Source organism: Eucalyptus grandis, chromosome 7 (assembly GCF_016545825.1).
Source record: "Eucalyptus grandis isolate ANBG69807.140 chromosome 7, ASM1654582v1, whole genome shotgun sequence".
NCBI lineage: Eukaryota > Viridiplantae > Streptophyta > Magnoliopsida > Myrtales > Myrtaceae > Eucalyptus > Eucalyptus grandis.
Window position 1 is genome coordinate 21,433,380 of NC_052618.1, and position 144,179 is coordinate 21,577,558.

Consider the following 144,179-nt stretch of genomic DNA (forward strand, 5'->3'; position numbering starts at 1 on the left):
GATCATCACGTATCAAAACAATCAAAAGCAAGACATTTTTTTATGTTCACAAATGGTGACTAAAGTCACGAAATCCCTAAGTCAAGTTATATGCAGCATCCCAAAGGCACTTACATTATGCTGCATCGCACCTAAGTCATTTATCTAACAATCACATGCAAAGCATATTAATTGACATGCATTTAGGCCATACGATCTTGATTCTTAACCAATCCAAACTAATGAGTGAACCAACTAAGGATCACTTATTCAAACACATGCACCATTGAATTCGCTCAACACATGTATTCAAGGGGAATGAAGCAGTCAATATGTAACCCACATGATACCTAAAACCGTTTTATAGACAATTGACAAAGGACATCATTTTAAAAGATTTGATGAAAAGGGAGATATCAGTTCAATAAGTCATGGAATAAATCTAGTCATCAAGGCAAGCTTAGGTGCATCATGGGCACAACTGATCAAGCTTCAAAGACGTTCTAAACATGTTTCAAACCTCAGATAGCATTGATGTCAAGCCAAAAGCATGATTCAGAAACTTGGAAATACAACATGAAAACTTGGAAATTTTATGCATCGTGAATCAAATCATTTAGTAAGTGACACAATTGGGATGTAAGAACACAACATTTCATAGACACCGAAGCATAAGAGAACAGAAACTTTTGAAAGCAAAGGGAAAGAATACATGGTAGCAAAATCTTGCGAACAGATAAAATCCCACCCAGGTTATATGGTAGCAAAGGAAATTTGCTTCTTTGTACTGCAAAAAAGCTTTGCTAACTAACATGTTAACACAACAAATGCACACATGAACAGCAAACATCAAATGCACGATCGAACAATTCCACATACCAGAGCATATGAACAGCAAGCATGCATAGAATAGACATAATCTGTAACATAACACATTGGTACGAACACAACAATTTTCCAGAATTACTCCTAACTTTTAAAGAAGGTTTCATGTGGCTAATGATATCGGATCAGGGTGTGTTATAGCTTGTTGGAAAGCTAGTCGAACCATCTTCAACTCTCATGAAGGAATCAAACACAGAAAACCACAGCAACCAGCTAGTATCAGGTCATTTGTACAAAAGGTCATCCAAAACAGAGAACCAATCAGAACAACAAAATTTCAAACAAAGTCAGGGATATTCTAGACATATTCGACCTAGGTAAATGATCTTCAATTATCACCAAATTTTTATTTGATATAGATTGGAACCTAATGAACAACTTTCATTTAGGCATCAACTTTAGAATCTAATCACAAAAAAATCATGTGAAAATGGCAAACAACACAAGTCATTAAAGTAGAGTATGAAAACAGAACACTTAATCATTTACAAATTGTAGCTCCATTTGTAACAATTGTCGAATCTAGTAAATGATGACCAAATCCAAGAGCTCACAGCATCCATTACAAAATATCAAGAAAGAAGCAAGCCTCGAGCACAGTACAAAAGGATAGCAAGCCTCGAGCACAGTAAAGACTATGAACGTGCTTTAGCTTAGGCATTTCATCGAACGCTAAATAGGCGCAAGAAAAACAGGGAGCACCGAGACTAAGCTTGAGTAGGGATTCAAAAACAATAAACACCCAAGACCTCGCAATCGCAACATGCATATAGACAAGGCCAAAACTTGCATGAACTAGACCACATCATCAAGAAAACTCTCTTTTTCAATCACAAGGCTGCAGTACCTACCAGCAATGAAAGGGCTAAAGCTTACCTTGAATGAATAGGCGAAGGATCAGAAGCCGTCGATGTCACCGTTGCCGTTGATGACATTGTTTGAGCCCAAAACTTCAAGCTCCTCGACCGACCGTTCCAGCGGGTCAGATAGGGTGTGCGAGGGAGCAATCGAGAGGGAGAAAGTGTTCAAGTCAGAGGGAGTGAACAAGAGAGAAACCAGATGCCAAAAACTCAGCAGATCGAGAGAGAGAAAAAGAGCTCACCGTTGAGCAAATGATAGAGCCGAGAGAGAAACGGTTAAACGTCCTATCGTCACCGTTGTTGCCGTCACCACTGATGTCGTCGATCGGTCTTGGAGTTCAATCCTTGGAGCTGAACCGGAACCCCAGATCTAGAGAGAGAATGAACAATCGAGAGAGAGTCCGATCCGGCGAGCTCCCGCACCTCCGATCACGCCAATAAAGGAAAACCCTAAGTGATCGAGCTCCAACCAAGAGAAAGCATTGATCTCCGACCGCCGATGTCACCGCCTTCGGATCCCTACCCTCAGAACCGAACTGATATCTCCGACAACTTAGCGCGATTCCGAGTCTCGCACCACGAGCTCCTTGATCAACAATTGTTCCGTCTTCTAGAGTTGATCGGGAGAGAGAGAGTCTCTGATCGTGAGGATGCCAGATCCGGCGCGTTACTTCTCAAGAGGAGCACCGCGAGACTTGGAGGCAATCGTCGAGGGAGGGAGAGGAGCCATGGCTGGCGTCGGAGGGTTCTTCGTCGGCCTCCGAGATGGGAAAGAAATCAAGAGAGAGAGGAGGTTGTTATGGCGAAAGAGAGGGAGTTTGCGAGTCCGTTTGGTCGTTTAGCCGAGAGAGCGGGAACTAGGGAGAGAGAGAGCGTCTTGGAGAGCGGGAAAGAGAGAATCCATCCTCAAAATGGCCCCCCCTTTCCTTTGCTTCACGAGCGCCCCTTTTTCATTTTTTTTCAATTTTCCTTTTCCTTTTTTTTTTTTTTTACATTTTCATTCATTCGTTTTTTTTTTTTTTTTTTTTTTTGCTTTTTATTTCTTTTTTTTTCTTCTTTCTCTTTTTTTTTTATATGCAAACTAAATGAACGTTTAAAAATGTCGATAAAATTTTGGGTGTCAACAGCGGCCACCACACTCCGGCCTCTTGTTACTAGTCGCCGGTCGCGGATGCCAAATGCCCACAGATCGTTCACCACTCATCACCAATCATTGGATTCCGGAGGCTCACCACCAACCACCAGATGTCCGTCAGCAACCATCCACCGCTCCCCACCAGCCGCTCGATGTCGACCGCTAGCCACCTGCCGCTAGACTCCGGCCTTTGGCCACTCACCACCAGCCTCTTGTCGCCGAACTTCGAATGTCCGTTAGATGTCAAACTCCGGACATTACACGCTAGTTGCCGGTCGTCAGACTCCAGACTTTGGCCGCCCACCGCCAGTCACCGGACTTGGTGCTGGACACCGAACGCCGGTCGCCGAACGTTGGACTCCGGCCACCAAACGCTTGTCGTTGCCGCAAACGAATTTTTATTTCAAAAATAGAAATTTTGAATTGTTATCAAACGTATTTTTTTACTCAGAAATTCGTCCATGGAATAGAAATTGATTTCTGTTCTAAAAATTTTGTCATGCGTGCCCTTAATGTGCATCAACACCAAAGATGAGGGGAGTAAAATGAAAATTTCCCATATGTTTATCATTGTTCCCATATGACGTCAAACTTGTTAGACTTATGCAGTTGCATTGTCACACGTTTCAATAAAACATACGTATTTAGGCTTGATCCAGATGTTAAAGCCCCACAAGTTTTGACTTCTTCAAATACTAGGAGTTCACCAAAAATGACATGAAAAATATATTGAAACACTAGATTGATACGTCAAAGTCCATAAGCAAGTTGGCAATCTCTCTAGTTCGTGGTAGTTATGAAACAAGCTATTGGTTACCGCCCACAAAGACAGATCCGAAGCTTCACTTCATGAAAACATGCCATCTGTCGAAACAAGAACATCAGATTTGACCTTTTTGTTTTCCTTTTGCCGGTGGAAGATTGAGCTGAGGAGGTGAGCTAACAGAGAACCAGTGAAGACACGTTCTGTGTTTCTTTCCTAACCGTACCGAAAGGCCAGTCACCAACTTATCATCACAGCCCTGTATATGACCATCTCTTGTTATATAAACTCCCATATCCTTCCTCCATTTACTCGGACATAATCAGCAATCCATTCCTCTCCGCTCATTGATTTTGAGCCCTTGAGCCTATCACAGCACAATATCCTGACTCCATATACCAATATGGCTTCTTTCTTTAAGAGCTTGGTTCTCTTCATTACCCTAATTTTCTCAACCATCAACATGAGTTTCGGAGCTCGTCATTTGTTGCAAACAACTATGCCATCTATTCCGTCTCTTCCCATCATACCAACTTTACCAGCATCACTGCCTCCATTGCCAGCCATGCCGACATTACCAAAGGTCGCCTTGCCACCAATGCCTGCCATCCCAACTACTCTGCCTCAGCCCACGTTGCCAACGCTGCCCACCACACAACCAGCACTGCCCAAGACTACTTTGCCACCACTTCCGAGCTTGTCAACCATGCCTGCCACCTTGCCTCCGATGCCTAGCATCCCTACTTCTCTCCCTAAAATCCCTTCTATTCCTTTTCTTGCTCCTCCTCCGGCCACCAGCACCTGAAGATTTTAGTACTGTACGAGGTCACCTGAGAGTATTTACAATTTGTTGAAGTGCCTCCTTTTCTTTGTAGAATTGTTTGAATACAAAATCGTGTGTTACGTTGTCTTCAGGATTATGTGTATCATTCATGTTGCTTTTTATATATCATTCATATATATGTATTGACCGGTGACTTGGATCAGATTATTGTATTCTTTCCATCGCTTCCAACTCATTGTTTCGTGCAATACAATCAACTGGATTTATGATGAGAAAAAGATTCAAATAGAAAAGTAACTGAAATGAAAAGCGCTACAACTATATTGAATTGACACCTTACAGCGATCCGTATAATTTGCATTCCAATCAAATGGCGTATTACTCGTGCGTGTGCATGCCCAATCAAATAATTTATAATCATTGCTTTTAGCAACATAAGTAATTGGAGTTAATTTCTTCTACGTTGTGGAACTCCATTGCCCAATGAAAAATGCCGGGATTTATAGATGAATGAATTAGGGTATTAGTAAATCCGACATATCATCTAAATGTGAAAATTTGTCATCTAAAGGAAGAAATATGAAATGAATTGATAGTAAACCTATGAGATTTTGTTATTTCTTCCCTTTCTAATGAAGAAACTAATAGTAAATTTCCCCCTGTTAGCGCCAACTTTTACCAAATACCTATCGTTTTCATGGCGGCAATTAATTCTACGTGAAAGGGGAAGAGACAAAATCATGATCTGGGTTGTCCTGCATGACCTTTTACTCTTAAGTATGGTTATTAGTGCAGGCTGTTGCCAATGTATTTTTAGATATATGTTCACAGATTTGGAACACAATTTCATTTGAGCCCTCAGCTTTAGGGTTATTGAACGTTAAATTCCGAACTTTAAAAGGTTTCATTTTCTTTCACTTGTTAATGCCGTGAACTTCTTCCGCTATCATATGTTGTGCACATGCCTTTTGCGTGCAAAGTGTCATCTTTTCTTTAATTTTCCATCAAATGGTCCTTGTTGGTATCAATTACAACAAAAATTTTATATATATATATATATCCAATAACCCTGAACTTGCCACTTAAATATATTTGGTTATGAATAAACCAGATCTATTAGAACGGATACCACAAAAAGTAAATTGAAGACAAAAATATTAGCTATTGGATTAAGATGTCACCATATTTTTCAACCATTTAGGCTCTAATTTTTTTTTTTACGAAAATATATTATTTGAAAAATATTTTCTTAAAAATGATTGCTTATATCGTTTGAAATAATTAATCAATGAAATATATTTTTATTATCGACAATAATTTATGCCTAAGTATTTTCATGGACAATAAAAATAATTTCTATTTATTCCTTTTTGTAATTGTTATAAGTGATCATTTTTAAAATAAAAAAAAATGGTTTTCCAAACCATTCATTTTCTACGAAACAAAGGGTACCTTAATGTCAATGCATGATTTTACTTGTTATTACAACTAAACATATACTTTATTAATCTAATGTGCTTTAGAAAAACATTTTAAACTAGGAAATTTTTAGAAAAATGAAAAAATATGTGTGATAGGCACTTATGGACCTCCAAGTTTGAGAGAGAGACAGAGACGGAGACGGAGATAGAGATAGAGATGATTTCGCAATGCCATATGTTTCCATGATCATCAACTTTTCTTCGTAAAAAGGCTAGACTCGGAAGTAAATAAAGTCCCACAAGTTTTTACTTCTTCAAGTCCGAGGAGTAAACCAAAGATGATCACAGTTAAAAGCATTGACATGTCCAGAGCAATGAGGTATTTGTCAAGGCGACACATAGAAACCCTAGATTAGTACGTTAAAATCCTAAAACAAGTTATCGATAACCCTAGTTAGCTATAGCTATGGAACAAGTTATCTAGTTACCATCCACGAGGACACAGATCAGAAGCTTGACTTTCATGAGATGACGACCATTCGACCGAACGGAACAGAACACAAAGTTTGACCCCTGCTTTATTATTTATTCCTGTGGAAGATTGAGCTGAGAAGGTGAGCTAACAAAGAACCAATGAGGAATGTTCTGTTTATTCCTAACCATACCCACAGGCCAGTCACCAACTTATAATCACAACTCTAAATTTTTATATAACTATCTCTTGCTATATAAACTGCCATCTCCTCCCTCCATTTACTCCAACACAATCAGCAATCCATTCCTCTCAGCTTATTGGCTTCAATTCCTTGAGCCTATCACTGCATAATATCCTGACTCCATATACCAATATGGCTTCTTTCTCAAAAAGCTTTGTACTCTTCGTCGCTCTAATTTTCTCAATCATCGATATGAGCTTTCAAGCTCGTCATCTGCTGCAAACAACTATGCCATCCATACCGTCTCTTCCCACAATACCGACTCTACCAAACCCGACGTCGCTTCCGCCACTACCAGCCATGCCGACATTGCCTAAGGTCGCCGTGCCACCAATGCCTGCCATCCCTACGACCCTGCCTCAGCCCACACTGCCAACGCTGCCCACCACACAACCAGCCCTGCCCAAGACTACTCTGCCACCACTTCCAAGCTTGCCAACCATGCCGACCACCTTGCCGCCAATGCCGAGCATCCCTACTTCTCTCCCTAAAATCCCTTCTATTCCTTTCCTTACTCCTCCTCCAGCCACCAGCCCTTGAAGATTTTAGTACCATACGAGGTTACACGAGAGTACTTTTGATATGTTGGAGTACGTCGTGTATTGTGTTATGATGTTTTTTCCGATTCTATGGGTCATTTATATTGTTTTCTAGAGAGGTTTTTGGGTGTGAATTAAAAGTCTTTTCCATTGCCAGGTACCTTTGTATTTATGATATATAGGTATTGATCAGTGACTAGACTCTCATTTTATTATACTTTTTCCATCGCTTCCATGCTCATTGTTACGCTCAGTACAATCAATTGCATTTATGAGGAGGAAAAGATTCAAATAGAAAAGCAACTCAACCAAAAAGTGTTACATCTATACTAGATTGACATCGTTCCTCAACCTCTATGTTCCACATTCACATAAATTGGCGTATTACTCGCATTCGTTTGTGCCTATCAAACATTTTATGATAGTTGCTTTTAACTAGATAATTAAAATGAGTTAATTTCTTTTCTAATTGGAATTCCATTACCGTTAGCAGCACTTTTATGGAGTTAAAAGATGGATACGACTTGTTAGAATTTATTGAGAGCAGTATGCTTTCTCCCCGTTTGATTATTTTTAGTGGGTTGATTTGTTAAAGATCTCCAAAATGTCATTCCACATCATCTCGGACGAATTTGCAGTATACAAATTTCGGGCATGGATCCTCTATCCGGTATGGAATGGAGCCCTTTCTGTAATTTAACAAATTGTAAATTTATAAAATTGAGGTTTTGATCAACGGCAACTGAAATCTATCGAGACACAAGTATCATATGGATTAGGGGATCTTCCGCCCAGATTTTGATGGCAAGTCTAGTTGGGGTAGAGACATCATTTGTTCTTCGACTTTTTCTACTTGCTTAAGGAGAACACTAAGGATTTTTTTATGTGAAATTGAGTCCTCGCACAATTTATTTGGTTTACGGAGCTCATTCTACCAAATAAACTAAGGAAAATGTTCCGCATTGCTTGCATAAAATGCAGTAGTTATATACTCAAAATATTGAAAAAGTAGGGAAAAAAAAAACCTTTAATGAAATGTCACTGACATATGTAAAAGGAAAGGCTAAGCCACAACCCGGTCATTAGCTAAAATGGCCGAACCCTTGTTGGGGTAAGGCAATGATGCCGCCAACCCTAGTGCATCATCACACCTTCACTGGTCGCTGAGGGGCACACACTTTAGCTATGACATTCCAAATTTCTGATTCCATTTTCAATTAAATGAGACGGACTTTTCATCGACATGCTTATAGTTCAATTATTCGAGCTGATCACTCATGAAATAACTAGTCTTTCAAGTGAAGCCGTTAAGGAAATTAAATGCAATAGACTTGAAAATCTGACCATGAATCAACTACTCGACCGTATTAATCTGCAATGATCCTTACGACACTGTCAGAATCAAACAGAGATCATTAATAGGCCAATTCGACTGAGATAAGTGATTTGAGTGTGGGTGATTCCACCTGATCGCAATATCCTCGTCAATCAGCACTAGGCTGATTCTTCTGTCGTTTTTGGTACCCTGTGTTCGTAATCGAAACCTTGAGATTTCTACGACAACCGAGAGTCGCCAATGTGTCAAAGATTATGTCGTGGCTTGAAAATAATCAACCACGGGTCAATTGGACTGAAAATTCCTAAAAAGCTATCCGATAGATTAAGATGTGCTCAAATCGCGCCAAATTGAAATTAACCGTGATTTTATACCCGAATTCAAAAATTGAGGGTTTTGGCATGTCACTATTCATTTTAGAAATGTTGACTCATCTTTGGAAGATTTTTCATGCAATTAGAGCTTTTCATCAAATTAAGCAAAGAATGGCTAATTTGGTTTGGGAAATTAGTAGGCCGCCTTTGGTCGTGCTTTTGGAACTTAAGTTGGTTCTATGGACAAGTGAAGATGTGAATTGAAGTGTGGTGACATTGGATTAATCTTATGGACTTCAATTTGGTTCAATTACAAGAGAATTGAATGAAATTAATACAAGATTTCATGCCACGGTGGAAAAAGAAATTGCAACCATTGGAATAAGGTTGTGGGAGATGGGAGATAGTGGAGTGTAACATCATCAAGTGATGTCATGGTGGGGCTAGAGTGCATAGAATCTTGATAAGTGGAGGGTGAGGATTTGTTCTTCAAAAGGTGGGGTGTCACTTCACCAATCAACTCCATCTTCAACCTTGGGCTTCTTGGATTTCGAAATTGGAGAGAGAGGGAGAGAATCTGGCGGACCAGCCTACTCGACGCCGCCCCCTTTGCCCTTTCGATCGCCTACTCATCACCGTCGCCATCGCGGTTGTCGTCCGTTCGCATGCGAAGGCCCATGCGCGCCTTGTCGGCCAGCTTGCGAGCTGCTCCGCCTTCATCCCACATCCTTTGGCCGTCCACCTTGTCGTTCGATAGCCAGCACCACCTAGAAGCCGCCTAAAGCTTCCTCTTGCCCATCCGACTTCCCCGTCACCATTGTTCGCCCGTGGAAGCCAATCGAAGCTAGTTGCAGCCGTCACGCCCTCCAGTTCGTCCAGCAGCCACTCCACTTGTGTCTACTAGTCCAGGCCGTTGTTCAGCCACGCCTGGCCACCGCCGGAGCCAACAGGGTCACCGGAATCACCGCCAACACCGCCTAAAGCCGATGCTGTCCCTCTTCCGCCATTTCCAACAAGCCGAATCCACCGAGCAACCTTTTCGGTTCAAGGACAGAACCGAATCTAGCAAGGCCTTGGAGGCTTCGAGGCCCACTTTTGGTGTCTTCCCGGCCTCCGTTGGTGTCACCGCTTCAAGGTTTATTGACCGCCTTGGCGTCGTGGTCATCGTGAACTCACCGGCGCACAAAACCGATGAGTTTATCCTCTAAACCTCGCTTAGTAAGTTAATCATACTTAAGGAGTGTTTAAATTAGTCTAATTAGGTTTAAGTGGTTAGATTAGATTATTTTAATGTAAGTTAGATTAGTGGTATGATTGGTTTAATGGATGTTTGATTAGGGCTAATTGTGTGTTTAAATTAGAGTAATCTAGTTTAAGCCCTAATTATTTATTTTTAATTAATAAATTATTTCGAATTTTATAAATATTATTATATTATATTATATTATTATAATATAATATTTAATTATTTAATTTTCGGAATTAAATTTAATTATTTAATAATTTGTGAAAATTTTGCCGAGATTGCAAAGTTTCGGGAACATAAAATTAACAAAAGAGAAGGGGGGACAACATTAGCCAATTAAGGGGAAATTTCACACCGATCTCCGGGCTTGTGGGATTTGATATTGGGTGATCAAGAGGGATTTGTGTCAATTGTATGTTAAATTGAGAAATTGAGTGGAATGATGATTGTGGTTAATAGTTCCAAAAGTGTGGAATTGATTAAAATTGAAGAAGTTTTGGTATTTAACTTGAAAATACTTCGTGTCAGCCTTTGGCACCGTAATTGGCTTGTAAGACCAGTTTGAATCGATTGATTGATTGGTTTGAGGAATGAATTGGTTTATTATTGAATCATCAGCTTGTGTGAGCATTGGTATGTCAACTTGTGAGAGCCATTATTATTTATCAGCTTGTGTGAGCTACCATCTATATATATATATATATATATATATATATATATATATATATATATATATATATATATATATCAGCTTGTGCAAGCTACCTTCTATATCAACTTGTGAGAGCATTGCATCCATTTCAGCTTGTGTGAACCGTGATTTATTAATGGATTGATAGATGGTATGAATTGATCGACGTATGAATTGTACTGACGTGCGGGATTGGACTGAGGCGAGGTAAGTCCTCAATCCTCTTTGTGTGGCTAGAGCGCCCTGGGCCTTATTTTCTTCCTAATCAAGTTCTAAAGGGTAGGACTCGCTAAGACATTGTCTCACCCCATTGTGGGCTTAATATTTTCAGGTCCCTAGATGGTGGATCCTCCAGACCTTTTTGGTAGACCAGTGAGGGTCACTGAGAGAATTTTTTACTATGTCAATCCCGGAAGTTATTGGGTCTATGAGCTTGTGGTGACTACTGTCTGGGTCGATGAGAACCTTCCTGGTAGGGTCCCTCATCGATTTAGAGCGTAGTATCACTATAGGCCTGATGGATTCCTGGATGGTCCTCTCAGGTGTTTTGATATACCCCCTGGTATTATAGATGCCCTCTAGGTGAGAATGCTATTAAATCTTCAGATGGGTCGGTGGAGGACCCAACGCCCCCGGTGCCTGTGGAGACTGAAGAGCCGGTGAACGGATTTGATTAGCTGGTCTTAGGACAGCTTAGTTTTTGAGGACTGATCTTCTATAGATCTTCTGTTATTAGCCTAGTCTTGTAATCAAACTAGTTTGATGTGTTTAAAAGTATGTGGTTTGGTTTTGAAATGTGATCCTGCTTTTCTATCCTAACTGAGTTTTGTCTAGGGATTATTTATCCGCTTCCGCATGTGTAATTAATCAATTGGGTCGGCGATGAGACCTGGGAAGTTGCATCTCTATCGACCGTAGTGGGATGTGTGCGTGCTCAAGATTCGAGACATGACATCCCCGTTTAAGGTGTGACGGCCCGAGCGGCAGTGCATGGAGAGGAGGGATGGCGGTGCATCCGCGCCTCGGTCCCCAAACGTGTGCAAGGAAGGGGTCCCTATCCCACATTGCCTAGGAGGGAGTCATGAGCTAGTTTATAATGGCTTAGGCCCCTCTAACCTATGTGACGCATTTTAAAGCCGTAAGGACTTAGTGTCCAAAGCGGACAATATTATACATAGTGAGGCCCGGGTCGTTATATTAGCCACTCAGATGGCAAGGGTCGCCACCCTCACCATAGCTAATGTGGCAAAGTTTACAACGTCATTTGCACAGCAACAAGGTGCAACCCTCAAAAGCCGTCCCTCCTAATCGCACAAAAAGGAAATCCAAAGATGCCATCAAAAAACTGAAGGGGAAAAGAAAGTCAATGAACCTCCGATATCTTTATATAACTCATTAATTAAACACCGATTTAACTTTTATTTGTCTAGCAACTAAGTTAACAGAAATCACTACGAAAACATCAACATATATATATCACAGACTTGATTATACGAATTTTGCATGGACATTTAAAAAGAAGTTTCCCACTCTAGCGCCAAGTTTCCCAACATTCCCGTCATATCATGATGCAACCAATGCCACTTCAAAGGGGAAGTAGACAAAAACATAATTACCTTGTTCTGCGTGAGATTTTACCCCTTAGTATGGTTATTGGTACGGACAGCCACTCATCTATTTTTAGGTATATGTTCTTCTATTTGGAAAAATATTTCATTTTACCCCTCAACGTTAAGAATTAAGATTAGTGTGTAATACATTCCGAACTTTGAAAAGATACAGTTTATTCTCTGAGCATGCATTTTCTTACACTTGTTAAAGCTGTTGACCTTTTTCTGTTATCATGTGTTGTAGACAATGGGGGTGACTTATCAAATAGTCTTTTTTTATCTAAATTCCAATAAATAATGATAAAATATGAAAAGGGATAACTGACACCACTAACCCTTAAGACTACCAAATTCATATTTAAATTAGGAAATACCTATGAGATATTTAAAGCGGATAACATAAAATGTAAATAGATGAAAAAAATTAGTGACTATTCATTATAAGAAGCTGCAATATTTTTTCAACCATTTTATGTCTATTATCTGATTTACTTTAAAGACTTGGAAAGAGTCTTGCAAAAATGGAAATACGAGAGAGAGAGAGAGTTCCTCAACTTTTAATGTAATTATTATTTTTTCGGGATAAGAAAACTAGGAGTGCCAAAACTTTTTTTTTCTAACTTAAATGACACAAATTTGAAAAATCGATTACTTGAATGCCAATTTCGATTTGCCTTGTCGGAAAATCTGATGTAGACACTAGTTGTCCAACGTGACTTCACTGGCATGATGTGCACAATTTTTTTAATATTATTTTTAATATTTTATAATTATTATTTTGAATTTTTGAATTAATATTTTTTTCCTTTTTTTTTCTCTTTTTTAGGCTGGTGAGGGACACCAAGTTCAACAACCCTCACCGACCACGAAACCTTGCCCTCAGCTAGGCTGTAGGGCCCTCATTGGCCATTGGCGAGGCCGCAAAGGTCCTCGCCAGCTTTGGGTGTTGTAGGTGACGCAACCTCACCCTAGGCCGACAAGGTAGTGATGCCCTCGCCCATGGCCTTCATGGCTATATCTGAGCGAGGGCTGCTCGCCCTCACGTGAAAGCCCTAGGTGAGGGTGTCACGGCCTCCCTATTCACAAGCAATGTCGCCTAGAGCTGGCAAGGGCATCACAACCTCGACAATTGCGGGTGAGGTCGCGAGGACCTTTGCTCACTCTAGGCGGCATCAAGCTCTTGAGGTTCCTTGCAGCCTTGGCTAGGGCCCAAAGCAAGCCCTCGACTAGCCCTAAAAAAAAGCCAAAACCAAAAACAAAAAACAAAAAAATAAAAATAAAAACAAAAAAATTAACAAAAATTAAAAATTTCCATGTAGGATGATTTGTCGAAATTGGCACTCAAGTAATCGATTTTACTTCAATGTGGCACCTAAGTGAGTGAAAAAAAAAAAAATTAGCACTGAAATGAGCGCCATATAAAAGTTTTAGTACTCCTAGTGTTATTATCCCTATTTTTTCTTAATCTCGTATTCAATGTCTCTTTATCTTTTGTTTTCTTAGCTTTTCTTATATTTGTTAGTTTTTCAAGATAAAAAATTTGAAATTTATTTTTGTGGCTCAACATATTTCCAAATGTATTTTAGATATCGCTTATGTAAATTAGTGAAGAATTTTATACAAAGGTAATAAGAAAATTTGCACTTTACTTCTCGAAAGAAAGTGCAAGTTCAAAGGGGTAAAATGCAACTTTTTGAGGTTTAGGGTTTCAATGTGCATCAAAACTAAAGTTGAGGGGAGTAAAATGAAAATTTCCCATATATTTATCATCGTTCCCATATGACGAATGACGTCAAACTTGTTAGACTTATGCAGTTGCATTGTCACATGTTTCAATAAAATATACGTATTTAGGCTTGATGCGGATGTTAAAGCCCCACAAGTTTTGACTTCTTCAAGTACCTGGAGTTCACCAAAAATGACATGGAAATATATAAAAACCCTAAATTGATACGTCAAAGTCCAAAAGCAAGTTGGCAATCTCTCTAGTCCGTGGTGGTTATAAAACAAGCTATTGGTTACCGTCCACAAAGACAGATCCGAAGCTTCATTTCATGAAAGCACGCCATCTGTCAGGACAAGAACAGCAGAGTTGACCTTTTTGTTCCCTTTTTGCCGGTGGAAGATCGAGCTGCGGAGGTGAGCTAACAAAGAACCAATGAAGAGATGTTCTGTGTTTCTTTCCTAACCATACCCAAAGGCCAGTCACCAACTTATTATCACAGCCAAAGATTTTATATGACCATCTCTTGTTATATAAACTCCCATATCCTTCCTCCATTTACTCGGACATAATCAGCAATCCATTCCTCTCCGCTCAGCATTTCGAGTCCTTGAGCCTATCACAACACAATATCCTGACTCCATATACCAATATGGCATTTTCCTCTAAGAGCTTGATTCTGTTCATTGCCCTAATTTTCTCAACCATCAACATGAGTTTTGGAGCTCGTCATCTGTTGCAAACAACTATGCCATCTATTCCATCTCTTCCCACCATACCAAGTTTACCAACATCACTGCCTCCATTGCCGGCCATGCCAACATTGCCAAAGGTCGCCATGCCACCAATGCCTGCCATCCCAACGACTCTGCCTCAGCCCACATTGCCAACGCTGCCCACCACACAACCAGCACTGCCCAAGACTACTTTGCCACCACTTCCGAGCTTGCCAACCATGCCCGCCACCTTGCCTCCGATGCCTAGCATCCCTACTTCTCTCCCTAAAATCCCTTCTATTCCTTTTCTTGCTCCTCCTCCAGCCACCAGCACCTGAAGATTTTAGTGCCATACGAGGTCACCTGAGAGTATTTACGATTTGTTGGAGTGCCTCCTTTTCTTTGTAGAATTGTTCGAATACAAAGTCTTGTGTTACGATGTCTTCTGGGATTCAATGTATCATTCATGTTTCTTTTTATATATCATTCATATCTATGTATTGACCAGTGACTTGGCTCAAATTATTGTATTCTTTCCATCGCTTCCAACTCATTGTTTCGTAAAATACAATCAACTGAATTTATGATGAGAAAAAGATTCAGATAGAAAAGCAATTAAAATGAAAAGCACTACAATTATATTCAATTGACACTTACAGCAATCCATATATTTTACATTCCAACAAATGGCGTATTACTCATGCGTGTGCATGCCCAATCAAATAATTTATAATCATTGCTTTTAGCAACATAGGTAATTGGAGTTAATTTCTTCTACGTTGTGGAACTCCATTGCCGTTGAAAAATGCTGGGATTTCTAGATGAATGTATTAGGGTATCAGTACATCCAACAAATCATCTAAATGTGAAAATTTGTCATCTAAAGGAAGAAATATGAAATGAATTGATTGCAAACCAAGAGACTTATTTTTCTTTTTCTTTTTCTTTTTTTTTTTTTTTGGTGACCGAGGAACCGTTAGAGCCCCCTTTTGCTTACGCTAGTTGGATTCACATGACCCACCAGTGCCCGATGACACCAGCGAGTCTTGCCGCAAGCCGCTATTTAAACGTAAACCTCGGGGAGGCTAGCCTAGGACCTCAACACTAGAACCCCTCACTTAAGACACTTCAGCAACAAGAGAGTTCGAATTCTTGATCTCAGCGATGAGGGAGAGAACACATGCCAATTGCGCTACCCGTAGTTGGGTACGAGATTTTGTTATTTCTTCCCTTTTTAAGGAAGAAACTAAGAGAAAATCCACCCCCCCCGGTTAGTGCCAACTTTTACCAAATACCTATCGTTGTCATGGCAGCAATTAATTCTACGCGAAAGGGGAAGAAGACAAAATCGTGATCTGGGTTGTCCTGCTTGACCTTTTGCTCTTTTGTAATTTTGTTCTTTAATTTTGTATCGAATGGTCCTTGTTGGTATATATATATTCAACAACCCTGAACTTGCCATGTAAATATATTTGGTTATGAAAAAACCAGATATATTAGAACGGATGCCACAAAAAGTAAATTGAAGACAAAAATATTAGCTATTGGATTAAAATGTCACCTTTTCAACCATTTAGGCTCTATATATTTTTTTTTTACAGAAATAAATTATTTGAAAAATATTTTCTTAAAAATAATGGAAATATATTATTTGAAAAATACATTGATTGAAATAATTAATCGATGAAATATATTTTTATTATCAACAACAATTTATGACTAAGTATTTTCATGGATAATAAAAATAATTTCTATTTATTCATTTTCATAATTGTTATAAGTGATCATTTTTAAAATAAAAGAAAATAATTTTCTAAATCATTCATTTTCTGAGAAACAAAGGGTATCTTAATGTCAATGCATGATTTCACTTGTTATTATAACTAAACATATACTTTACTAATCTAATGTGCTTTAGAAAAACTTTATAAACTAGGAAATTTTTAGAAAATGAAAAAAATATTTGTGATAGGCACTTATAGACCTCCAAGTTTGAGAGAGAGAGAGAGAGACAGAGACAGAGATGACTTCGCAATGCCATATGTTTCCATGATCATAAACTTTTCTTCGTAAAAAGGCTAGACTCAGATGTAAATAAAGTCTCACATATTTTTACTTATGGTCCAAGGACTAAACCAAAGACGATCACAGTTAAAAGCATTGACATGTCCGGAGTAACGAGGTATTTCTCAAGGCGACACATAGAAACCCTATATTAGTACGTTAAAATCCTGAAGCAAGTTATTGATAACCCTAGTTAGCAATAGTTATGGAACAAGTTATCTAGGTACCATCCACAAGGACACAGATCAGAAGCTTGACTTTCATGAGATGATGACCATTCGACCGAACGGAACAGAAGACAAAGTTTGACCCCTTCTTTATTATTTATTCCTGGGAAGATTGAGCTGAGAAGGTGAGCTAACAAAGAACCAATGAGGAATGTTCTGTTTATTCCTAACCATACCCACAGGCCAGTCACCAACTTATTATCACAACCCTAAATTTTTATATAACTATCTCTTGCTATATAAACTGCCATTTCCTTCCTCCATTTACTCCAACACAATCAGCAATCCATTCCTCTCAGCTCATTGGCTTCAAGTCCTTGAGCCTATCACAGCACAATATCCTAACTCCATATACCAATATGGCATCTTCCTCTAAGAACTCGATTCTCTTCATCGCCATAATTTTCTCAACCATCAATATGAGTTTTGGAACTCGTCATCTATTGCAAACAACTATGCCATCTATTCCGTCTCTTCCCACCATACCAACTTTACCAACATCGCTGCCTCCATTGCCAGCCATGCCAACATTGCCGAAGGTCGCTGTGCCACCAATGCCTGCCATCCCCACGACTCTGCCTCAACCCACACTGCCAACGCTGCCCACAACACAACCAACATTGCCCAAGACTACTCTGCCGCCACTTCCAAGCTTGCCAACCATGCCGACCACCTTGCCGCCGATGCCAAGCATCCCTACTTCGCTTCCTAAGATTCCCTCTATTCCTTTCCTCACTCCACCTCCAGCCACCAGCCCTTGAAGTTATTAACATCATGTGAGGTCCTCTGAGAGTATTTTGAAATTGTTGGCGTTTCCCCTTTTGTTTGTAAGATTGGTTGCATATATATGTGTCGTCATGAGATGTCTTCTTTGGATTATATTCATCATTCACATTGTTTTCTAGTGAGCTCTATTAGTGCGAGTGATTGTTATCTAATATCTTGTATCTACCACTATGATATCTATTGATCAGTGACTTGGCTATTATTTTTGTTATGTCATTTCCACTGTTTCCAAGCTTGTTACTAATAATTACATGCCGTCAGTACAAAAAAGACTGTCTTCCGCGTACGACGTTATCTACCTTTTCCCCATTGTTGGCCACGAAAATAATCCACGTTAAAAGGCGTAAAATCGATGCTCAACGTAAAGGGGCAACATTTTGTGACGAAAATTCCGTGGGTTTTTGTAGCTTTGGCACCAGAAATTTCGTGGCTAAATGATATTAGGCAAGGAAAAATTCGTGACTGAAGCGTCAAATTTCGTAACAATTGAATTATATTTGCCCACAAAATATTTCTTGGCAACGACGTCCCAGGAAAAACTTGTACTTTTAATGATGAAATTTTCGTAGTTGAAATTTTGTGGCAACAATCTCATTTCCTTATTAAAAGTCCATATCCTTTTAGTCACAAGACAAATCGCCGCATCAGTCTGATAAACTTTCGTGGCCAAAAGTTCGTGTGAATTTACTTTGAATTTTCCAACATAAAAATTTCATCCCTAAATTCATTTGTACATCATTTTGTGCCTGATTAAAAAGGTGCAAATTTGCTCGTTGCTAAAAGTCCTTTGCAAATTTTGAGTTTATACTAGAGGTACCATTTGCAGATCTAGGTACTGTTAATTGTTATTTTTGCAGTTGTTTATGCATATCATGACCTAAACCCAATGTGCGGATATAGACTCATAATATAGCAATACACGATATGGTGGTCTAACCTCCTCAACGATATACAAATAAAAAAGAAAAAACCAACGTCATATCAATACCTAAAGGTGGACCAGCCTCCATGATGATCAACAACAACAAAAAAAAATCATTTCGCCACGTCAGATTTAGGATGACTCATTCAGAAAACGACGCATGTCAATATTGGGCCCACATATCAGAGATTTTGAAATTCTCTCTATTACTCTCTCGTTCTAACAAGCAGGCCCAATGTTGACTTGTGTCGCTTTTCGAATGATTTATCTTAAGTCCGTTGTACCTAATATTTTATCGCAGAGCCTCCCTCTCCAACAGATGGTCCACCGGGGATGTCTAGAGGGCGCAGATCGTGAATCATTCTGTACTCGTAACGATCTAGGCACCATAGAAGCAGGAGGCTAGTTTGTCCTTCACAATGTCAAGCAGCAAAGACATCTTAACCTTCATCTCCTCTACCGCCAAGAATGCGTCATTAAGGACGCGTTCGATAACGTTTCTATTATAAAAAATAATTTTTAAATAGAAATAAGTTTTTTTATTTCTATTTCAGGAGACAATTTTTGAGTATAAGAATACATTTGGTAACCGTAAAAATTTCTACTCCAGAAATAGAAACGCGTTTAGTTTATTTCTTTTAATTTTTTAATATTTTTTTTTTTATTCTTTTTCCTTTTTTCTTTTTCATTTTCTCTTTGGTCGGTCACCAACCACGATGGTAGCGGCGACCAACCGGGCGACGTCTAGCGAGCTCACCGAAGGTCAGGTTGGCCCCAGCAAGCCTCGCCAGGCCACCGACAAGGCTCGACCTCACCTAAGCGGCACGAGGTCGGCCTCGCCCTAGCCTAGCGAGGCTCGGCCTCGCGCCAACTGGGGAGGTTGAGCGTCGCTGTGGCTTAGACTCTCAGAGGGCCGGCGAGGTCGCCGACCCTCGTCCGGCCGATTCTCGATGCCGGCCATGGCCAAGGCTGGTGATTGGCAAAAGGAAAAAGAAGAAAAAGAAAAGAAAGAGAAAAAAGAAGAAGAAAAAAAAAAGTGTTTCTCGAAAGTGTTCCAGAACAATAAATAAATTTTTTCTATTTCTTGTTTCTGTTCCCGAGAATAAAAAAATTGTTCCCGAGAACAAAAGCGTAAACAAACACATTTCTGTTCTTTTTTTATTTCCCGGAACAAAAGAACAAAAATTGTGTTCCGGGAAACATAAACAAAAATTTGCCAAACAGGGCGTAAGCTACTCCTCTAACATCTTCTCTCTCAGGGTGAGGCCATGCTACCCGGAACATCCAGCCGAAAGGTCCGAACTGTAGACGTTTTTGGAAGCTCAACAGCGTACGCGGCCCCACGAGGATATCCAGACTCAGCCGGCACGGCCTCCATGATCTCTTCTTCTCGAAACCACCTCGCCTCCGGCCTCTAGAGTCAAAGGCGAAATAGTTTTTGTGTGTATTTCTAACATCTTCTCTTGGTCAAACGATCAAAGTTATGAGAAAGGAGAGCATCAAATACTGCATTAAGAGAATTGATCGAGGATATTACACTTCTTCGATTCTGTCTTGTTCGCTCATCAACCCACTCCCCATTACTTTCACCTAAATCTGGTTTCTTCAACTACTGTTTTTCCGATTGAATTTTTCATCATTTACTATTTTCTCAATACTATGCATAATTTCCCAATCATAAAAGCGCGAAAGAATAAAATATGCTCAAAATCATTATACAAGCTTTAGCAAATTAAGAGAAACGCCAAAATAATAGTGTAGACACATTTTAAGAGCTGTGCAGAAAAGAAAAAGGTTATTAACGTATGTGAAAGTACATCGAAGAAGGAGGAGATGATTAATCCTATTATTAGCTTAATTCAATTACATTAGTGAAGCTTAAATTCATAGTTTGACTATGCTTACTCTAGATTTTTTTAGCATTGCTTAAATATTGACTCTTTTTTATTAACATTTGAAAATAACATAAAGAAGGATAACATGTAAATAATTGATAAGGTTATTGGGTCACGTGCATGGCAAGCATGGAGCTACAGAGAAGTGCCACGCGACAATGAGCACAGGAGCAAACACTCTTTCAACTCCGATTTTAACTAGGTACAATAGGTACAACCTTACGAAGACTAACTTGTTTGGTAACAGTAAACGCCAATCTTAAAGGAGATAAGGCCGGAACTTTTTTTTTTTTTTTTTTTGTGGAATGCTTGTGTCCATTTTTTATCCTTTTTATAATTTGAGCCACTAAAAGAAAAAGGAAAAGAAAGCAGAGTACCTAAAGGCTAAAGCCCATCGTTCTAACAGTAGACCATCTAATAAATTGAGTCCGAAGTTTGGAGAGAAAAGTTCAAGGCAACACGAGGACACCTAGATTAATATGTTAACATCAAGAGGCAAGTTATACACTCAACCCTGATAATGGTATGTTATGAAGCAAGTTGTTTAGTTGCCTCTCCCAAAGACATGGATGCGAAGCTTGACGACATGAAAGCATGGCCATGTGGCAGAACAAGAACGACAGATTTGACCATTTCTTGCTTTTTTTCCGGGTGGAAGATTGAGCTGAGGAGGTGAGCTAACTAAGTGCCAATAAGATGACGTTCTGGTCTTTTCCTACCCATAACCAAAGGTCAGTCACCAACTTATTACACAACCCATAATTTTATCTAACTGCGTCTTGCTATATAAACTCCCATCCCCTTCCTCCATCATAGACACAATTAGCAATCCATTCCAGTCAGCTCCTTCATTTCAAGTCCTTTAACCTACCTCAACATAAAATCCACGTTGCATTTACTGGCATGGCTTCTTCCTCAAAGAGCTTTGTTCTCATCGTTGCCCTAATTTTCTCAATCATCAATATGAGCTTTGGAGCTCGTCATCTGCTTCAAACAACTATGCCATCGATACCGTCTCTTCCCACCATACCAACTTTACCGACGTCTTTGCCTCCACTGCCGGCCATGCCGACATTGCCAAAGGTTGCTGTGCCACCAATGCCTGCCATCCCAACAACCCTGCCTCAGCCCACACTGCCAACGCTGCCCACCACACAACCAACATTGCCCAAGACTACTCTGCCGCCGCTTCCAAGCTTGCCAACCATGCCGACCACCTTGCCACCGATGCCAAGCATCCCTACTTCGCTTCCTAAGATTCCCTCTATTCCTTTCCTGACCCCACCTCCAGCCACCAGCCCTTGAAGATTATAGCATGATGTCAGGTCACTTCAGAGTATTTTTCAATTGTTGGCGTCCCCGCTTATGTCTGTAAGATTGTTCGAGTATACGTGCGTGGTTTCATGAGATGTATTTTGGGATTCTATTTATCATTCACATTGTTTCCTAGTGAGTTCTTTTGCTCCGATTAAATGCTTTTCCAGTACGTTGTATCAACCTATTTATGATATGTATTGATCAGTGATTTTGGTTCCCATTCACTTTATGCCCTTTCCACCGCTTCCAAAGCTCGTCAGCAGTTATAATGTTCACCGTCAGTATAAAAAAGTGTATTCCACGTACAGCTTTAGCCACCTTCTTTCCACCTTACAAGTAAATTGACCTTTGGCCCCGACATAATCTCATGGCTAAAGTCTGGAATTTCGTGAAAGAAGTCGTGGCTAAATGCCTATGGCGGTGGACCTTGGAGACGAAATCGGATAATTTCATAGCCTTAAATATACTTTTCCTCACAACAATATTTCACGGCAAAGGCGCAAAAAGATCCTCGATAGGGACGACTTCTACCTGTGGCGAAAGGTCAACCTTTAGCGACGAAAATTTCATGGATTGTTGTAGCTTTGGTGGCACAAAATTTGTGGCTAATGACGTAAGCCTAGGAAAAAAAAAAAGTGTGACCGAAGCGTCAAATTTCGAAGCGGTTGAACCATCTTTGTCCGCAAAATATGCCATGGTAAAAATATTATGAGAAAAATCCATAATTTTAGCTAAGAAATTTTCATAGTTGACATCATAAGTTTTTCACTGCGAAACAAATCGCCACGGAGGCGGCACTTAAAATTCATGTCACCTCGCCTTCGGTCCCTCTTGTCAAACTCAAAATGGTCTTCGCGCGCATCTCTCATATCTTTTCCGGGTCATACAATTAAAGTTAGAAAAAAAAATTAGAACCATTAAATGCTGCATTAAGAGAATCAATCAAAGATATTACACTTACATAATTCTACCCTGTTCCCCCGGCTACTATTTTTCTAATTGAATTTTCATCATTTACTATTTTCTCCGTATGATTTCCAAAAATTTTTTTAAAAAAAAAAAGGCACGAAACAACAAAGTATGTTCAAATTTCATTACCGAAGCTAAGAGCAAATTAAAAAGAAATGCCAAAATAACATTGCAAGACATGTTAGAGCTATGAAACAAAGAAAAGGCTAAAAACCTATGTAAAAATGTATCAAAGGAGGAGTAGGAAGATGATTAATGCAATATGTACTATCCATTTATAACACATAAAACATAGGGGTGAGCAACTGGACCTATTCAATTCCAAAAGCAACCTATGCCAACCAGCTCGGTTGGTAATTCAAAAACTAAGAATCAATCTTGACCACTTCTATACCCTAAACTTGCCAATTTACTTGGAAACCCGAAACTAGAATTAAACCTTTAGGAATTAGTAAACCTATAACCCTAAATAAGTCTTTTAATCTTTTCTTTATAATAGAAAATATATGTTGAAGTTGAACATGTTTGATATATTATCCTGAACAGAAGAACTGTATTCATGTTTGACACATATATATTGCATATATTATAAAATGAACCTGGAAAAAAAAACGGTCAATTTTTGTGCTGACCTTGATTGAGTTCCAAGATCAACAAGTTCAGTTCCCTATTCCAAAAACATATAAGCATCCCTAATGCGTTCAAACCCGCCCTATAACCAATCACCCTTTAAAAACACACATCTCTATTACATCATTCATTTAATTCAATTATGTTGAATCAGTTTGAATTAATTATGTAAACTAAATTTACTCTAGATTTTTTTAGCATTTGAAGATATTTATATTAGGATTTGAGAATAACATATAAGAATGCAAGATTGTCAATAATCGGCAAGGTTAGTGGATTTCGTGGCAACACAATGCCAAGTGTCATGCCACGTTGCAAGGGTAAAGCAAAAGAGAAGTGCTTAGTTTTAGGTATGATCTTGGGAAGATAACTTGTTTGTTGACATTTTACAGCGATCTCAAAGGTGATAAGACCAGAACTATTTTTTGGTGGAATGTTGGTGTCTAGTTTTCATTCTTTTTAACGTTTGCGTAACAAAAAGTAAAAATAGTACCTGAAGGCTAAAGGCCATCCCTCGAACAGAAGACCATGTGATTGATGAAATCCAAAGTCAGGAGAGATCAGTCAAGCCGACACAAAGAAACCCAGATTGAAATGTTAAAATCAAGAAGCAAGTTAACAACCAACCTAGATAATGATATCTTACGAAGCAAATTGTTCAGTTACCTTCCCCAAAGACATAGATGTGACGCTTTGACTTCATGAAAGCATGGCCACTTGTCAGAAAAAGAACAGGGTTGCCGGTGGAAGATTGAGCTGAGAAAGTCAGCTACCAAAGAACCTGTAAAGAGATGTTCTGTTTTTCTTTTTCTTTTTTTCCTAACCATACCCGAAGGCCAGTCACCAACTTGTCATCAGAACCCAAAATTCTATACGACTGTCTCTTGCTATAAAACTCCCAATCACTTCCTCCATTTATCCAGACACAATTAGCAATCCATTCCTCTCAGCTCATTGATTTCAAGTCCTTGAGCCTATCACAACAAAAGATCTAGACTTCATTTACCGATATGGCTTCTGCCTCAAAGAGCTTTGTCCTCTTCATTGCCCTAATTTTCTCAATCATCAATATGAGTTTCGGAGCTCGTCATTTGCTGCAAACAACTATGCCATCTATACCGTCTTTTCCCACAATACCAACACTACCAATACCGACAATGCTGCCGCCATTGCCATCCATGCCCACATTGCCAAAGGTCGCGACGCCGCCTTTGCCTGCCATCCCAACGACCTTACCTCAGCCCACATTGCCGGCGCTGCCAACCACACAACCAACACTACCCACAACTACTCTGCCGCCACTTCCGAGTTTGCCAACCATGCCGACCACCTTGCCACCGATGCCAAGCATCCCTACTTCTCTCCCTAAGATTCCCTCTATTCCTTTTCTCACTCCACCTCCAGCCACCACCCCTTGAAAATTTTTAGCATCATGCGAGGTCACCTGAGAGTATTCTCAAATTGTTGGCGTCCCCCCTTATACTTGTAAGAATGTTCGTGTATACATGTGTTGTTTCAGAGATGTATTTTGGGATTCTGTTCATCATTCACATTGTTCCTAGTGAGCTCTTTTGCTGTGAATAAGTGTTTTGCCAGTATCTTGTATCTACCTACTATGATACGTATCGATCGATGACTCGGCTTCCATTCTTGTGTTATGTCCTTTCCCCTGCTTCCAAGCTTATTCGTAGTTATAACAAACACTGAAAAGTATTAAGAGTTCTCCACGTACGGCTTTATCCGCCTTTTTTCATTGCTAGCACGAGAGCAGACCCTATAAGAAAATCAACTTTTCGCTACAGTGGAATATCGTCGCTAGAAGCCTGGAATTTCGTGGCGGAGAAGTCGTGGCTAAAGGCCTTTGGCCGGTAGACCTTGGCGACGAAATCGAGTAATTTTCGTGGCCCAAAGTATATTTTTCACCCCACCCTGAAAAATATTTCATGGCAAAGGCGCAAAATAGACATTCAATAGAGACAGAAATTTCTTTTGTAGTTAAAGGGCTAGCCTTTGGGGACAAAAATTTCGTAAGGAATGATATGAGGCCAGGAAAAAATCATAACCGGCGTCGGATTTTGATCGAATCATCTTGGCTCACGAAATATTTCGTGGCGAAGACGTCATGGGAAAAATCCCCACTTTAAGCCACGAAATTTTCATTGTTGAAATTTCGGGGGGATAATATTTCTTGACTAAAAGTCAATGTGTTCTTCTACACATAACAAATCGTCGCATCTGACCAACGAAGCTTTCAAGGCTAAAAGTGCATGTGAATTTATTTGTAGGTTTCAACACAAAATTTCGTCCCTAATTGTATTTTTTTTTGTACATCATTTTTTTCGTGGCTAAAAGGGTGCAAATTTGATACCAAGTTCGTTGTTAAAAGTCCTTTGCGAATTTTGAATTTATATTTTAGATTTGCGAATCTTGGTATTTTTAATTCTGATTTCCAGCTACTGATACATTATAAATTAAGAAAATGAGCAAATTTCAAATTAGATTAATATCACAAAAGAACCCTAAATTATGCCCATCGTGATACAAGTACCTTGAACTATACATCAATTTTTACTTTTTTGTCATAAAAACCCCCTAAATTATACCAGTATAACAAATATATCCTACATGGAACTAAAATATAGGGTATATACGTTATATATGTGTAAGTTTGGATATTTTCCTAAGACAAAAAATGTTTGGAGAGATCAGTCAAGGCAACACAAAGAATTCTAGATTGACATGTTAAAATCGAGAAACAAGTTAACAACTATTCTAGATAATGGTCTGTTACGAAGCAAGTTGTTCAGTTACCTTCCACAAAGATTACGCTGAGGTGGTGAGCTAACAAGAAAACCTGTAAAGAGATGTTCTGTTTTTCTTCCTAGCCATACCCAAAGGCCAGTTACTAACTTATCATAACAACCCTAAATTCTATGTAACTATCTCTTACTATATAAATTCCCATCCCCTTCCTCCATTTCCTCGAACGCAATTAGCAACCCATTCCCCTCAGCTTATCGATTTCAAGCCCTTGAGCCTATCTCAACATAAAACCCATGCTCCATTTTGCGGATATGATTTCTTTGTCAAAGAGCTTTGTTCTCTTCATCGCCCTAATTTTTTCAACCATCAATATGAGTTCCGGGGCTCGTCATTTGCCGGAAACAACTATGGCAGCTATACTGTCTTTTCCCACAAAACCAACACCATCAATACCGATTACAATGCCGCCTTTCCCGTCCAAGCCCACATTGCCAAAGGTCACCGATCTGCTTATGGCTGCCATCGTAACGACCCTGGCTCAGCCCGGACTGCCGACGCTGCCCACCACACAACCAACACAAATACCAACGACGCTGCCGCCTTTGCCGTCCATGCCCAAATCGCCAAAGGTCACCAAGCTGCCTATGCCTTTCGTCCGAACGTTCCTGGCTCGGCCCAGACTGCCGATGCCGCCCACCACACAACCAGCGCTGCCTACGACTACGCCGCCACTTTCGAGCTTGCCAACCGTGCCGACCACCTTAGCGTGGATGCCAAGCATCCCTACTTCTCTCTCTAAGATTCTCTCTGCTCCTTTCATCACCACATCTCCAGCCACCAGACCTTGAAGATTTTAACATCACTTGAGGTCACTTCAGAGTATTTTTAAATTGCTGGCGTCCCCCCTTATGTCTGTAAGCTTCTTCGCATATATGTTTGTCGTATCATGAAATGCATTTTGGGATTCTTTTTATCATTCACGCTGTTTCCTAGGGAGCTCTTTTGCTGCGATTAAAGGGCTAACCTTTTGCGACGAAAATTTCATAGGGTTTTATTAGCTTTTACAGCACAAATTTTAGTGGCTAATGATATGAGGCCGGGTAAAATATTTGTAATCGAAGTGTCGAATTTCGTAGCGGTCAAATCATCTTGGCTCATAAAATATCTTGTGACGAAGACGTTGTGAGACAAACCCCTACTTTTAGCCACGCAAAAATTCGAGGCAACAAAACATTTCGTGACTAACAATCCATATGTTTTTCATCACATAACAAATTGTCGCATATGACCAACGAAGTTTTCATGACTAAAAGTGAATGAGAATCTATTTGTAGTTTTCAACCCAAAATTTGGTCGTTAATATTATTATTAAGTACATCATTTTTTTTTTTGGCTAAAAGGGTGCAAATTTGAGACGAAGTTTGTTGCTAAAATCCTTTGCAAATTTCGAATTTATATTTTAGATTGCTTTTGAAATTCTGGGTATTTTTATTTCTGTTTCTGCAGCTATTGACAAAATAAGCAAATGAGCAAATATAAAACTAAACAATTTATTCATAATCTAGCAATACAAGACATAGTAGTCCAGTCTCCTATATCATAAACCAAAAAAACCGAGATCGTATCATTACCTAAAGGTGGTCTAACATCCTTGATGATCAATCCAAAAGAAAAAAGAAATTCTAAATCAAATTGACATATAAATAGCTGTCCAGCCTCCTCGACAATCAACCAAAAAGTCAAAAGAGCATCAGCACCTGCAAAAAAAAAAAAAAAAAAAAATAGAATTGCTCGGTCAATAAAATTATAGGAAATTTCCCAACCAGTCCCAAATTTATTGTGCGAATATCAATTGAATTTAAAATGTTTGCACGAAATTTTATTTAATTATTAGAGTTAATTTTCAAGGAAAATTGCTAATGTGGCGTTCTCGTCATCGCTGATTATCCTACATGGCACATGGTCACGTAAATGATTTCCAACGAAAAATGACCAGGAGGACTATATTAGAATTTTACACAAAAATTAAAGACTCAATTGATTTCCATACAATATGTTTAGAATTGATTGCCCTTAGCTTTTGTAATACGAAGCACAGATGCATGGCCTCCATGCGCAACAGATGGTCCGATCGAATGCCGAAAGGGCGCAGATTTTCGCCGGAATGATTTGGGCTTCATAGATAACTCTGCCTGATTCGCTTGTCAACCCACTGCCCATTTCTTTTCTCCTAAATCTAGCTCCTTCAACTACTATTTTTCTAATTGAATTCTTATTATTTACTACCTTCTCTAAAGTGTGCATAATTTTCAAATAATAAAAATAAAACCAAAATAACAAAGTATGTTCAAAAATCAATACAAAAGCTAAGGGCAAATTAAAAAGAACAGCAAAAATAACACTATAAGCACATGTTAGAGCCATGCAAAAGAAATGTCTATAAACCTATGTGAAAATGTATCAAAGGAGGAGGAGGAGGAAGACTATTAATGCAGAACGTAATATCCATTTATAATATAAAAAACACACATCGCTATCCTTTTCTTAGTTTATTTCAATTATTTTGGCTAAGTTTAAATTATGTGTTTTGGCTAAATGTACTCTATATTTTTTTAACATCCAAAGATATTTAAATGCCGACTTTATCTACATTTTGAAAATAACATACAAGAGTGTGTAACGATATGTAAGGAATCGGTAAGATTATTGGGGCACGTGGCAATACAATGCCGAGTGTGATGCCATGTGGCAAGCATAAACCTAAAGAGAAGTGCCACTTGGCAAGTATAAGAGCAAATGCTCTCTCAACTCTACCTTTAATTATATATAATAGATATAATCATGTGAAGATAACTTATTTGCTAGCATCTAACAGTCAAAGGAGATAAGACTGGAACTATTTTTTCGTGCAAAGTCTGTGGCTAGTAAAGTAATCCTTCTTATCTTTTGTGCAATCAGAGAAAAAAATAGTACCTAAAGGCTAAATCCACCATCGCTCTAACGGTAGACCAACATGTAATGGAATTGTTGAAGTCCAAAGGTCGGAGAGATCAGTCAAGCCAACACAAAGAAACCTAGATTGACATGTTAAAATCCAGGAACAAGTTAACACCCAACCTAGATATTGGTACGTTATGAAGCAAGTTGTTCAGTTACCTTCCACAAAGACATCTGTGAAGCTTGACTTCATGACAGCATGGCCATCTCTCAGAACAAAAATAACAGATTTGACCTTTGTCTTTTCTTTTGGCAAGTGGAAGATTGAGCTGAGGTGGGGAGCTAACAAGGAAACTATAAAGAGATGTTCGGTTTTTCTTTTCCTAAGCATACCCAAAGGCCAGTCACCAACCTATTGTCACAATACTAAACTCCACACATCCATCTCTTGCGATATGAACTCCCATCCTCTTCCTCCATTGCCTACAATTAGCAATCCATCCCTCTTTGGTCATTGATTTCAAGTCCTTGAGCCTTTCACAACATAATATCCACACTGTAGTTACCAACATGGCTGCTTCCTCAAAGAGCTTCATTCTCTTCATCACCCTAGTTCTTCAACTGCCAATATGAGTTTCGGAACAAGCCATCTACTGCAAATAACCATGCCATCCATACCGTCGCTTCCCACAATACCAACACTACCGATACCAACAACTATACTGTCCCTTCCCACAATACCAACAACATCAATACCGACTTCGCTGCCACCATTGCTGTCCATTCCGGCGTTGCCCGCCTTCCCTGCGACCCTTCCTAAGCCCACATTGCCAACACTGCCCACCACCCAGCCAACATTGCCCACCACTGCTCTCCCGCCACTTCCAAGCGTGCCAACCATGCCAATTGCCTTGCCCCCGGTGTCGGGCATCCCTATGTCTCTCCCTAAGATTCCTTCCATTCCTTTCCTCACTCCTCCTCCAGCCACCAGCCCCTGAAGATTTTAGTACCATATAAGTTTATCTCAGTGTATCTTTAAGCTGTTGGGGTCCGCCCTTTCTTTGTAAAGATTGTTCGCATATATGTGTGGTGTGTCATTTGATGTCTTTTGGAATTATATTTTTAAATCACATTGTTTTGTAGTGATCTCTTTTGGTGCGAATAAATGTCTTTTCCAGTATCTTGTATGTACCGTCCATCATATGTATTGATCGGTGAGTTGGCTTCTATTCATCCATGTCTTTTCCGCCTCTTCCAAGCTTGTTAGTAACTATAACTCACACACACACAACCCATCAGGATAAAAATGTGTTCTTCCCACACGGCCTTATCCACCTTTTTTAATTGTTGTTAGTGAATCGGTGCTACAAGAAAATCGACCTTTCACTACGGCGGAATTCTTGGCTAAAAAGCCTGGAAATTCATGGCTAAGGCTTTTTTCCACGAAAATCTTGGTGGCCAAAATGTCATTGCTAAAGGCCCGTGGCAATAGACCTTGGAAATGAAATCGAGTAATTTTGTAGCAAAAAGTACATATTTCACCACGGGATATTTCATGACAAAATGCGTAGACGCTCAAAAGCAACAGATTTTATTTCGCGGCTAAAGGGCTAAACTTTGGCAACGAAAATTATGTGGGTTGTTGTCGCTTTGTCGACTTGGCGACTCAAAGTTCGGTGAGTAATGATATGGGGCAAAGAAAGATTTTCTGACCAAAGCGTCGAATTTCATAGCGCCTGAATCATCTTCGCCCAAAATTATTCGAGTCAAAAGTTTAACCTGAAAAATAAGATGAGACACAAAAGTGCGAAACTCATAAAGCATGAGAATTGAAGTATTCCCAACACCAGCGAACGGAGGAAGAAATGCAAAATGGGATGAACTATTTATAATGGAGAGTGAAGTATGTCCAACATCACATGTATATAAAAAGTATATAAGACCCATTGTCAAGTCACATTATATTTCAACAATCTAATTTAGATACCTTTTGTAATTTAAATCGTATTAGTAATACTATTTTCTTAGGCTTAAGTAATTTAAACTGATTAGGATGATTTTTCCACCATTAATATATTCAAGCTGACGTATATTTTTTAAATTGTATTTCAAGCTGTTTTCTAAATCTATTCATCTAAAATACAAGGAGAGAAAAAGGTAGATAATAAACAAGAAACAACAATACCAATACTATATTCACAAACCTTTCGTCGCGTCCTTCAGAATCATCCTCAATGTCAGCCCAAAAAATCTCAATTAACATCCTAATTTGGGGTAATTGTGCCACAATTACCCCAAATTTATTTTTCTATCACAAAAAATATCAATGTCAGCCTTCTTAACCCGTTTCTTGTCATTTCAACGTCCGTAAAAGTAATCTATTCAAAATTCTACCTTATCAACATGTGTTTAAGCCAATTACTCGGTTAGAAATGGAATTCATTGATTACTTTAATTTCAAAAAACTCTCCAATAGCTCATAAATGCCTCATTTCTTGCCTATCCGCTTCACTTCTTAATCTCAAGCTCAAATCATTAGCTTTTTTAACATAATTAAGAGTTTTTGTTCAGAATTTTTTGTAACAGAAAAAAGTTAAAGTAAATGCGGTGCAAATGTAATGGTCTAGAAATAACATAAAAATTAGCTTAGGATAAATGTGGCATGATTGTATTGTTCAAAGATTTTTTTTTATATAAAAATTAATTTGGAGTAAATATAATATGGGTATACCAATTTAGAATTTTTAGTGGTATTAACCCTTCTTTTTATCATTTGTGTAACCAAAAGAAAAAAAAAAAAACTAATGGCTAAAGCCCAAACAATTAACTAGATCATTGATGAAGCCCAAATTTCGGGGAGATCAGTCAATGCAGCACAAACCAACCTTAGAATTATATGTTAAAATCAAGAAGCAAATTGACAATCAACCTAAGAAAATAGCAAGTTATTCAGCTGCCTCCCACAAAGACAGATGCGAAGATTGACTTCAACGAAAGCATTGGTCATCTGGCAGGATATTTGAGCTGAGGAGGTGAGCCAACAAAGAACCAATAAAAGAGATGTTCTGTTTTTTATTCTTTTTCCCAACCATACCCAAAAGCCAGTCACCAACTTATTATCACAACCCAAATTTCTATTTGAACTACCTCTTGCTATATAACTCCCATCTCCTTCCTCCATTTACTCACACAAGTAGCAATCCATTCCTCTTAGCTCATTAATTTCAAGTCCTTGAGCCTTTCACAACATAAAATCCACACTCCAGTTGCTGACATGGCTACTTCCTCAAAGAACTTTGTTCTCTTCATCACCCTAGTTCTCTCAACCGTCAACATGAGTTTCGGAGCTCGTCATCTGCTACAAACAACTACGCCATCCATACCATCCCTTCCCATGATACCAACACTACCAATACCGACAACTATACCATCCATTCCGTCCCTTCCCACGATGCCAAAAATATCCATACCGACTTCACTGCCACCTTTACCGTCCATTCCCACATTACCTGCCATCCCTACGACCCTGCCTCAGCCCACATTGCCGACGCTGCCCACCACCCAGCCAACATTGCCCATTACTGCTCTGCCGCCACTTCCAAGCATGCCAACCGTGCCAACTGCCTTGCCCCCGGTGCCGGGCATCCCTACGTCTCTCCCCAAGATTCCTTCCATTCCTTTCCTCACTCCTCCTCCAGCCACCAGCCCCTGAAGATATTAGTACCATATGAGGTTATCTCAGTGTATCTTTAAGCTGTTGGGGTCCGCCCTTTCTTTGTAAAGATTGGTCGCATTTATGTGTGGTGTGTCATTTGATGTCTTTTGGAATTATATTTTTCAATCACATTGTTTTCTAGTGAGCTCTTTTGATGCGAATAAATGTTTTTCCAGCATCTTGTATGTACCTTCTATCATATGTATTGATCAGTGACTTGGCTTCCATTCTTCCATGTCCTTTCCACTGTTTCAAGCTTGTTAGTAACTATAACATACATTATCAGTACAAAAATGTGCTCTCTGTGTACGGCCTTATAGACCTTTTTTTCATTGTTAGTGGAGAATCAGCACTAAAAGAAAATCGACCTTTCGCCGCCGCGGAATTATTGGCCAAGAAGCCTGGAATTTCGTGGGTAAGGCTTATTGCCACGAAAATCTTGGTGGCGGAGATGTCATGGCTAAAGGCCTGTGGCAATAGACCTTGGAAACAAAATTGAATAATTTTATAGCAGAACAGTATACTTTACACCGCAAAATATTTCATGACAAAAAGCATAAATAGAGACTCAATAGAAACAAATTTTTATTTAGTGGCTTAAGGGCCAACCCTTTTGCAACAAAATTATGTGGGTCGTTGTAGCTTCGGCAGCACAAAATCCTGTGACTAATGATATGAAGCGAAGGACTTTCTGACTCAAGCGTCAAAATTCAAGCGCTTGAATCATCTTTGCCCACAATCATTCGAGTCAAAAGTTTAACCCGACAGGTAAGATGAGACACAAAAGTGCGAAACTCATTAAACACGTGAATTGAAGTATTTCCAAAACCAGCGAAGGAGGAAGAAATGCAAAATGGGATGAGCTATTTATAATGAAAGAGTGAAGTATGAGCTTTTCAGGGTTAATACCTTGAAAAATCTCATACTAGTACATATGTTGCAAAGTTACTTAAAACTAATATTATGATCACCAAAAACCCCAAACTGATACACTTGTAAAAAATTTATCCTATGTTAGATTCTGTTAAATTTCATTACCAACTTGCTAAGTTTTATGACATATGACAGTTGACTAGTATATCAGTTTGGAATTTTATTCTTCGTATATCACAGTCGTACAATTTTTGTGATTTTTTATGGCATCAATCTAATTTAACGAATAGTATATTTGTCACAAAAATACAATTTTGGGATTTTTTGTGGTCGAACAAATTAATTTCGGGTAACCCACCAGTGGGCAGCGCAATTAGTTGAGATCTCTCCTCCAACGAAGAAGGGCAGCACAATTAGTTGAAATCTCTCCTCCAATGAAGAAGGTCAAGGATTCGAAACCCTGCGTTATTAGCGATTAAAGTAAGGGGCCCCAACGGTGGGTTACTAGGCCAATTTCCCCCGAGGTATAGTCGTTGTTGGGCCTCCACTGCTAAGGCCCATGAGACCTCAAATCGGCGTAAGCTAACAAAAGCAGCTCAATGATTCTCGATCACAAAAATATATATATATATATATATATATATATTATTAATTTGGGTTAATTTGTCACAAGTATATCAATTTTAAGTTTTTTGTGATCATTTAGGTACATTTGTTACATGTGTACCGGTTTAGAATTTTTCATGATTAAAAAATTAGTTTGTGGTAAATTTGTCACAAGTGTACCAATTTGAGATTTTTCAGAATATTAACCCAAAAGTATATGAAATCCATTATTAAGTCACGTGATATTTCAATAATCTAACTTACATGCCTTTTGTAATTTAAATCGTATTAGTAATTCTATTTTCTTAGGCTTAAGTAATTTAAATTGATTAGGATGATTTTTCCACCATTACTATATTCAAGTTGACATATATTTTTTAAATTGTATTTCAAGCTGTTTTCTAAATCTATCAATCTAAAACACAAGGAGAGAAAAGGTAGATAATAAACAAGAAACAATGATACCAACACTATATTCACGAACCTTGTGTTGCGTCCTTCAGAGTCAACCCCACATTTTGGAGTTCTGAACATCTTTTGGCATCAATCGAAGGTTTTCTATGTGCTCTTACAATTTTAAGGCACAGAAAACACACGTCTATATCCTATTCTTATTTTAAACCAATCATTAAGTTAATTGTTTCAACTAAGTTTTGCTCTAGATTTTTTTAGCATTTGAAGATGTTTAAATATTGACTTTATCTATTATTAGCATTTGAAAATAACATATAATAGTGCACAATAACACATAAGTAATTTATAAGGAACACTGAGCCACAAGACGAATATAGAGTTAAAGAGAAGTGTCACATGACGAGCACTAGAATGAACACTCTCAACTGTGGCTTTATCTATATATGATAGGAACTATCCCATGAACATAATTTGTTTGTCAACACTAGACAGCAATCTCAAAGGAGATAAGACTTTAACTATTCTTAATGGAATGTTTGTATCCAGTTTTCACTCTTTCTAGGGTTAATAGCACCACCAAATTTAGCCTAAACTAATTTTTGTGCCACAAAAAATCCCAAACTATATTACTTGTACCCATTTGCCCCAAACTAATTTTTCATGTTGTGAAAAATCCCAAATTGGTACAATCATACAACAATTGCCCAAAACTTATTTTTGTATCACAAAAAAAAAAAACAAAACTCGAGATCAGCCTTCTTAACCTGTTTCTGTTCATTTCAATATCCGTAAAAGCAATCTATTCAAAAAATCAACATTATCAACATGTGTTTAAGCCAATTATTCTATTAGAAATGGAATTCATTTTTTATTTTTTTTGGTAAAGATTAGAAATGGAGTTCGTTGATTACTTCAATTTCAAAAAACTCTCAGATAGCTCGTAAATGCCTCATTTTCTTGACTATCCGCTTCACTTCTCGATCTCAAGTTCAAATCATTAGCTTTAAACATAGTTAAGAGTTTCTATTTGGAATCTTTTGTAACACAAAAAAGTTAGAATAAATGTGGTACAAATGTAATGATCTAGAATTTTTTATAATATAGAAAATTAATTTGGGATAAATATGGCATTGTTGTATCAATTTAGAATATATTTTTTACACAAAAACTAATTTGGAGTAAATGTAGTACGGGTATATCAATTTAGAATTTTTAGTGATGTTAATCCTTCTTTTCATCATTTGTGTAAAAAGAAAAAAAAAAACAAATAACTAATGGCTAAAGCCCAACCACTTAACAGTAGACCGGATCTTTGACGGAGTCGAAATTTCACGGAGATCGGTCAATGCAATACATACCAACCTTAGAATTATATGTTTAAAATCAAAAGCAAGTTAACAATCAACCTAAGAAAATAGCAAGTTATTCAGTTGCCTTCCACAAATATAGATGCGAAGCTTGACTTCAACGAAAGCATTGGCCATCTGTCAGGAGATTTGAGCCGAAGAGGTGAGCTAACAAAGAGCCAATAAAAGAGATGTTCTGTTTTTTATTCTTTTTCCTAACCATACCCAAAAGCCAGTCACCAACTTATTATCACAACCCAAATTTCTATTTGAACTACCTCTTGCTATATAAACTCCCATCTCCTTCCTCCATTTACTCACACAAGTAGCAATCCATTCCTCTTAGCTCATTAATTTCAAGTCCTTGAGCCTTTCACAACATAAAATCCACACTCCAGTTCCTGACATGGCTGCTTCCTCAAAGAGCTTTGTTCTCTTCATCGCCCTAGTTCTCTCAACTTCCAACATGAGCTTCGGAGCTCGTCATCTGCTGCAAACAACTATGCCATCCATACCGTCCCTTCCCACAATACCAACACTACCAATACCGACAACTATACCATCCATACCGTCCCTTCCCACGATGCCAAAAATACCGACTTCAATGCCACCATTGCCATCCATTCCCACATTGCCTACCATCCCTACGACTCTGCCTCAGCCCACATTGCCGACGCTGCCCACCACCCAGCCAACATTGCCCACCACTGCTCTGCCGCCACTTCCAAGCATGCCAACCGTGCCAACCGCCTTGCCCCCGGTGCCGGGCATCCCTACCTCTCTCCCTAAGATTCCTTCCATTCCTTTCCTTACTCCTCCTCCAGCCACCAGTCCCTGAAGATTTTAGTACCATGTCTAGTTATCTCAGTGTATCTTTAAGCTGTTGGGCTCCGCCCTTTGCTTGTAAAGATTGCTCGCATACATGTGTGTTGTCATTTGATATCTTTTGGAATTATATTCATCATTCGCGTTGTTTTCTAGTGAGCTCTTTTGGTGCGAATAAATGTTTTTCCAGTATCCTGTATGTTCCTTCTGTCATATATATTGATCAGTGACTTGGCGTCTTTCATCCATGTCTTTTTCCACCGGTTCCGATCATACGCCATCAGTATAAAATGTGTTCTCCACATACGGTCTTATCCACCTTTTTTTCATTGTTAGTAGAGAATCGGCACTCCAAGAAAATCGACCTTTCACCGCGGCAGAATTCTTGGCTAAGAAGCGTGGAATTTCAGGCTAAGGCTTCTTACCACGAAAATCTTCATGGCAGAGATGTCATGGCCAAAGGCCTGTGGCCATAGACTTTGGAAACGAAATCGAGTAACTTTGTAGTAGAAAGTATACTCTTCACCATGGGATATTTCATGGCAAAAGGCGTAAAATAGACAGGCAATCGCAACAAATTTCATTTCGTGGCTAAAGGGCCAACCTTCCAACCTTTTGCAACGAAATTTACGTGGGCTATTGTAGCTTTGGCTACACAAAATCTAATGACTAAGGATACGAGGACAAGAAAGATTTTCTAGACTAAAGCATTAAATTTCGTAAAGAAAGTACCTAAAGGCTAAATCTCATCACTCTAACAGTAGAACATCATGTAAGTGATCCAAAGTTAGGAGAGATCAGTGAAGGCAACACAAAGAATTCAGAGAAATTGTCCAAAAAGTCCTAAACTTATTGCACTTTTGTCAATTCAGTCCTAAATCTTTTAACTTTGCCAATTGAGTCATAAACCTTTTTACTTCTTGCCGATTCAGTCTATCTGTCCAATTTTAGCCTGAAAATGCTAACGTGGACACCGACGATGCCATGTAGGACTGCCGGTGCTGATGTGGACAATTTTTAATAATATTTTAATTTTTTTATAATATTTTTGAATTTTTATTATTTTATTATTTTTCTATTTTTCTTTTATTTTATTTTCTTTCTTCTTCTTCTTTTTTTTTTTTTTTGGCTTTGTTGGCCTTTTCCGGTGGCCGGCCACCGGCCACAGCCAGCCGGTTGGCCTCGCCCGCCACGGGCGAGGCCACGGCCAAGCGAGGGGAGCCCTCGCCCAGGGCAGGGCGGCCTCGCTGGGCGTCAGTCGGGCAACAGTGGCGACGCCGGGCGAGGCCGCCCTAGCCTGGGCAAGGGCCGGCCTCGCTAGATCTGGCAAGGGGAGCCCTCACTGGGCTTGCCCTCGCCTGTGCGAGCGTTGACCTCACCAGACCAGATCTGGCGAGGCTAGCCCTCGCCCCGGCCGGGCGACGGTGACGCAGGCAACAAGCAAGAGTGGGAATCGTCGACGAGCAACAGCGACGATTTTGCATTGAGCAGGCACATAGTCCAATCTCCTATATGATAAACCAAAAAAACCAAGATCATATCACTACCTAAAGGTGGTCTAACATCCTTGATGATCAATCCAAAAGAAAAAAAAATTAAAGTCTAATTATCATATAAATAGCTGTCCAGCCTCGTCGACAATCAACCAAAAAGTCAAAAGAGCATCAGCACCTGCAAAAAATAGAATTGCTTAGTCGATAAAATTATAGGAAAATTTCCCAACAAGCACCAAATTTATTTTGCAAATGCCAATTGAGTTCAAAATATTTGCACAAAATTTTAATTTAATTATCACAGTTAATTTTCGAGGAAAATTGCTAATGTGGCGTTCCCGTCGTCACCGGTTATTCTGCATGGCACATAGTCACGTCAATGATTTTCAACGAAAAATTACCAGGAGGACTATATTATAAGACTCAATTGATATCCATATAATATGTTTAGAACTGATTGAACAATTTTGCCATAAAAATTGTGTATTATGAAGCACAGATGCATAGCCTCCATCCGCAACAGATGGTCCGATCGAATGCCGAAAGGGCGCAGATTTTCGCCGGAATGATCTGGGCATCATAGACAACTCTGCCTGATTCGCTGGTCAGCCCACTACCCATTTCTTTTCTCCCAAATCTAGCTCCTTCAACTACTATTTTTCTAATTGAATTCTTATCATTTACTAATTTTTCTTAAGTGTGCATAATTTTCAAATAATAAAAATAAAACCAAAATAACAAAGTATGTTAAAAAATCAATACAAAAGCTAAAGGTAAATTAAAAAGAACAGCAAAAATAACACTATAAACACATGTTAGAGCCATGCAAAAGAAATGTCTATTCACCCATGTGAAAATGTATCAAAGGAGGAGGAGGAGGAGGAAGACTATTAATGCAGAACGTAATATCCATTTATAATATAAAAAACACACATCGCTATCCTTTTCTTAGTTTATTTCAATTATTTTGGCTAAGTTTAAATTATGTGTTTTGGCTAAATGTACTCTATATTTTTTTAACATCCAAAGATATTTAAACGCCGACTGTATCTACATTTTGAAAATAACATACAAAAGTGTGTAACGATATGTAAGTAATCGGTAAGATTATTGGGGCACATGGCAATACAATGCCGAGTGTGATGCCATGTGGCAAGCAAAAACCTAAAGAGAAGTGCCACTTGGCAAGTATAAGAGCAAATGCTCTCTCAACTCTACCTTTAATTATATATAATAGATATAATCATGTGAAGATAACTTATTTGCTAGCATCTAACAGTCAAAGGAGATAAGACTGGAACTATTTTTTCGTGCAAAGTCTGTGGCTAGTAAAGTAATCCTTCTTATCTGTTGTGCAATCAAGAGAAAAAAAAAATAGTACCTAAAGGCTAAATCCACCATCGCTCTAACGGTAGACCAACATGTAATGGAATTGTTGAAGTCCAAAGGTCGGAGAGATCAGTCAAGCCAACACAAAGAAACCTAGATTGACATGTTAAAATCCAGGAACAAGTTAACACCCAACCTAGATATTGGTACGTTATGAAGCAAGTTGTTCAGTTACCCTCCACAAAGACATTTGTGAAGCTTGTCTTCATGAAAGCATGGCCATCTCTCAGAACAAAAACAACAGATTTGACCTATGTTTTTTCTTTTGGCAAGTGGAAGATTGAGCTGAGGTGGGGAGCTAACAAGGAAACTATAAAGAGATGTTCGGTTTTTCTTTTCCTAAGCATACCCAAAGGCCAGTCACCAACCTATTGTCACAATACGAAACTCCACACATCCATCTCTTGTGATATGAACTCCCATCCTCTTCCTCCATTGCCTACAATTAGCAATCCATCCCTCTTTGGTCATTGATTTCAAGTCCTTGAGCCTTTCACAACATAATATCCACACTGTAGTTACCAATATGGCTGCTTCCTCAAAGAGCTTCATTCTCTTTGTCACCCTAGTTCTTTGAACCGCCAATATGAGCTTCGGAACTCGCCACCTACTGCAAACAACCATTCCATCCATACCATCGCTTCCCACAATACCAACACTACCGATACCGACAACTATACCATCCATATTGTCCATTCCCACAATACCAACAACATCAATACCGACTTCGCTGCCACCATTGCTGTCCATTCCCACGTTGCCCGCCTTCCCTGCGACCCTGCCTAAGCCCACATTGCCAACACTGCCCACCACCCAGCCAACATTGCCCACCACTGCTCTCCCGCCACTTCCAAGCGTGCCAACCGTGCCAACTGCCTTGCCCCCGGTGTCGGGCATCCCTACGTCTCTCCCTAAGATTCCTTCCATTCCTTTCCTCACTCCTCCTCCAGCCACCAGCCCCTGAAGATTTTAGTACCTTATAAGTTTATCTCAGTGTATCTTTAAGCTGTTGGGGTCCGCCCTTTCTTTGTAAAGATTTTTCGCAGATATGTGTGGTGTGTCATTTGATGTCTTTCGGAATTATATTTTTTCAATCACATTGTTTTGTAGTGAGCTCTTTCCGTGCGAATAAATGTTTTTCCAGTATCTTGTATGTACTGATCGGTGAGTTGGCTTCTATTCATCCATGTCTTTTCGACCTCTTCCAAGTTTGTTAGTAATTATAACACACACCATCAGTATAAAAATGAGTTCTTCTCATACGGCCTTATCCACCTTTTTCTAATTGTAGCTAGTGAATCGGTGGTGCTACAAGAAAATCGACCTTTCACTACAGCGGAATTCTTGGCTAAAAAGCCTGGAATTTTATGGCTAAGGCTTCTTGCCACGAAAATCTTAGTGGCCAATATGTCATTGCTAAAGGCCCGTGGCAATAGACCTTGGAAATGAAATCGAGTAATTTTGTAGCAAAAAGTATACATTTCACCACGGGATATTTCGTGACAAAATGCGTAGGCGCTCAAAAGCGACAGATTTTATTTCGTGGCTAAAGGGCTAAACTTTTGCAACGAAAATTATGTGGGTTGTTGTCGCTTTGTAGACTTGGCGACTCTGTTAAAGCTCAAAAAAACAACAATCAAAACAGAAAAATTTCTGTTGTTTGAGAGAGAGAAAAGATAAAAATAAATAAATAAATAAATAAATAAATAATAATAATAATAATAATAATAATAATAATAATAATAATAATAAAATAATAAATAATAAAAAAAAACAACAGAGCATAGCACTTCATACGTCTTGTGCTTAAAGAAAAAAACTGTCGAGTACAACCACTAAATACAAAGCAGAAACTGCTCATGTACGTGCGACAAATAACTACACACAAACGTGCTATTAACTTCCTAGAAAATAGCAAAAACACTAAATGCATAACTAAATGAACTTGGCTGTTTTTTTAATAAATAAAAAAACATAGTAAAATAGAGGAAAACATGACAGAAAACAGCAGCTGAACAATTCCAACAAACTCCTCCTTGGATCAGTTGCTGCTGCAGATTCCTATTTTCTCTTAACAGCTCAAATCTTCCAGCCTGAAGTGGTTTTGTGAACATATCTGCAAGCTGATCTTCAGATCTGCATTAGACCAACTTAACTTCGCCACTTTGTTGCACCTCACGCAGAAAGAAAAATTTGACTTTGAAATGCTTGGTTTTGCCATGGAAAACTGGATTCTGAGATATTGCTAAAGCAGTCTGATTATCCACATTAACTTCAATGCAATCACTAGCATTCAACCACAGATCCTTCATTATCTTTTTCAGCCACAAAGCTTGATTTGCAGCTGCAGTAGCTGCTATAAACTTAGCATTTGCTGTGGACTGAGCTACAATCTCTTGTTTTTTGGAACACCAGGAGAAACAAGCAGAACCAAAACTGAAACAATATCCACACGTACTTTTCATGTCATCTACTGAACCAGCCCAGTCACTATCAGAAAATCCTTGCAAATTAAACTTCTGACATTTCTTAAACTTCACACCAAAGAACAATGTTCATTTGAGATATCTCAATACCCTTTTTGCTGCAATCAAATGTAACTGACTAGGACTACTCATAAGCCCGGATAAAACACTCACAGCAAATAGAATATCTGGTCTGGTTCTTTGTAAGATACATGAGACACCCAATCGACTTCTATACATAGAAGCATCTACTGCATCTGTTCCATCATTCTTTTGCAGCTTCTCTTTAGCAACCATAGGAGTGCTTACACTTCGACAATTTTCTATCCGAAACTTCTTTAGATTTTCCTTCATGTATTTTTTATGACAGATGAAGATCTCATATGAAGCCCGTTTGACTTCCAGACCCAAAAAATAAGCCATCTTTCCCAAGTCTGACATCTCAAAAACTGCAAATAGATCTTGCTTCACCTTCTCTATCAATTCCATATCATTCCCCGTCACTAATAGATCATCTACATAAAGTGACAGAATTACAACACTGTGATTCACCTTCTTGACATAAAGAGTGAACTCACTTAAGTTTTTTATAAAGCCAAAATCCTGCAAATATCGATCTATCTTCCCATACCAAGCTCTTGGAGCATGCTTCAGTCCGTATAGAGCTTTCTTCAACCTGTATACAATCTCTTCTTGCCCTTTGATACTGAAGCCTTCAAGTTGTTTAGCAAAAATCTCCTCCTCAAGCTCTCCATTCAGAAATGCAGACTTAACATCTAACTGAAATATAGGCCACCCCTTCTCTGCTGCAATAGCTAACAATAACCTTATTGTATCAAGTCGTGCAATAGGAGCAAATGTTTCAGAATAGTCTACTCCCCATATTTGTGCATAGCCTTTCACCACCAGTCTAGCTTTGTGTTTATTGACAGAACCATCAGGATTAAGTTTTGTTCTAAACACCCACTTAACCCCAATCACATTCTTATCAGATGGTCTGTCAACAAGCTCCCATGTGTGGTTTTTCTGGATAATTGCAATCTCCTCCTGCATTGATGCAATCCACCTTTGATCCTCCTTAGCTTCCACAAAGTTAGATGGTTCAAGCATTGCCACATTGTTTTTTTCATAGATTTCAGCAAGTGACCTTGTGCCTCTCACTGGTAAATCATCCACACTGTCTTCCAATCCATCTATAACTTCATCAACCTCTACATCTGTTGCAGGTTCTTTTTCGAACTATTGCTGTTCTGCACTCTTTCCTTCCATCCAATTCCACTCATCTTCCTCTAGAAAAACAACATCTCTACTTATAGTTACCTTCCCTGTCATAGGGTGAAAAATTATGTAAGCTTTTGATTGGAGACTATACCCAATGAAGATTCCAAGCGCTGCTTTCTTATCCAGCTTGTCCCTCTTAACCTCAGGAACATGAGTGTAACACAAACACCCAAAAACCTTCAAATTTTTCACAAAAGGTTTAACACCATACCAGACTTCAAAAGGTGTTGACCTCTCTAAGGCCTTTGTGGGCAATCTATTCAACAGGAACACTGGAGTATTAGCTGCTTCAACCCAGAACTTCTTAGGTAACTTCTTCTCCTGCATCATACATCTAGCCATCTCCATAATGCTTCTGTTTTTCCTCTCACTGACCCCATTCTGTTGAGGTGAATAGGGAGCAGTGAACTGCTGCACAATTCCTGCTTGCTCACAATTCAACTTAAACTTGTGAGCAGTATACTCAGAACCATTATCAGACCTGAGCATTTTAATTTTCTTCCCACTCTGATTCTCAACTAAGGCTTTAAACTTCACAAACACATCAGCAACTTCAGACTTGGCTTGCAGAAAATAAATCCAACTCATTCTAGTCATATCATTAGTGAAGGTAATGAAATACCTACTACCATTGAGAGAAGACTCAGACATAGGTCCACATAGATCTATGTGGACTAATTGCAGCTTCTCACATGCTCTTCAACCTCCTCCTTTGAAAGGAAATCTGGCTTGCTTGCCAAGAAGACAAGTTCTGCACTGTGGAAATTCCTCCTCCAAACTTGGCAAGTCATCTGCCAAGCTATTTCTCTGCATAAACGACATGCTCTTCCTGTGAACATGCCCAAGTCTTTTATGCCATAGCTTTGCATTTTCTTCTTTGCACTTTAAAGCCATTTGTTGCATCTCTTGTGGCTTGAACATGAAACTCTTGTCCCTCATTGGGATTCTTAGCACTTCTTTGCTATCTGCATTATTAATAAGACATTCCTTCCCTTCGAACTTCACTTTATAGCCCTTCTCAACTAGTTGACCAACACTTAACAAATTCTGGTCAATGTTTGGCACAAAAAGAACATCACTCATCAGCTTCACCTCCTGATTTCCTTCAATAGCCACTGTACCCTTCCCTTGCACTTTGATATATTGTTTGTTGCCAATTCTGACTCTGGACCTAACTGACCTGTCTAGACTCCTAAACAGCTTCGAATTGCCAGTCATATAATTGGTACAGCCACTATCCACCAGACATGTAGCATTCCCAACAGAAGATTCAGAAAAAGAAGCTACAAATAAGTGCTCTTCCTCAGTTTCATTCAATGCTACCTGTGTTTTTCCTGCTTGCTGGTAATTTTTTTCTTTGCAGATGGCTTCCGTGTGACCCAACTTGTGACATCTTCTGCATCTAGCATCAGGCTTTCTCCAACATCTAAAAAACTAATGATTAGTTCCACCACAGTATTGACAAGGCTTTTTGTTCATCTTCCATTTGCTAGACCCACTAGAATTTCCTTCTTTTGCTACAAACTTGGAGTCACCAGCATTTTCTCTGGACTGAATCCATTTCTTCCCTTTGCCTCCATCATTTGACTTCACTTTAGCTTGCAGTGCACCCTCTACAAACTCTTCTCTTCTCATCAGTCTTCTGTGCTCCTGTGCCTACAGAGCATTTAACAATTCTGCAAGCTTTATATCAGCTAAGTCTCTTATATTTTCCAGAGAAGCTATGGTGGCTTCGAACTTCTCTGGAAGAGACACCAGGATCTTCTGAACAAGCCTTTCATCCTTCAAGTCAGTCCCTAAAACTCTGATTTTTTCAGCTATCCCAACCAGCCTATTAGAGTACTCCTTCACTGACTCCGAATCCTTCATCTGCTGTCTCTCAAACTCCCTCAAGAGATTCAGCACATTCATGCCTCTTATCTTCTCATCTCCCTCGTATTCATCCTTCAAGAAATCCCATATTGCCTTTGCAGAATCACATCTCATGATCCTTGTGAACATAGTAGGTGAAATGAGAAAGCATACAGCAAGACTTTGCCTTGGCCTTCCTTGTGATTCTCTCTTTATGGTACTTTATCTCGATTCAAGGTCGGATTGTCCGGAAGTGGAACAACCTCATAATCATTCTCCACAGCCTCCCATAAATCATGACCCTCCAAGAAGGCCGTCATCTTCACAGCCCAAGCCTGATAATTTTCCCCAGTAAAGACTGGAGCAGCCATTGTAGAGAATCCACTCAATCTTGCCTCCATCAGCTTTTTCTTTACAGATTGGAAGCAATTTTCACTCACTTACCCTCACTTCACAGTCCTTTAAGATCTCACAAATGCTCTGATACCAATGTTAAAGCTCATAAAAACAACAATCAAAACAGAAAAATTTCTATTGTTTGAGAGAGAGAAAAGATTAAAAAAAAAAAAAACAGAGCATAGCACTTCATACGTCTTGTGCTTAAAGAAAAAAACTGTCGAGTACAACCACTAAATACAAAGCAGAAATTGCTCACGTACGTGCAACACATAACTGCACACAAATGTGCTATTAACTTCCTAGAAAATAGCAAAAACACTAAATGCATAACTAAATAAACTTGGCTGTTTTTTTAATAAAAAAAACAGAGGAAAACAGAAGAAAACAAGACAGAAAACAGCAGCTGAACAATTCCAACAGACTCAAAGTTCGGTGAGTAATGATATGGGGCAAAGAAAGATTTTCTGACCAAAGCGTCGAATTTCATAGCGCTTGAATCATCTTCGCCCAAAATTATTCGAGTCAAAAGTTTAACATGAAAGATAAGATGAGACACAAAAGTGCGAAACTCATAAAGCATGAGAATTGAAGTATTCCCAACACCAGCGAACAGAGGAAGAAATGCAAAATGGGATGAACTATTTATAATGGAGAGTGAAGTATGTCCAACATCACATGTATAAAAAAAGTATATAAGACCCGTTATCAAGTCATGTGATATTTCAACAATATAATTTAGATACCTTTTGTAATTTAAATCATATTAGTAATACTATTTTCTTAGGCTTAAGTAATTTAAGTTGATTAGGATGATTTTTCCACCATTAATATATTCAAGCTGACATATATTTTTTAAATTGTATTTCAAGCTGTTTTCTAAATCTATTAATCTAAAATACAAGGAGAGAAAAGGTAGATAATAAACAAGAAACAACAATACCAATACTATATTCACAAACCTTTTGTCGCGTCCTTCAGAATCATCCTCAATGTCAGCCCAAAAATTTCAATTAACATCCTAATTTGGGGTAATTGTGCCAAAATTACCCCAAATTTATTTTTCTATCACAAAAAATCTCAATGTCAGCCTTCTTAACCCATTTCTTGTCATTTCAACGTCCATAAAAGTAATCTATTCAAAAATTATTCGGTTAAGCCAATTATTCGGTTAGCAATGGAATTCATTGATTACTTTAATTTCAGAAAACTCTCCAATAGCTCATAAATGCCTCATTTTTTTGCCTATCCGCTTCACTTCTTAATCTCAAGCTCAAATCATTAGCTTTTAACATAATTAAGAGTTTTCGTTCAGAATTTTTTGTAACAGAAAAAAGTTAAAGTAAATGCGGTGCAAATGTAATGGTCAGAAATAACATAAAAATTAGCTTGGGATAAATGTGGCATGATTGTATTATTTTAGAATTTTTATATAAAAATTAATTTGGAGTAAATATAGAACGGGTATACCAATTTAGAATTTTTAGTGGTTTTATCATTTGTGTATATATATATATATATAACTAATGGCTAAAGCCCAAACAATTAACAGTAGACTAGATCATTGATGAAGCCCAAATTTGGGGGAGATCGGTCAATGCCGCACAAACCAACCTTAGAATTATATGTTAAAATCAAGAAGCAAATTGACAATCAACCTAAGAAAATAGCAAGTTATTCAGTTGCCTCCCACAGACAGATGCGAAGATTGACAGTAGACTAAATCATTGATGAGGCCCAAATTTCGGGGAGATCGGTCAATGCAACAAAAACCAACCTTAGAATTATATGTTAAAATCAAGAAGCAAGTTGACAATCAACCTTAGAAAATAGCAAGTTATTCAGTTGCCTCCCACAAAGACAGATGCGAAGATTGACTTCAACGAAAGCATTGGTCATCTGTCGGGATATTTGAGCTGAGGAGGTGAGCCAACAAAGAACCAATCAAAGAGATGTTCTGTTTTTTATTCTTTTTCCCAACCATACCCAAAAGCCAGTCACCAACTTATTATCACAACCCAAAATTCTATTTGAACTACCTCTGGCTATATAAACTCCCATCTCCTTCCTCCATTTACTCACACAAGTAGCAATCCATTCCTCTTAGCTCATTAATTTCAAGTCCTTGAGCCTTTCACAACATAAAATCCACACTCCAGTTGCTGACATGGCTACTTCCTCAAAGAGATTTGTTCTCTTCATCGTCCTAGTTCTCTCAACCGCCAACATGAGTTTCGGAGCTCGCCATCTGCTGCAAACAACTACGCCATCCATACCGTCCCTTCCCACGATACCAACACTACCAATACCGACAACTATACCATCCATACCGTCCCTTCCCACGATGCCAAAAATATCGATACCGACTTCACTACCACCATTGCCATCCATTCCCACATTGCCTACCATCCCTACGACCCTGCCTCAGCCCACATTGCCGACGCTGCCCACCACCCAGCCAACATTGCCCACCACTGCTCTGCCGCCACTTCCAAGCATGCCAACCGTGCCAACTGCCTTGCCCCCGGTGCCGGGCATCCCTACGTCTCTCCCTAAGATTCCTTCCATTCCTTTCCTCACTCCTCCTCCAGCCACCAGCCCCTGAAGATTTTAGTACCATGTCTAGTTATCTCAGTGTATCTTTAAGCTGTTGGGCTCCGCCCTTTCCTTGTAAAGATTGCTCGCATACATGTGTGTTGTGTCATTTGATATATTTTGGAATTATATTCATCATTCGCGTTGTTTTCTAGTGAGCTCTTTTGGTGCGAATAAATGTTTTTCCAGCATCTTGTATGTACCTTCTATCATATGTATTGATCAGTGACTTGGCTTCCATTCTTCCATGTCCTGTCCACTGTTTCAAGCTTGTTAGTAACTATAACATACATTATCAGTACAAAAATGTGTTCTCCGTGTACGGCCTTATCGACCTTTTTTTCATTGTTAGTGGAGAATCGGCACTAAAAGAAAATCGACCTTTCACCGCGGCGGAATTATTGGCTAAGAAGCCTGGAGTTTTGTGGGTAAGGCTTCTTGCCACGAAAATCTTGGTGGCGGATATGTCATGGCTAAAGGCCTATGGCAATAGACCTTGGAAACAAAATTGAGTAATTTTGTAGCAGAATAGTAAACTTTTCACCGCGAAATATTTCATGACAAAAAGCATAAATACAGACTCAATAGCAACAAATTTTTATTTCGGGGCTTAAGGGCCAACCTTTTTGCCACAAGATTACGTGGGTCGTTGTAGCTTCGGCATCACAAAATCCTGTGACTAATGATATGAAGCGAAGAAAGACTTTCTGACTCAATCGTCAAATTTCAAGCGCTTGAATCATCTTTGCCCACAATTATTCTAGTCAAAAGTTTAACCCGATAGGTAAGATGAGACACGAAAGTGCGAAACTCATTAAACACGTGAATTGAAGTAGTTCCAAAACCAACGAAACGAGGAAGAAATGCAAAATGGGATGAGCTATTTATAATGAAAGAGTAAAGTATGAGCTTTTCAGGGTTAATACCCTAAAAAATCTCATACTAGTACATATGTGACAAAGTTGCCCGGAACTAATTTTTGACCACCAAAAACCTCAAACTAGTACAATTGTGATAAATTTACCCTCGGTTAGATTCCATTAAATTTTATTATCAACTTGCTAAGTTTTATGACATGTGACAATTGACTAGTATATCAGTTTGGGATTTACTCTTTGTATATCACAGTCGTACAAATTTTGTGGTTTTTTATGGCATTAATCCAATTAACGAAGAGTATATTTGTCACAAAAATACAATTTTGAGATTTTTTGTGGTCGAAAAAATTAGTTTCTGGTAAATTTTTTTCACAAGTATATCAGTTTTAGATTTTTTGTGATCATTTGGGGTACATTTGTTGCATGTGTACCAATTTAGAGTTTTTCCTGATTGAAAAATTAATTTGGAGCAAATTTGTCACAAGTACCAATTTAGGGTTTTTCAGGGTATCAACCTAAAAGTATATAAAATCCATTATTAAGTCATGTGATATTTCAATAATCTAACTTACATAACTTTTGTAATTTAAATCATATTAGTAATTCTATTTTCTTAGGCTTAAGAAATTTAAATTGATTAGGATGATTTTTCCACCATTAATATATTCAAGATTACATATATTTTTTAAATTGTATTTCAAGCTGTTTTCTAAATCTATCAATCTAAAATACAAGGAGAGAAAAGGTAGATAATAACCAAGAAACAATGATACCAATACTACATTCACGAACCTTGTGTTGCGTCCTTCAGAGTCAACGCCACATTTGGAGTTCTGAACATCTTTTGGCATCAATCGAAGGTTTTCTATGTGCTCTTACAATTTTAAGGCACAGAAAACACACATCTATATCCTATTCTTATTTTAAACCAATCATTTTTTATAAGTTTAAATTAATTGTTTCGACTAAGTTTTGCTCTAGATTTTTTAGCATTTGAAGATGTTTAAATATTGACTTTATCTATTATTAGCATTTGAAAATAACATATAATAGTGCAGTAAACATAAATAATCGATAAGTAACACTGAACCACGAGACAAACACAGAGTTAAAGAGAAGTGTCGTATGACGAGCACTAGAATGAACACTCTCAACTCCGGCTTTATCTATATATGACAGGAACTATCCCATGAACATAATTTGTTTGTCAACACTAGACACCAATCTCAAAGGAGATAAGACTTGAAGTATTTTTAATGGAATGTTTGTATCCAGTTTTCACTCTTTCTAGGGTTAATAGCACCACCACATTTAGCCTAAACTAATTTTTGTGCCACAAAAAATCCCAAACTATATTACTTGTACCCATTTGTCTTGAACTAATTTTTCATGTCGTGAAATATCCCAAATTAGTACAATCATACAACAATTGCCCAAAACTTATTTTTGTATCACAAAAGAAATCTCTAGATCAGCCTTCTTAACCTGTTTCTTTTCAATATCCGTAAAAGCAATCTAGTCAAAAATTCAACCTTATCAACATGTGTTTAAGCCAATTATTCTATTAGAAATGGAATCCGTTGATTACTTCAATTTCAAAAAACTCTCAGATAGCTCGTAAATGCCTCATTTTCTTGACTATCCGCTTCACTTCTCAGATCTCAAGTTCAAATCATTAACTTTAAACATAGTTAAGAGTTTCTATTTGGAATTTTTTGTGACACAAAAAAGTTAGAATAAATGTGGTACAAATGTAATGGTCTAGAATTTTTTTTATAACATAAAAAATTAGTTTGGGATAAATATGGCATTATTGTATCAATTTGGGATTTTTTTTTTTTACACAAAAACTAATTTGGAATAAATGTAGTATGAGTATATCAATTTAAAAATTTAGTGATATTAACCTTCTTTTTATCATTTGTGTAAAAAAAAAAAAAAAAACAAATACCTAATGGCTAAAGCCCAACCACTTAACAGTAGACCGGATCTTTGACGAAGTCAAAATTTCGCGGAGATCGGTCAATGCCATACATACCAACCTTAGAATTATATGTTTAAAATCAAAAGCAAGTTAACAATCAACCTAAGAAAATAGCAAGTTATTCAGTTGCCTTGACTTCAACGAAAGCATTGGCCATCTGTCAGGAGATTTGAGCCGAAGAGGTGAGCCAACAAAGAACCAATAAAAGAGATGTTCTGTTTTTTATTCTTTTTCCCAACCATACCCAAAAGCCAGTCACCAACTTATTATCACAACCCAAATTTCTATTTGAACTACCTCTTGCTATATAAACTCCCATCTCCTTCCTCAATTTACTCACACAAGTAGCAATCCATTCCTCTTAGCTCATTAATTTCGAGTCCTTGAGCCTTTCACAACATAAAATCCACACTCCAGTTGCTGACATGGCTACTTCCTCAAAGAGCTTTATTCTCTTCATCGCCCTAGTTCTCTCAACCGCCAACATGAGCTTCGGAGTTCGTCATCTGCTGCAAACAACTACGCCATCCATACCGTCCCTTCCCATGATACCAACACTACCAATACCGACAACTATACCATCCATTCCGTCCCTTCCCACGATGCCAAAAATATCCGTACCGACTTCACTGCCACCATTGCCGTCCATTCCCACATTGCCTACCATCCCTACGACCCTGCCTCAGCCCACATTGCCGACGCTGCCCACCACCCAGCCAACATTGCCCACCACTGCTCTGCCGCCACTTCCAAGCATGCCAACCGTGCCAACCGCCTTGCCCCCGGTGCCGGGCATCCCTACCTCTCTCCCTAAGATTCCTTCCATTCCTTTCCTTACTCCTCCTCCAGCCACCAGTCCCTGAAGATTTTAGTACCATGTCTAGTTATCTCAGTGTATCTTTAAGCTGTTGGGCTCCGCCCTTTCCTTGTAAAGATTGCTCGCATACATGTGTGTTGTCATTTGATATCTTTTGGAATTATATTCATCATTCGCGTTGTTTTCTAGTGAGCTCTTTTGGTGCGAATAAATGTTTTTCCAGTATCCTGTATGTACCTTCCGTCATATATATTGATCAGTGACTTGGCGTCTTTCATCCATGTCTTTTTCCACCGAATCCGATCTTGTTAGTAACTATAACATACCCCATCAGTATAAAAATGTGTTCTCCACATACGGCCTTATCACCTGTTTTTCATTGTTAGTGTGGAATCGGCACTGCGGCAGAATTCTTGGCTAAGAAGCCTGGAATTTCATGGTTAAGGCTTCTTACCATGAAAATCTTCATGGCAGAGATGTCATGGCCAAAGGCCTGTGGCAATGGACTTTGGAAACGAAATCGAGTAACTTTGTAGTAGAATTATACTCTTCACCATGGGATATTCCATGGCAAAAGGCGCAAAATAGACACTCAATAGCAACAAATTTCATTTCGTGGCTAAAGGGTGGCTAAAGGGCCAACCTTTTGCAACGAAATTTACGTGCGCTATTGTAGCTTTGGCTACACAAAATTTCATGACTAAGGATATGAGGACAAGAAAGATTTTCTAGACTAAAGCATTAAATTGCGTAGTGCTTGAATCGTCTTTGCCTAAAATTATTCGATTCAAAAGTTTAACACATTAGGTAAGATGAGACCTAAAAGTGCGAAACTCGTGAAGTAGGTGATTTGAAGTATTTCCAACACCAGCGACAGGAGGAAGAAATGAAAATGGGATGAGCTATTTATAAAGAAAGAGTGAAATCTTTCCAACATACATATACATATACATATACATATACATATGTATGCATATACATACATACATACATATATATATATATATATAAAAGACCCATTGTCAATTCATGTGATATTTCAAAAAACTAATCTAACTATCTTTTGTAATTTAAATCGTGTTACTAATTTTTTATCTTAGGCTTGAGTAATTTAAAATGATTAAGATTATATTTTCAATCATTAATTTTATTCCAGCTAAAAAAATTGTATTTAAGTTATTTCCTAATCTATCAATCTAAAATACAAAGAAAAGTTAGATAATAACCAAGAAACAACAATACCAATACTACTTTACCAAAAAAAAATACCAATACTATATTCACAAACCTTGAGGAAGGGGCCGATTTGGACGAACATCTGGCTTCCTGCCATTCATTAATCTCTGGAGAAATTTTACGAAAACAGAAAAAGGGAATAAAAAAAATCTAAGTAATAATAGAATTATGAGGCGGATATTTCCTGCACTTGTGTCGCATCCTTCAGAATCAATTACAGGTTTTCAATGTGCTCTTACAATTTTAAAACGCAGAAAACACACATCTATATCCTATTATTAATTTAAATCAATTTTTTTTAGTTTACATTAATTGTTTTGACTAAGTATACTCTAGATTTGTTTAGCATTCGTAGATATTTAAATGCTAAATTTATCTATTATTAACATTTGAAAAGAACATATGAGAGTGCAGGTTTACAAGTAGATTATGAATAAGTACCACTAGGCCACGTGACAACGCAATGCCAAGGGTAATTCCACATGACAAGCATAGAGTCAAAGAGAAGTTTTGCATGATGATTATAGGAACGAACACTCTCAACTTATTTTTTGGTTTTAACCCTATGACATAGAAGCAATAAGAAAGGACTGACTCTATTTATTGGAAGAAAATAAGTTTCTTGAAATGTTGTGTATATTGTACCTTTTGAGGCAATTTTAGGTCCTGGGAGGCAATTCTAATTGGTCAATAAAAATGGATTTCAATGCTATTTCTTTTTTCGTTTTCCTTAGCTTACTATAGTCATCATATATAGATATGATATCCAATTAGTGGCTTTGTCTGTATATATATATATATATGATAGAAACGATCTCATGAACATAACTTATTTGTTAACACTTGACACCAATCTCAAAGGAACTAAGACGAGAACTATTTTTCTGTGGAATGTTTGTGTCCAGATTTCATTCTTTTTAACATCAATAGCACAAAAAATCACAAATTGATACACTTGTCTCATGTTTACCTTAAATTAATTTTCGTCTCACCAAAATCTCTAACTAATACACCCGTACCATATTTATCTCAAACTAATTTTTACATCACAAAAACCATCAACTTATTTTTGTATTACAAAAAAATCTTAAAATCACCCTCATCAACCTATTTCTTGTCATTTCAATATCCATAAAAGTATTTTATTCCAAAAATCCGACTTATCAACATGTGTATAAGCCAATTATTCTATTAGAAATGGAATTCATTGATTACTACAATTTCAGAAAACTCTCGGATAACTCATGCCTTTCTGCTTCACTTCTCATATCGCAGTCTCAAATCTCAAGCTCAAATCATTAGCTTTAACATAGTTAAGAGTTTATGCTCAGAATGTTGGAGTAAATGCAGCATGAGTACACCAATTTAGAATTTTTTTTTTATAACATAAAAATTAATTTAGAGGTAAATGTGGCACGGTTGTATCACTTTAAGATGTTTTTTATATGAAAATTATTTTGGACTAAATGTTGTATAGATATACCAAATTAGGGTTCCTAATGGTAGTGACCTTTTTTCATTACCATTTGTGAAATGAAAAAAAAAAAAAAAAAAGAGTACCAAATGGCTAAAGCCCATCACTTAACAGTAGACAGGATCATTAATGAAGTTCAAAATTCGGGAAGATTGGTCAATGCAACACTAACCAACCTAGAATTATATGTTAAAATCAAGAAGCAAGTTAACAATCAACCTAAAATAATAGCAAGTTGGGAAGCATGTTATTCAGTTGCCTTCCACAAAGACAGAGATGCGAAGCTTGACTTCAACAAAGCATTGGCCATCTGTCAGGAGATTTTGAGCTGAGGAGGTGAGCTGACAAAGAACCAATAAAAGAGATGTTCTGTTTTTTTCTTTTTCCTAACCATACCCAGAAGCCAGTCACCAATATCACAACCCAAATTTATTTTTGAAACACCTCTTGCTATATAACCTCCCTATCTCCTTCCTCCATTTACTCACACAAGTAGCAACCCATTCCTCTCAGCTCATTAATTTCAAGTCCTTGAGTCTTTCACAACATAAAATCCACACTCTAGTTACCAACATGGCTGCTTCCTCGAAGAGCTTTGTTCTCTTCATCGCCCTAGTTCTCTCAACCGCCAATATGAGCTTCGGAGCTCGTCATCTGCTGCAAACAACTATGCCATCCATACCATCCCTTCCCACAATACCAACACTACCAATACCAACAACTATGCCATCCATACCATCCCTCCCTACAATACCAACACTACCAATACCAACAACTATGCCATCCATACCGTCCCTCCCCACAATACCAACAATATCGATACCAACAACTATGCCATCCATACCGTCCCTCCCCACAATACCAACAATATCGATACAGCCAACATTGCCCACCACTGCCCTGCCACCACCACTTCCAACCGTGCCAACCGTGCCAACTGCCTTGCCCCCGGTGCCGGGCATCCCTTCGTCTCTCCCCAATATTCCTTCCATTCCTCTCCTCACCCCTCCTCCAGCCAGCAGCCCCTGAAGATTTTAGTACCATAGAAGGCTATCTCAGTGTACTTTTAACTTGTGCGGGTCGCTCCTTTTGTTTCTAGAATCATTGTCATGCATTTGTTGTTTTGCGAGATTGTGTTTTGTGATTCTGTGTTGTCTGTGTTACGTAAGGGGGGCACCTATATGTTGTTCATGCTATTTAATAGGGAGATCTCTTTCCAGTTTCTTGTATCTGCAGATCTACTATTTATACACATCGATCAGTGATTTCTTTGTCCGCTACTATCATGGTTTTTCAATCACTCCCCAGCTTATTAGTACTCACAGTTCATTTAATCGGATTGACTTGACCACAAAATTGCAAAGATTATCATATCAATCGCAAGACATTTTGTCTGTCTGTAACAAAAATGCCTGCAGTTCTTCGAATGTGTTGTCTGACTCGCTTGAAGAGGATACACGGCTCCAACCACTAGGAGGAATTACAATTTGAATTAAAGATTTTGACCTCAGTTATTTCTTCAAAATCTATGGGACCAAGATGCAATAATCGCAATTAAGAAACCTCCTACTAAGCATATTCCAACTCAAGGTCACCCAAACGCCAGCAACTATGTATTGACAAACAGAAGATTATGAAACCCGGCCTACATGAATAGAGCAGATTAATAACAATCTGCAGCATCTACATATAACTCGAAGTTCCATCGACATCAACAGATAAGAAAAGAATAGGTAAATAGAGGATAGACAAGACTTTGAAAACCATCACCCTGAGGCATAGTATTCCATTTCCAGCTTCATCCCTTGTAGTTCAAAGAGGGCCTAAACTCAATTTCTCGGTATACTTCTCTCAATTGAGAAAAGAAAGGACAAAACAGCTTTCATAGCACTGATGATCTTACTCCAAGATGGAGAGCATCAAAGATTCACTAGCGAATAGAACTACATGCAGAGATACAACTAATCTAACTCAGGCACGACACTCGATGTATAACTTGGAAGGATAACATCACATTTTAGGAATCCATTTAGTATGTTCACTCTGAATCAGAAGAATCAGCATTTGAGCTTTGCCGGACACTCCTCCTAGTTTGCGCACCAGCCCTTGAATTTACTGAGGATTCACCTTCAAAAAAGATAACTTGAGATTTGGCCAATCTTTCCTCCAAATCCTCTGTGCTAAATTCATCAGTCCCACCAAGCTCATCAAATCCCACCTAATTACAAATTGAGTATAGCATATAAGAAACAAGAGACCGTGGGTTTCAAAAGGACATCCATCATTATAAAGATTAACCAGCAAAGTCATGTATCATACCACATAATCCTCCACTTTTGCATTCTTTATGAGAGCAAGAGTAGGGAGAACAACGATCTTAAGCTTTTCAGCAAGAAAAGGGCTTTTCTCCGCTTGGATTTTCACAAAGCGGGTCTCTATATGTTGCTTTGCCAAAATACTCATGTGTTTGTCCATCACCTGCAAATCACCAGTGATCAAATATCATTCCTTCTAGAGTTCAGCACAACACCCCCTACTCAGAGGGTTGAATCCTTCCCTTCCACAACATATGTTCTAATACCATGGTCAAAAATATCGAAATCCCGAACAGAAATATGACTTGGGAATTCAATCAACAAAAGTAAACCCATCACTCTTCAAAATTCAAACAGCTGCTTTAAGTATCTTAATTCCCCCAAGCAGTGTCGACATCACCTTCATCTCACCATAGAGATAGCAGCTACATCATCTATTCATAAAGATAATTCCGTCCCATCTTTAGTTCCCATGGACTAGTGAAAGCAAAAAATCTTCTTTATGCTGACCACATTTGCAGAACCTATTGTAAGCACATACTAATCCACCTAATACAAAGAAAACGCGAAACATGGTAAGATTGGTAAGCTCATTTTTTTACAAAGAACTGGGGCAAAGTTCCGTAACTTTGTCGAACGCTAAAATCAGCCCACGAACTTAAACAACCACACAGTAGCATTTGCCAAATTGCAATACCGTCATAATATCTCTTCTAGCTTTACTCGTGGTATGAATTACAAATACTGAATCTTGAGCTGAATATCAACACGAAATTCCAACATTTCAAAGCAATGGCAATCCAAGGCACTCACGATTTCACCTACCCAATCCCCCAAAGACACCTCAAAATCGACAAAAACCCAAAAAAAAAAAAAATGGGAACATTCAAAATCGTCATCAATTCCAGAACTAGGGAGGCGCGGACTCACCTTGCAGGGCCAATTCTCGCGGTAGAAGTGGCAGACGACGCGGTCGCTGGCCTTGACGATGGAGAAGAAGTCCTTCTCTGCGGGGATCTCGGAGTAGTCGCCGTGGCCGAGGGAGATCCAGCGGCTCCGCTTCTCGGCCATCCGCTTCATCTGCGCCAGCCGCCGCTCCCGCAGCGCCTCCAGGTCGTCGTCGTCGAGGCGGTCGAGGGCCGCGATCTGCTCGTCGATCTTGTCCTCCACGGCCTTCGCCACCGTCAGCACTTGCTTCTCGATGATCTGAAGAGAGAGAGAAAAAGGCCAAAATTAGGCGAAATCTCGGAGACCCATGAAAGATCGAAGGGGGAGGGGTTTGAATTCGGAAGAAGGGGGATCGATGATGCGATGCGGGAGTGACCTCTTGAACTATGGGGTTCGCCATTGGAGATCGGGCGGTCTGAGGAAGCAACTGGAAATGGCGATTTGGCGATGCGCAGGTAAAGAGAGAGAGAGAGTGTGTGTTTTCAAATTATGCCAATATCTTAAATGGTAGGGGAGGGAGAGATGGAGAGAGGGGGAGCGACGGTGTCGTTTTGAGGGCCCATGGGCTTTGCTGATGAATTGGAAGCCCATTTTTATATGGGCCTCTCCCGACTCATCCAAAGTGAGATCGTTGTTAGGTAGGGGTGATTACGACACGATGACAATTCTATTTCGGAGAACAATTTTTGATGAGAAATTATTTTTTTTGTTTTTATTCCCAAGAACAATTTCAGAGTATAAGAACACACTTGATAAGTATAAAAAAAATTTATTCCCAAGATAGAAATGGGTTTAGTAAAATTATATAATTTTGTTGTTTTTTTTTTTAATTTTTATATTTTTTTATTTTTTTCTTTTTTTCTTTTTTCTTTTTTTCTTTTCTTCTTTTTTTTTTTTTTTTTTTTCTTTTCTTCTTTTTTTCTTTTTCTTTTCCTTCTTCCTCCTTGGTGGCCAGTCATCAGCCACGACGGCAACCAGCAACTGACTAGGCGAGGTCCGACAAGCTCACCGAAGTCTCGCCAATGGCCTCTGTGACATCTCGATTTTTCCAATTCTATTTTCAATAAATTGAAACGGGCATTTCGTTGGCACGCATATAGTTCTTTTCCTTAAGTCGGCCACTCATGTGAAAGCTAGTCTATCGGGTGAAGTCATTAAGAAATTATAATGCATCGGACTCGAGAATTTGGCTAGGAAGTGACCTCAACCGAGCTATCTCTGCAAGGGTCATTACGGCACAAATAAAAATCGATTAGAGACCAGGAGATAGGTCGACTCGACGGAGGCATGTGATCGAGTGTGGGTGATTCCACTGGATCGCATAATCCTTGTCGATCGACTTTGGGCGACTTTTCTACATCGATTGGGTACCCTATGTATTTGAAACCTTGAGATTACCCCAGGCAATCAAAAGTCGCCAATGTTTCAAAGATGTACATTGTGGCTTGAGATGATCAACCACGGAGTCGGATGCATGAAAATTTCTAAAGGCTACTCGGTAGGTTGGCCAGCGCTAGTATCGTCAAAAGTGAAATTGCTTAGTGAAAGTGAGATCGAATTCGGTGGAATGCGGGTATGTCACAAATCATTTTAGGAATATTGACTAATCTTCGGAAGATTTTTTTCATGCAAGCCAGAGTTTTTCGGCAAAATAATCAAGGTATGGCTATTTTGGCTCGAGAAATTAGTAGGCCGCCTTTGGTCTTGCTTTTGGGACTTAAGTTGGTTCTATAGACAAGTGAAGATGTGAATTGAAGTGTGGTGACATTGAATTAATTTTATGGGCTTTAATTTAATTCAATTAGAAGAGAATCAGTGAAATTGAAGAAGTTATTGTACAAAGAATTGGACCCGGCGGAAAGTGCAAGTGAACCCATTGGAATAAGGTTGTGGGAGATTGTGGAGTATGACATCATCAAGTGATGTCATGGTGGGCCATTTGTTGAATTAAAGAAAAGGAAAAAAGAAAGAAAAGGGCCCCTCCTTCTCTCTCATTCCTCTCTCCCTTCCGTTGGTTTCTCCTCTATCTTCTTTGTGCGAAAGACCAGAAAATTGGCAGAGGAAGAAGCCGAAGCAGTCCCTCGCCGTCCGCTTCCTTCGCCGCTCGTCGCTCGCCGCCGGTGCCGCCGTTGTCGCCGCCGTTCGCGCGCGCAGCCGCGCGTCCGCTCACCGTCGCCCTCTCTCCTCCATCTCAGGTTCTTGCTCGAAGACCCCTCAAATCGAGCTTGTCAAGAAGGCTGCAGCCATGGCCGTCGCTCATCGCCCGTTCGCCGGAGCTCGCCGTCGTCTGCCGTCCGCCGCGCTTGGTCGACGCCCAACCGTCTCCGTGGCCTCTGCTCGTGCGTCCGGGGTTGTTCGAGCCCGGCTCGGGCCGCGGTCGGTCACCTCCGGCCACCGTGAGTCTGCCGGAGCCGCCGCCTCGCCCGCCAAGGCTGCGGCCGCCGCTTCTCCGCCGTTCCTCCGCCCATTCCGGCGCGGATCCGCCTCCTCCAGCCCCAAATCGGTGGCTGCAAAAATGGGTATGACAGCACCTATTTGGCCCGTTTTGGCCGTCTTCCCGAGCTCGAATGCTCGGCCCGCCTTGAGGAAAGTCGATCCTCACGTTGTTCTCGTCGTTTTGGTTCACTCAGCTCGTTAATCCGGTGAGTTTAACTCACTAAACCTTGATTAGAGGGTAAATGATGCTTTATGGGTGCTTAGTTTATGTTAAGTGTTATTATGTGGTTAGTTTAATTTATTTAAGTGTAGATTATATTAAGGTATTTGATTAACTTAAATTGTGTTTAATTTAAGGTTAAGTAAGTGGTTATATTAATATAAGCGTGATGTGACATAAAGGAATTTACTTTTGATTTATTTAAATATTTCGAAATTGTTTAATAATTTAATAATATTAATAATTTCGAAATAATATTATTAATATTATTAAATTATTAAAAAATTTCGAAATATTTAAATAAATCAAAAGTAAATTCATTTATGTCACATCACGAGTTTATATTAATATAACCACTCACTTAACCTTAAATTAAACACAATTTAAGTTAATCAAACACCTTAATATAATCTACACTTAAATAAATTAAACTAACCACCTAATAATACTTAACATAAACTAAGCACCCATAAAGCATCATTTACCCTCTAATCAAGGTTTAGTGAGTTAAACTCACCGGATTAACGAGCCGAGCGAACCAAAACGACGAGGATCGACTTTCCTCAAGGCGAGCCAAGCATCCGAGCTCAGGAAGACGGCCAAAACGGGCCAAATAGGTGCTGTCATACCCATTTTTTGCAGCCACTGATTTGGGGCTGGAGGAGGCAGATCCGGCGCCGGAATGGGCGGATGAACGGTGGAGAAGCGGCGGCTGCAGCTTGGCGGCGAGGCGGTGGCTCCGGCGGGACTCACGGTGGCCGAAGGTGATCGACCGCGGCCCGAGCCGGGCCGAACAACCCCGGGACGCACGAGCAAAGGCCACGGAGACGGCCGGGCGTCGGCCAAGCGCGGCGAGCGCGGGCAACGGCAATGACGGCGAGCTCCGGCGAATGGGCGACGAGCGACGGCCATGGCTGCAGCCTTTCTTCGACAAGCTCAGATCTGAGGGGTCTTCGAGCAAGAACCTGAGATGGAGGAGAGAGGCGACGGTGAGCGGACGCGCGGCTGCGCGCGCGAACGGCGGCGACAACGGTGGCACCGGCGGCGAGCGACGAGCGGCGAAGGAAGCGGACGGCGAGGACCCTTCGGCTTCTTCCTCTGCCAATTTTCTGGTCTTTCGCACAAAGAAGATAGAGGAGAAACCAACGGAAGGGAGAGAGGAATGAGAGAGAAGGAGGGGGCCCCTTTCTTTTCTTTTTCCTTTTCTTTAATTCAACAAATGGCCCACCATGACATCACTTGATGATGTCATACCCACAATCTCCCACAACCTTATTCCAATGGGTTCACTTGCAATTTCCGCACGGGTCCAATTCTTTGTACAATAACTTCTTTAATTTCACTCGATTCTCTTCTAATTGAATTAAATTGAAGTCCATAAAATTAATCTAATGTCACCACACTTCAATTAACATCTTCACTTGTCCATAGAATCAACTTAAGTCCTAATAACAAGACCAAAGGTGAGCCTACCAATTTTTCCGAACCAAATTAATCATACCCTGATTATTTTGCTGAAAAAGCTCGGCTTGCATGAAAAATCTTCCGAAGATTAGTCAATGATCCTGAAATGATTTGTGACACACCCAGACTTCCAATTTCGAATTCGATCTCAATTTCACGGTTAATTTCACTTTGGCACGATACTAGCGCCCAACCTACCGAGTAGCCTTTAGAAATTTTCATGCATCCGACCCGTGGCTGATCATCTCAAGCCACAATGTACATCTTTGAAACATTGGCGACTTTCGATTGTCGGGGTAATCTCAAGGTTTCAAATACGGGACATAGGGTACCCAATCGATAGAAAAGTCGGCCGGTGTCGATCGACAAGGATTATGCGATCCGGTGGAATCACCCACACTCGATCACATGCCTCGTCGAGTCGACCTATCTCCGGTCTCTAATCGATTTTTATTTGTGCCGTAATGACCCTTTGCATTAACTCGGCCGAAAGATCGCTTCTCGGCCAAATTCTCGAGTCCGATGCATTATAATTTCTTAATGACTTCACCGATAGACTAGCTTTCACATGAGTGGCCGACTCAATGAAAAGAACTATATGTGTGCCAACGAAATGCCCGTCTCAATTTATTGAAAATAGAATTGGAAAATCAGGATGTCACAGCCTCGGTGGCCAGGTGAGCCTCGCCAGGCCACCTACGAGGCTCAACCTCACCCAGGCGATGTGAGGTCGGCCTTGCCCTAGCCTGGCAAGGCTGAGCCTTGCGCTGCCTAGGCGAGGTCGAGCCTCACATTGGCCGGCGAGACTTGGGCTGACGAGCCTCACCATGGCTCGGTGTCTCCATTTGCCGACGATGCTCTGGCAACCGGCCAAAAGAAGAAGAAGAAGAAGAAAAGAGAAGAAAAAATAAGAAAGAAAAATTGATTCTAGAAATTGTTCTTGGAAACAATAAGCTATTTTTTCTTACTTATTGTTTATGTTCTAAATCTATTCCCAAGAACAAAAGTTTTATCAAATAGGCTTCTATTCTTTTTTTGTTTCTTGAAACAAAAGAACGAAAAATTTTGTTCGGGAGAATAGAAATAGATTTTACCAAACAGGGCCTAAGTATCAAAATGGGTAAAAATTTATGGCCTAAAAACGAGAACCAACCAAGAACCAAACTGGTCTTGTTTCAAGAACCCAATTCTATGGACTCGATTCCATGGACTGGTTGGTTCTGATTCGGGTCTATCTAGAGACCGCCCGTTTTTATATTGGGTCATAAACGAAATTCTTATAGTAAAACATAAAAGTTACGTTGGTTCGAATAATTATATTATTATAATTTTGTGTTCAATACTATGGTTCAATTCTTAACTTAATGGGTGCAAAAATATTTTCTTTTTCCAAAATGAGGCTTCAATACCAGTTTAACCAGGGATAGGATTGGTCGAGTCAGTTCCCAATAGAACTCCGGGCAGAGATCGAACCAATTCTAGGCCGGCTACAGGTTCGTAGAACCGGGAATTGAACCGGTTTGGTCATATTCGAATTATGACCTGAATCCAGCTCTCTCCCCTAGTTTTCAAACTGATCAGGCCCCTGGTTTTCAAAATGATGTTCAGTCTGATATCTTCTTTTCAATTGACACAAAAGAGATAAAATGCTCACTTCTCAGTAACACCAAATACAGGCAATATAATTCATGGGAAAGGGGCAAAAGACTGCAACTGCTGGATGACATGTCCTCATCAGGACTACCCCCACCAGGAAGACAGAAACACAAACACCTCCCAAGCACAAAATCAAGCAGAGATGTCCACATGCTATTAAACCCTAGTCTGAACGCTACAATCTCTTATTGATCATCAAGGCCATGAACTCAAGCTCAAACTTTAGAGTCGCTAGATTCAATGGAGGATGCATAATGTGATCAAGGGCATTTCGGCTTCCCCTTGGAGCTGCGCTTGTCACGGTAGCAGGGGCACTCGTGCTTGTTGCCATAGGTCCCGGACGGGACGCACCCGCACTCCTGGCAGCAGATGTTGCAGTACTTGACGCACCGGTCCATCACCCCGGCCTTCGCGCACCTCCCCTTGCACTTGTTCCCACAGAATGCTGCAGTATTTCATCTATGTACTATCATCGCCAGCATCAATGTATGTTCATGGACATCACTTACATGTAAACCTAACTAAAAAAGTGGGTAAATGCCGATGTTTGTAACTCACTAATTAGAGGCGTGATCGGAGGAAAACATGGCTAAATACAAAAAAAACATCACGGAGAGAGAGAACCCAAGTCAGGCTGAAATGGAGTTGCTCAATCCGAAGCACAAGACCATAATCCAAGAAACATTTCACAAGAATCCATTCTTGCAAGCATTGACATGACTTGAAATCTAGCATTTTAAGAAGAGGGTCATTTCAAGAAGAGGGTATGCTTGCTTATACTCACGCGACGTTGCAGATGAAGGCTCCGAGAGAGCGAAGCTCAGGAGGAGCGAGCAGAGCAGAAGAGTCGGAGCCAGCAGCTTCATGGCTTTTCTTCTAGCTTCTTCTTTATCTTCGGGTCTCGCTAACGGTGGAGGTCCCGTTCTGTCGAGATGAAGCTCTTATATAAAGAGCTACACCTGGAAATGAAAAAGAGAGACGGAGCTCAATCGAAACCGTCCACCGTCATCGGATCCGCACAAATTCTACGTAAGATCCGCCACTTTTAACGGCCCAGATCCAGCTCAGTGTTTTATGTTGCACGTGTGTAGTAACGATGACTTACTCTGTCTTGAACGACGGATGAGGATTGTTTCCATCTTCCTCTTCGGTTCTTGTCGTTTCTTGTTCTGTCGCGAGTGCTGTGGCTTATTGTTGTTTGGTGATGGCAAGCGTTGTCCGAACGTTGTCAGTCACACGTGAAGGTGGCAGAGAAGGATGGCGGGTAGATTCTGGAGGGGATGGCGGTCGGTGCGATGAAGGCGGAGGTGTCGGTAGATGGTGCAGACTCGACTGACACCACCTTAAAAAACCTGACGTGACAAATTCCTAGGTGCTGTCATAAACTGTTGCAGCTTGTGAAAATGCTGTAGACATGTACATGAAAGATTAGCGAGAATCCATGGGTCTAATTCCCTAAACCCTACTCCAATCCTAATTCCATTCCCGATTTTTTTTTTGTCTGAAAAGGATCTACAACTTTTGTTCTAATCTCGAAGCTGCCCACACATCCCAAAATTACCACTAGCTTCTAGTTTAGTTAGAGATTCGTTATTATAACATTCATTTTTATCAACATTTATATGGGACAATAACTTCTTAATGACGATAATGTTAAAGAAATCAATGATGATTTTGGCAGATTTGAGGTTAAAGTAAAAATTGATTTTTTTTTTTTTTTTTTTTTTTTAATGAAAAAAAATTGAGGGAAGAACTGAGATTTAGTAAAGTTGAGGGATTTTTAGGGTATTAGTCCTAAGAACACGAGTACTTGTAATTGTAGATAGATTTGTGGAACTATACAAGCTAAATCAATGCATTAAAAAAGAAAAATTTCACAAATTTTATTTTGATCCTCAAGTATGAGGTGATAGTTTGAGAATGAGAAAAGTTTGTAAAAGGTCATATATTTATTACACTTTTGTTAGTTTAATTTTAGACTTTTTAATTTTGTCAATTGAATCATAATCAATTGAGTTCATTTGATCAATTTTAATTGGAAATAGTTCATGTGGATACCGATCGTCTTACATAACATGGTTAGTACTAACGCAAATAATTTTTAATAATATTTTAATATTATTTCGAATTCTATATTTATTTATTTTTCTTTTCCCTTTACTTCTCTTTCTGTTTTTCATTTTTTTTCTACAACCGGCAAGAGCCACCGAGCTCTCAGTGGCCACTAGGAAGGGTCACAAAGCCCCTCATTGGCAGCTAGTGAGGGTCACAACTCTTATTGGTTGCTAGCGAGGGTCGCCGCCCTTACTCGACCTCACCCAAATCTAAGTGAGGCCATCGTGATTGGCCGTTGCTTGTAGCCATGAATGCTCAAGCTTCGAGCTCACATTTGCCATGGAAGCTCAAGCTTCAAGCTTAAGATCACCATGGTTACTCAAGCTTAATCTCTAAGCTCTTGGACGCTCAAGCTTCGAGCTCTAAGCTGGCAATAATGGCATGAGTTTGAAGCTCACTTCTACGGCCATGGACAACACCCTACTTGCGAGCAATGCAGCCTCACCCGTGGTTGTGATGGCCTTGCTTAGTGGCCGTGAGGGCTTAGCAACCTTCGTCAGCCATAGTAAAAATAAAAATAAAAATTTTGAAAAAAAAAAATTGAAAATATCATTAAAACTTTTTTTGTCAACGTCAATGATTTTCAATCAAAATTAGCCCGATTGACTCAATTTGACCAAATATGAAATAGCTTAGGACTTAATTGGTAAATTAAAATGTTTAAAACTAAATAGATAGAAGTGTTATATGTTTCGGACTTTCAACAATTTTCTGGAGAATATATGTATAAAGGTATCTAGAACACAAATGATGACTATTCAATTCTACAAAAGTATGGTTAAGGTAATTCCATGCGCAATTATTATCTCAAGAAATCTAATTCCAGTAGAAAATGCTTTGAAATGAAATATTATTATTTAATTACTCTGTAGTAAATGATATGACAGATTGTTCAATGCACTAATATCATATGATAATTTCCTTGAAAATCAGTACCTAAAAATAAAAATTTGTATCAATACAACAACCCTGAAAAAAACAAAAAGCATTTTATTAAACACTCTTTATTGTTTTCATGAATCAATTTCAAAAAATTTAAAGTAAATCAGTTAGCAAAAATGCATGAACCTAAGTATAAGTGTCAGCACTCAACTTTTTTTTTTATTTAAAAGAAAACTCAGTTATTAAGGAAAAAGAAAAGTGAACATACTACAAAGATGAAAATAAATATAGACATGAACTGTATAAAGTAACTTGCAATTTCGTTGAGAAATTATTTGAGTTGTTAGTCTGGATGAAAAATAAGTTAAAAGACAATCTTGAAGTGAATTGTGAATATTAAATGAAGAAATTAATGAAAGAAGGGAGTAAAGGATACATGTCCATCCCCGAAAGGCTCCTTTCATCTACACTGCTGACGTTAAGCGAGTGCTACAGTTGCAGACACAGGTCCTGACACAAAACTTTCCATTTTTCCCATTCATCTGTTGGTGAAGCAAGTTTCATCTCATTGCCTCATTGAAGTATCACTAACCTCCATGGCAAGATGAGACGGCAACAGAATAAAAAACATTCAGCTGAACCCAGAAAGATTCAGAGAGATTTTGCACAAGCATTCACACACTTCCAAGTATAATTTGTCCTTCCATTCTTCCCCTGGAAACAGATGCAACAGTCCCCAAAAACACAATGACCTGCTAAGCTTAACAGTAAACTTGAGATGCTTGCTTAGGAATGATTACTATAGCAGAAGCTAACAACAGAACAAATTAATTATCTAGCTTACTAAAGAGATAATTTTGGGAAATCCCAACATAACAACACAACAGGTAATTGGGTAGCAGATATACTCGCAAGTTACCCGCGCCATGCCTTTCACTAAAATATAGTTTCTTTGCCATGCTGTGAATTGCTTACAACAGGACAGACGCACTTAACAAGTTCATCATTCAATGTTCAGCACAGCAACTTTGTATAACCCTCACCATGGCTTTCACTATAAACATTGTTTCTTCACCCTGCTGTGAATTGCTTCCAGCACGATGGACTCACTTAATGAGTTCATCATTCAATGTTAACACAGCAAATCCATATTTACACATTGAAGGTAGGAGAATATACAACTAGAACCAAGAATCATCAACCTCCCAGGCTGTTGGATACAGGAACGTTCTGGCCATTAGAGTACTCCTTTGTATCATCATTTGATGCTAGCAGATTGACCTGACAATTATGGCTCGATTTAACTCATAACCCAAGGATATATAACACATGATTTTGAGAGCAAATGAAATAACAAATTGTCAGCAGATCATACCTTGACAATCTCTGATTTTGAACTTGGACGCATATAGGCAGCTAAAATGCTCATGTTGAAATCCTGATCACAGTAGTTGGAGTGAATGAGGATGGAAACAGCATGGGATGATATAACAGTGAACGAAAGTGCAGGATAGACATCAAACAGCTATTAGTGTCGCTTAGGAAGCAATCACTCAAAGAGTGAGCTTTTTCTGCTTATAAATGATAATTGAAGGATTTGAGACAGGAGAGACGCAATAAAAAGCTGATCATGCCAGACTTCTTAACAGTTGGATGGTAACCAATCCAATAAGTAACAACATCTTTCCGACATGTAGCAAGCAAATAAATGCATGAATTCAGGAAGCAACAACAGCAACAGAGGTATAAATTAGTCTGCAAGTTAACATTATAACTGCTCTATAAGCAGGATTCGTATTCTTAGGTGAGGTATTCTCTCCCAAAGTTTTGCAATCTCAAGCTTCTTGCAACCGGAAAAATAACATAAGACATTCTAATAGCTTGGTTTCTTTTATTTTCTAGTAATTTTGTATCCACCAGGAGAATCCTCTTGAAAAGTTATGCAGAATAAAAAACAGAATCACTAGAGAAAGATGCCTGAGCAATGATGAGTAAAAGGTACCTAAAATTTGATATCTAAAATTTAATTGGCAGAAACATTAATTGTTTAAAATGCATTTGCCTTTCTTCCATCAATTGACGCAGCCCTATATAAACTTTCCCATCCTGGACAAGACTAAAGATAGAAGGAAAACCAGACCACATCTAGAAGTGATGTGCATGAAGATCCTTAATTATTCAATTCTTATATAACAATACCGCGTGAAATGTTTTGGACCGTGCTAGCAAAAAGGGCATAGAGAGGCTCTCGACCATTCTAAATGTCGATAACAAACAAGAGACAGCAGGAATAATTTCATTTAGGAATAGTTATTGATTTGCTATGACATTTTACCAGCATAGTCCTGGTAAAATTTTCTATGATGTTTTACCAGCCTAGTCGTAAATGTGAAGATATCCACACATTTAACAATTTAATGATATTAGTTTCTCCCTCACATTTTCACGGAAATTTGTAGATCAGTATATCAATAATCATTTCCTGCACATCCTCCTTTGAACACGTGGACATTCTATAACGCACCCCTACCATCATCCAGTGGCACATGTAACAGATGGAAGTAAATAGAAACGTAAAAGTAGACGTTATTGTAAAAAGTTTAGCAAGAGGCTGCATAGAGAAAGTGTACAGTTGATGGACCAAATCCATACTTTAAGTGCTACCTCAATCACTATTATATTCACCATAGATTTCTTTGAATATAAAAATCCTCTGGTTAAATATGTAAAAGCATGTCAACAGAAACCAAAAATGGACAGAAGTTGTGTCAACATGTTTCTCAGAATTCTATGGAGACATCAGTCTGATAGTAACACAAGGAATCAGTTTGAGATGATATATTAGGTCTAAATTGCAAAGCCTAATAGCGAAATAGAGCATAACTCACTCTATGAGGATCACCCCTCAAAGATTGCACAAACATGGAAGATCCTGAACCTCTTCCCTGCAAAAAAAAAAAACATTTATTATTAGATAAATCAAGTTCGCATCACAGGTCCAAAGGATTTTATAACAAAAGGAATTAAGCTCAATTTATTTATGCTCACAGATAATTCCTTTCAACCTCATTAGTTTCAGAAGATTATGGTTTCATTTGATGACACGACCATTAAAGTTTCAGTAATTAGCATCTTGCAAATACCTTTTTGATCGTTAATTATCTGCTTTCCAGGAAATGAGTTGTTCTCTACTGTATTTTAATTACAATGCATGTCAGAGGAAATTCTGTTTGTCAATCTTTATTCCATTTGAATCTCTTTCATTCTTTTCTCTTCATCTGCATGCACAAGTACGAACCGTTTTTCTTTTTTTTTTCCTTTTGGTGGGTTTGCATGAGGAATAAGGACATCCTTTCAGCAGAAGCTCAATTGATTTATAAAATTACATAGACAACAATAGGACACTATAATGAGTTATTGCACCGCTATATCCCAATTGGCATATCCTGCTATGCACGTGCCAATCCCACTGAGGCATTCCATAAATAGGGTGGACATTTTCAGTTTCAAACTTACAAAACCTGGACACCGGTCAACAATACAAGAAATTAACTATTTTAAGGGTTAATTACATCTTGTCACCGTCCAGTCAACCTATATAACTCTCGCTAATAAATGAATACTGGTTGGTCTCAGATCATGCATAACCCATAATTAGCTTACTTGATCAACTTAGATGGCCATAACATTGATGAATAAAAGTAATATGGATTTAAATCAGCCATCTATTTCATTTTATGATTCTTAGCAACTGCATTTGAATTTAGGACTATGACTACTTGGGCATATTCAGGACATGTTCAGCAAATAAATGTTCTGATGTTGTTACCGCAATCAATTTTAAATAGGTAGGCAAGCAAAATAAAACCTCTGTTTGATTTGAGATCAGTGACGATTGACAGATGTACAGTACATTTCAGGCACGATGCTTGGTGCTACGGTCCTCCCCTTAAGTCTAGATTGATTTCATTCCTCTTCTAATCAATGATCAGAATGATATGATTTCTGAATTTTGGTGTGTTAATTATTGCACCTATCATATGAATCCCATTTTTATCAAGAACTTTACTGATTGGAGCATGATCATGTCTCTTCCTTCCGCTTTGCCCTTTCAGTAGCAATCCTGGTGATTCACAGGAAGACAAGCTTCCATGTGTCTCTAAAAGCAAAGTCCTCTCATTTAACTCCTACCATAGAGCTATAAGCAATTTTAACTTTCAATGATTCTGGTCATTCTCCTCCCAAAGCCATCTGGCTTCCTAATGTCCCACCCAACATCTCATTTTGTTCAGGCAGCTTCTTGGAAAAGAGGCCTCACCTTCAAGAATCTTCCAAAGCACTCTTCCATTCTAATTGGTTCAACTTGCATGAAGCGTCCAAGAATTCTACACATCATTTGCTTTTTCCCACACTTTTGCTTAGCAATTCAATTTTCAATTATAGCATTTGTTGGGTTGTGCCAAAGCCGGTTCTATGCTTATTTCAAAGATAAAGCACCTTTCCAAGGAGTTGGAGTGTAGCTTTGCAATTTCCAGTGTACAGCATTTAAAAAGAGAAACGAAGTAAGAGTCAAGGTATCTTCATCTTCATCTCATTCCGCTTTTATGGATTTGCACCTACGTATTCCATGCTCCATACTCACTATAAATGACTGTTGCCAGTTCGCTGTTTTGCTTATAACTGATGTACTCGAACAATTTCTTGATAAATAAAATTATTCGAAAACAAAGTGCGATCTTTAAGCTTCCTAATATGAGAAAGATTAATCTCCATCTTCTCCACAGTAGTATGAAAAAGCACGGGCATGGCTATGCTAACTTAACACTCCACAAAAACATCTTGCACAAGGAGAGGGAGAGAGAGAGAGAGAGGGGGGGGGACAATTATGGAATCAAATTTTAAGAAATTACATCATTCATGAGGCAGTGGTTTTTTGTTATGATTGAAATCACCTATTCATTAATTTTATTCTTAATTCTTACCTAGTTTTAGTGAGCTACACTTCATGTCCAACTTATTCGGGAACTTTGTTGCCGAATCTTTTAATTCACAGCTTGATTCAATTTTTTCACAATTCAAAAACGATACGTCCATTTCATGATTCTGATTTCCATCCTACGTAGGATTTATATGTAATATTGAGACTCGTTTGCAATGTCACATGAGGAGATGGCTTCAAATTCTCAAATTAGAATATATGACTCCAGGAGGTTGCAAATCATCTTATTTAAAGCATGTCAACAATTGGGTTTCACTGAAGGTATAGCTCTTATTAAGTGAAACAACACAGGAATTTGTGCAGCCATTCTACTTAATAAGGAAATACATTGTTAGCCTTATTCTTGCTTTTCAGGTTGAGAACTTTCAATGGTGGCTACTAAAATTTCCTCACATAGAAGATATATATATTTTCCCACTCAAACTGTAATCACTTATCTGAGCTATTTATTAGAAATGGTACCCAAGGTTTTCCACCTTGCTCATTTTATAAATGCCTAAATATTTTTCTTGAAGATTTTGACACAATTTGAGCAAGATCATTTGGCACATGTTCTCAAACAATCAAGATCTTAACCAACTGTGACTTAGCCTCATATGAGGATACAAAAATAAATATCCTGTGCTCCACAGCAGGGGCATATTGACTAAGTTTAGATAGAGAGACACAGAGACATGCCTTTCTATAAGGTCGCATTCTGGACTTTCGAGTGCCTTACTAAATGATCAAAACTTCAACCTCCCATTTGACATCATTGATATCCATTTATTTGATTGTCAAGGATCATAATTCTTATAATTGAAGCTCATAATTGATATCTATCATTTAACAACGTGAAAGTAAGATTTCAAGCCACCAATATCCCGAATAGCATTTCCAATCAGGCTAAATCATGATTAACCCACCATAACAACACATCTTTCTGCCGTACAAGTATCAAATCATGAAGTCTGACGTGTTTTTCTAGCTCTAGTAAAATGATAAATAGAGATTAACAGACAGGAGTTAGACACCATTAAGTTTATAAACAGAAGATGCTTCTGCAGGAAAGCAAGATACATCATATCTCAAGCTCACAGCATTCTAAAGTTAGCCTAAATTGCTAGCAACTTGCTGAATCCATAAAATTTCCATATCATGCAAATGTCATAGATTTTACCTCCAAGGAAACATCTCTAAGACGCCTTCCAGTTTGCGCACAGCAAATACGGACAACATGCTCGTCGCAGCTCCCGCTGATAATATAATCCCTGCCGTTCATGTAGTATGAACGTGTATAATTCTGGGAGCTTCCTGTTGGATTGATTCCAAAATCCAAAAGAAGCTTTCCATCAGCAGCCCGAAATTGTTTAACCTGTCACATATTAAATAGCATGGCCTAAGAAATGGGTGAAGAAGGATCTCAAACAATAGCAGCAAAGATGTAAATGCTTAAACAGATGAAACTAGGAGTAAGTTTTGCATACACAAAAATTGAGACCTTACTATACGAAAACTCAATCTAGTGGATGGTACCAAGTACTTCCAACAAATGTAAATAATACTTTGATGAGTTCTTCTGGAGGTGTTCTCAGGATTGACAAAACTAAAGAGATGTTATGAAGACATCCCGATTTAACTAAAATAAAAAAGTCTCAAAATCAGAAGGCTTGGAACATTTAATATGGGGAGCATTCTAAAAGGAAAGGGAGTACGCAAAATGAAGTGGTGCATTTATTTCCATCCAGAATTGAGACACGGTTCACCACATTTGCCCTTGCGACAGGTTTTACTAAAGTGGGGAGGAATTGTTGCCGACACAACTGATATAGTGTACGTAGCCTTGATCATAAAATACTACGGGCTAATAGATTTTACGTTGGCTGTTTGAATAAAGACATTTGTGTAACTTATATAGATCATGTATTGAGCATTATCTTCCACTATGCATTTGTTAACATATTTGGCTTCATTTACCAAAAAAAAAACATATTTGGCTTCATATTATACACTTTCCTGCTTGGACTACATATGAAATCTCAAAAGATTCTTAAAATCAATGTTGACACGTATGAGACTGGATCTCTTGCTTATTGAGAATCTAAAAGCAAGACGTTACTCAGTTCAATATCTACAATTAAACAAAATAAGTGCATAATTCAGGATTTTACAGGTGGTTTTTACAAGTACCAACAAATACCTCATTGTCAACAGCTGATGCGAGAAGATAATGATCATCTGGAGAAAAGCAAACCATAACATTCCCTTTGGAACTGGTCGCAGTGTAGCAAGGAAGAAAAGGTTTTTGTCTCAAATCCCACAGTTTGACATCGCGGTCAAAAGATGAAGTAGCAAAAAGGGATGGGGAATGGTTAGCAAACTTTACAACATTTATATGCTCCTGATGCATATTTGTGAATACTTGAAGACGTCTTCCACTGTTGATATCATACAGTGCAACATTTTTGGAGTATCCACTAGCAAGAAGCAACTCGTCCGCAGAATTCACATGAACTGAAGTCAACTGATCAAAGTCATCAAAAGTGACAGAACCAGCACCTGAATATGCTCCTGAATTGTTTGGAGGTAGTTGGTGGATATTATATAGCTTTAGTGAACCATTGTCAGAACCAGCAATGAGCTGAGATTGAAACAGAGGGAAACAGTGAGTTAAAAGGACAACTATCACACAACGTAATTATCAGCATAGGTGCAATTCTCTGTCTTCCAACTGTTGCTGTGGCAAAGAGATTTAGTAACTCACGATCTACTTGGCTTAATAGTTGAGTTCAGCCTTCTGAGGTTATAAGACTGTAAAAAGACAACTAGGCATAGATAACTGAACCTTTATAAGTACTTGGCTCAAATTCTCTCACCCCTTATTCCTTAATACAATTTATTCAGAGCATCACTGTTGGCCTAACATGGCATCATCCACTTAGTCTCAGCATAATTTCTTTTGATACTATAGTTTTCTAAAAGAGTTTCAAAATTCTGATTTTCAACCAATCCATCCCTCGCCCCTTGGTGGATTTCTGGGATTTGAAATCCTAGCAAAAGTGATGAAGAAGATCTTGGTGAAAGAAAGATGGATAAGTAGTCTAATCCTCATCATCCTCTTAAAGACAACTATAGCTTCATGCATTTTCTTTTTTCTTTTTTTTTTTTTTTCTTTGGGGGGGAGGAGGTGTGGGGATTCTTTTGGACAACACTTACTGCTTTCAGCAGAAAAGCCAAAAGGTGGCCTTTTGCTTTAGTTCAAAAAACAATGTGTATATATTAGGAGAAAATCTGAATCTAAATGTATATATTTATACGCCTTAAAGATTGGAATGATCAATATTTATAACATTCAGCAAGCTAAAAACTAGTCATGAGTAAAAGCTGCAGCCACCACAAACACCAAACTCACCAGAAAGTCTCAAAGAAGATCAAGTTTTATGACAAAATATAGATGAAATTGAAAAATCTCCACTGATTTTACAACTTCTGTACAAACATTACAAATTACCCATTTTCTTATGCTCGGAACTGAACGTAATCCTATACTTAAAGCAAGTTTTAGTCTAATAAAAAGTGGATATAACTAGACTGAAGACCCACAGCAGCCAAAATTCTCAATGTTTAATATCACTCATTAAAAGCTTCAAAATGGTACATGCATGCTACAAAATTGTGATAAGTTGTGATCAAATTTGCAGCAATGTGCCTAGATAAGTAGCACTCATTCCTATGTAGTTGTCTTAAAGTATATTGACATAATAATAACTTACCAAAGAGGGGTGCTTCTTGAGCCAACAGAGTCCCAATACACTACTCATCACTCCATAAGATGGGATGCAGCTGACAATTTTACCATTCTCATGGTTGATAATGATCACCTCTCCATCCAATGTTCCAAAAACCATAAGAGAAGAATCTGAAGGATGATACTCAAATTGTCTAGGGCGAAAGTTCAGAGCTTCATCTCCTGAACTAGAACAAGAAAGCGGTTGCAATGAAGGCCAAGGACAAGATCCTACTCTGGCAGCACAAAGTGACCTGGTGTAGAAATATTGAGACTTTCCAGATGGATATGTATTCTTTCTTTTATTTGCACGAGCCAGGTTTCGACTTTCTTTGATTTCACGGTTTTGCAAGATACTGAGAACGCTCTCTTTAGCTTTCCTTCTGTATGGGAGGTACTCAAAGTATTGTGAAAAGGTAGCAGCAGCCTGTTCCCTCTCATTCTTTCTAATGGGTAATTCATCAAGCATTTTCAAATGGGGTAAAGAAGCTATCATGAACTCTCTGTAGTGTTTCTTGAAGCATATAGGTGAAGAGCTACAGGAAACGTATTTCGATGCAATATTTGTAGAAGAATATGTGCCTGAAGCACCAATAGATTCTTCTTCGCTGTGGCTGAGAGATTCAACCTATAGAACAGACAACAGTTGGAAAAGAAAATGAGATTTTTCTGACCTGCAGACAAGATTACATCAAACAATGAAAAGATGATTTCTCTTCCATTCACTGCAGCTTGTTGTCCTCCATGACATTGATGATGATTTTTATGATGCTAATACAGTCATTTCTACCTGCATTTTCATTGCAGCTAAATACATCGCATATATATTTATTTATTAACAAGCAAAGGAACCAAAGGTGTTCTGAACATCTTATATAGATGATGTCATTCTCTATATGACTCAGGACATCTTTTCTATCCACTTTCCGTACAATTCGAGAAAGCCATCATATTGTTAAAGCCAAAAGCCATATTTAAAGCATACATATCCTCCTTACCATTTTTAGAGCCTATTCTTGGTGTAAATTTTTTTATGTATATATTATTAGTTTACTTTAAATATGGCTTTCGGCTTCAACTATATGATGGCTTTCTTGGACATTCCAAAGTGTTACTCGTCTAATTGGGAGTTTGTTCTCTTCTCACAAATCCACAAAATCTAGAAGTTATTCAAGTAACTTACCTGATGTTAAGACTCAATTCTGTTTCCTATCCAAGTACAATATTGTACTGTTGACTAAGATTCCATTTAACAACCATGACATGCTGCTCATATGATGTTAATGCCAAGCATGTAAAGATCAATTCAATCATTACCTCATCATTTGCATTGGCCCTCCCACTCCACTCACTGATTGCATTAGTTAATTCATGCATGAAACCATATTCTTGCCTCTGACTTGAGAAATCAACCTCACTATCATCTGATGACTCCTCACCTTCCCTTTGTAGTTCAGGATTGCCAATCGCGTTAGTGACTGTCATTAGATTGTGAAGCATAGCCTCTGAGATTAAATTCTGATCTACTAGTGTCGCAATATCAATATTTGATTCTTCTGGAAAAGGATTATCTCTGCCATCCTCATTGACACTTGATGACGTAATACAAGATTCTACATCCTCATAACATAACCGTCTTTGGAATCTTAGCTCCACCAAAGAAGGGAGTTTGGAAAGTGCAGCAGCAGTTGTCCAGAGATTAGCAACTCTTGTCTCACACATTGACAGGAACTTTAGATTCGGCATGCAAGCGAAACAATCTTTCTGGAAGCTAGTTAGCGAAGTGCCGTAATCCAAATTCAAAGTGTGCATTCGACTAAACTTCCCCACCATACTGAGATTGCGAAAATGGGAAGACCTCATGGTTAACACTTCGCACATCAAGCCTCTACTTGAAAGATCCCTAATTCATAGAACCGCCAAAAGAACATCATTATTTTGAAAAAGCAATTTAGTTAAAAATCAGTTCTTGCCTTATAAGAGAACATTGATGACTAGTTCACAACAGTAACATTTAAATGCAAGTACGACCTAGTTACTCTCATTATCTCTAATACTCCTACAACTTCACTCCAGTTCTGCACCCATTTATATTTTTACTAGAAAAATTCTACCATTTTCAGAAAGAACCCAGGGAAGGAGGCAGGACGACCCCCCCCCCCACCCTGTCCTCTCTTCTCTTTCTCACATCCTCTCCTCTCCCTCCTCCCCCTTCCCAACACCTGATCCACCCACCACACCCCCAACTAAAGATTAACTCCTCCAGCTAGATTTTAGAAACAGAAAAAGCACAGTAAGAGCAAGATGGATCTTCCACTCTCCACCAAACACAACCTATTTGAAGCCACAATTGAACAAGAGGCTCCTTAAACAAGTCAAAACTCTTCTTTTCAGAGTTTTTCCTTATTAAACAAGTGGGTCAACAAGGGTGTTTATCTGAGGGAAGCAGACATAATCTTATGGTTCTCAGATATTAGACTACATAAGTTTCTTTCAAACGTGTAAAATATCTGAAAGCCCAACTTTCTACTTCTTTCACTCTTTCAAATTATGCATAATTTGATATCTAATTGTATTTTGATATAAGTTATCCACATTTCTTCCTCTTTAACAGTTAAAAACAAGAGAGAAGTTGGGGTACCTATGTACTACATTTACCACATCATAAATGGCCAATGGATATAACAAAAATGATAAATATAAATTACCCTTAATTCAAATAAAATTGCAATCTTCCTCCAATAAGATCTTTTAACAAAGCTATGGGCACTTGAATGGAAGCAAAAATTGCCTTGAAACATAAAATGGCTTGCTCCAGTGCCTCCAGTTTGCATTTTTTTTTCCCCTATTTCAGTGATACCTACCTACTCAGGTTTAAAGCAGCATATTGAATGCAAAACCTAAAAGAAAACCAAGATCAACTCTCCAGAATCTGACCCAAAGCCCTCACAGCCAAAGATATCAAGTAATCTGTTTCTAAGTTACCGCACTTCCAAACTGCTCAAAACTTGTTTATCAAGTGCACAATCCTTATAACAAAAACTTTGGACTTAAAATCATAATAGACCATGCATGTGATGTTGTCAAATTTCCATAACTTCCTGAGATAAAAAGGAGATTAGGATGTACCGGCAAAAGTCCTTTCCCAAGGAGATATCCTGGAGATCAACCACACGGAGTTTTTTATTCAGGGCACGCATCAGCAATAATGCATACTCTCCCTTTAATTCACCTGATGATTTATTATATATGTCAACTGCTTCAATTTCAGATGCCTCAATGTCGACCACTACATCAAGTAGTGGATGGAGATCCATGTCCTTGAGATGGTCTAGCATGATCTCTAGTATACATAACTCATGGCAAGTTTTTTTTACCTCAGCCTGCACATAAAAGAAAAAGGAAGAATGAGCTTTAGGAAGCACCCCTCTAGAGCAGAAAATAAACAAAGAAAACATGCTTAAAGAGATTCAATTGAACGAAGAAAATTATAATAAAGTCCATTATAGAAAGTAAGTTAACTGAACATCCTAACACAATTGTACGATAGATATTACCAAGATGTGTGGTGCTAAAAAGTGTTAAAAATCAAAATCCGATTTGACCAGTATTACCACTAAAAAAAAACCATGATATGAACATGCGCATGCACCATGCTCCAGCATGTGCACATGCAAATCCAAAAGCACACGATAGAGAGACCAAGAAACAAGCATGTAGGCAAAGTCACTAATTAGGGTTCCAATGACTTGAACTAACAAAGTTTCTTTCCACTAACTGATTAGCACAATGGCATTATCAAAGCAGTACAAGTTGATAAAGGGGGCTTCAGTTATTATTATTGACTACGGAAGAGATGGTGAATTTGATGAATAGAAGAAAAAAAGATAGAAGAACCTTTTTCACTAACTTGAGCAAATTCACCACCCAAAAGGCCAAGCCAAAGACTAGAGCAGGAATCATATCAGATATCTTAGATGAGCAAACAAGTGAGCAGAAATGAGCCAGCAGTGAGACTCAATCCAGAATAATCACATGAAAAGGAGGACCCTTGGAGATTTCGCCCCCACCCAAGGGAGAAAACAAGAGAGGGCGAAAGCACCTGGAGTGTACTAGTCCCAACAGTAGTACAAGAGAGACATATTCAACTTCTGAGAAAATTTGATTTTCATCACCATAAATTGACATTCGCATAGTAAACAAGTAAAAGAACAAGAGGACAAAGGATCAGAGAAAATTATGGTAGCAGAGTCAGAGAATGGGGACATTGCAGGCAGGCTGCAGAACAAGGCAGGCAACAGAATGAAAGAGAAGAAATAATTGAATAAATTTGGGCAAAAACGCAGATATATGATAAAATAAAGTGCCCAGAAACCTACAATAAAGAATGAGTTTTACTCTGGACAGATAATTACTTCTCATGAGAAGGGGAATACGCAATGGCAGAGTTTTAAGTTTAGGAGACGAGACAAATATTTTAACTATAATGTATTGTTGAACAAGGTAGGAAGAAGGTAAGAACAAGCTCCCAAAAAACTAAGATAAGCACCAAAAAAGAATGTATTATTCCTTTGACCTGGGATTTAGGAGGCATAAACGGAAAGTCAACACAACTTATTATCTCCAAGATATTGTGAGTTCAGTTAAGTTGGGCATATCCTCAAGATGCTAACATAAGTTCACTGAATATAACATGATCCTATAAGGAGACTGGTGAGAATTCTAGTAAAGAAAAAGATCATGTGAAATCCAAATTCATGAAAGAATGCGCAAACTAGAGAACTGGGCATTCTGACTGCCTGTAATGACCAGAATCATTTCATAAGACATGAAAGTTGTTGATTGTAATTGTAAAAGTATTTCTCTTCGGCCTCAATATCCCAATATCCCATTCAGTTTAGTACAATGACTTAAATACAAAGCCAATATTTCTTTGCCCAAACATTGTTGTGACCACTATCTTTCATAAACACATTCTGCAAAATCCATATTAGTGTTCAACAAAATAATTGAAGTATAGCTGCTTGTAGAGACAAATTTCCCCATTGAGAACTCTTCATTAGTACTAGAAGAAACTGCAAGAGAGGTTGAAAATAAGGGATTTGATTCCCTAACTTCCGCTTCCACAATAGCTTATATCTGTATTGTTTAGTATATCTAAGCACTGACAAGTGACAACTTCCAGATTACAAGAATGCAACAAAGATGTCACTAGTCCAAGTTCCCATTATCCAAGAATTATCTCTTCATGGGAAAATGATCCAAAAGCTACCTTCTACAGTTTCCACATCTGACGAGGGGAGAAAAACAGGAGAAGGTTTAATATGCAGATTTCTAATAAAGAATTACCATATTTAACACCAACCTTGGAGAAGCCGGACAATATTGTAGGATTAGGATGGACATCATGGTCTTTGCACCGAGTAATATATCTGAACCAAAAAAGAATGTTATTAATAATTTCAAAAGATCAATCAGCCACTGGAATCAAGATCCTGAAGAAAAATTATATTGCTAGATTACTTGGTGAAATGACCAACTAATAGCCGAAAAGGAAATGACTAGATGAACAAGTCTAAAGATGATGAACCAAAGGGTAAATAAAGTCCTCCAGCTTTATGAAAACCTTTATTGTGGTTTGCCCTCTTTTAAACCCTTAAACAGTCTCAGCAGATGACAAAATCCATAATGGTGAATAAAAAAGCTACCAAACCCATAATTATTTGTTCTAGACTGATAGTCTCATCAAATTCCACCAATTATCTATTGTATTTATGTATCTTTTCTATGATGCCTTCAGTGATTGCTTCCAAGTGATAATAGTTTCCTTATTCAACTACCCTTCCTTCCAATCACTGAAAATATCATCTCTCAGCACTTAATTCATCTGACTATACCTAAAAGTTTATCCAACATTTCTAGATTCCCAGTTCCTGGATATGTAGAGAGTGCAACAACCGACACCGACTCATATTTGGAGATCATTAAAAATGCACGAAACTCATCCTTCTAGCAACATCCCCCTGACCCAAAAGGTTCCTAACACCAAATTTCCGGGTCTCCTATTACCGGTGAAACTGAAAAAGATCTGCGACCTAGGCTTCTAACAAACATGATTCAAAGAACCACTGCAAAAAGGAACCTATATCACTACATCTAACCAGAAAGCATCCTATCACTTCTTCACTGCACCTCACTCTATCATTCTAAATAAAAGAAGAGATAGAAAACTATGAGCAGTATTATATGATTATATCAACCAAAAAGATGTGGTCACAAGGCTAAAGTGATCAGATTTCTTAGAAGCCACAATCATCCTAGAGATTAACAAGCAGCTTCCTGAGGCCACTCCTTGTGTCGAACGAACTATAGTGTGACGGTGACGCAAGTCAACACAGTTCACAAGGGAAAATGATCAGCACAGATGAACCAAAACAATGAACCCCAGAATCTAAAACATTTGTGAAAAATGATATCTTCACATTCAAAATAAGGTTTTGCATAACACTCCTTGTTCACTCAATAGATAAAGGGTACGAGGCCAGACAAAATAATATCATCCGGTGATGACCATAAGAACCCAGACTTCCCCAATTACAACGAGAAGATCAAAACATAGCAAACTACAGAGTCCCAAACACATTCCCACACGTCTATACTCTTTCCGTGTCCAAGAAATGTATCCCCTGCCAACTCGGCATTCGCCTTTTCAGCAGATGAGCATTGGCCAATGACGAACACGAGCAATTTAAACGATGATAACAATCTCAATTACATCAGTAAGTAAAGTGGCCAAATCAAGTAGACGAACCAAGAAAGGCCGATCAAATTCAGCAGAATCTTTCACCTCCCTCGGTCGAATTAACATTCTTCCGAAAACACGAACTAACAAGGACCCTTCTTTTACCCAAAGAGACGTTCAACAGCCAGGCAGCACCCGAGAAGAGGCAAAAACAAGAACTGGGTTGCAGCTCAATCAGCCGAATTCCCACGAAAGAACGTTTACAGGGGCCAAAAAAACGTAAATTTACCGGCGGAAGCAACGAAGCTCAACGTACCGGGTTCAGAACAGGCAACGAGAAATGAAAACGAGGCGGCGAGACAAGAAGGCGCACCTCTGTTCTAGAGTTTGAATGTCCATGGCGATCGAGGCAGTGCCACGATCAGATAAAATCGGTTCCGGCGCCATCGCCGACGACCCAGATGGCATTCAAGAACGTACAACCGCGAGAGAGAGAGAGAGAGAGAGAGATGGGTTTGGAGTTGCAGTTTTCTTCAGTTCACGTCGCGCTCTCGCGAGGCGTTTGGCGTCCCGGTTGGTGGGTCGACGCGTCGCCGCTCGCTGGCCGCTAGCATCATCATCTTCAGCTACAGAGAGAGGGCCACCAACCCCTTCTTCGTTAACCCCCCGAAAGCGACAGGCCCAGATGGAAGAAATAAAATATTTCTCCTTTTTGTGTCGAAATAGACTTGGACTAAGATGTCCGGTCCAAATGTTCTTGCCGTTATGATTTTCACCTGTGTTCTCCAAAAAGAATAATCTCTCTCTTTAGATATTTGATAAATCTCGCGTGACAAGATTTTGGGTTGGGTTCGGGTCGGGTGCAACGCCCCCAGCATGTCATGGCTAACGTAAATTTAAACAGTTATCTTATTCGTTTCGTTTTTTTCTTAATTATACAGCTGTGTAATTGATGAAAGTGACTTAGGAATATACTCGGATTTTTACGAATATGATAATTTGTTTCATTTCTTATTTATTTATATGTATCAAGTGACAAGATAAGTACAATAGAATAATCAAAGGGTCATGTCGGATGGGATTCAAATAATTGACTATCCATTTTTAGAATGAAAGTCCCTTTAAAGCGCTCGACAGAAAAGCTTTGATATGGAATTACTAGTTTTATTTACTAATGTCTCTCATATAAATAAAGAGTTAGGGGAACGCGGACCTCTTGAAAAAAGAAGAAAGAAAGCGCTACGCGAGCATGCTGCATAGCTTGGAATCGGTCTATGGTAACATTGAAATGTTCAATGGTCAACTTTGGTGGATAATTAGATAAGATGCAAATTACACCCAAAAAAAAGGAGTCTGATTATTGTATAAACCCGACTAATCTAAGAGATCAACGTGAAACCTATCTTACTCTAAGGCTTCGTTAATTTTGAGAAAAACAAATAATTTAGAAAATATTTTCCTAAAAATAATCTTTCATATTACTTAAAAAATAAATAAAATAAAAATTATTTTCATCATATCTACAAAAAAAAAAAAAAAAAATGTTTAGATGCAAATTATTATTGATAATAAAAACATATTTATTGACTAATTATTTCAAGCAATAAAAAATATCATGTTTTGGAAAATGTTTTCAAAGTCATTCATATTCTACAAAACATTTTCCTAAAAACAGTTGTTTATATCACCGACAAAAATAAAAGAACAAAAAAATTCTATCATTCACAAAGGTGTTTAGGCATAAATTATTATCGATAATGAAAATTAAGAAAACATTTTTAAAATTAATTTCCCAAAAAAAAAAAAAAAAAACTAAGAGAGCAACATGCAATACGCTAATATTAATTAAGTGAATGCAATAAAATGAGTATTTCGCGAAAATCAAAATTTTATGTGGGATGCTTTTCTTCATAATTATTCACCTATTGTATAATTAATGGGAAGATGCGCTCCTACTTTTAAAAGATACTTTTCTTTTCCCTCTCCCCAAACTGCCAACCTCAACTTATGGCGTCCGCTGAGGTAGGGTAATTAAACTTTAGCTACACAATTAATGGTTTGAATAAAATCTCATTACGATATTTTCCAGAAGAATTGTTTTCTTCCTTTCTTGGAACACACATTGATTTTTGTGGCAAGAAGCCCCCAACCTTCCACCTTTGGCTCTTGAAAAGAATGATTTTCACTTAATGAAATTTTTTCTTTAAAAATTACCTCCTCGAAATAATTATAGCAGAACTCTTGTGCTCTATTCAACCGGCTTTCTTTAGTCGTCCAGCTTTGATCACTTCCCATCAACTCAGGATTTGTTATTTAATTTAAATCTACTCAACAATCAAATTATCATGAGTAAGTTGCGTTTGGATCCAAATTTAGAACAATATATATAAAGTGGTGCTTGATATGTCCGTACAATAATTTTAAGCATGCCTAGACACCCAAAGCTGACACCCAAGAGGAGATGCTTTGTTAAAGTGGTTTATAAGTAAGAGATACCCAAATAATGTCTCTTAAATATTTTTCAAAAAAACCTAAACTGATTGTGTTTTTGTTAATTCACTTCTGAACATTTTAGTTGTATTAATTGAATCCTAAACATTTTTCATATTTTGGCAATTGAATCCACTCGGTTAATTTTGGCAAAAAATCACTAATGCCCAACGTTGACGTTAATATTTTTTTTTTGAATGTTTATTATTACTAATTTTTCATTTATTTTCCTTTTTCTTCTATTAATATTTTAATATTCCTTGGATTTTTTATTAATTTTCAAAATATTATTAAAAATTTTCCATGTCAACACCGTCTGTGCCACATTAGATGGTTGGTATACACGTCAACGATCATTGGCCAAAACTGGTTGGATAGACTTAATTGGTAAAACGTGAAAATATTTAAAATCTAATTAGTATAATTAAAAAGTTTAGAATTAAATTAAAAAAAGTGTAATAAGTTTAAGATTTTTTAGAAAATTTTATCTTAAGTAGTTTGTCGCGACAATCCGATTCATGTAGATCTCCTCATAATGCATGGCATGGAGTGCAAATATGATTGTTGAAGTTGGAATCATGATACGTTATATACAAGTGGCATTCTCTTTCTCGACACCGCTTTCTTAGAGGCGAATTGAAAGTGAAAATTGTTAATGAAACATGTTGCATTGCTGTCTTTTCAATAAAATGGGCGGTGGTGGAAATGATGGGGAATTAATGGGAATGAGTGAAAAAGGACACATATATGTACACACACGAGTAATCTCTAATTAAGGATGCGTTTAGTTCAGCATTTCCAATGGGCTTTTAGCCTACAAAGACTATTGAAGAAATGCTGGACCATTTGACAATTATTTTGAAGTAATTTTCAAGTGAAAGCCAGCATTGAAAATGTTGAAAGCCCAATACTAGTAGGAACAAGTTTTGAGTTTTCAGCATTTGTCAATTCGGTTCTGAATATTTAGTTATATTAATTGCATCCTAAACATTTTTCATATTTTGGCAATTGAATCCATTCAATTAATTTTGGCTAAAAATCACTAATATGGACATTGACCGTCCCACGTGATATGGCCGATGTTGATGTGAATATTTTTTTTAATCTTTATTATTACTAATTCTTCTTTTATTTTTCCTTTTTTCTTCTATTAATATTTTAATATCTTTTGGATTTTTTTATTAATTTTTAAATATTACTAAAAAAATTTCATGTTGTGCTACAATAGATTATTGATATACATGTCAACAATTACTGGTCAAAATTGGTTACATAGACTTAATTGATAAAACATAAAAATGTTTAGGGAAAAAATCACAAAAACTCCAAACTTTGCTCAAAATGATAAATTTATCCCGAACTTTTTTGTTGACATGAAAAATCCCGAAATTTGCCAATTCTGACACATTTACCTCAAACTTTTTTTCATGACACAAAAAACCCTGAATTTCTATCCGTGTAACACATTTACCCTAAATTATAGGACATTTTGGTCTTTTTTTCTTTTTAAGATTTTTTTTTCTTTATCTTTTTATCATTTTCTTCTTCTCTCTTCCCTTCACCGGCCATGGCAAAGCCGGCGGAGGGAAGCCGGCATCCGGTGAGGGTTGCCCTCGTCGGCATCGGGCAAGTGTCGCTCTTGCCTAGGTTGGCTAGGGCCACCCTCACCGGCATCAGGCGAAGGCATCCCTCGATTAGGTCGAGCAAGGGGTGCCCTCGCCAAATCTAGCGAGGAGGCCCTCGCCCGACGTCGACGAGGGCTGCTCGACGCCGGCGAGGGTGACTCTCGCCCGACGCCGATGAGGGCAGCCCTCACCGGACGCCGGCTTCCTTTCACCATAGCCAACAGAGGGAAGAAAGAAAAAGGAAAAACATAAATAATAATAATAATAATAATAATAATAATAATAATAATAAGACGAAAATGCCCTTAATCGGGTAAATGTATCCCAATTTGCAAAGTTATCACAAAAAAAAAACGTTTAGGATAAATTTGTCACTTTGGGCAAAATTTGGGGTTTTTGGTGGTCTTTTCCTAAATGTTTAAGATCTAATTGGTACAATTAAAAAGTTTAAAGCCGAATTAAAAATGTGTAATAAATTTAAGATTTTTTAGAAAATTTTACCTTAACTAGTCTATCACGACAATCCGATTCATATAGATCTCCTCATTATGCATGGCATAGAGGGCAAGTATGGTTATTGAAGTTGGAACCACCATATGTGATATATAAGTGGCATTCCCTTTCTCGACACCGCTTTCTTAGAGGCGAATTGAAAATGAAAATTGGTAACGAAACATGTTGCATTGCTGCCTTTTCAATTAAACGGGCGGTGGTGGAAATGATGGGGAATTAATGGGAATGAGTGAAAAAGGACACATATATGTACACACGCACACACGGGTCATCCTAATCCTATAAAAAGGGTTTGAATTGAACAAAGACTCGCCTTGGTCACTGCTGGAATGTTTGATCTAAAATACCAATATGGCACTAGCCGTCGACCGGGCAAACCCATCATCATAGCCCCCACCATAATGCGAAACCGAAATCTAAGCTCACCCTTTGCAGACTAGCCGAAGTTCCCTAAGAAAAAGAATGGACTTGCGAAATAAAACTATGGCTTTCAAATTGCAAATCAACTCTTGAACCACTCGATCAACCATCACAGTGGTAGAGATGTGAGCCATTTAGTAAGCCTTGGATTTGGCAACTTTTTTATATGAAAATATTGCAATTTGGTAAAGTAAACTTATCTAATTTGCTATTGTGGATAGCAATTTAAAATGAATAATTATACAAATGGTCCATGAACTTTGATATAATATATAATAGTATCTTTGAAATTTCAACTTGTTTGATGTGGTTCATGAACTTCAACTCAACGTGTAATGTCATGCCTAAACTTTTAATATATTCAATGATATATATATATATATATATATATATATATATATATATATATATTGATAAAATTCAATGAGATATTTGAACTTTTCATAAATATTCAATCTAGTCCTTGAGTGTTATATACATGGATTTGATTTGGTCTCCAAATAATTCATAGACTAAATTAAACATGTACCAAAAATTCATGGAGCATATTGACTCAATTAAAAATTCAAAGCGACACTACGCATTGGCTAAATTCGAGGAACTATTTGTGCCATTTTATCCAATTTAATATACTACATTTTAATTCCAATCGTAATAGAAAAAGTAGTAGCGCTAATCAATAGGAGGTAATATAAAAATCCAACCAATGTCATATGTGTGAGACACGGTCCATTGAACAGAAATTGTTTGGATAGATAATACAGCTTTTGAAATACTCCCCAAATTTCATGAACCATATAAAAAATGAGACGGTTTTAGTGATCGGTTCAAATATGAAATTGTTTGCATTTGAAACCCTCCACCGAGGAATCCGAACCCATCTATTTCACTCAAACAAGTCTCCTATATCACATACTATGTTTCTAAATCTTGTATAGTATTCATTGTGATCATTTAGTTTTTACTGCTTGATACAAATTAAGAAACCAATCACTCAATTATTCCTTGATGATTGATTCCAATCACGATCATTTAATGTAATTCACTAGTTAAATTTTCATAGATTAATTAGGGTTTAGGATGTCGAAGAAGAAGAAGAAGAAAGACACTTTCCAAACTGTTCAAGCATAGCCTCTTCGTTCAAGAAAAGCATAGGCTTCAAAAAGTGCCTGCATGCCATTAAAGAAGACGAGGAATCATTTCCCAAGATCACTCCTTCTCCTTGGGCCCGTGATTTGCTCGATGTACATTGACATAGTCGCATTCGAAGATCGCAAAATAACCTTGCCGTTTCAATGCTTCGACGCCCGCATGGTGTCATGCCTCGGCTTTCGGCCGACCGCCAGGTCGGTCGTCGCCGATGTCCTTCCGACCGACTCACAAGTCGCAGCACCACGATCGAATTCGATAACACCCCGAAGGCAGTGGAGGCCGCTTTTGATGTACCGCGTCTTTGTGGAGTTGCATTTTCAAGAGAGTTTGATGTGCTCCGAGAGAAGCCTGGAGTATTGTGACCGACTGCTGCTGATATTCAGCTGCAAATCTTCATGAAGGAGCTTGTTTCCGATCCACGTGAAAACGCACTTCATGATAAAGCTCCGTTTCTAGCGGGTTTCAATCGCAAAAAATGCCAAGATAAGGACACCATCAATGTTATAATTTTCGTATAACGCTTACTTGAGTGCCATAGCTTATGTACAGTATTCATTTGAGTGCCATAACAATTTTTTTTTATCACTTAAGTGTCATATGACTTTTTATTTCATTATTTAAGTGTTATAATTTTTTTTAAATGTTAGATTTCTAGCACTTGGGTAAACATTTGTAAAATATTTTGGCATCAATTAAAAGTTATGACACTTAAATGAATATTTTTTAAAAAAATTTATGGCATTTTAGTGATGGAAAAAAAATTATGGCACTCAAATGAGCGCTGTATCAAAGTTATGGTACAAGTATGGATACGGGTCATCTTTTGCGCCATCTCTAGTCAGAGATGATCAGTGCGCTACGAACACAAACTCACCTATATCTATATTCTATCAGTTTGCATGTGGGTCATCCTCATAACTTGCAACCTACCGATCGGTTACGTAATTCGAGGAATCCTGTGCGAAAACGGCAACATGGGCAAGGGTTGCTTTCGCATCAGAAACAAAATTAACTGCATGGCCGGAAGACGACGGCATTGAGCATTGAAGGATGTCTAGGCATGGTAGGTGAACCGTCGGCGGAATCTCTGTAGGATTGCACAGTCGCATGTCTGATCAGACAATGATGGTATTCCATATCTCTTTATAGCGATCTCGTGGATGCTTCACTTGTTCATCTTGATTCAAGTCCCCACTCGAATTGGGATGAAGGTCTACTGTTTCTGACAAAAGTTCAATGGATTTTGAAATTTCTCAAGTGTCCTAATGCTCTCTTTTCTTTTTTTTCGGTAAAGGGTAAGAAAAGTGTCCTAATGCTCTTGATCTCTGTACATCTAAACATTTTAATAAGCAAGATCTGCCGATAATTACTTGATTGGACATTTTCCATAACTTGTGACACTAATGATGCTAAGTGTATATGATGTGACCCTTTTATAATCAGTCTTATTTCCTTTTACCAAAAAAAAAACATTTTAATGAGCAAATATATATATATATATATATATATATATATGTATATATTTGCTACTAGAGCCAAAGTTCCGTCTTTAGCAAATCTAATAATTGCTTCTACAGCTGGCATTACAAAAAAGAAAAATTGAGACGAGTTCACTTGATGAAAAAAGAAAATGAATGTGTCTCGAGGGGGCATTTGTGAAAAGAGAAAAAATAAGACTAATTATAAAAGGGTCACATCACGTACACTTAGATCATTGTCTAATTAAATTTTAGACAGGTGTCACAAGTTATGGAAAATATCCAATCAAGTAATTATCAGCCGATCAAACCAATGAAATGCGAATCAACAATTAACCAATTGAAATTCAGGCTGCATCAAATAATTTACTTTTTTATTTTTTCTCTTCTGAAATATCCCATGTCAACAAGCCTAATTTCAGGTTAGTAAAATGGGTCAAAATCATCAGGTGTTGTCTGAGTGAGGAGTCATTAGTGAGGATGATCATTGAAGATGATGATGCGAAATGGCATCAATGATTGTACTCCAAAGTTCTCTCTTCATAATAAGAACATTCTTGCAGATTAAGCAACAGCATGCATCTTTTCCCCCCTTGGCTATGCTTTGCCATCCAAAAAGCATCGGCATGTCAGACAGCGCCATGGCCAATGAGTTGTCTAGGTCTAATTGCCCCAAATATTGATTTAATCAAGTGATCATGGACATAAAGTTGAGGCCCTTTTCCTGCATAACGCCATGATGGATGTTTTTCCATCTATCTTCTGTATTAAGCCCGGTCTGGGAAGACACAGAAACCATCGTTGACCAGTAATGAAGTTAACAAAAAAGCTTCGATTATACTAATGAAACTTCATTTTTTTCCATAACTTCAATTTTTTTTTTCTAAAAATACGAAATTAAGCATAATTTTGCAAAAGAAACAACCCACTTGTTTCTCCAGTGAAGCCTTTCCGAGTGAAGAAATAGAATTGCTTGGTAAAATTAATACATAAGCCTAATGTATATACTAAACTAAATTAAACATAAAAAAGGTAAACCACCTCAGTACCTTTTAGTATTAGAACTTATTTTCCTAATCAACTGAAAATACATACTTAAATTTAGGAAAATAATTCCCTATTTAAAATTAGAAATCATTTTACAAAATATATTAGATATTATCGCTTGGACAAAAAATTCTATGCTTTGACACAAAACTTAATGCTTATTCCCAAGTATCAGCGTCCAAGATTGGGTTCTCAACGCTTGGGTCGAGGTCCGTCGAGGCTAGCCTCACGACCCCAGTGCTCGCACCTAGGTCCATTAAGGCCGAACCTAGGCCCTTTTATGCCAATGGTAGGCCCCCTCGCTGGCACCTAGGTCCATTGAGGCTCCAGTTCCCATGCTTGATGTCCCCACACCTGGGCTCAAGTCCACAAAGGCCAAACATGGGACCCACAATGCTTGTGCCTAAATCTTCAACACTAGGGCTCTAGTCCACAAATGTCATGTGTGGTCGGAGCGTTAACAGTTCGGTTCAATTTGGGTTTTCAAAAAACTTGAAGGGAATCAAACCATTTGGGTGTACATTAGCTTTGAACTAACTCACAACTTGGTTCGGTTTTTTAAATTTCTTTTTTGTAATATTAAGAAGAGGATTAGTAACAAAAAAGAGAAATTGTGTAAATTGTAGTATAAAAAAGAAGCATGATTTTCATTCCACCCAATTAACCAAACTAAATTGAAACTATCCGAACCGGAATAAAAAACAATTATTTTTTCATTATTTCAAGTGAAACCCGAGTCGAACTGTAAATGCACGAAAATTCGATTCAATTCTAATTTGAATACTAACAACCCTAATGCTCGAGTCTTGACATTTGAGCTTGGGTTCTAGTGCTCTAGCTCAACTCCTCGATGCTCGTGACCAAGTCCATTGATGCCAACCCTAGAACCCTAGTGCCTATTCTAAGATTCCCCATGTGCCCTCACCTGATGCCCTTGCTCTAGTCTCTTGAGGCTAGGCTTGAATATGAGTCACCGAGGTCCCACACTTAGCCTTTTTCCTATTCTTTATCAAATTTCAACTAAATACATGAAAATATTGTCATTTTTTCAAAAATAATTTTCTAATTTTTTTCAAAAATTTAACTTTTTTGTATGACCAAATAATACAAACATTTCTCCTCAAGCTCTAACTACTTCAATTGCTCTTCAAATGTCTATCTAATACTAGCGTGATCCTTACTTTTTAGGTAATAATTTGCGATTTTTCCTTTCAAGAGCACCGCCCGTACATTATTTGGGTAAATTAAAATGCAAATTGAGAAGTTTCGTAGAACCTAATATCGGATATACACCTAATTAATACTAATTTCATTACTACCCCATTCTCTTTTTTCCTTTCTTCTCTTTGTGGATTTAAGTATATTTCATATTTAAAGTTAACCATATAAAAGTTAAGCTACTTTGACTTTACGGTTTCAAATGCGTGTAACTTGCACGTGCGGGATTTTCATTTATGACTAATGAGAAAAATAATCCTTACTTTTATGGACATTTTCCCTGTATCTTCCTTAACTTGACTGTGAGATTCTTAAACTGCTTTACCAATGAGGATGAAACACGTAATCAACAGAAGATGTCATGCATACATAGGCGCGAGGTAAGACAAGTCACTCGCGAGTAGCTAGGGCTTGGCTTTATAATTGCTCTATATTAACTCATCTAGTTTCAAGCTCGAATTCATCAATATCTGTCTCGACTTAAAAAATTAAAAATTGGGAATATTTGATAGTTGAGAAACTTGAAGTGAAATTCTTAAAATGACGTCATATTCAAACTTATTAACATTGAGCTCAAATGCGAGTTTGATTATAAGTTGATTGTAAACAAGTTGATTTTAGCTCGTGCATCGTGATTTTCTAATCCCGTCGATCGGGAAAGTTAATACTCGTTCGAGCTCGGGTCAAGCTTGAGCTAGGCAGTATATTTGAGCCTTTAATCTAAATAATCCATATATATAATAATATTTTTCACAATATATGTACCTATCATGATCGTAATTATTTTCTAAAATATTCCTAATGCCATAACTTGTTGGTTATGAGGATCTTTTAAACAAATATTGCATGACAAAAAGGAGCCGTCTCACCTATACTCAATATGTGAACGCAATCTATGTGAGCTCAATCATTCAAATGGTCAACTTATATAGACATTTGCATAAACAATTAATATAATCGGACTACTCTCGTTGAGTTCACATGATTCATGCTCTCGCGAGCATCCCAAACCAATCCAAGCAACTATGGAACCAATTAGATACAAATTGCACATTTTAACTCTGGAGTAAACCTATCAAAATTGCTCATGGACATATCTCTCAACTTATATTTGATGAGTTGGATTGTTATATGAGTTAGTTATATTCAATAAATTGTAGTTATATTCAATAAATTGATCATAAAATATGTCATTATTGATAAAGCTAAAAATAATATAGATATTAAATAGTTCCAGAACTTACTTAGACTCAACCCATCTTTATGACTCATATTTCACTCTCTGTCGCCCTCACTCAATTTTGTGTTCACTCACTCTATTCTCTCACATCAATTTTTGATTAAATAAGTTGTAGCAATACTGATCAAGTCAAGTATAAATCACAAAATTTGTTCCTCATGAAAATTGGATCAATTTAGATCAGATCATTTTTTAGCTGGCTCACCCTTTTAACGGGTCTAGCCTTAAGCATGATAAGCCATCGCATGGGATACACTTGATCCAACAACTGCGATGCGACGAGTGCGCGCCCTAATCGCTCGCGAGGCGATCACCGTAATCTCTCATCGTTCGAAGCTGGCGTCGGATGAGTCGTTAGATCATGTGAAGTCAATCTATGCCAGTAGGGATCGTAGGATGGGTGGGGGGTACACATAGTCACATAGTGCCTCATCCTATGACAAAATGCAAGCCTTCCATTCCCACTCCCTAGTGATGGAATTCAGTCCAGAATTAATTCGTTTATCTATTTTCTCTCTCTTTCCATTTCTTCTCTATTTCTCATTTGCTCTCTCTCTCTTTCCCTCTCAACACGCACTATATAAAAGCCGAGGCAGTCAGCCAGTCACGCACTCCAACCGCTGCAAGAGCAGGAGAAGCAGCAGAAGAAGAAGCAGAAAACGCAGTCCCGCTCTCCTCCTCCTCCTGCTTTTCAGCATCTCTCTCTCTCTCTGTACCTCCATGAAATTGACTCCTTCCCCTGCCTTTCTCTCTCTAGAACCGTGACAGACCCGCCATCCTCCTTCCCTCTCTTTCTCTCTCTTCCCTCTGAAAAGTGAGAACCCACCTTGGGAGCCCTCCCATGGAGAGAAAGCAGGGCTTCTTCTCCGCCCTCAAGGACGAGGTGGTCCGCGGCCTCTCCCCCTCCCGCCGCCGCCCCCTCCTCCCGCCCCGCCAGCCCCTCCCGCCACGCCTCCCCCATTTCCGCCCTGCTCCGCCGCGGCCGCGGCCGCCACGCCAAGGCGGCGGCTGGGTGGGGGGCCCCGCCGCCGCAGCCGCCGCCGCCCGAGCTGGCGATCGTCCCGAGATCCGGGAGCCTGACGCCGTTGATGGAGGGCCCGGATCCGGAGGGCGACCCGAAGAGGTGGGGCGGGAACGGCGGGTCGGGCCTGGGGCAGTGGGTGAAGGGCCAGCTCGGGAGGGCTCCGCCGGTGAGCTCCTCGTCGTCGTCGTCGTCGCCGGCGGCGTCGTCGTCGGCGTCGGCGTCGTCGGGGAAGAGGAGCGACGTGAGGATGCTGATTGGGGTGATGGGCGCGCCGCTCGCCCGGTGCATGTTAGCGTCCTCGACCCTCTGCCTCACCTCAGCGTCAAGGACACTCCTATCGTGAGCCCCTCTCTCTCTCTCTCTCTCTCTTCAAGATGCTGCGTGAATGCGATGCTGTGCATTTCCAATGCAGAGAAGGGGGTAGTGTTCTTCTTTGCGAGAATCACTCCAGCGTTTTCGAATTACATTTCTTGCTTCTGATCACGAAACGGAATGTCACGGCTTTTCATGGTTGGTGGGTTGATGGGTACTTTGGTACCCGGAGAGCGCCCGAGAATCTCTCTCAATAATGGTGAAATCGAGCTGGTTCATGTCTTTCTTGCCTCTGGGGAAATTATGCTGTTTTCGTACTGCACTGTCCGGGAATTTGGCAGTTTCTGCGTGATTCTTTGGTTTAAATCGAGCTGTCTGTTTTCATTACGTTCTGGCATTCTTTATTGATGGCTGGGCAGGTGTGGTTCTTGAGCTGAGACAATGAGTTGGTTCTGGCTTGATTCACTGTAATCAGAAAAGCTGCTAAATTAGTACATATGTACTGCCAGTTGGGCAAGATTTGGATCCGAGATACCAGTCGGTCTGGATCTCGTGGGTGATATTTGGTTTCTTGTTTTGTTTATGCTAACTAAGGTAACTGGAGATTCAGGATACTATTTTAATACTGTTTGGATTTGCCTTTAATGTAGGTGAGGAGATCAGTTTAGATTTTATTTTATTGGTGTAGTTGACTATTTTAGTAGCAGGAAACAAGCAAGCTGCTAGCTCACTTTTTTTCGGTTGGACAGAACAACTCGAAATAGTAATTCGGGATCAATTCTGGGGTTTTCATTTTCATGATCTCGTGCGATGTCAATTGACAGCAGTGCACCGTGTTTGATCCCCCGGGATTTATGGCAGAGTCTTGTTTTCTTCTTGCCTCTTTTGCTGTTTCTTTTTCGGGAAATATACTGAGGAAATTGCGAATTTCATATGGTGAATTTCATTGTATTTCAGGAAACGTCATCTGCTCAATACATACTGCAACAGTACACAGCTGCATCAGGTGGTCTAAAGCTCCAGAACTCCATCCGAAATGCCTATGCATTAGGAAAGTTGAAGATGGTGAGTTCGGAGTTTGAAAGTGCAATGAAGGCTATAAAAAACCGGAGTTCTGCACATACAGGTGGTTTCGTGCTCTGGCAGATGAACCCAGATATGTGGTACGTGGAGCTCGCAGTTGGTGGAAGTAAGGTCCATGCTGGCTGTAACGGGAAACTCGTTTGGAGGCATACTCCCTGGCTAGGCGCTCACACTGCAAAGGGGCCCGTAAGACCACTGCGCCGCGCCCTCCAGGTAATAGCTGTTTTCTTTCGTCTGTTCTTTGCTTTTTGTTGCACATTACCTTTAGCTGCTGTGCATGACTGACTGAGTTTGTAACGCATGTGCGTTTCAGGGTCTTGACCCAAGAACCACGGTGAGTCTGTTTTCTGATGCAAGATGCATTGGTGAGAAGAGGCTTAATGGTGAGGACTGTTTTATCCTGAAGCTATGCGCTGACCCCCAGACATTAAAGGCGAGGAGTGAGGGGCCTGCCGAGATCATAAGACACGTTCTGTTTGGCTATTTCAGCCAGAAAACGGGACTCCTCGTCCGCATCGAGGATTCCCATCTTACTCGTATCCAAATGAATGGTGGAGATGCTGCGTACTGGGAAACCACCATCACTTCATCCCTTGATGACTACAGGCCCGTCGAAGGAATCATGATTGCACATGCAGGACGGTCAGTAGTGACCGTTTTCAGGTTTGGGGAGATGGCAATGAGCCATACAAAAACTAGGATGGAAGAAACTTGGACGATCGAGGAGGTTGCATTCAACATTGCGGGCCTATCAATTGACTGCTTCATCCCCCCTGCAGATTTGAGATCCGGTCCCATCGGTGAATCATGTGAACTCACACAGGACACTGGGGGTAAAAGTATGATCCCACAGGCATCACATCGAGCGAGGGTAGCTGCTCTAGAGAAAGCGCACGACAGCAACGTTGATGGTGTGATCTGGAAGATGGAAGTATGAGAATGAGTAGGACCGGATTAGGGCAAACTGTTCATACTATGAGTTGCTAACCACAAAAGACTCACAAGTTAGGGATTGATTCAGACGGTTGGGTATGCATCTTTCGATTTGTAAATATAGGATGATCAATTGCAGGTCAAGTTCTGGGCCAAGTGAACCTTTTTTCCCCCTCCATGTAGAATCTGACGGGGTGCCGGAGTTCTGCGTACCCGGTCGGAATAGAGCCGATGGAGGTTGTTTTTTTGGGGTTTGCCTAACATTAACGGACGTCGGGTTTTAATTAGATGGAGCTTTTGTAAAGCTGAACCATTTGACATTTTATTAGTCTTACGAATGGCATGGCCTACATGAGAGGCATCAGTGATGGTAAGCAAAAATTATCTCCCTGGTGAGATTATCTTGATGTTAACTTCTTCCTCCATCTTCTTCTTCTTTATGAACGTTGTCAGATGATTCAATTGCAAAAGCTCTCTTTGGAATTTGAAGGGGGTTTTTCTTATTCTGGTCAAATAGTCATTGAGCCAACTCCATGAAATCTAATCTTGGTCATATTGAGAATTCTGGTGCTAGAAGAACCAGAAAGTTCCAATTGGAATTGCTTTAATTGATTACTTCTTATGGGATATCAAACCTCGAAAATTAAAAGGTTATACTAACATATATGACTACTAATAATACACAACACTCTGGATCGTGCTTAGTTTTGTTTACTCAATTTTTTAATGGAAAAATTTGATACAGAGTCCGATTACTCCTCTTGTCAACCCAACTTAATTAATATGGATAGTTGGTGGATTTTTTCAAACTATTAATACCCAATCAATGATGACGAAAGTAGGTTGGCTTGTGTAGGAGAAAAGTTCAAAGACTGCATGCATTATAAAAACCCTCTATTAATTAGAGCTGCTCTTCATTCGATTCCGTTTCGTTCGTTGTTGGCAACAACTTGTGTATTTCGCCATGCATGGTCCATGATGTTACATCCATCTCCTGGCCTGGACCAAGGACTTTTCCCCATTATTTTTAGCCCCATGGGTGCTTGAATCCTGGACATTTATGAGCAATTCATCTGTGCTCAATCAAGACGATTGCCCTGCCCTGAGTGGTCAAGTTCCCCCATTGATGAGGGCTCTCGCTCGTTGTTGCTGCTTCTTTAGAGGTGGAGGTGAAGTGACTTCGGACCATGCCTCCCACATCATCCAGTGTCGTTCTGCATTGGTCTTCATTATTTCTTGATGGGCGGGATGTGACTGGTTAGTACGAGGAGTCAGTAATTGTAGGAACCTACCCAATTGACGATGTGGCCTAGAGAGAATTCATGTCTTCACCAAATCTTAGCAGCTTGTGTTTATAGAGCTAGGCCAGTGTAGATTTTGCCAGCATTGGCCACTACACTGCCTATCACTCGGGCAATTTGACTCTTGTGCACAATCCTTTTCATATTTATTGAGCCTACCGAGCATAGAAGTTTGATAGCCCCAATCGATCGTAGTTTCGCAATCACATCAAACCTGCCCACGTGAATTTCTTTAATAGCCCATCAACCTTTTACGCTTTTCTTATATTTTGATTGGTTGCGTTTATCACATCAATATTTGTTTGGTCATCTCACGCATTCTTGAATTAAGATTATAATGTTCTCCAATTACAATCAATTTATTCCCAAATCAAGAACTTGTAAGGCCTTATTAGTGAGTGCCCTCGAGCATTTATGGAGCATTGAGCGGGGAATAATTTACTTTTCAAAATAGTGATCTTGTATAACACAAGATAGCCAACGCATTGAAACTGTAAAAAAAAAAATTAATTAGTTGCTCAACGGGTGTCTAATAAAATGCTTACAAATATAACTATTCCGTTTTCAATATGCAGAAAAACATTTATTGAGTTGAAATAATAGAGACAGAACAATGATTCTACCAAGCCTATGAGGCCACAAGCTCTCCCATATCTTACCAAACAATTGTTACCCTTCCTAGTCTTGTTTGGCTTCAAAAAAAAATTGGTGTCTTGGGAAAATTTCCCTATTATTTGAATTAGAAAATCCAACTCTTGGTGCATCCTCTTCAAATTCATTTTTTTCTAGGGAAAGAAAATTGTAGATAATTATTTTAAAAATATTTGAGGTATTCAAGGTAATCAATTCCAAGATAGGAATCAACTCATTCTTGAATCAGAAACCGGACTGAACAAAAACGATTCCAAGTCTGTGGAATCTGGAATCAACCTTGTTCACTCTAGAATCGGATTAGTCTCTCCCAATCTAGTTACTAGTCTCGAAGATAGGCGGTGTTATTTTTTATTTTTTATTTTATTTTCTTTCAAAGAAGTTCTTTAATATATTGAAAGTTACTTTAATGTGGGACAAAATTACTAATCACAGAGAAGTTACTAGTAAAAAAATAGATTACTCACACAAATAATATGTACCTTTTGATAGTTGCTGAATAAAAAATAATATACTCTGAGTCAGTTTCACCGATTCGGTCCGATTCCTAAGAAGGAACAGGAAATTAGACCAATTCTCACAAGAATCACCCAAAAACGGCCGGTTCAGTCCGGTTCCCATGTTAAACCAAGAGCAATGCACACTCAAGTCTTTGATTGGCCATAGTCACGTTCATCACTCTGCTATTGCTGAATCTTAACCAGCTAAAAGTCAAACAGATGAATTGCAAGTTGAAAGCTGGTCTTATCTGTATTGGGAAACGGCACACCTGTCGGGTCCAATGAGAACTATTGAAACTCACAAGAATCAATGTTATGATCACATGACAACAAAAAATAACGATAAGGATAACAATAACAACATTGATTCTTGTAATCTGGCATGTACTTCTCAGCATTTGTATATTCCCCCATGCTCTCGTGCTACCTACGCCAGACTATTATAATTAAGGCACTGCGTCTTCCCTCTCCTTTCCTTGGGTGGGAATGTTAGATTCTTAAGTTGACTTTTGGGATGGGATGTAAATTTTCTTTTCGGGGAAACAGCTTTGGGATGTGAATTTAGTACTTAGAAATATCTTGACCAATCTTCCCCCGACCAATCTTCCCCCAACCAACACGTTCGCACTCAAGATTGATCTGTGGCAAGTAAAAATCATGACAATATATACATATCTGCAGGCGCGGCGCTCGGTGAAATTAGAGTACTCAAAAAACAACTTCTCAAGACGACAATGTTAGGTGCAAAAGTTGACTTTACTATGTAATTATTTTCTGGAAGACCAGATCTAGAATGTGATTTTATTACTGCCAAATTTCTTTGGCCAATCTTTCCCAACAAACACGTTCACTTAAGATTGTGATAGGGGTATAGAATTAAGAGTCCTTCAAATAGAGCAAACGAAATGATACAGAATTGTTTGATAAATACGAGTTCTTCATGGCGTAATTCTTAATTAATAGAGAAAACAAAATTTTCGTTTCGATGATTGAACTTATCGTCCTCTCATATTTCGACCCTAAAACCGAGCTTAATGAAGTGGCTTCTTGACCCCCCCCCCCAAATTTGCTATATCCGCATGCGTTAAACTCCAAGGGTGGAAAGTGTGAAGGAAAAAATGTGAGTTTTTCAAAAAGGGGCAACTCTTGTGAAGCAAAGTTGTCGAGCAATGGCGGACCAAAGAGAGGTTGAGGCGGTAGTCGGCCCTTTGGTTGCTAGAAGTATGCGAAGATTAGTCCCACAACAACCTTTTACTTATGATTATCCTAAATGTCATTAGGAATAAGGACATCACAAGTGCTATAACTTTTGCACAGTACTTATTTAAGTGCTGTAACTTATAAAAAACGCTCACTAAGTGTCATAATTTTTAATTGATCACTTGAATGTCATAACATTTTAAAAATATTCATCTAATTATCCAAAATCTGACATGGTATAACGTTTATATTGAATATTTAAAAAAAAATTGACATTCAAATGATCGATGAAAAAGTAATACTCAAGTAAGTGGCATACATAAGTTATGACATCAAATAATCGAAAAAAATTATGACATTTAAGTAAGTATTAGTTTTAAAGTATGATATTTGTGATGTGCCTTTTTCCGCCTCCTCATGTGTTCTTCTTGAGTTAAACGCTTGGTAGAGACGTAACGAGCACGGTGTTACAGTCAGGCTTGAGATTTGATTATTGGGCAGGATAAGATTGATTATTGAAACTAATCAGAGAACTCATCTTCCCTAGCCTTTCCTGAGACGACAGTGTCTGTCAGATTCTTAAAGCTGATTTCATGTTCAAATCTCCCGAACAAACACATGCAAAGTCAAAGGTTATAGGCCAAATCAAAATGAAAAGACAACATTTTTCTTTTCATCTTTAAATACATGAAATTGCAGCTGAACAAACGCGTTTAGGGCAATCATCTCAAGCGTCTTGTCTAATGTCAAAGCGCTCAAATGGAACCGCATCCAATTCCTTGCAATATCTCAAATTTGATATTAGTAAGTTATGAAAATAAAATAAAAATATATATCATTTGATGTACATCTAACTAAGTTCATCACTTAAGAATAAAGACAACTCGAATGGCAAAATTCGTGTACAATGCTCACTTAAAAATCATATCTTTTTTTTTTCATTTAAGTATCATAATGTCTAAGAGAAACAATTATTTGAGTACTATAATTTGTCCATCACAAGTGTCATGCCATGTTGAATTTTTGGTATTTATGGTGAACATTTAAAAAAATATTTATGGTGCCCGAATGATCAAGTGAAAAGTTATGACACTTATGATATTATTTTCTCTATTACTTTGGCAGCCTCGTGAATAAGGCCATTAATTTTGCTAAGAAATAAAATATGCTTCGGGATTCTATCAATTGGCTGATTTTTTTTTTTTGGGATTTGTAATCTGCGTTGGCTCCATTTAATTCATGGAAAATAAATGATTCGGAAGATATTTTTCTAAAAATGATTGTATATACAGTCTATAAAAATTAATGAATGAAACATACCTTCATCAATATTTTTCATTAATAATTATTTCAAACAATCATTTTAAAAAATATATATTTTTAAATTATTTATTTTTGTAAAATCAACGGAGTCTCAACAACGGGTAGTTTTTGAAACCAATCTGTGGAAATTTGCGTCGAAGTTTGACTCAGTGGAATTCCCCTTCTTCTTCTTTTCCACAAACAAAAAAGAACCCACTTTTTTGTTTGCACCAATCTTTTCTCTCTTTTTCAATTTTTACTTTTTTTCCCGCCAGCATGATAGTCTCATAAAGCCTGGAAAGTTGACCAGATTTTCAGGGGTAATCCTTTTTTTTTTTTTTTTTATTTTTTTATAGAATCTAGGGTTTTTTTTTTCTCTATTGGAAATTCTAGGAGACGTTGATTGGGTAGACAAGTTGACCATTCTAAGAAGTTATCTCCTATGGCTTTAGAACGGCAAAATCGTATCATTAGTACAAAACATTTGGTGCTATGTGCAAGCAATCAAAATCCAAAATATTTAAAAGTACAACTAAATTCGGAACATTGTACAATCAATGCAATCAATCCAACAATCACCTTGCCAATTAACTGATTTGGTCCATTGGAAATTTGAAGTGATATTTTCAAATAATTTTGTTGTATACATGGCATGGATGTGGTGGAATGGACTTGACTAAGGGTGCATTTGGTTCAGCATTTCCAAGGGACTTTCAGCCTCAAAGGCTCTTAAGGAAATGCTTGAACATTTGGCAACTATTTTGAAATAACCTTCAGTGAAAATTAGTATTGGGAAGACTAAAATCCTAATATTAGTAGGGATTAGCTTTGAGCTTTTGGCATTTGGCTAAATACTTAAACTTATTTTTTTTTTTCCAAAACTATCGTCACTCATTCTTCAAATTTCTTATTTTGCCCTAATTATTTTTTTTAAATGCCAAAATAATGCTAAAAAAATTCAAATTTATATAAATGCTAAAAAAAACTAAATATATTTTGGTCCTTTTAAAAAAATATTTATATATTTGATTTTTTAGCATATATATTTAAATTTTTAGCATTATTGTCAAAATTTATATTTAAAAAGTTGCATGCATTATTTTTTTTTCAATTTTCAACAAATAAAATTAAAAAAATTCTGACGATGGGTTTGGTCTTTTTATAAAAGAAAATTTATATATATGTATTTATTTTTTTTTTAAAAGTTGCATGCATTATATTTTTTTCAATTTTAAACAAATAAAAATTAAAAAATTTCCGACGAAGGGTTTGGTATTTTTATAAAAGAAAAATTATATATATGTATTTAATTTTTTAGCATTATTGTCAAAATTTATATTTAAAAATTTGCATACATTATTTTTTCAAATTTAAACAAATAAAAATTAAAAAATTTCGATGAAGGATTTGGTCTCTTTATAAAAAAAAAAATATTATATATATGTATTTGATTTTTTTAGCATTATTGTCAAAATTTCTATTTAAAAAGTTGCATACATTATTTTTTCAAATTTAGACAAATAAAAATTAAAAAATTTCGACGAAGGATTTGGTCTCTTTATAAAAAAAAAATTATATATATGAATTTGATTTTTTAGCATTATTGTCAAAATTTATATTTAAAAAGTTGCATACATTATTTTTTTTATTTTAAGCAAATAAAAATTAAAAATTCTGCTAAAGGGTTTGGTCTTTTCAAAAAATATATATATGTATTTGACTTTTTTTAGTATTATTGTCAAAATTTATATTTAAAAAGTTGCATGCATTATTTTTTCGATTTTAAACAAATGAAATTAAAAAAAAACGAATATTAATCACCTAAAGGGTTTTCAAATGTGTTTTTACCAAACGGCATTTATCTCAAAGTTGCTTTTCAAAGCATAGTTTACCAAACGGCCTTTACATTTGTCTAAAGTCCTTTAGGCTAAGCTATTTTATATTTTCCTAATGAACTTTCAAAATATTGAATCAAACGCACCCTAAGTACTTTAAGACTTGTGCGCATAGAGGAACACTATTATTCGGTGAGGATGGATGCATGGGTACATCGGATGTGGAGTGCACCCTATGCACCCCCACAATAAAGCAAAGAGAGAATTCACACCCAATGCACTCCATAATAAAAAGTGGAGGAGAGAAATGTGAAATTTGTATATAAAGAATAATGCATCAGTCTATCAAAATGACTATAAAAGGTAACGTATATCAATCAAGATATATACAATTAAATTGAGATATGCAAGTAATTTTGAGAGATAAATATAATTAACAAAATTATAGAACAAAATTCATAATTATTTTCAACACGAGATTCAAACCCAACAAAACTCAAGGTAATTATTCAATTAGTTTTAAATCTATCATACACATATAAATTTAATTATAAATTTATCAACTTTGTCAATTTTATCTAGATCTTATCTGTTTCGGCCAATGGGCCGATTTTCATTGGAGACCGCCTATTTTCCACGCGTGGATTGGGAATGTTTACTTGTACGGTCTCTTGGAGCGGTTCATCTTTCGATGAAAAGCAATTGCCGTAACGGGCCAAGAACGAATATCAAGAACTGTTCACTCCAACTACTTTTTACTGCTCAACGGCTTTAACTGCCTCGGGGACCGATCGTTTTTCTGCTGTCATTTTCATTCCAGGTTGCGTTTGGACGATGGTAAACCGACAGCCTCGGCACCGGCCACTGAGCACCGCATGGGTCCGGTCCAATCCAGCTGGATCTGCACGTAACGTTAAGTACATGGTAAATTATATCAATTTACTTCTCAGGACAGGACATTAGAACATCAATTAGTCCGCATAATTAGTTTCTTCGGTTTTATTCACTTTCAATTTCTCCTCATATCTTCGTCGTTTCTGATACATCGATTTTCTCATTATTCGCAATCAGTGCTTCAAAAATCGAAGTGGGAGTCTGTTGATGAGCGAGCATTTGCTAAGCAACCGTATTAAAAAAGAAAAAAAAATGTTGCCATATTTAATGTGTCAAATGTCCTCTGAGATTTTTTTTTAATTGAATGTTTTCTCAAATTTCCCAAAAAAAGGTTGACCTTATAGTCGGACAATGATTCTCTACTTTTCATAAGACAAAAAAGATGCATGAAGTGAACTTCTATTTCGAGATAGAATTTTTTGACCCTCGATTTTCCCGTCAAAGCAAGCTCACAAATTTGCTCGATATCATCGATTTGGAACACTGACCCGATTCTTGAAGCTCCACTCTTTCCAAATGAATTCTTAATTCATAAGATTAAAAAATGAAGCGTCTTAAACAAGAGAAGCTATGTTATCCAGACATTAATAACACATCAACTATGCATGTCGACATCCATATCAATTAATACAAAAGGAAAACCTTGACTTTGTATAATTTCAAGCATTTTCTCAAGATTCACCTATTAAACAAGTGTCTCGAAAATATTCATAAACAAGGTTCATATCGAAGAATGGGTGCAAACTCTCTAAGCAGACCCTCCAATGACAATGGGCAGAAATCAAGGGCCGGCAATGGCAGGGGAATGGGGTGCGAATCCCGGATGGAGAAGGTAAAGTGGCCCCGGCACCAACCTAAGAAGGGGAGACACTTTGAGTTTCAGTCCTTTTTCATCTTTTCAACTCTTAAAGGGGAGGGATTTGACCTAATCTCTCCCTTCCCTCCCAAGTTGATTTCCTTTTTATTTCCGTCTTATTTCTTTCCTGATTCTCCTAATCTAGTTTTAGATTCGGAAGTTTTGCTCTCTAATCTAATTCCAGATCTAGAAGTTTTAATGAATAAATGTTCCGCCTCTAATTTCAATGGTATTCAGAGCAATTTCATTGTCAAATCTACGCTTGTTCAATGCATCTTTGTTAAAAACCTTGGCGACCTATTAAAAGACTCTCATAGGTGTCAATGTCAAGCTTGTTCAACGTGTTTTTGTTGTTTTCCAATGGTGATCGTATTGGGGACATTGAATCTAAGTACCCACCATCGAAAGGCAAAACCATAATTACATATGGAGATCTCAACATGTGCCCATCATTATTGATGATATGTGATTCGGTGATATCGGCTATGGATCATTTTGCTTGAATGTAGTCACTAATCTATTTTTGAAGAACAAGTGTGTGATTATCTCTATCATTCATGTTTTGATGATGTATTTTGATTTTTTCTTTTTTGAGCTTTACGGGCTATTCTTGTTATGGTGATTTTTGAGATTTCCTATGAAAACTATCATGTAGCATTTTGGTAACGAATGAAATTTCTTTCGCCAAAGAAAAAGGAGGGAGGGGCATTGTACTGGGGTATTGTTTGATATTTTCTTTGGAAATTTTCACTTTTTTTACGACATGACACCTCATCAGGTCATGGTAATGTTGCATATGCAAAAATTATTAAGGTAAGCCGTGTTGAATTCCCGATGTGTCACATTAGTAAAATTGCATGAGCGATTTTAAAAGGGCTGGATTATATTAATTTTATAATTTTTAAGACAGAATTAAACGTTAGTTCGGACGTACAAAACATGGGTGCAATTTTACCTCTCAAAAACTTGTACTGCTTGAATCACGCGATCCAAGTAGTCGTCGGCTAAGGGGAGCTTCCACAGCTCTTGTCCAAGTAATTGTTTGCTGATAAACACGGAGATAGATGTAAAAAGTAATCTATAAAATTATTGAGTAAATTTTCTGCAGGTATGCATTTCACAATGGGCGAACAACTCCCGTTCAAGCCCTTCAGGAACAGCCTTTTAGCAGAAAATCACTCGCCCTTTAGTTCAGAGTCTAGAGATACTCAGAGATGCCAAGATGGAAGCGTTTCTAACCTACCCAAGCTGCATTTCTTGGAGGATCCTACCACGCTGGAGAAGAAGAGGAGTTTAGAAAGCCATAATGTGGAATGAAAGTCTATTGCATCGTGGTATAAAAAAAAAAAAATTCTCTCATCAACCAGGAGAACTGAGTTAACTTGTGGTTGAGGACAATGCCATAAGGCGCATCAATTCAATTGTGGGCATTGAACCCACCCTCATTCACTCTAGGCACGGGAGATTATTATACCTGCCTACCCAGTAGTAACTAGAATCAAAGTTCTGACGTGGTGTCTACCTTCACCACCGTGACGCCTGACGTGGTGTCTACCTTCACTACCATGACGCCTCTTAATTCCCTGTTTATCTTCATCTTTCCGATATAGAGAGAATATGAGGATAGCGTGGGATCTCTCACCCCAGGGCCGTTCTCCCGCCCGTTTCCCCTATGAGCCTTTTAAGGACTTGCTCAGGTCCAATCTATAAAATTACTTTATAAATGTAAATAAATGTGGAATGAAAGTCTATTGCATCGTGGTATAAAAAGAAAAAAAGAAAAAATTCTGTCTTAAGTTCCAAGCACTACTCATGTTCTGTCCAGAATTCGTGCCTGCGAGCAAAATATCCTCGGTCATTCATGTTGTTCTGAAGAACACAGAACTTCAATATGGACTGAAGAGTTAGCTGTTTGTCGCTGTGAATTGGGGTACAAGTACGAAGATTGAACGAAGAAGAGATGCTCGATCTATGTCATAACTCTATCGAATCTTCTTTGGTCTTTAGTTTTCATGAAATCTCTTTCGTTTTCGATGTCTTTCGGATCCTTCTTCAGTTTCGGTTTGAGTAGTGTTCCGTTTGTGATGCGTCATGTAAATTTGACTTTTGTGTTTCATCTACTGGTCTCGTTTTTTTTTTTTTTGTCAGTACTACTGGTCTCGTTTAAGAGTCTAAAAACATTGCATGAATATATATGGTTTCAATCCTACATTTGCATTCATCTCTATCTGCATTTTGTACGACTTTAATTTCCTCCAGCGATTTACGTCTCTTGATACTTTGATTTTCCACGTCCTATACCTTTTCATACACTTCCGTTTTTTCACTCTAGAGCCGGGATGCCTTCGAACCTGAATAAAATCTGTGGAAGGAACCCGAGTTTAAATTTTTTGAACAACAAAAATTTGTGTTTAAATAAGATTTCATGCGTTTTATGGGAGGTTTTTCAAAACAAAACCGAACAATCTAGGCTATTGTAGGATCCGCAGGATGTCAAGCATCTTATTGTCAAATCACAACTATCCATAATGGGCCGAGTCTAACTTGCCACAAGGTAGATTAAAGGTACATTTGGTTGGACTTTTGGGAAAATTATTTAGAGAAATGCAAAGAGTTTTAAGTTAAATGGATTTTTCAAAAGGCAAATTATGTTTGGTAAATTGTAATCTAAAAGTCTATTGTAAAGTACTTTTGAGCAAACTAGTGTTTGGAAGATTTATATTTACAAAGGACTTTTATTATTAAAAAAAATAAAATAAATAGTTTCTCGGTGAAGGATAGTGGTTGTTGGCCATCCAAATCGTTGGTGGCAGCCATCGTTTGAGGTTGCTAGATCTCGGGTGGCCCCTGGAGACCACCAGTAAGGGCTGCCTAGGGTTGAGCGATCACCGGCAAGGGTTGCGCAACCCTCGGCAAGGGTCATGCGACTTAGGTGGCCCTTGTTGAGGCTGCACGACCTAAGCGTGGCCCTCATTGAGGCTGCGTGACCTTAGGCGAGAGTCTCACTTGGGTTGCGCGACCCCAAGCGCAGGCTCAGCGAGGGCCACCTAGGGTCACGCCACCTCGTTGAGTGGTTTCGCGACGGTTGATACCTAAATTTTACTATCTTATTTAGGACTTAATCACATACAAAATTGAGAATTAGTCGCTAAAAAAATCATTAAAAGGTATTGTGTTTTCATTATTGCACCACACATTGAATGGTCTTTTCTTAATTTCTTCCAAAAAATTTGTCATAAAAAAGAAAAAGATTAAAAAATTATCAAAAGAAATTAATTACAAAAAAAAGAGAAAAGAAAAGAAAAAAAAAGGAAAATGGGAAAGATGAGACCGGGCCGGGGGCAGGTCAGCCCGGCCACTCTCTCTTTCCTTTTTCTTCCTCTTCGCCTGGGCCGGTCCACCTTTCTTTTATTTTGCCCATGATGAGCCCGGCCTTCTTTCCCCCTCTCTCTCTTTGTCCTTTACGCATTCTGCAGAAAGGCGGCGGGCGTACGCGAGCAAGAGGAAGGACAGGGTTAGAAGGGGCAGGCATGAGCCTCGCACCGGAGTTGGTGGTCGGGAGGCAGACCGGCAGCAACAGCTGGCTTGGCAGAAGGCCATGCGCGTCGATGCTTAAAAAGCGAGAGAGGAGCAAGTGAAGGACAGAGAGTTGGAGAGAGCTTGAGAGAGTAGAGGGCGAGCCAAAGGGAGAGAGTGAGACTCAGAGAGCGTTTCGCCGTCGCATGAAGTACGCCCGTTGCTCGCCACCCGAACCAGGTAGGCTTCCCTAAGCCATGAGCTTCTTTTCGAGGTCTCGGGCGCGAGCTCCGGCCTCACCGGTCCTCCATGAAAGCTCGTAGATGTCCTAGTGCATGTGGATAGACATCTAGGCTCGTGTTCGAGTCCATACCAGTCCGAAGATCCTTCGTTTCTGTTGTGTATGCTAACCGGTTGTTGAAATGCCTGAAAGAGATTTGAGCCCGTGAGTATGTCATGATACTTGCTGTGTTCATATCTGTTCGAGTGTGATTAATATGTCCCTTAGCGGATCTTGAGTGTGTCGCTCGTGCATGTCGTGTTGATGTTTTCTGCTCCAACCGAGCCTAGGTCCTCCTTCTAGCTGATGCACCACATATGCTTGACAAAATGTCTCAAAGAGAACCGAGAAACAACCTGAGTTCAAACTCGTTCTGATTTGTGCTTGGTCATATATATGCGGGACCGTGCCCCTTTTTTTATGTTTTCGTTATGATTTCATGCGATTCTCGTGGAGTAATTATGTATGTTTAAGCCGGGTGATGTCCGCATCCGAAATTGGTTCAGCCGTTGCCGGAGTTAGATGGCCGGCGGTGATTTGCGCCGGTCAGGGTGATTTGGTGTTGGAAGGGATGCTGGGTGCTTCGGTTGTTGTTATTGTTTGAATGAGTTTTGGTAAAGAAACAAATTTCGTGAAGAGTGTCGCGTGGAAGGAGAAGACAGCCTTCGGGAGGGTTGAAGGCGTGCAGGGGGAAGGGACGAAGTAAAGAAAATAAATAAATAAAGAATTAAAAAAGCAAAAAAGCAAAACAAAAAAAGGTTATAAAAAATAGAAAACCATAACATGCAAGTGTTGGCTTTGGGAAGGATCAACGAGCAGAGTGTGCAGGGAAAAGGACGAAGTGAGGAAAAGACGAAAAAGGGAATTACAAAGATCATTTAAAAAAAAAATTAAAATATTACAAAAAAATAGATTTAAAAATTAATTAAACAAATTTAAAAAAAAGGCTTTCCTTTTTTAATCCACATGGGCTCGGATTGGATCGGTCCCACCCGGTCGAACCCTTTTTCGAATAAAATAATATTAAATATTAAAAATATATTAAAAATTTAAAAAAAAATTAAAAAATTTCGAAAATAGGAAAAATCAAAATATTTTCCAAAAATTTAACAACTTTCAAAGAACATTAAAAAATTTCAAAAAATTTCAGAAAATATTGAAAATTCGAGTTTTTTTAAAATTAATTAAAACAAGAAAATTAAGGAAAATTCAAAATTTCTCAGAAAATTCCAAAATTCAGAAAAGTCTAAAAAATTTAGTAGTAATTAGAAAGACACCAAAAAAACAATCAAAAATCAAAAGGTTTTGGAAAATTCAAAAATTCAATTTTTCCAAAAAAATTCAATAATTTTTTTTAAAAATATTAATTAAAAAATATTTAAAAATGTTTAAATTAATCTCTTAGTTCATTTTCTTCTAAAAAATGGAAGTCTTTCAATTTAGATTCCTACTCAAGAGGTTTTAGTTGTCCTTAAAGACGACTATCCTCGATTGTGCAATTTTGGTATGTTGATTTTGGCTTCCCTTTAATCTAGTTAGGATTAGTATTTATCTTTTCTTTGATGTTAAATTTTTGCTCTTCCATACAATTTATTTAATCACTTGGTTTGATAACTCTATAAAAATAGAGTTATTTTACCTATTTTAGGCAACAAATAATGCAATATCTATGAAAAAATATTTGGATTTTCTTCTAACTATTTGAATTTTCTTTATTTATGCAGAATAATGAGATATTGAGAAGATAAGGAAAATAATGGCAAAAATCAGGAATTCAAAAAAAAAAAAAAAAAAAACAATGGAAGATGGACATCAAATTAGGGAATGCTTGATTTTATTCTATAATGTTATCTGCAAGTATTGGGAGATAGATATCAAATCAAAATCCTTTGATTTACTCTTTAACTTTGTGCGTAATTTCTTGGAGATAAGCATCTTGGATATATCCTATGAATAGGAGAACATTGAGGGAGAGAGAAGTTAGGTTTTCGTTAGATCGTTTTTCATTATTTTTAGAGTTTTTTTTAAGTATTTTGAAGAGAATACCAAAGTGCTGACAGAATTCTTGTTCTTTGATTCAAGATGTTGGATTTGATTTATATTTTTATTTCTTCATTTGTTATGTTCTAATTTTCTTTTGTTAAGGCTACAATGTAGCTTAACCATGATGATGTGAATTTCATGATTTTTATGTTTTACAATTGATTTCATTCATGTGAGTTATATATTATTGTGCATAATGCTTTTGAGTGACTGGCCACCACTTAAATGATCTGATGTTGATATTTGAGACTGATAAGTGATAATATGCAATTGCTCATTATAATATATAACCATGAATTAAACTTGGATAGAGATATATCGCGTTATTTGTATAACTTTCGGTGATCCAAAAGACTCATTGTAAGCGGGAATATTCATAATTTTTAATGCACTTATATTTATTTTAATTCACATAGAGATATAATGGATTAATAAACCAAGTAGATTTGTTATACCTAGAGATAGAATAGTAATAGATTAGGAAATTCCGTTATCACATGTTTGATAGTCCTTGTACCCACAACAATCTGAAATTCATATCTAGTGGTTATGGTGAAATCGGATGCTCTAACATATTTATCTGATTGATTTACTACATTTAGTCTCCAAATTTTGTTTTTAATTTATTCTCAATTATATTTTGATCTGTTAGATAAATTTTAATCTATTTTAGTATTTAATTAGTTTATTAATCATCGATCTCCGTGGGACGATACTCTTTCTTATCATTATATTACTTGATCGACACGTTCACTTACATTTAGAATTTCTAAACTAATTAAATACTAAAAAAGATTAAACTAATTAAATACTTGATCGTCCCACGGAGATCGATGATAATTAAACTAAAGATTAATTCTAAAATTTATCTAACAGATCAAAATATAATTGAGAATAAATTAAAAACAAATTTTGGAGACTAAATGCAGTAAATCAATTGGATAAATATGTTAGAGTATCCGATTTCACCATAACCACTAGATATTAATTTCATATTGTTGTGGGTACAAGGACGATATCAAATATGTGATAACAGAATTTCTTATTCTATTTACTATCATATTCCTATTCAATTTATTAATCAACTATATCTCTATGTGAATTAAAATAAACATAAGTGTATTAAAAATTATGAATATTCTCGGCTTACAATGAGTCTTTTGGATCGCTTTATCATCGAAAGCTACACAAATAATACGGTATATCTCTATTCACGTTTAATTCATGGTTATATATTATAATGAGCAATTGTATATTATTACTTCTCAGTCTCAAACATGTACATCAGATCATTCAAGTGGCGGCTAATCACTCAAAAACATTATGCACAATAATATATAACTCACATGAATGAAATTAATTGCAAAATATAAAAATTCATGAAGTTCACATCATCATTAGGCTACATTATAGCCTTAACAAAAGAAAATTAGAACATAGTAGAATAAATAAAAAAATAAATTAAACACAGCATCTTGAATTAAAGAACAAGAATTCTGTCACTACTTTTATCTTCTCTTCAAAATATTTGAAAAACACTCAGAATAATGAAAATCGATCTAACAAAAACTTAACTCTCTGCCTCTCAATGTTCTTTTATTCATAGGACATATCCAAGATTCTTATCTCCAAGTAATTGCGCACAAAATCAGGGAGTAAATAAGAGGATTTTGATTTGATATCTATCTCTCAACACTTACAAATAATATTAGGGAATAAAATCAATGATTCCCTAATTTGATATTTATCTTCCATTGCCTTTTTTGATTTGAATTCCTGATTTTTGCGATTTTTTCCTTATTTTCTCCATATCTCATTATTCTGCATAAATAAGGAAAATTCGAAATAATCAGAAGGAAATCCAAATATTTTCTCATAGATATTGCATTAATTGTTGTCTAAAATAGGTAAAATAACTCTATTTTTATAGAGTTATCACCTTGGTTACTAATTATTATTTTAATGATTGTGCACTTGTATGATCGTTAGTGGATAGGTATAAAATCAATCTAGGTTGCCTGACAAAAACATCATTTAAAAAAGAATAAACAAGATTAGGTACTAAAATAGTACTAATTGATTAATTAGTGTAATCAAGTTCTTGAATCTAGATTCTCTGATTGCGTAGGAAGTAAGGTATACTCTCACGCCTCACTTGGTTTAGGTGAGTGGCGACTTCTTATTATAAAATTCTTATAAATCCTCTAATGTCGCGCGAGATATGGGTTCAAGAGAACCTGTGCCTAATCATGGGTCGTAGGCCCGATCTTTAGACAATACCCATAAACCTATTCCCTCCCCTTGAGGGGTAGGTCGCGATAGCGACCCTCGCTTAAGGTTGTGTGGCCTCGATGAGGGCCACTTGGGGTCACGCGACCTCGTCGGGGAGTTGCGTGACCTTCGCTTGAGGTCGCATGGCCCCGGCAAGGTCACAACAACCCAAATCACATGGCCCCTCGCGAAGGTCACCGCGACCCCCAGCGATGGTCGCTTGGGTCACTATGACTATCACTAGCCTTCCTATAGCTTGTTGCTGACCCCTCGTAGCCCTATGCAACCCCGACGGCCGCCTTCAACGAAGAAGATGAATAGTGAACGAAGAAGATGAACGGTCAATATTTGCATGCTAAGAGAGCTAAAAGCCCAAGGCACCCCAAAATTAGCCTTGGGCTTTCAGCTTACATAATGCTAACTTTCCCCTAAGGGAGTTTGTAAAATTTATCTCAAACACTCAATATTTGCCCAAAAGGGCTTTGGGTGTCCAAGGCCTATTCCCAAAGGCAGCCAAAAAAGGGGCAATTTCCTAATCTTGACAATTTTTTTTGGCACAAATTGACATGATTTGATATGTTTATATGCTTATATCGATCAAACTCAGACTCGCAACAAGTCGATTTTTTGTAAGATCAATGAAGAAGGGAGAAGTCAGCTGATTTTTCCAACGAACCAGAAGCGAGGCCGGTTCATCAACTAAAGGTCCAATTCAGTTCAGGAAGAAGAATGAGATGGAGTATCCGGAAAAGTGGGCGAAAAGGGAGTCCGAATTCAGTGATCCGGACCCGAACAACCGTGCCTCCGCTAGCGGTTTTACCCTCATTTTGGAGAAAGAATGCCCAATGATGCAACTTCTCCAAAATTTGGAAAGTCGCCGGCTATCAAAGTAAGTATAAATTTTCCAAAATAAACCCACTTGAGGTGGGAGAATTTTTTGCACACATTGGCCATCACACTACCATTACATTCTCTAAAGCAATTTTGAATTGAGTATCAAAAGGTCCGTGAAAGTTTATTAGGGGTGTCAATAGTTCGGTTGGATTTTAAGAAATTTGAATCAAACCGATAGTGTGAGCAGTTGAACGAAATCGAATTGTGCTCCAAACTAAGTATGAACTAATATGAAAACCCGATTCGGATAGGTTTGGATTGTATTAGTTTTTGGTTTTCCTTCGTGCCCCGAAATGAGCATGAACCGAACTAAGAAGAGAGACTTTTAAGTTGAGGCTTCAGTTTTGTTGAGATTTTGGTTGCGGTTCGGCTTTGTTAACCGAACCAAATCGAAATAATCCAAACCAGAAAAAGAAGCACATTTATTTTGTCAATTATTTCAACTGAACCAAACTTGCACGAAATATTGATTAAGTTTGGCTTGATTTCAATTCCGTTTTCCGATTGGATTCTGACACCCCATAAAGTTCACCTCGAGGGCACTTGCTTGTTTGTGGTACGCAGAGTGCACGGAGCTAGGAGTCGTTTGAACGAGGAATCCGTGCGAGAGAGGTCGAGTGGTGGCCCAATCCAAATAAGCAAGTACAGAAATATTGATGGCAAAAAGGGTTAGTCATATGAGGTCCTATCTCCTCTAAAGTTCACACAATTGGATGTTGTATTTTTCATTTAAAAGTTATTGTTCTTTAATCGACTGAACATCGCGCGCGGGCTATAAAGCTAGTTATATAAAAAAGTTTAACATTTATGAAAGTTCGAGCATGGAACGCGAAAAAATGCTAATTCTTTTGTTCTTTTCTCTATAGTTAAGTGCAAGGAATCCCATTTGTGATCATCTTACACACACCCTTATATGTCAAAGATCTTTTCTTTTTTTTGTTTGGTGAAAAGGTAAGTATGTCAAAGATCTTTTGATGCTTATGAAGATTGTAAAAAATATATATAATTTAAAATTTATTTAGATTTATTGAATATTTTGTGCATCTCGTAAGTGGTCGGAATCAAGTTTAGGTTCATAATATGTGACATTTTAATTAGTTTTTATGCCTATAAAGATATAGATAGGTTACAGTTGCAGCATTGAACTTAAATTGAGCTCACCAGAGACTTTTGAACTATACGATTTATAACGCAAGGCTGAAACATGGAAAAAGAAGAGAGAGAGAGAGAGGTTTTGCTAGTTTAACAAACACATGCAAATAACAGATCTCCTCAACAACAGGAACCTCCCCTCCTCAAAAATCTCTCCCAAAGAATCCAACTCAAATGTGTGGGAAAAAAAAAATACAAAAAGAGCTGAAAATACATGCAGTAGTCCCATCAAAGATAGTGGTGAAATAACATAGTATGGAGACAGGAGTAAATAGAACTAAATCATGAAGCTGTATATCATAATGCTCTAGAGTAGCAACCCCATGAGAGCCCAGCCCAAAGCCAAGCTGCCCACCATGTTCTGGACCGACAAGATCTTCTCTGCCCCACTCTGCATAGAAGAGGAAGAAACTCAGCGTTTATAACAAGATAATGACCCAAGAAAATGAAGCCCGGTTAGATCTAAATCAGGTTGTTTAGGGGCACTGAAGGATTTGACAGATGAGTTCTTGATTTAGCCCAGTAACCTTTTCATGTCAACATCTTCCCAGAATTTATGGAAAGTAGATTCCCTCAGCAACTGTACTGGATCAATCAAGATCATGATTGCTCTACCTATTGTCGCCGGGCGAAAACACGACAGCTGAACAAGATTTTCGGATACTTAACATACGCAATGGTGTAGTTGGTTGGTCATAATTTGTCGACAATTACCAGTACCTAACGCCACGAGGTCTAATCGTGAAACCCCATCTTGTGAAATCATTAACAGACAGGAATTATAGCAGGAACAAAGAAAGGGCTTGCAGCATTTTTTGCAGCAAGTGAAAAAGAAGAGGGCTTTGCAGTCAGGAGTGCAATAAGATCACGCAGCTCTAAACAATGAACACTCCTGAACAAATGCTGGCAACTGAGGACAGAACTTGAGTATTTCAAAGGAATGTCATTCTTTCAGACTAAGCTAAAGATGGAGACGCCGCGACATCATCTTCGAAAAAGATCTTATGGATCATAAAGATCTCATCGAGAAAGAACTGCCACCTAACTACCCCACCAGTTCAAATTCTAATTTTGTGACGAGATCATAAAGATCTCGTCGAGAAAGAAATTAGCTAATTCATCCAATTGAAAAACCCAAGTTTTAAGGGACTTTCAGCCTAGACTTCCATCTCTATTTTCTAATTCTTTTGCTTTTGCAAAATTCCAAATTTAGAAATCTTGGCTACGTCATTTCCATAGCCCAACCCCTTAGCCCTAACACAGCACACCCCCGCAAGCTAGTCAGGCCCATTAAATTTTGGTCCAGACCCACACCCAACCCAAATCCTTCACCAATCCAAGAACCACGGTATTAACTGCAGACATCAATTACAAAAGGAGGCTAGGGTTAATATCATTAAAAATTTCAAATTGATATCTTCTAGCACAATTATATAAAACTATTTTTTTTTTCATGAAAAAATCTCAAACTAATACTTCTGACCTAAATGTACTCTCATTAAGTTTCCATGATTTTTCCACATCGGATTTGTCATTATCTAACTCAGATCTATTTGCAGGGTCTGTCACTGGTATTAACACATACATTTTAACTGTTCTAAGGTATTGATCTAGATTTTAATCGTATTAACCCGAAGACCTATTTAGACTAGTAAACCCTTTTTTTTTCTCTTTATAAGTGAAACTGGAGAGCATTCAATTTGATAAAATGTCAATCCATCCCTCGGATGAGATCTATCAATCTGAATAGTGAAACTATTCATAATGGATCTAAAAGAATCTAACAATAATATTTTTTTCCCGTCTTTCTAGGCAAACTCCACTGGCTAAGTGGCTCCTGACCTAAGCAAAATCCGTCGGCCATAAGCTTACGTTCGCCGTCTTTTTAGGACGGTTTCGCAGCACAACAAGAAGAAGAGCTCGCGAACTTCACTGAACTTCGTGAGGGAAGCGGTGCGTACCTGATCACTCTGCAACGGGCTCGGAGCCCCGAGGCTCAGGCTCGGCGCGGGAGCCACCGTCGGCGGCGCCGGAGGGCTCAGCAACGAGGGCGACGGCGACGGGGACGTCGGCTTCGTCGCCGGGGCCGGTGCTGGGACGAGGGCCGGCGGGGACGCGGGGAGAGGGCGGCGGGACGGCCGGGGGCGGGGTGGCCGGGGGAGGAGTCGCCGGGGAGGAGTGGCGGGAGGAGGGGTCGCCGGGGGAGGGGTGGCGGGGGAGGAGTGGCGGGAGGAGGAGTCGCCGGCGGGGAGCGCTGACTGGGGCGGGGTGGCGGGCGGCGGGGTGGCCGGGGGCGGGGCGGACACCGGGGCGGGGTCGCGGGGGAGGGAGCGGTCGCCGGGGGCGGGGCCGTCACGGCGGGAGGGGGAGCTCGTGGGCGGGGGGTGGTGGTGGTGGGGGGCGGGGCGGCGGCGGGGGTGGTAGGCGTGGGAGGGGCGGGCGTGGTGGTGGGGGCGGTGGAGGGGCCCTGGGCGGAGGCGCCGGCGAGGGCAATGCAGATGAGCCCGAGCAGCAGCAGCGGGCGGCGGAGCTGATCCATGGCGGCGGCGGCTTTGTGGAAAGAAGCGGGGGGCCGCTCTGTCTCGTCACTGTGGGGCTAATGTGCGCACTTCTCCGGCGGCGGCGGGGCTAACGTGCGCACACAGGGACAGAGAGCAGAGCAGAGCAGAGCAGAGCAGAGGGAAGGGAGTGCACGAGGACAGAGGGGAGGAGAAGGGACAAGATAAATAGGCGCTTTGGCTCGGGGGCTGTGCAGCTAAGTTCAGTCGCTTCATCATAATAGTACAATTAAAAAATTTGCAGGTCTATAAAAATATATATATATTTTCATTTACAACAAATAAAGAAAAATATTTCATCTTGAAGTGTCGATAACGTACGTTACAAAAACAGTTAGTGAAATAGATTAATACCTTCAAAATCTCAAAATTTATATATTTATGATAAATTTACATAAAAATCCAAAACTTATGTATCTATAATAAATTTACTCTCCATTTATTTTCGTTTAATTGAATTAATATAACAAAAAATCACAAATTAGTATGCCTATGACAAACAAATGATAAAACTCCAAACCAATTTTATTTGTCAACTGTTATGTGTCTGTAACTCATCAATTTGACAATAAAATTTAATGAAAAATAACAAATGATAAATTTTTTGCAGATATAACAATTTATGATTTAATTAATTTAGAATAAATTTGTTCAAAATGTATAAATTTTGAATTTTTTTATGATATTAACTTTATATAATATTATATTTCTTGTGTATAATCTTATGAGAAGGTAAGTAACTTTAACGTCTGATTATCATTCAATGGTACCACAAAAAATCATACCAAAATACGTGGGACTTTGTAACATAAGCTAAATTATCAGAATCTTGTGCATAATCCTTATGAGAAGGTAACCAACTTTAATGTTTGATTACCATTTAAAGATGTCACAGAAAATCATACTAAAATGTGTGACTTCGTAACATAAGCTAGATTATCAAAATCTTATGGATTGTTGTGAGCATTTTCATGAAAGACTTATAGAGTGCTCAATTGGAGTCGCTGAGGAGTGAGATTGATTGAGGACTAGTGAGATTGATTGAGTTGTTAAAGATAGATAACCTCTGAAAAAGAAGTTTGAAGTTAATTTTTCTTTTAATTTCTCGACTCTCAATTAATTAAGATGGTCTAAATGGTTTTTATTAGTAAATATTTAGCGAAACTCCCGCATAATGATCTCCTATAGATATCCACGTATAGATACATTGGCTTTCCATTTCCTACATCCACCTCGATTCCGCCGCCCCTAAGTAATAGTAACGGTGACATTAGTAATAGTAATAATTACTAGAAAATAATATGAAAAAGAATTATAAATTTGTGGAGTGGGGGCCTAGAGGGAGAAAATCGGCAACAATGGTTTCTGCGATTGCACGCCAAGAATGGTGGTTATGGCGGTGGTGGAGATCTGGTTCGTACGAGGGGGGGCGCACCGGAGGGACCGGCCACCAGGCTGAGCTGTCGCGCCGCCACTGGTCAAGGTTGCCCTTGCTTCCTCTTCCTCTTATAAATTCTCTAATTGTTTTGATCTCAAGTCTCGAGGGTTTATAAAAAAATGATGCTTGTCGGAGAAGGAACTGATCGAGCTGGTGAAGGAGCTACTCAGTTTCCGAGCTGGCGGGCACGGTAATTCGGGATCGATCATTATAAGCTCATCTTATCAACATTAGATGTCAACAGCAGGAGCAATCGAAATGAATCAACTGTGCTTCCCGTGTTTTCTTATGTAAGTTTGGACGTCGCATTAGCAGCACATTATGATCACCTCAACTTTTCAATCATTATTCAAATTTAAGGTAGTTTGACGGGAAATGTTGTAGTAATTTCCGAAAATGCAAAGTATTAGGAAGAAACTTTTCTAAAAACAGAGATCGATGCAATTCATTGCGAAACATTCTGTAGAAACTTTTGGAAAGCATGTGATTTATTTTATCGAACCGTGCCTCATATTGCTCTACCCAGAAAGAAAGGTGGACATTCTCAATGACATCAATGCCTCTCTTTTTCAAAAGATTTAAGAGTTTGAATCTTGAATCAAAAGGCGAGATAGGAAAAGGTTATTCATGAATGATGTTGCACCTCAATTGACATTTGTGATGCATTGGTTGCATGGTCATTTAGTTCAATTTAAATCGCAGATGTGGAAAATCTAATGTAGAATTTCATTCATTCCAACAATCATGATGCACCAATGCACGTGCACCAAACAAGTAGTATTTTTTTTTTTTTGATGACCCGGGGAACTTTGTATAACCGGTAGCCGGCGAGCAAACCTTGGAGTGATGCTAGCGGATGACTCATCACTCCGGCGCCATACTTAATACACCAAATGCATTTACTGGGTTTTGAACCTCTCACCTTTGGGGAATGATCAATGGAGCTCTTATCCAGCAAAACCACCATGGCCGGTGGTAGTAGTATATTTACTATTCCTTCATCTAACAAATTTAAGTTCTTCATTTTTTGGGTTTTGACCATAAGGTGCTATGGGTACACATGACAAATTTTTTGGAACATAAATTCATTTATGGCCATAAATTGATTTCTTAATTTCTATTTCAGAAATTTATAAGTTAAAAATTTTAGCTTATGATTTCTTCTTCAAATCTATTTCTAGAATAAAAATCTGTTTTAGAAATAGAAAAATCAAATTACTTTACCAAATGGATTTCTGTTTCAAACCTATTTTAGTTGGCTTTTGTGCACCTCGATCAGTCCACCTCTCTCGGCAATCTTAATGGAGCCACTCTCCTGCATCGATCTAGTACATTCAAGATTTTTTTTTTCTCAAGAATAGTTGACGTTAGTTTCGCGAGATCTAACGGTCGTTGCGAGCTCATTTTGGCTTATGTGAGCCTGTAACATCAAATAGTACCCAATCTCACCAACATCGTAAACAGAAAGTTATGGGTAAAAAACGACAGGGCCAAAGGCACCAAGATTAGCGGTTGGTGCAATCCAACAACAGCTACAGCTAAGACGAGATAATGAAGAAAGGCTCCACGTCTCAAAGCCTTTGCTTGAAATCCAATCCACATCTATCTGGCATCTTTTGTCATCCTATGCATTGGCAAAAAAATATTTTAAAAAAGAAAAACAAAGATTATTTTTATTTTCATTTTCCCTACATAGTTTATTCATGTCCGTTAGAACGTCCAATCTAGAAATATGATAGGCAGTGATGTTTCGACATCTCGTCTCACTTGCCAGTCGGATTTGGAGTGATATGTGGAAATTCGACTAACAAGACACACAAGAGAAAGAGACTAAATCCCGATATCATGTTAAAAAGTTCAACTCAAATGGTTAAGTTGATATGTGATGGAAGGTCACATATATATAAAGAACATAAAAATCTTATGGTCAAGCGATGCAATATAATTCAATAGTGATATCGCATTCCAATTGATGAATCATAAACGACATTACCACCTACATTTTTCGAAACCCGCCATGAAAACCTGATTTGGAGAAAGTTTATTGCAACAGTGTTGGAGAAAAACACAACTTAATAATAATAATAATAATAATAATAATAATGGGCACTCAATGTGAAGGAGAACGGGTTGTTTTTTAAGATTTCCTTCAATTTCTCCTCAACAATCCTCATCAGGGCGGGCCCTGTGCTCCTTGAGTCCATAATTTGCATTGATGGTTCATCATGTGGGATTACATGGTAGGTGGACTTCTTTAATCAATCACACCCCCCACGTTTCCATGCAAATTATTATGGCTTTTGAGGAAGTCGTTGGGGCATAATTATATTGATAAGGAATATGCTAAGATGTGCTGCACTCACTAGCCCTAACGTACTATGTTCATGTAATAACTATATATAATAAATATACGCACACAGGGGCGCATTTATATACAGTCGCATCGATGTGTGTTGAGAATATTTATTAAGTTTGAATATCCGTAAAGAAAACCCAATCCACATTGATTTTCTAATTTCCATAGTTTTCAAGCTTGATTGGCTTCCTTAGGAGGCAAAATTGTTCAAAAAGTTCTAAACTCATTGTATTTAAAACCTTTCCACATGGTCAATTGAGTCATAAACTTTATTATATTTTGCCAATTAAGTCTATTTGGTTAATTTTAATTGAAAATTGCTGACGTTGGCACTGACCATCCTATATAACATGATCAACATTGATGTGAATAACTTTTTTTATAATATTTTAACAATTTATCAAATTGTTTTGTTTTTCCTTCTTTTGTTTTTCTTTTCTTTTCTAACTCTAGGTCGATGATGTCGTTGGTCATTCTCACCCAAATCATGCTTGCCTTAGTTTAGAAAAATAAAAGTAAAGAAAAAGAAAATAAATAATAAAAAATTGGACGCTTAATTTGGGTAAATGATGACAAGCAGTCCATAAACTTTGTTCAAATGTATAATATGATGCTTGGACTTTAAATTTGTTAAATATGATTCATAAATTTTAGCCTGATGCGCAATATCGTTTCTAAACTTTTAATTTGTTCAATGTTATCCTCGAACATTCGGATTTGTTTAATGTAGTTTTTAAATTATATGAAAATATTCAATATTGTCTCTGAATTTAAATTAATAGAATGACAACATTAAACAATTTCATACAGTCCATGAACTAAATTGAATGTGTATAAAAAAACCTCATTAAACAAATTAAAAGTTTACGGACAACATTACATATTTAGTTAGGGCGCGTTTGGCAACGATTCTGTTCCTGAGCCGATTCGACTAGAAATGATTATTTTTGATTCCTTGCTCCCTGAACCGATTCGAGTAAAAACGCGTTTGGTAACTATTCAAAATTTTTGATTCTGGAATAGAATTGTGTTTGGTACCGTATTAATTAATTTTGTTCCAAATTAATTTCTTTTGATTTTTAAATAAATTTTAAATAATTTCTTTACTTTTTACTTTTTTCTTTTCTTTTTCCTTTTTTTTTCCCTTTTTTCCTATCCTTCTTCTTCTTCTTCATTTGGCCGGTTGCCGGACCGGCGATCGGCGAGGTCGGCCTTCGTTGGCCGAGCCTCGCCGACGCTCTGAAGCGAGGCTCGCCCGGCCCCGCCGAGGCCGGGCGAGGCCGAGCCCCGGCGAGGCCGACCGGCCACCGGCGGCCGGGCGAGCCTCGCCGGTGGCCGGCGAGCCTCACGGCAGTTGGGCGAGGCTCGCTGGCCACCATGGCGAGGCCGGGCCTCGCGATCCGGGAGGCCGAGCCTCGCCGATGGCGGGCTTGCCTCCGGCGAGCTCGCCGACCTCGCCTTGGCTCCGGGCGAGCCTTCGCGACCTCGCCGGACCGGGCAACCGCGGCGGACCGGCGACAGGGCGGGCGGCGGGCGGTGGCGGACGGCGGCGGGCGATGGCGGACGACAACCGAGATGATGAAAGAGAAGAACAAGGGTTTTACCGTGTTGATTCTTTTTCTAATTCTCGGACGTAGAATCAAATTTTTTTTTGATTCTCGGATCTTGTCCAAAATCGTTCAGGGAACAAAAATTTTACCAAACGCGATTCTCGTCCCAAACTGATTTTAGGAACAAAAAATCAGAATCTGGCACTGTTTGGCACGTTGCCAAACAGGCCCTTAAAGGCCAAAGATTATATTGAAATTTAAAGTTCAAGCATCACATTGCGTATTTGACCAAAGTTCATGAATCATTTGTGTCATTATCCTTATTATTAACACACTCTATGCCCATTATTGTTTTCAAGTGGACAAACATGTAAGTATAAAAAAATTAATTATTGTTTTCACTAACAGTGTAAAATAATCTACGGTAGCAGCGAACCTAATAAAAATCTTAAATAGAATTTCCATCACGTGGTTCTTTTTTTTTGGTCGGTCATCATGTGGTTCAAGGACTCAATTTTTTTTTCTATGGTCTTTTCCATTCTCTCATATACATCACTCATCACATAATTTGACTTTTTATTTTTATTTTCCAATTCATTATTTTTTTAATCACCCGTTCCGTCTGCATCATGTCTAGTAATAATAGATTCAATGTAGCATGCCACATATGATTGGCTCTCTCTCTCTGGGGGGGAAATTTAGGAGTTGAATTTTCCTAGCTTCGTATACAAAAAAGCAAAAAGGGGGCCGAGTTTCCAACTCCCGAAACAGCGTAGAGTAGAAGTGAGTCGAGGGAACAACTGTTGTTTGTTAAGAAGTCAGTGATTTCTCCCATGATGTTAACTTGCCAGCGTATGCTTGCTGCTGCCCCATCAGCCTCCCCTCCAACCCACCCTTATCAATGAGCTGGCTCCTCCTGTTCCTTTTTAGAAGTTTCCCAACCTCCCTCGTGCTCAAACATGGTCTACAACTCATAAGAAGAAGTTGTGCTTTCAATAAGATTACAAGTAGTGAAAAGGGTGCTTGTCTTCCCCACTTAGTGCTTGCAGTGGCGACACGAATCATCGAGTTTGCAAATGCAAACGCACAGACAAAGCAATCGTCTTGTACTCTGAATAAGGAGTCGAAGATCTGTCTTTTTTACCATACCGAGCATGAATTGGGAATCAGAAGAAGTGTGAATACGCTTAATTGCTAGCATTGATCTTATGCAATATATGGACGTGCCTACCTTCACCATATGAAGAAGTTCATAGATATTTATTGGGTCATTTTGGCGAAATAAGTTTTCATATGTTTGGACGTCCTATCTCCCTTTTGGCTGTGTAGTTTCTCCACCATGAATAAATTTAAGCTTACACCACCGAATAATTTCTTGATGCATAGCCTACTTAATCTTAGCCAGATTTTGACAAAAAAAAATAAATAAATCTAGCCAGATAATTAGTAATCTGTCTTCTTTTTCCAGTTTTTACTTGAGAAAGTATGAAATGAAGTAATCAACATGAGCATGTTGGAGGGAAAATGATCTTTCCCAAACGTGTGAAACAAAGGAGGGTATTTGTTTGAATGTAAAGGTTTATTGCACATAAAGGGTGCCCTAATATAGCTTTCACATAAGTTCAATTAGTAAAGGAAATGATAAGCATAGATGGCTCGAGTAAGACACACGTCATAATCACGTAGGCATTGTCCACATCACGAAGAAAATACTATGCATACCATGAAATAATTTTTTTTTTTTTTAAATCTATTACCATCTTATTTCCAATCATCGTTGCACGAAAGTGGAAAGAATAGCATGAACATGAGTAATTCTATGATTCTCGTGAAGCATCGCACCCCTATAATCTTCTATTGTTACATCGAAATGCTTCAAATCTCAACCATTTAACAGCCTTCAAATTGGATTTTGATCAGGAGGTGCGTTGCTTCTTGAGGACCATAAACTCACCCATTGAGAGGGTGCACCGGGAGCTCAATACTTTTATCCGGAAAGATTGGCATGAGATAGCTCAAATCCACGCATGTCAATAATCCAAGTGGATCCACTTTCACTCAAAAAACTTAAGCCAATAAATTATGGGCTAACTTAGATATCTACCATATCAACTCTCCTATGTGAGCCTTTTTAATGTATCTGAAAAATCTCCCCCTCATGTGTGAGCTAAGTATTACATTTACTTCTCCTTAATCCAAGTATTTATTGCATCAACTTATCTCAACTTGAATCTCCATTACTCAACTTTATCTCAACTCTCATTCCCCAAACTGAACTGTGAAGCTTTCTATTGGACTTCCGTTGCTACACCACAATGGTCATCGCTTGGAATTGTGTTGGTCATTATATTCCTTCCTTTTAATATTCACCAAATATTGATATGCATTGGGAGTGGGCAACCGACCAACTATTGACTCAGATATCATTTGTTGGGAATGTACAATAAAAACTCAGATATCTTCATTTGGAGAGATAAGTAAGAAGGAGCCCAAATATAAGCCCGTCAACATGTCTAGTTAGATCCGTTTTCATTCAAAATTAATCTTGAACATATTGTACGGATGTTAATTTTTTTTTTGGTTGAAAGGAGAAATTCATTTATGAAAGGTAAGAGCACAACTGGCAGCCAAAGCATCCAAATACAATAAATCCAACAAAGAGGAAGGAGGCGAGACGGGCCAATTAAGAGGAAGGGTTCCATTGCTATGGGCCTTTGCAGTCCAGTCAGCCACAAAATTAGCCTCCCTTCGACAAAACCTAATTTGTAGGTTTGAGAAGCCGCCAAGAAGAGCAGCCGCTTCAGCGAAGATAGGTTGCACCTCCCATGGCATAGATCTGGAAGCAAGAACGGTTTCTACCAAAATCATGGAATCAGATTCGAGATTCGAGCACCATCTGATCATGTTAATTTAGTTTTAAACGTTTTAATTTTCATAATTTAGTTTTAAATATTTACGTGAAATTTCAATATAATCATGTATGGAGAGGAGTTAGAATTGTAATGGATGCATTTGACCTTCCCCGCCTGCATGCACATCATCATCCAAAAAAAAAAAAAATCTCATTTCGTGAACATGGAAGAATGGCACTGTATGCCCACATTTGTTCAATTATAAATTGAAAAGGAACGGCCCAATTTTAATTTTAAAAAAATTACTTAGTGTTTTATAAATAATAGGTTATTTAGCACTTTAAACCTTATTATACCTTTTGAATTTTTCTTTTTGTGGTGGCCGATAGGTGACCCATTTTCCTTGTGTGATTGTAGGCAAGCAATCATGTTGTCGAAGTGCCAAATTTGGAGGACTCCATGTCTCGCAATAGACATTTAAGAAGGAGAGGGGGAACTCATGATATGTTGGTGTACTATCTCATAGTCTCTGTGTAATATGGATAGCTGTAAATAGCAATCTAAGTTTTTTATCCCAATATCAAATGTAGGGGTGTCCAAAAACCCGACCCGACTCGACTCGACCCGACCCGAACATGACCCAAACACGAAACAAATTGAGTAGATGTTTCGGGTCTTAAAATTGTTTAGGTACTTATTACGAAACAAGAAAACAAACATATTTTGGATCGGGTTAGGATCAAAACATTGTTCGGCCTGAACACATTATTGGCCTCTCACCCAAAGTCCTAAACCCAAACACTTTCACTCTTTAGTCTTCACCCAAACGTAACAAGACTCTTCACTTCTCCGGTTGTCGACTCTACTGCCGTCGCCGCTGTCTCGTCAATTCCGCCGCCGCCTTCTTCTTTGCTCCTCGGATTCTAGGGTTCCTCTCGATCTGATCTCGTTGGTGAAGGACCGGAGCTGGGGCTGGTCAAGCGCTCTTCTCTCTTGCGCAGCCGCGAGAATCACGCGTGGGGAGTTTCAGCCCTCGGGGTTCCTCTCGATCTGATCCTGCTCTCGAGGAAGGTCTCTCGGTGTCGTTCTGGATCTGTTTATCCAGGGCAGGTAGGAGTTTTGTTTTTCCTTAATGTTTCTTGTAGTACATATGTCAAACAACTGGTCCTCTGAAGCACTCTCCAAGAGTCACGTAATCAATTAACTGTTTTTGCTGAAGAAGTCTGGTCTGATGGTGGAAACTGATCAAGTTATTCACTGCTTTTGGCCCGAGTTTGCACATTCATTTGCATACTTTAGGCTTTTAGAACTTTTTGTTTGTTGACAAGGAATGGATAGGAGGCTGTAGGCTCGTTGGCTGTAGGAAAGCAACCCCAAGCTGGGGTGACCCACCTGATAATTGCATTTTATTCATAGATCGGACAGAATGAATGAAACTGACCTTGTTAGACAACCAAAATTAGAATTTGCATGTACGAATTGTGGTTGTTGATGTCTATGCCATTTTCGGTTATGTGCTCATATAAATTTCAAGTAATAGCTGGTATTTATCATGAATGTATCAGGCATATATTTGTAGTTATCCTGTTTTCCTGGGTTTTATCCGTTTAGCATTTCATGAAACCTGCATGTGTACTTTAAGTTGGAAATGACTGATTTGGTTGTTGAAGCTGTGAATATACGTATGTCTGTATGATTGTCTTCACCATTATCATTGAACATCTCTTGTATTGATTTTCTAGGAGTTGGGTATAACTTCTGATGAAGCATTGAGCTTGGAGGACTTACCAAAGCGTGCTGTGGTGCTTGGAGGAGGGTCTGTCATAATATCCAAAATTTCTTGTTACATGATGTTCAGTCTATTAGTATATTAAATGTTTGGAACTGTTCTTCCTCTGGACCATTCAGGTACATTGCAGTGGAATTTGCTTCAATATGGCGTGGATTGGGTGCCACTGTGGATCTGTTTTTCAGAAAGAGCTCCCACTGAGGTTCAAATGCCGACTTTGCTTCTAAAAAATTGTAGCCTTCTCTTTTTTTTTTTGTGCTGCTGTTTAACTTTGTCATGGATATGTGGGATTGCACTTTGCAAACCAGATTCGCAGTACTGTTTACTTGGACACCATGTACAACTCATAATACCGTCATTTTAATTATGGTGCCTGCCACATCTAAACATGATGAAGAGGATGTTTAGTTTTTAGCCAGTTATTGTCATGATATGTTGGTGTACTATCTTATAGTCTCTTCGTGTAATATGGATAGCTGTAAATAGCAATCTAAGGTTTTTACCCCAATATCAAATGGCAACCCGAGATTTCAGAATATACCTCTTGCACCCTAATTTTGTCCCGTCCTTTTAAATTACATCCTATCAAATTCACTAATATATCAATTCATCATTTTCTTTCAAAGCTTTTCCCTCACCCCCAAAAATAACCCATGACCTAACCCGATGTCGTCTCCTTCCCCCGTCTCTCCCCTATCTAAGCCCACCTCCATCGGCACAGTTGCCAACATTGGATCCGAGTCCTGCGACGATTGCTAGCTACCTCGAATTTGATCCTAATCGAGGTCAAGTGACCCCTATCTTGATCTAATTGGGAGAACTGTGAACTTTACAATAGAGCTGATGTGAGCTTTGAAAAGGTCAAGCTTACAACTCGAGCTCTAATTGGTCACGAGCAAAGAGCTCCAGAGAGAGTGAGAGAACGAGGTAGCGTTTGATGTTGCGTGGGGTTGAGTCAGTCTTTTTAGGTTGGGGGAGGATGAAAATCTCCATATGCAATCCGCAATTACGTTTTTTTAATAACAATGGGGCACTCGGCACCAATCAATAACCAATTAAAAAAAAAACACGTTGGATAATAAACTCAAGAAAATCATAGTCTCACTCCCGTCATCTACTATAATAGTACTAAAAATGTTCACAAGGTCCATTGTCTTTGGTGAGATTTTTGTGAGACTACAACCAACTATTCTAAAAACTTAAACTCTTAATTGAATGTGTGATTTAATATTGGGTTAATAGTAAGAAAAATTCTAAACTAATATACTTGTGATAAATTTACCCAAAACTAATTTCTTGACTACCCAAAACTAATTTTTTGACTACCAAAAACTCCAAACCGGTATACTTTGACAATTTTATCTCAAATTGGTATATTTGTAATAAATTTACCCTATGTTAATTTTCATTATATTTAATAGTGTTGGATAACACATGACAGTTGACTGGTGGACTAATTTGGGATTTCTCTCCATTTGTTACAGTTATACCACTTTTATGATTATTAGTTATGGGTTTTTTGGGGTTTGCTAAGCAAGCCTGGTTCTCTGGGCACTACGGTAGCACGTGGATCGATCATGACGGCTTTTGGACTTATCCGTGATGTAATGTAATAGAGGAGTCACAGTCTAGTTCCCCCTCCCTTATCATCAAAAAATTAGTTTGGGATATTAGTTTGGGTTTTTTTGTGATTAATTGGGGTAAATTTGTTTGAGATATACTAATTTGGGATTTTTTGTGATAAAAAAAATTAATTTTTGATAAATTTATCACAAGTAAATCAATTGGGGGGTTTTTCATGATATTAACCCTTTAATATATAATTATTATAATAGTCTCTCTCATGTGTCGGTTAGATTTTGGTTTCAACCTAAATCGTGAAAATATGTAATTGGGAAGGTAAATAGTGGTTTAAAAAGATTTGAACTTAAGATATTTTGCTTTGTTACCATGTAGTTATTCTAAGATCTTCAAAAGAGAGGGAGAGAAAATCAAGAAGGACTACATCTTTCGTTTATTGACATCTTTTAAAATGTATTAGAATCAAGGGTAGAAAAGATAAATCCATTTTAACAAGGAAATAACTATTTTTGACGAATGTATGGTTTAACTATTCTTAACAGGATCTTAAGTGTGACGTCGGGGTGGTGGGTCCTGTAGCATTGGTTTAAAAGATCAAAAAAAAAAAAAACATATGACTATTCTAATAGTCCCTAGGCTCTAAAGGTCACTGCAAATTTTTATTCATTTAACTTGGGATAAGTATACCATAAATGTCATAATATTTGTAGCGGTGTTCACTTGAGTGCCATAACATTTTTCAATTATTTTAATGTTGCAACTTCTAAAACCATTCATTTAAGTGTTATAACTTTCAATAGATTACTTAAGTGTCATAACTTTTTAATAGCTTTCATCTAAGTGTCTAAAAATCCGACATGAGCAATTTAAAACATTTATGCCACTTAACTAATCAATTAAAAAGTTATATGATAATTAAATGATGGGAAATTTTTTTTATGACACTCAAATGAGCTATGTACATAAATTTTGAAATTCAAGTGATCAAAATAATTGTTGTGATAGTCAAGTTAATGTCGGGAGAAAGTTTTGATTTTTATGATGCCATTTTTTCCTAAAACTCGATTCATGTGATCTCCATTTTGCCGAGGAGGTGGAAGGCATGTTTGATGGGCAAGTAAAGTCAAATCAATCATCGGTGCTTTCTAAGTTTGGCAACCTCCTTCTCCATGAGAATGAAAAACTAATGTTATAGATCATGGGCTTCATGGGTTTGGGGTCTGATGGGCTTGTATGTTGTAACTTGGGCCCTCTCTGGCCTTTAGTTTTCCTTTGACTTTAGTCGCTCCGATTAAGTAGAGAAATAAATCAAATTTTTTTTTTTTTTGGAAATACCAAAATATATAACTCATATTTCACCGAATGACCATTTACAAGCATCTACTTCTAAAACCTTTTCCAAATATATTCTTTATTTTTACCTCTGCAAATCGCTTTTGCGCCTACACACAAATTATCCTTATATTCTTATTTACGAAAATGCCGTTTTCTTTTAAAAAATGTCCATCTCTAAATTCTAAATTCCACACCCACTCAAAATACACCGAACGAACTAAAGACAGAACCACACAAACCCTAAACAAGATGCTAAATTAGAGCAATTTAGTATTTTTAAGATGAAATTTGGCTTAGATTTATAGATGGATGAAACTTACAAAATAGAGGTAACTGTATAGTCACTTGGTCAAATGAATTATGTTCTTGATATTTTCCCTTTTCTTTTTCAAGAAGCCATTGTGTGGAATGCTAAAAAGGAGATCTACTGCGAAATTCAAATAATTTCAAATTGCGATATGTAAAACATGATTCATTTGTTGTCCCATTTGATGCCCAAATTAGCGAACTTAACAATTTTCGGTTCATTGACCGTTGAAGTTTTAAATTTTGGGACTCTCGCAATTTAATTTTATTAAGAGAGAAATAACGTAAATGTTTTCAAAACCCAGGTATTGACATGTTGTGTCATATATATTTTAATTCATAAATTATATTTTTGGAATAAAGTAAAATGAAGAAGAGAAGAAAAAACACCTTAAGTTAGACGAACAAACAATTTGTTATTAATGTGCCCTGAAAATTTAATTCTTTTAGCTTTAAAGATTAGAGTATAATTTGAGATGCTTTCAAATGACCTTATCTAAACTTTCGGAATTTAAAAAAAAAAATTAAATTCAAAATCCTTAAAAGTAAAAAAAAAAAGAGGAAAACAAAATGAAACCACTCTAAACAAGCTTCTCATGCATGATTTATAATTCCAACAATTTGTTTTAGTGTAATAAAATTGTGTTTATACTTCTCATGCCAATTAGCATGGATACTGAAATATTTTAAGGATGGACACGGGGTGCAAGGAAATAAGAATTGCGTTCTCCATCTCCGTCCCGGCGAGGGAAGTTCTGCCCCACCCCGACCACCACCCCATTCCCGTGTCGGGGCGGGGCGAGGGCTGGTGCGGGGCAATCGCCACCGGCCAACGGGGCCCCACGAGGCGACGCTGTCCTAAATATAAAAATAGCCTATGGTTAAGTTGAAAGTAGGAACCGGTCTCCCTTACGGATTTTTGCGGAGCTGGGAATTGTCCCAGGTGGAACGAATGGAAGATGAACGTACGTAAAACGGCCGCATTGTTCACGATCTCCGCACTTGTCCCTCCTATAAAAGCAGCAACACTTGTGAGAAGGGAGACCATACCAAATAAATTTGTAAGCTGATATACCTTGGTTATCTGTCTTTTGCTGTGCTTACTCTTTAATTTGATAAGGTTTCTAATTTCCAATTCTGATGAAAAACTTTTAAAATGTATAGTATAATGTATATAATCATATAATTGGTTGTATTAAGTTTTCAATAATACTATTACATATGTATATATCTAAGCAAAATGATAACATATCAATTGCAAGTTTTAGTACAATTAAATAATACTTATAAGAAAGATGTATAAATACAATTAGCAAGGCCCATTAGTAGGAAGTCAAAATTTATAAGACTATTTTTGTTGGCGTTTGTCACTAGGTCCACCTCTTCTATTATGAAGAGATGGAGGTTTTGGATAGCCTCGGAGGCTGTGGCGGTGTTGCAAAGCGGGATGATTCGCAACCTCAGCTGGTCCTTATGGATGGATTCTAATGACATGGCCAATGATATTGTCATCTAAGTAAATTAGATGATTCATAAGCTCGGGAAAACACAATACCATCATTTGATTCAAAAAATCCAAAATTTTCTTAGAATGAGAATTTCAATTTTCTTGGGAGTGAGCAGCTTCCCCATTTATTTGTGAAGCACAACTCATGGATGACGTAATTGTGACTGTTGATCATCTTGTCGAAGTTGAAGACCACCACGATGTCCACCATTTGTCACAAACCTTGTGAAAGAACAGCAATAGCGCATGAGAAAATTCGAAGAGAGAGGTTGGCCCTCAATCTAGATGGGAGTTACATATGGAGGAGAGGTTTGAGGGCGTCAAATATTCTGTTATCCTCATCGTCACCCACTCCTTTTTTTCTGCGTGCTTTGCTTGTCTAAATCTTGTCAAATATTATGTTATCCTATATCAGAGCATTCTAATGGTTATGATTTAAATACTAAATCTCCCTACTTTCATCAGCCTTTTCAATCTATAAATATAGATTTAAATTAGTCACCTTTTTACCTCGTCACTAGACTCACTACTCCATAAAAAAATTATTAGACAAATGCCGCACAAATGTCTAGGATACTCCTTCCACCTCAATATGTTTTGAAATATAAATAAATTGGAAAATACCATAGAGTTAAAATATATCATATTTCTTTTAGAAAACAATAACTCATATTTTGTCGAATTACTATTTACACCTCTAAACTCTTAAAAATAATAAATGTACACCCAAAATTTACCTTTGCACACCAAATTGCACTTTTGTATGAATCATCTCTATATCCCTATTTCCAAAAATGTCAATCCCAAATCTTAATTCTCCAAACCCAATGAGAACACTCTAAACTAATAAAAACAAACTACCCAAACGCTAAGCAAGATGCTAAAATAAGTTCGCAAGGAGGGGCAATTTAGTTTTTTCAATTTGGAGTTCTGCTTAGAGATATGCAAATGGTATTTACAAAATAAAGGTGGGTGAGGGCTGGCGTGACGCAGCCACCACGGGCCAACGGTGCACCATGGGGCATCGCCCTGAAGATGAAATAGCCTTAATTATATTGAAAGCAAGAATTGGATCTCACCTATGGATTTTTATGGATTTTTTTCACTTAGGAAGCTTTCGAAGTTCGTAGCTCTCATGAAAGCAGCACTTGTGACTTGGGAGGGAGCGTATCCAATAACCTCGTCTCACTTTGATCGAGTAATAAGAATTGTAATTCCAATGAAAACTTGTAAAAGCGTATGTATGATATCATGTAACATAAGTATAAGTTGTGTTAAGTTTCCAATAAATATATAGTCAACATAAATATATCTAACCACAATAAATAAATCTCTTAAAGTTATGGTTTATACTACTATAAATTCCAAACTGGTACACTCCCGATAAATTTATCTCAAACTATTTTTTTTTATCACCAAAAATCCCAAGCCAGTATACTTATGGTAAATTTACCCTATATTAGTTTATGTTAAATTTACTATCAAATTGTTGATTTGGATGACACGAAAAAGTTAACTGGTGTATTAATTTGAGATTTTACTCTCTATTTGTCATAATTATACCAGTTTTTTGTTTTTTTTTGTAGTATTAATCCAATTTAATGGAGGGTTTCTTTGATCACAAATGTACTAATTTTAGGTTTTTGGCGGTCAAAAAAATTAGTTTTTAGTAAATTTATCATAAATATACCAATTTAGGTTTTTTGTGGTCATTTGATGTAAATTTGTCATAGGTATACTAGTTGATGTTTTTTGTGGTCAAAAAATTAATTTGATGTGAATTTATCATAGATGTATAAGTTTAGAGTTTTTCGTGGTATTTATCCTTGAAGATTTATCGGAGTGGATTAGCATGGCAAGGCAAAATCAATAGACAAGACACCATGCCCCATATCATTTCCTAAAAATTTGTACTTCTATTTAACAAATCAAATAATTGAATTATGAAAATATTGTGTGGCTTTGCATTGATATAAGTACTAAAATAGGAAAAATATGAAACCATACTCGAGTTGACCCATGACCACTTTGCACCCTCTATTTTTCCGTGTTCTTTTTTCAATATGTTGGATTGCACTTCAACTCCATTGTACAAAACTCAAATGATTAGAATACTCTCTCCTATATAAAAATTATCCCAAACAACCTAGTAAAAAATCATGAATAAATTTAATCACCCAAATCCTCAATCCAAGTTTATCAACACCCCTCGATTGTTGTCTGCCAAATCCTCCCCGTTCTCACGTCATTGCTGCCTTCGACAGTCGCTCCTCCTTCACTCTCTCTCTTCCCCCACTCTTGAGACTCTTCTCAATTTGCCACCCCCTCCTCTCTAGGTGGCCACAGCGACCTCAAATTGAGGTTGCACGGCCACCGCCTATGGCCATCGCAGCTTTAGATCTAATGTCACGGTGGCCATCGCAGCCTCAGTTTTCAACTTTTGTTTACCTTTTAAGGACAGGTTCTTACATGCTATTCACTCGTCTGTCACTGGAAACAAACACCTACAATAGGACCATCATTGAAAACACAGTGACCAATTTGCAAAAGAAGCCAGAGTATTAGCTTGGTGCAAAGTGGTATTTAAAGTAAAAACCGAAGGCACAATGACTTCTTTGGGTGCAAAATAATGATCATGGCGAAAGTTCAAGATCACTTCAACTTCTCCCAATCAGACAAAAATGGGAAAAAATGTCAAAAAAATAATAATAATCATAAACCTATTATATTGGTACCATTTTAGTCATAAACCTTTTGATTTTGTGCCAATTTAGCCGTAAACTTTTTTACTTATGTTAATTTAGTCATAAACCTTTTGAACTAGTACCAATTTAGTTGTCATTAATTAAGCTATTTCGGCTAATTTTGAATGGATATTGTTAACTTGGATGTTGGTTGGCTTACGTGGCATCATTGATACTAATATGGACAATTTTGATAATATTTTGATTTTTTCTGATTTTTCCTTTCCTTTCTTCTTCTTCCTTTTGTCCGTGATCGGCTATGCCTCACTTGGCCATGGTGAGGTTGGCCCTCAACCAAGCTAGGGTGGCCTCAAATAGGCATCGCTAGGGTGAAGGTGATGCTCGGCGAGGGGAGCCCTTGCTAGTTGCCTGGCCATGGCTGATGGCCAACCATCACTTGTGGCCAGTCACTAGTGAAAGGAAGAAGAAGAATTGACAGAAAAAAAATAAAAATAAAAATAAAAGATTATGAAAATATTATTAAAAATTGTCCGCATCAGCACCGACATCCACATTAGCAATATTCTACTAAAATTAGTTAGAAGGATTGAATTGGCACCAATCAAGTCGAAACGTTTATGACTAAATTGGCACTACTTTAAAAGATTTATGACTAAATTGATATAATTAAAAATTTTATGATTAAATTGGTATCACTTTAAAAGGTTTGAACTAAACGATAACCTTTAAAAGGTTTAGGATTAAATTAGTATGAATGTAATAGATTTAGGATTTTTTTAACACTTTTTCCGACAAAGATGTATAGTTTTTAAAATTGATCTGAAAAAGATTTATGAATTTTTATTAGAGAAACAAGACATTCACCAAACTCCACGAGCAAAAGAGCCCAAATGACAAAGGATTGGAGCCCTTCTTGTTTCTTTTCTCTCAAAATGTGAAAGTAGATTAGTTATGATTAAAATGAAATAAGAAAACAAATGTCTTTCTAAAGAGAATGACGTGGTCTATATATTCTTTTTATTGTTTTCACACACAATCTTTTTGTTATTAATGATGTGTTTTTGTCCATGCCAGCGTCGATATTTAGTGGGACACATCATGTGCCACACCAGCTTGCTCGGAAATAATATTTGTAATGGCGGGTATTTTCCTCCTTCGAGTAAACGTTGTTTGCTCTTTTGAAATGTAGGGCATTTTTGTCTCTAAAGTGAAAAATTGGTATTATTTTTTTTATTGTCATTTATTATTTTCTAAGTAGTATCGACACTGACACGCGACACGACACGACAATGCCGACACGTTATTTATATAAAAAAAACGGAGAATTCCAACCTGTTGAGATACGTTGGATATTAAATATATATTTTTATATATAATAAATTATCATTTTTATGTTTATTTCAATCAAATTAGATTATTTCAAATTCATAAATAAATAAATAAGCTTATAATGAATTTACACTAAGGCTACGTTTGGTCGTCCGGATTTCTAATCGGGATATGACTATAGGATATGATATAAAATCCTGAGATTTTTTTATATCATGTCCATTGTTTGGTGAATCGCAATATTAAAATCGGATATATTCACATCATATCATATGCATTTTTTAAACATAAATGGCATATCATTATAAATGAACCTAAATGTTCATAAACGGAGATGATGAAAATCTCTTATAATATTATTCCTTAATTTATTTTTATTTTATTCTTATTTTATGTTTCCTCTTTTTTATATTGTTTTCTTTATTATTTCCTTTTTTTCTCCTTTCATCATTCTTTAATAAAATTTTATCAAATAGTAAACTATATTAACATACCTAAAATACAAAAATACAAAAATATATAATAAATATAGATATTTAATTTATAGATTGATTTTTATTATAATATAGAATTAAATTTGAATATATAAATTAAAATAGGATTAATTAAAAATATTTTTTTAATTTTTTACTTTTAATTTCTTAAATTAGAATTCAAATATTATTTATATTGAGATATATTTCAATTTTATTAATTTAATAAGTTTGTTATTTGAGAAAAATAACTTTCTTATTAAGAACATTAGAAATCCTATCCACCTTTATCCCACTTCCCTCATGGGATAATTTTATCATGTTTATATCCCCTTATATCCGATTTTATCCTATCCAAAGTGAGCACCAAACACAGGATATGATAAATCATATCTTATCTCGAATTTTATCCCGACTACCAAACGCAACCTAAAAACATTAATCTATCATTTATTAATATTATTCATTGTTTCAATTTGACAAATTCAACTCTATTCATAATTCATAAAACTTGAAGAAAAGACAAGTAATCCACATTCGGACTCGCATATTAGATATGTTTGAAGATGAGAAAAAACACTTAAGGGATGAATTATGTATCATAAGAAGTGAGAGTCAAAATAGAAGAAAAGACTAGATTTTTTTTCTTTCTTCATTTATTATTTTTTATTGTGTTTTATTTTTCCACATATATATATTTTGACATTTTATTTATTAAATTTTTTAAAAATGAACTTCAATATCGGAATCACATGTTAGAAACTCGTATATCGGAATTTCGACTTAAGTGTCGAAGAGTGTTGTGAAAGTTAATCAGGTATCAGATTTTCTGACACGTGTTGACTAAGTATTGGAAAGTGTCCGAGAGTATGAGAGATTATTGAACACGTGTCGAAATGTCCAACACGATATGAAGGTTCTTAGATCGTGTCGGTGCTTCATAAATTATTCCTCAATCTGCATATTCTAATGGCTAAAATTTAGGCACCAAATCCCCTACTTCCATATTTATGAGCAACCTTTCCTCTTTCATAAATACACACATAAATACACTTCCCACTTTTGCCCTTAGCCGCTACCCGACAAGAAAAGTTCCCTCGGGACGAACATTCCACGCGAGTGCCAAGGGCACTCCGGTAATTCCACCTCAGCACATTTCGAAACATTAAAAAAAGGAAAAAAAAAACCAGAGAATTTCAAGCAGGATTTAAAATCCCATTTTCTCTGCATCTTCTCTCGCGTTATCTCCTTCGGTCTCCCCACACTCTCTCTGCTGCAGTCTCTTCGCTTTCGGCAATGGCGCTCTCCCTCAACTCCCTCTCCTCCGTCCTCGCCCGCGAGACGGCGCCCCTCGCCGCCGCCGCCGCCGCCGCCTCCCCGTCGCCCAGGCTCGCCCTGCCGCCGCGCGCCGCCCGGGCGGCCACAGTCCGGGCCGTGACCTCGCCCGCCGCCTCCTCCTCCGCCGGGAAGCGCGAGCCGCGCGGCATCATGAAGCCCCGCCCCGTCTCGCCGGAGATGCAGGCCCTGGTCGGGGTCCCCGAGATTCCCCGCACCCAGGCGCTCAAGCTGATTTGGGCCTACATCAAGGAGCACAATCTTCAGGTCCATTCGGTTTTTTTTTTCGCAGCATCGTTTTCTTTCGTTTTCGCTTTATCGTTCGCCGGAAGTTTGGATTTTTAAGCGTTTCGGTGATGGGTTCGGTGTTGATTGTTAGGGTTTTGCCCTGTGGATAAGGTTTGAGTTTTCTGTTTTGTTGTGTAAGGATTGTTTGGTCATTTTTCTTAAATGCTGTACGGGCTTCTTATTGCGCTAAAATCTTGGTTTAGTGTTTGCTTGGTAGTACGCATTTGCTACTCGGTTGGAAGTTGTGTGGTGGAATCTTGTTAGGCGTCTTCTTGATATGGACCGCAAGAAAACAGAGTGGTACATTGGACGATTCTTTCTTTTGCATTCCACTGGTTAGTTGTTGAATGCTTGACTACGGTCTGGTAAGTTCCAATCATATGAAATGTGTATGAACCTCTGATGTTGTGGAAAAGTTAACAGGATTTGGTCATTTGAGCGTGGTTAAAATAGCAGGGTCTTATGTGGGACGGTTTGGAGCTATATGTAGTGTTTTGTTCATTGCTAGGGCTCTTGTACTGGGTGAGGGTAAGGTGGGATCTTATTTGGGTTGTTGCTTAGATATGACAATGCGGTGATACTGTATTTGCTAGTATCTATAGAATTATTTGTGAGTCGGGTAAGCATTGTTATCCTCTGAAGCTGATGTGTCTTTTTTGTCGATGGCTTTTCAAATATGCTGCATTAGGGTTTTCCTTTCTGAGAATGAACACATGATTTATGCTTGCTGCATTCTGTTTCTTGAATAGGGAAGTTTATGCTTACTAATCCTAAAAGAAGGTTCAATGACGCTGTATTTACTATTTTTCTGTAACAATTTCTACCAGAGGGCTATTTCAACACGATAGCACTGTCTTTGGGTTCCTTAGCACTTACCAAAGTAAGTTTTAGTACTTTGGAAAAATCATGAATTGTGTAAAGGATGAGAGAAAGAAATGACGTTTCGTATGTCCACTGTTTGCCTTTTCTATTTTGCGTTTTTAATGAGGATTTCTTGCCTTAAAAGATAGCGATCCTAGACCTTCATTTTGTAATGCACAATCCATTTGCCGTCATCCACAGACATATCCATTTATGAGCTCTTGAGAAACTACTATGTTGTCATACCTCATGTTTAGCTGGTTAATGTTGCGGATTTTTTTCTTTCCATTGTCAGGTGCTATGTTCAACGTGCTCTGCATTGACATGTCTGCTGCCTATTTTTTCAAGCTCTGTTTGTTTTAGGCTATAATCGACTATTTTATATTATGTGCAATGCTGCTTGTGTCCAAGCAATGCTATCCCTTGAAAGGACGTTGAACTGGTGTTATTGATGCTTGCTTGCATCTTTGTCTCATAGGAAGGAAAAAATCAGACTCTGATATGGTATTGGTTTTGCTTCCCTTTTTTAGGACCCTGAGAACAAGAAGGTCATAATTTGTGATGAGAAGCTGAAGAAAATATTTGCGGGAAAGACCGAGTTGGGTTCCTTGAGATTGCAGGATTGATCAGTCCTCATTTCCTCTGATGGAATCAAATGCCCAATAGGTGAAGTAGATAAGCGGGGCTATTTTGTCGAGCGATCTTTTGCACGCCAGGCGTCTGTTTTGGTCGAAGATATCGGTGGAAAAAATTGCTGGTTCTTGCTCTGTAGTTATTTTACAGATTATCTTCCCAGTAGTTGCTTAAAACTTCTTTGGATTGCGAGTTTTGGCTGCAAAGTTTAGGCTTTTTAATGCATCAGTGGTGGCATGTTGTGGCTACTACAGAGTAATTATTTAAAATCTCTCCGTTTCTACATCTCGGTTTTTCTAATCTATATTCCGTACGGCAGGGATATCCCCGTACGCCAAGAGAGCCTGATTGAAACTTGAAATTATTCTCTTGATAGGAACTTGGTCCACTGTCTCTTAGAGGCTGAATTCTAAGCTGAACTTGCCAAACCTGCTCTGTCTGCTAATTCTAGAATCGCTTTTGCACTCACATAAAACGGTTGTGTTACACTCGATTCTTGTGGGTAGGTTGCGTTTGATCACTGGATTAACTGGTTACGTCTAGGACTTACTCGAGCTCGGGTGCAGAGGGATGAGAATTAGATGTGTTTCACGACCCATGATTTGGCACATTGATCTTGTAATGTCTTTGATGTAGTTACCCAAGATATATTTGACTGTATATGGAATAGGTAAGTGTTTCCTTTGTTACAGCTCAATTGCGATTCAACGTGAGATCGATGGCCCCAGGATTTTGTATGTTTTGAATGTGATTATACTCGATGATCGGTTCGTGCTCGAATGAGCTCGTGCATGATCAGTGGCTCTTTTTCGTGAGAAAACGTTTGTCTTGATACCGCTGGTTCCGACCAAAAGAAAATATATATAATACCGCTGGTCGGAAGGTCACCCAAGTGAGCCAGCTTGGGGGTGAAAGTATGTTTAAGAGCTTGCGCTTTGCCTGAAAGCCCCTCCTCAAGAAAGACGACTGTGCAAACTGCAAACATATTTGTGTCACTAACGTGGCATTTGGCCGTTCCCAATTATCCGAAATTGCATTTAGGTAGCATGGAATTGAGTTCGTGTTAGATCGTGATATATCCATATTAAGGCTGCTCTCGTTTTGCAAAAAAATAACTTCTAGGAACATGTTTTCTGGATATTTTAGTGTTCAGTAAAAAAAAAAAAAGAATTGATCGAGAGAAATATTTTCATTTATTAAAAAGAAAAAGCCTTCCAAAATGGGGGAAAATGATTTACGCTTTCAAGTAGAGGAGAACATTTTCCATATCTTTTTTCAATTTACTTTCTTTCCCCCAAATACTTTTTCCTGTTATTTTTATTTATTTTTAAAATTGAGTTTTTAATTATTTTTTAATTATTTTTCTTTTTCCTTTTTCTTTCTTTTTATTTTTCTTCTTCCTCGGTAGGTTGCCGGTGAAAAAAAGAAAAATAATTTAAAATTAAAAAAATTTAAAATTTACAAAAAATGAGTGCATAGAAGAAAATATTTTCCTTATTGAACGGCAGAAAAATTTTTCTAGTTCATTTTCATATTTCAACCAAACATCGGAAAGTGTTGTCATTTTTCTAGAAAATGATTTCTTGAAAAATTTTCCACATTTTTTGTGAAATAAACAAAGCTCATGAGTCTCTTTCTTTGTATCCTCTATTTAAAAGCAAATAAATTGAGAAGAACTACTTGGCTTATATTCCGCTAATTAGATTCTTTTTCCTCATCCGTGTCACTAGAGGTGTCAAAATTGATCATACATCTATGTTTTTATTTTTTTATTTTACTCATATATTTTGAAGTGGGTTATAAATGGGTTGTTAGACATTCAAAAAGGATTGAGATCTTGTTAAAAAAAAAAGACTGGATAGGGTATTATGTACCTTGGAATGGCGAGTTATCTTTCATGATGCAGAAATTCATGCACTTCCAGCAATAGGCTCGGACCACAGCCCTCTTGTCTTGAGGCTATACCCCGCATGCAGAAAAAGAAGAAGAGAATTTAAAATGGAGGCTTTTCTGGTTAGAAAATGAAAATGGGTTCAGTGCCTTCGTTCAAGGGCGACAAATACAGGATAACATCCTCATTGTGCAGGAAGTGTTACACCAGTTGCGCATCACCAAAAGAAAGAAAAAACATCAGGCAGTACTCAAATTAGACATGCAGAAAGCATATGACAGAATTGGATGGGATTTTGTTTGGGATTGCATGCTGAAAATGGATTTTTCAGAGAAATGGGTAGCTCTAATAATGCAATGCATAACAACAGTGACCTTCAGTGTTAAGCTCAATGGCAAACCTACCCCTTTTTTTTCAATCCATCCAGAGGTCTAAGGCAAGGAGATCCCCTGTCACCTTATTTATTCATCTTAATCACAAATGTGTTAACATGGTTGATTTCAAAGATACAAGGTTCAACAGTCTTGTCCTAAGCTCTCTCACCTTCTTTTCGCGGATGATGTTATTTTTTTCATGGATGGCACTTTAAAGGAATGTCAGAATCTGACACTTACAATTAACCAGTATTGTTATACAACGGGGCAAGCTGTTAACTTAAACAAGTCAGACGATTATTTTAGTAAGAATTGTCCCTTACCACTTAAGAGGAACATGGCTCAAGAACTGAGAGTGCCTGTTTTTGACAAGACAGAAAAATACTTAGGTATCCCTACAGAATGGGGACAATCTAAAAAAGAATTATTTGCATGGATACTAACCAGAGTAAACTCAAAGCTGGAGGGTTGGAAGGAAAAGTTACTCACCAAAGCAGGGAAAGGAAGTCTTGATTAGAGTGTGGTGCAGGCCATACCAACCTATGCCATGTCGATCTTTAAGCTGCTAGTGTCCATTTGCAGAGCAATTAAAAGGCGAATAGCTTCATTTTGGTGGCAGAAAGGAGATACAAAGAAAGGCATCCATTGGAAAAATTGGGAAGCTCTGAAGAAAAGAAAGGATGAAGGAGGGATGGGGTTCAAAGACTTAATTACCTTCAACTGTGCAATGCTTGGTAAACAAGTTTGGCGGTTACACACTTCCCCGCATGCATTATGGAGTAAAGTTTTAAATGGCATATATTTTCCTCATGGAGATATATGGAATGCACAAAAGGGCCAGCGGTCATCTTGGGGCTAGCAAAGCATGCTGTTGGTGTGAGATTCTATTAAAACAGATATCAAATGGTTAGTCGGGGATGGCAAATCAATCAAAATCAGGGAGGATAAATGGCTATCACAGGAGTTAACAGGGGGACTGATAAACCAAGCAGAACCAACCATGGTGGGAGGTCTGATCAATGAAAATTCTCGAACATGGAAGCAGACCCTCATTCATCAGTATTTTGAGGAGAAAATAGCAAATGAGATTCTAGCTATTCCCCTGAGTAAAGACCCCAAACTAGACAGCAGAATATGGACAGGGAATAGTAAAGGTGAATTTAAGGTGAAGAGCGAATATAACAGGGCCCATGCATCGACCACCAAACTAAACCTACAGAAAGCTTCTTGTTCTTACCAGCCCCCACGAAATTTATGGACACAGATCTGGAGTCTCGCTGTCCCACTGAAAATCCGAACCTTTCTATGGAGCATCTGTCAAAATGCCGTTCCCACAAGGGAGAATCTCTACAAAAAAGAATCGGCCGGATCCTTTATGT

General features: G+C 38.0%; 7 protein-coding genes, 2 long non-coding RNA genes and 1 other non-coding gene across 11 annotated transcripts; 4 read left to right on the forward strand and 6 right to left on the reverse strand.

Moving 5' to 3' along the window:
- Positions 1-29,832: 29,832 nt before the first annotated feature.
- Positions 29,833-32,744, reverse strand: LOC120295972 (uncharacterized PE-PGRS family protein PE_PGRS54). Its single transcript, XM_039317606.1, has 3 exons — positions 32,601-32,744; positions 30,942-31,007; positions 29,833-30,222 (listed from the first exon to the last, which is right to left on the reverse strand). The coding sequence occupies exons 1-3, from the start codon at positions 32,742-32,744 to the stop codon at positions 29,833-29,835; spliced, it is 600 nt and encodes a 199-aa protein (XP_039173540.1).
- A 15-nt stretch (positions 32,745-32,759) lies between these two features.
- LOC120295973 (uncharacterized PE-PGRS family protein PE_PGRS20) lies at positions 32,760-36,824 on the reverse strand. Its single transcript, XM_039317607.1, has 2 exons — positions 36,681-36,824; positions 32,760-32,936 (listed from the first exon to the last, which is right to left on the reverse strand). Exons 1-2 carry the CDS (start codon positions 36,822-36,824, stop codon positions 32,760-32,762), a joined length of 321 nt encoding a protein of 106 aa, XP_039173541.1.
- A 19,673-nt stretch (positions 36,825-56,497) lies between these two features.
- LOC104453121 (thioredoxin domain-containing protein 9 homolog) lies at positions 56,498-58,630 on the reverse strand. The gene is made up of 4 exons (XM_010067639.3): positions 58,506-58,630; positions 58,112-58,387; positions 57,186-57,344; positions 56,498-57,084 (listed from the first exon to the last, which is right to left on the reverse strand). The coding sequence occupies exons 1-4, from the start codon at positions 58,527-58,529 to the stop codon at positions 56,905-56,907; spliced, it is 639 nt and encodes a 212-aa protein (XP_010065941.1). The 5' UTR covers positions 58,530-58,630; the 3' UTR covers positions 56,498-56,904.
- A 5,246-nt stretch (positions 58,631-63,876) lies between these two features.
- LOC104453120 (peamaclein) lies at positions 63,877-64,906 on the reverse strand. Its single transcript, XM_010067638.3, has 2 exons — positions 64,690-64,906; positions 63,877-64,350 (listed from the first exon to the last, which is right to left on the reverse strand). The coding sequence occupies exons 1-2, from the start codon at positions 64,769-64,771 to the stop codon at positions 64,166-64,168; spliced, it is 267 nt and encodes an 88-aa protein (XP_010065940.1). The 5' UTR covers positions 64,772-64,906; the 3' UTR covers positions 63,877-64,165.
- A 2,816-nt stretch (positions 64,907-67,722) lies between these two features.
- On the reverse strand, positions 67,723-83,046 carry LOC104453119. Its single transcript, XM_010067637.3, has 10 exons — positions 82,783-83,046; positions 81,033-81,099; positions 78,797-79,050; positions 76,985-77,570; positions 75,654-76,295; positions 74,081-74,521; positions 73,061-73,255; positions 69,791-69,847; positions 68,278-68,340; positions 67,723-68,183 (listed from the first exon to the last, which is right to left on the reverse strand). Exons 1-10 carry the CDS (start codon positions 82,875-82,877, stop codon positions 68,100-68,102), a joined length of 2,484 nt encoding a protein of 827 aa, XP_010065939.2. The 5' UTR covers positions 82,878-83,046; the 3' UTR covers positions 67,723-68,099.
- An 11,149-nt stretch (positions 83,047-94,195) lies between these two features.
- Positions 94,196-97,351, forward strand: LOC104453118. Its single transcript, XR_005552633.1, has 3 exons — positions 94,196-94,955; positions 95,886-96,224; positions 96,325-97,351. It is a non-coding gene; the product is annotated as an uncharacterized LOC104453118 (transcript).
- Positions 97,352-108,952: 11,601 nt separating this feature from the next.
- Positions 108,953-115,309, forward strand: LOC108960784. Of its 2 annotated transcripts, none has more exons than XR_005552985.1 (3): positions 108,953-109,239; positions 114,201-114,482; positions 115,052-115,309. It is a non-coding gene; the product is annotated as an uncharacterized LOC108960784 (long non-coding RNA). The 2 variants fall into 2 exon arrangements; XR_001988805.2 differs by having other exon boundaries at positions 114,228-114,482.
- A 637-nt stretch (positions 115,310-115,946) lies between these two features.
- LOC120295974 (classical arabinogalactan protein 9-like) lies at positions 115,947-118,413 on the reverse strand. Its single transcript, XM_039317608.1, has 3 exons — positions 118,283-118,413; positions 117,601-118,189; positions 115,947-116,030 (listed from the first exon to the last, which is right to left on the reverse strand). Exons 1-3 carry the CDS (start codon positions 118,411-118,413, stop codon positions 115,947-115,949), a joined length of 804 nt encoding a protein of 267 aa, XP_039173542.1.
- Positions 118,414-126,944: 8,531 nt separating this feature from the next.
- LOC120295276 lies at positions 126,945-128,613 on the forward strand. Its single transcript, XR_005552629.1, has 3 exons — positions 126,945-127,503; positions 128,136-128,209; positions 128,302-128,613. It is a non-coding gene; the product is annotated as an uncharacterized LOC120295276 (long non-coding RNA).
- Positions 128,614-138,644: 10,031 nt separating this feature from the next.
- LOC104453117 lies at positions 138,645-140,820 on the forward strand. The gene is made up of 2 exons (XM_010067635.3): positions 138,645-139,020; positions 140,433-140,820. The coding sequence occupies exons 1-2, from the start codon at positions 138,715-138,717 to the stop codon at positions 140,526-140,528; spliced, it is 402 nt and encodes a 133-aa protein (XP_010065937.2). The 5' UTR covers positions 138,645-138,714; the 3' UTR covers positions 140,529-140,820.
- Positions 140,821-144,179: the final 3,359 nt, after the last annotated feature.

Bases quoted from the DNA above. Each gene is read 5' to 3' on its own strand.
- LOC120295972 (XM_039317606.1), bottom strand. From the start codon at position 32,744: ATGGCAGGTAATGTGGGAATGGACGGTAAAGGTGGCAGTGAAGTCGGT. The intron at 31,008-32,600 runs GTAGTTGTTTGT...CTTATTTTTCAG, and splicing joins GAAGGGATGGTATGGATGGC to GTTAAACTTTTGACTCGAAT. The intron at 30,223-30,941 runs GTCAGAAAATCT...TAAAATCTTCAG, and splicing joins CTATGAAATTCGACGCTTTG to GGGCTGGTGGCTGGAGGAGG.
- LOC120295973 (XM_039317607.1), bottom strand. From the start codon at position 36,824: ATGGTAGGCAATGTGGGAATGGATGGCAATGGTGGCATTGAAGTCGGT. The intron at 32,937-36,680 runs GTTTGCAGCAGA...TAATATCTTCAG, and splicing joins ACGGTATGGATGGCATAGTT to GGGCTGGTGGCTGGAGGAGG.
- LOC104453120 (XM_010067638.3), bottom strand. From the start codon at position 64,771: ATGAAGCTGCTGGCTCCGACTCTTCTGCTCTGCTCGCTCCTCCTGAGC. The intron at 64,351-64,689 runs GTGAGTATAAGC...GAAATACTGCAG, and splicing joins GCCTTCATCTGCAACGTCGC to CATTCTGTGGGAACAAGTGC.
- LOC120295974 (XM_039317608.1), bottom strand. From the start codon at position 118,413: ATGAAGCGACTGAACTTAGCTGCACAGCCCCCGAGCCAAAGCGCCTAT. The intron at 118,190-118,282 runs GTGTGCGCACGT...CTTTCCACAAAG, and splicing joins CTGCTCTGCTCTCTGTCCCT to CCGCCGCCGCCATGGATCAG. The intron at 116,031-117,600 runs GTACGCACCGCT...TCTTCTATGCAG, and splicing joins GCCCGTTGCAGAGTGATCAG to AGTGGGGCAGAGAAGATCTT.
- LOC104453119 (XM_010067637.3), bottom strand. From the start codon at position 82,877: ATGCCATCTGGGTCGTCGGCGATGGCGCCGGAACCGATTTTATCTGAT. The intron at 73,256-74,080 runs GTATTTGTTGGT...AATATGTGACAG, and splicing joins CATCAGCTGTTGACAATGAG to GTTAAACAATTTCGGGCTGC. The intron at 68,341-69,790 runs GTGAGTTATGCT...TACTGTGATCAG, and splicing joins TGAGGGGTGATCCTCATAGA to GATTTCAACATGAGCATTTT.
- LOC104453121 (XM_010067639.3), bottom strand. From the start codon at position 58,529: ATGGCGAACCCCATAGTTCAAGAG. The intron at 57,345-58,111 runs GTGAGTCCGCGC...GGTGATTTGCAG, and splicing joins GCGAGAATTGGCCCTGCAAG to GTGATGGACAAACACATGAG. The intron at 57,085-57,185 runs GTATGATACATG...ATTTGTAATTAG, and splicing joins CAAAAGTGGAGGATTATGTG to GTGGGATTTGATGAGCTTGG.
- LOC104453117 (XM_010067635.3), top strand. From the start codon at position 138,715: ATGGCGCTCTCCCTCAACTCCCTCTCCTCCGTCCTCGCCCGCGAGACG. The intron at 139,021-140,432 runs GTCCATTCGGTT...TCCCTTTTTTAG, and splicing joins TCAAGGAGCACAATCTTCAG to GACCCTGAGAACAAGAAGGT.